Source organism: Schistocerca serialis, chromosome 4, assembly GCF_023864345.2.
Source record: "Schistocerca serialis cubense isolate TAMUIC-IGC-003099 chromosome 4, iqSchSeri2.2, whole genome shotgun sequence".
Classification (NCBI taxonomy): Eukaryota; Metazoa; Arthropoda; class Insecta; order Orthoptera; family Acrididae; genus Schistocerca; species Schistocerca serialis.
The window spans coordinates 324,369,899-324,514,077 of NC_064641.1; positions in this window are offsets into that span (position 1 = coordinate 324,369,899).

Here is a 144,179-nt window from a genome sequence, read left to right on the forward strand (position 1 = left end):
ATTTTAAAAAATGCATACATAATGTATTCAAATTTAAACAATTTGATTGGTTAATGAGGTAAATAGATTTCAATACACAAATAAGAACTAAAGCCAAAAATGATTTTGATAAAGATTTCTATAAACTGATGAATAATTGAGTATTTGATAAGAGAATGAAGTGTATTAGATGGAGTTGATAACAAAATAGTGATATGGAGAAAAATGTGATAAATTAATAGCAAAGCCAAACTGTAAAGCAAGAACTATATTTAATGAAGATTTTGCTGCTATTCATATGACTATGACAAAATTCACACTTAATAAATGCATCTCTGTTGGTTTGAGTACACTTGATATATCAAAATACTGATTTACGATTTTCACTATAGAACAATGAAACTGAGATATGAAAATAATATTTAGCTGTGTTTTTAAGATATGGGCAGTTATATCTATAATTACAAACTAAAAAATTTTATAAATATAGGAAAACGATAACTGATAAATTTCATACTTGTGATTATCTACAAAATAATACGAGGGTCAGTCAAAAAGTAATGCCTCCTTTTTTTTTCTACGTTTAATTGTCAGGAAATTTAAATGCAATTACATAGGTTGAAAACCACAACATTGAGGATCATTTTGTCATTTTTCAATGTAATCTCCGCCCATCTCTACAGTTTTGGTCCATCTTTGAACAAGGGCATGTATCCCAGCACGGTAAAAATCACAGCTCTGCTTCCTAAGCCATTGACGCACGGATGTTTTGACGGCCTCCTCATCTTCAAAATGAATCCCACGATGAGCTTCTTTTAGTGGCCCGAACAGATGGAAGTCTGATGGTGCCAGGTCAGGGCTGTATGGGGGATGAGGCAAAACTTCCCATCCAATTTTGACAATCTCGTCAGAGGTGTGACGACTGGTGTGTGGTCTTGCATTGTCATGCAAAAGAAGAACATCTGCCATTGATTTTGTTGGGCAAACTCGCTGAAGACGTGCTTTAAGTTTGTTGAGGGTTGTGACGTATTGAACAGAATTTATTGTGCATCCCTGCTCCAAAAAATCAACCAGAATCACACCCTCTGTATCCCAGAAAACTGTTGCCATAACTTTCCCTGCCGATCGCACAGTTTTGAATTTTTTCTTCCTCGGCGAGCTTGTGTGACGCCACTCCATTGACTGCCTCTTTGATTCGGGTTCAAAAAAATGCACCCATGTTTCGTCCCCGGTCACAATTTTTTTCAGAAACTCATCTCCCTCCAAACGGAAGCGCTGCAAGTGTTGGGAGGCTATTGTTTTCCTTGCCTCTTTATTCTGATCGGTTAACATTCTTGGAACCCACCGTGCACAAACTTTTGAGTACCCCAATTGTTTAATAATCGTGATCACACTGCCTTTACTAAGAGAAATAATGCGACACACTTCATCTGCAGTCACCCGACGGTCACCACGAATGATGTCATCAACTTGCTGAATGTTGTGTGGAGTCACTGCACTCACCGGCCTGCCGCTCCGTTTTTCGTCAGTCAACGGTGTTTGCCCTTCAGCTTCCTTACAACGACGAACCCATCGTCTAACAGTGCTGACATCCACTGTCACAACACCATACACCTTCTTCAGTCTTTCATGAATGCGTATGGGCGTTTCACCTTCTGCATTCAAGAATTCAATCACACAACGCTGTCTCAAACGAACATCGATGTCGGCCATCTTACAAACTTCTGCTGTGCTGCCACCTGTTGACACAGAAAGTTACTACTGCAGTGGACTGCAGAAGAAGGTTTGAGGAATGGCGCCAAATTCAAATTTTTCACTTAACTTAATTTCTTTAAGTAGAAAAAAAATGGGAGGCATTACTTTTTGACCGACCCTCGTATTTATGGTATTGCTCAAGTAAACGTGAAAGTTTTAGGAAAACTGAAAGACGAAACTAATTGAAATATTATGGAACAATTCTTTGTTTAAGACCAAAAATATATGCTTGTAAAGTTGGTTATAAAATAGAGAGGAATCTAAAGGACTTAAGGAATCTCGTGTCAACAATAGAATAGGCTTCATCATCAGTTTTCTGCTATATTAGCAGGTTGTTTGCCTCTCCAGTTTCTGCGATCCCTTGTATCCTTCTTAAGGCTGCTGTATGTTGTACTGTCCACTACATCACCCACTATCTAAAAACTCTTCCTTCCTGGCTTCCTCTTTCTTTCTACTCGTACATAACCTTCTAAAACGGTTTTTATCAGTTCGTTATTCATTCTTAATATACATCCAATAAAAGTTCTATTTCTTCTTTTTATTACATGTAAAGAACAAGCTTTGACGATTATAAAGGTTGTTTGTTTATCATTAGAGAACAGTACAGAAGAATTAAAATGATTGGAAATGAAAAACACAAAATATTCACAGTTAAAATAAACAGGAAAGCATTGAGCCCTCGTGATAAAAAGATATGTTTTGGAAAATACAAACATACAGAGTCATTACTAATTAAAACAATAAGTCTTAATTAACATTTTTACTGTATATATGGTGACTATAATCAAGCAGCTCAACAACTTTAGTGTCTCAAAAGAGATTATAAAACTAACTGGGTTAGAGAGAAATGTTTTATAAAATATTACTGGATGTGAATATTTATATACTAGGTATGGAGAAAAAAATTGTATGCAGCCTAATAATGAGTATAAGATTATTTTACCAGATAAATATTCTAAATTAATAATTATTGATAGATGTGGTCAATTAATTGAAAAAGAACAGATGACACTAAAATATAATGGAATAAAGAAACCGAAAGCAGAATAGTGAATGTCATGATATTGAATTCTTTCTGTGACAGTAACTCGGTGGTATATGTGGTGATGATGAGGATATAAGATTCTGCGATGGTTTAATGCTGCTATCAGTGATTTTTCAAGTGTTTACAATTTACATGCAGAAGGGCAGAGACACCAGTTTATAACTTCAGAAAGTGTGAAACACACAAAGTGCTTACTGTATCCACCAGTCAATTACAAGGAGAAATGGCCCCATCAGCATTTGAGAATGCACAGTACCTAGTCGTACTACAGATAAAAAATCATTGAAACGCCAGATACTGTTTTTCTAATCTGACCCTCAACTGCACATCCCAATGGAAGTGACAAACAGCTGCAGGTACTTGATACAAAATGTACAAAGGAAACCTAAAGCCCTAGTTCACAAGTGCATGTAGGCAACCTGTGTGAGTCACTTCTGTGTGAAGGTGTAGTTCAGTATAATCACCACTCATATAGTATCTACTGCAGACTGTTGTCCATCCGACTGGAACTCTTCTCTGTCTGGAACGCTGCCTTGCCTGACATTTGAGGCTCTCTATATACGGCATTTAGACAAATTTCGTTATAGATGATATGTGATTGGGTCGACTTTCTCTCCAAATCGCAATCAATGACCGTGAAGTCAGTGATTTCATCATGCCTAAGACTCCATATACTGAACTGGCAAAAGGGGCTCGCCTCGATTTAAGAGGGCTACTGTTAATAGGAATACTTAGATTAATTTCTTCTCCTTGTCAACCCTTCGCGCTCCAGTCGCTACAAAACCCTACAAAACAACAGACTGACGCAGGGGGTATCGTCAGTTCCAATTAAACGAATTGCCTGTGCAGCGTGAGGAGTTATCATTGCAACAACGGCTGAAAATTTGGTTCGGGCATGATTGAGCACCAGCTGCTTGACCGAGAAAATCTGACAAAAAAATATAATGGAAATGTGTCGATCGGTGTGGTCTAGTACATTAGCCAGCTCATTGCTGCGATTTTAATCTTTTCAATTTTTGCTTGTGGGACAGTTTAAATCTTCGATATACGCACGGCCCATTAATGATATGTAAACACTACAGGCCATCCAATACACCCACCTCCAACCAGGAGTTTCTGAGAAAGTGAATGCTTGGTAAATAAGTCTGAAAGGAACGTACCTTACTACGAATGGACATCACACTGAGCGCTCCATCAGTGATGGCTCTCATGTACTCGTCGTATGCAATAGGAAACACATTACACTGGAAGTTCTGCAGCTTCCCAGTCACAGAATAATGTGTTCCTGTTTGTTCAATGCAGACTGTACGTCGTTCGTAACAGCAAACGTCTTGTGGTAGAAGGTATGTTTTTCGCAATACTCAAGATCAACCGATGCTCATACTTCTTATGGTACACATATTAGAGCCGACACTTACTGGACATTTTTCTTGATTTGATTGTTATGTGACTGACCTAGTCGGAAATCGTCACTTCACGTATGCAAATTCACAATGAAAGAAACATCAGATAGGAATATTTAATTGAGACCGAGGAATATGATAAACAGTAGTACTGGTACTGTCGGTATCTGACTGATGTAACCTTACTCTCCTTTTACTCTCGATTCGGATTTGCATGCCTCATAGAAGTGAGAGAACATACAGGAACAGTACAATTCGGCTGCAAGCCTTACAACCATTTTACAGAAGGCCTGCCGAGGGAGAGACGAGAGTCTATTGGCCACGGCAAGACGTGGCACCTAAGGCTTCGTGGACACAGAGCTATGACCACCTGTGGTATGAGCTCCAACCGACATTTTACAACCCTAAAAGAGAGAACCTTTGTGCTCATTGTGCACAAAAATGGAAACAAAGTTTTCACCCGGATGCCACAAGATGCCACAGATGAAATGGGGACTCATGTAGACACAGCAGGACGTGTTGACTACGCAAGATAACAAATGTTTGTACCACGTAGGGATCACAGGGACTGGCTCAAAGAAGCTACGAGTTAATCAGATAAGATAAAAAGTGAAGTCACGTTTTTCTGTGTAAGACGACAAGACTAACATTGTTGGTTACCCTAATACAGGTGAGACCAAGGAAGTGGACTAAAATGTCCCAGACGGCGTTCTTCTGAGGTGACGCTGGGAAGATCCGGAGATTAGCCAATCCGGTTTCAGTAACAAGAAAAAACGTGCCAATGCCAGGTTTCCTTTTAGTAAACATGGAACCAGAAATCACTTCAATTTGTACTTTATCTTCTCCTTCATCTTAAACTTCATGTGAGCCTGAATATTGGACTTGGTCGCCATCGAGTGTCACCACCAGAGCTTAACTGTCGATAAACATGGAGAGATATTGGGCTGATGAGAACTTTTGTCGTTGGTGTCTTTAAAAACTGAATCTCCAGCCACTTCATCCTTCACCTACAACACTGTGGTGAGTTGGAGCCAAAACTGTGAGATGGGATTTACGGAAACTAAAACCATATAATTACTTTTGGATCACTTCAAACTTCATTTTGAAGACTTGTATTTTGAACCAATGAACTTTCTGCCCTCAACTCCAAAAGCAGGTTCGACATCATCCCCTTTGAAATACTGTCTGCTATCTATTACATCACGGTAGTCACTAGCCAGCTTGCGATTGCAAACTATTCACATGTGCTACTAATAACATCTTTCCCCTGATCTTTTTGTCAAATTTGCCACCTTTTAATAACTATTATTATCCAATTAAATAAATAAATAGCAATTCAGTGGCTATCCAATCAATAAGCACAGAGAGGGCAATTCAGTGGCGACTGTGACAGGACTAGCTTATATGTGTGTGCTAATGTGTGATATTTCTATTTGTTTCATGCTGTAATGAGCGGAAATCTATTACGACCCTAAGCACGATAATTTTGCTGCACCATTCCATCCCAGTGGTAGCAGAACGAAGCTCTGCATACGGTAGGCACAACATCATCTACAACGTGGAGCTGTTTCTTAAAAAAAAAAAAAAAAAAAAAAAAAAAAAAAAAAAAAATTAACAAAAAAGATCCTACATTTTGTTAGTGTGTCCTCTTAGGAAGCTATAAGAGTCAATTATATTTAAATAACTGCGAGAAGGATCAGTAAAATATAGCATCAAGTGTTTTCAGTAGCGGTTAACTGACCGAGATTGGAACTGAATTTTAATCAAAAGAAAGTGAACATTTATAGTACTGATTCCAATCTGGTGCAGTGTAGTAATTATTTTATGTTTTGTGTGACGGAATAATTGATGTGTTGCGTGTGACATTTTCCCAATTAGACTTGCACCCAAACGATTGCAAACATGGTGAAAACAGTGCGACGTGTAAGAAAAGCTAAACAGCAGGAAGTAACTGTAGAACATTCAGAGGAGGAAGGAATAACTAGTGATGTAGAAATTGATAATATTTTTTCAGATCAGACAGAGGATATAGAACAGAACACTAATATTGAAGTCAGTGATCCATCTGCTGTAGAACACTCAGGCAGAATACAGACGGTAGGTCAAGTGCATACTGAAGCAGAACCACAAGAAACACCAGTTACAGTCGATTTACCACCGGTAGAGCCAACACAAACAGTAATGGATCCAATTTCTCTCTTAATGATGAAAATGGAACAAATGTTTAAAATACAGGAACAATCACAGATACAGCGTGAACAAGAAACTGCTAAACAGCTTGCAACTGAGATTAATAATAGTTTAGATAAACGTATTAGCAGAGTAGATGAATGGATTAGGACCTTGGATGAACGCATCAGTCAATTAGACGAGCGTACTCAGTTAAGCTTTTCAGTTCTCGAGAGATAGATCAAAAGCTTGAAAACCGGTTCAAAGAACACGATCGCCAGCTGCCACAGCAAATAGATGCGCAGTTGTCTGCTATACAGAACAACGTTTCAAGTATGCAACAAACATACCATGACTTACCACAGAATGTAAAGCAAGTAACCGAGGATGTGGACAAATTACAACAAACACACACTTATTTGGAATCAGAAATACGCAACAGAAGTAGACGTATAGAAAACCTTATGGTTGATAATCAAAACGTAATAGAACTAAAATGCAAAGAACAAGAAGAACGCGTTGTGGCCACATTCAGCACATGACTAAATGACAAAGACAAACAAATTAATACTGTTATACAGAAGGAACTACCTGTGATGTTACAACGAGCAGGAACACAACTGATACATGAAAACAACACAAAGATTCATGAACTCCAGACTGAATTACAAAACGTGCAGAAAGTGCTTAATGAAACAGGTATGCAAACATCTCATAACCGTCCACCGGAGTGTGTTAATATCGCAGAAACACACCCTGATCATTATGAAACGCCTTTAACTGAAAGTAGGGGGCAGACGGGCAATAATTTCAATGCAACACGTGGAGTAACATCCGTTTATCAAGACCATACACAATCATTGGTGACTCAGGATGCTTTAGTGAAGAACTCACAGTTTCAAAAGTTTACCAATGATAAGAACGGACCCCATCCAATTGTGTTTATCAAAGGGATCCGCGGAATAATGCCAAAAAATTGGAACGAAAGGGAGAAAATTGCCTTTACCATTACCCATATTCAAGGTGAGCCAGCGTTGTTCGCGACACAGAAAGCTGAACAATGCAGATCCTTCGATGAATTTGAACAAGCTTTTCTAAACAAGTATTGGTCGCGTGGGGTACAAGAACGATTAAGAAAAGAAGTTTATAGTCCTGAGCCATTCAATAGAAAAGGCGGTACTTTGCGGAAATATTTCGAAAAGTATCTGGACAAAGTGAAATATTTATCCACACCAATTAATGAGTGTGATGTTTTAAAGATAGTAAAGGAGAAGTTACCGCATGATCTAAAGGAGAAATTGTTTCACATTCCTGAAGACAACGTGGAACATTTTCTATCAGTACTGGACTCTTTAGTTTTGGTTATCGAAGAGGGCAGACACCATTATGGGAATAATTCGTCGAATAATGGTAATGGAAATGGCAATGGGCGAAACCACAAAAACAATAGTAATAGAAACACCTACTATAGGAATCAAAATCATTGGAATAGTCCGAATTAATCAGGATGGCAGAACCACAATATGAACACAAATGGACACTACGGTAATGCGCCGAATCACAATTATCATCCACAGAACAACAGTGGACAAAACAATAACGGAAACTTTTCGAAGAAACGGAAATGAGATTTTAGCGCTGACGCCAATTACAATAACGGTAAGTTTTCAAATAATCAGCAAAACATACAACCACCACATAACTGGTCAACACACAATTAAGCATAACAGCAATGGCAGCAACCTAGGCCACCGCAATATCACAACAACAATCATGTACAACCCCCGTACAGTACAAATATGTCAAATAACATGCATCAGCATATGAATGCGCAGCCATGGCAACCACCGAATCAAAATATCAAGATCATTGAGGTAAGCGAACCGCAACCATCAACCAGTACCAGTCAGTCAAACTAGATGCGACGACATTCTGTCCCGTGTGTCAGTCGCAGGGTGTCTAGGGGGCACGTGCATGAATGATGTTAGTAATAACGAGCAACCAAGCGTGCAGACAACCAGCTGTAGTAACAATGACAATGTGTGTCGCATAGAATCAGCAGCGATCGGGTCGAACGACGCAAAAGATGCAGTGTGTAGGAATAATTCTGTTGATGTTGCTCAGCAACGTAGTTCAACTATGCACATGTTAGGATATAATGACGGAGTCGATGTACGAGAGGAATTATGTCAAGATTTTCGGAAGAACAGTAATTTGTTTGAACGGGAAGTTGTACAAGCAGCTATAGTTTGTAATATTTACTGTATTCAAACTACGGTGATTTTAGATACTGGAGCATCTGTTTCTGTGCTGAATGAATCGTTCTTTCTTCACTTAAAGAAGATTAGAAACTTTCATGTTTTTCCAGTCACTAATTGACGAGTTACAGGAGCCATTAGTCAGAAAGCCCAACTAGTTCGGGAACAGACACGGATTTGTATTAATTTTGGAATGGGAGCCAAAGAGTGCAACTTCCTTATTGTAAAGAATTTAGCCGTGAACTGTCTCCTTGGATTAGATATTTTGCGAGAGACGGAAACTATAATCGATCCCGCAAGGGGTGAATGCAGCATGTGTTTCGGTGACACGAGAGTCGGGTTACACTTGGTAAAGACCAAAGAATTGCATGGCAAATATTGTCAAATTTTAAAGATAGAATCGATTCGCGCACATTTATGGCGGCTTCAAGATAGTTTCAATTGCAGTACATTCCCGGTCATGGAAGATGTGAAGGACGAGGATAATATCCACCTCTCTCAAATAGTAGAAAAAGTACCACAATCCCCTGGTCTTGAAAATCTGCATCAAAAGCAATCATTAGACACACTTGCTAAATATCGTAAAGTATTTTTGATAAAACCTGGACTAATTAATGTTTACGTGTACGACATGCAAGTGTTTCCCCATGAAATTTACTGTCATCAAACGTACTCAATACCCAGCGCGAAAAGGGCAACAGTAACAAAAGAAATTAGACGAATGCTGGAATTGGGAATTATTGAGACCTCGTTATCATCTAGGTACACCACATAAAAATAGTTATTTCTTGGTCTATCCCAACTCAAATAGACAGAAAGGCCTATACAATCACAAAGACTTGAAAAGATATGTATCTTAAGTACAGTATATGGCCTTTTACGTGTGTCGTAGTGAGGTGAAGTCAAACATTAAAGACTCAAGTACTGTACGAGTAGGCTAAGTGACAATGATTAATAAATGGACTAGTGTATAAGTATTTCATGGACACACTGCGATGTGGCGTGTAGGAGAATAGGAACATACAACATTGGAAGCATCAGTACTGCTTGGAGGAAGAGACTCTCAGAATGCCACTTAGTTGTAAGAAAATTTCAGTTCCAGTTCGACGGAGATGAGGATGCCGAGCTGCAGCAACGAGAAGAAGAATTGCTTCAAGATGATTCCACCCTAAGACACTTAATCAAACATAATACAAACTTATTGAGATTTAGTAAACTTTCAGGAACTTATGCGTGTGAAACTACGAACAGTGAACAGAACTGCATATTTCACACAACAGTAGGATATAGTGACTTTAGAAAATAAACGTTCCGTTTTGTTGATTGTTAACTATTTTGAACTCACTAGTGTGAGCAGGTTATGTTCTTTTTTTTTCTTTCAGACTGTGTACGGGATACACTTTAAACATGTAAAGTTTACGCGAGTTACGAATAGGTTTAACAAATTTTCCACCATAAGTTAGTGCTCGGACTTGCATGAGCTATAAACCAGGTCGAACAACATGTTGTCCATGACTGAACAGATCATTACACAGACAAACGTATACAGACTTGTGTTTATCACTGCACAATTCTTTGTAAGTCCAGGAGCACCTTTTCGAGAAAATATATGACTTAGGATTTGCTTTTATATTGTAAACGACTACAGTTATGTACTTCATTCGATATGTACAACCATTCAGTTATCTATCATTATGTAACTAGACTGTGTAAAGACAAGGACTTTACCTTGTCAGACTTGATAACAGTGATCAAGTGACTACGTGGTGGAGTGAACATGTCACAGATGACCTATGAACAAAGATTTCCTGTGAACATTATCCTCTGCGCGTATGAACTTTATTTCACTGGCGAAAGAATGGAATTTAACGCAAAAGTGGACGCTCAATGAGTGCGTTGTGCTACCATGATTTCGTTTTCAAATTTTGTGCTACGTGTGTTTAGTAATGCCAAGTATTCGGAGTGTTATTCGGACAACATTCGTGGATGCAACATTCCAGGCAAACTAAAACTCAAGAGCAAGTGTTTTTATCGATCAGTCAGCAATAGTGGTGAGTTGTAACAGTGTTAGGAACTGCTACTGACTATATCATTAAACCCGTTGCAGAACTGTATCAATGTTGGAACGTAATTACATGAACCTTTAATTGCAGATAGTCAGTTACGTCGGAAGAACGAATGGACTTGCATCATGATAAAGAAACTCACAAACAGTCGAACACCTCACAAAAAAGAAAAACACATTCTTCTTGTTGAGTGAAAGAGTGCGTGAAATATGATGTAATATACATGTTAATTTAAGGAACTGATACTGCTGTTTGAATTTCATGTGACTGTATGCTAGGATGCTGAGCACAAGTGTCGGTGAGGGCAGCATACTGCAGCGACACCATCCGTCATCCCCTGCCGCACCCTGCCACGTCATCGCAGTCCATCGCAGACTTACCTGATGGGGCGAGACATCGGTGTTGCAGTACACCAAGTTGCCAGCCGTCGTCACCAGCAGCACTATCACGAAATTGTACCATTATTAAATGTCATACGAAGTGAATATCCAAATGTTGAAAATTTAAAAAAGAGGGTATGAAAGACGTGCTCGCTCCGCCGTGGTTTTTTTTTTCGGGGATTTCTCATTGGACTTTGTCCGAATGGGGGAGCGTAACTCAAAATCCATGAGACTTAAAAGTAAACAAAGCACATGCTACCAAGTGAAAGAACACAGTGAACTTTAAACAGAACAGACAAGGAAGATAAGCCTGCTTGGATGTCCAGTCAAACAAGTGTGACTGTACAACCAAAGGGGGCAATGTAGTGCTACAACGATGAAAATTAATATTACGACGTCAAACCTTATTTTTATGATTTAAAGAAGTATTCATGGTATTAAAAAATGTAATTATAATTGTACTATTTTCATTTTTGTACTCAGTGTATCAAAGACTTTATAATGCACGGAATAAATTAGCATTGTTTGTACTACGAAACTATATATGATTGTTAAGGGTTAAGCATGTAATAATTCGATGTAAGACATTTTGTTCAGTCTGAATTTTTTTCTCGTACTGGTCGGTTGAGAAGGTAAAGTTCCTTAATCGATGTGAAGGTATAAAGGGTGTAAAAAGGAAAGAGAGAGAGAGAAGGTAAATACAAGTTATTCAAAACAAATATCTTTAACGTATTACATCTTGTGATTTCCTATAACTAAAAATTGCAAGGTCTGATCTGAGCCTGTCCTGAATAACAGTGAAGAACATTTATGTTGTCATATATTTTCTTCGTTTGATCACGGTCGTGATTCGCATGTTTCTTTTTGTTACGCGACGTATTATGAATATTTTCATTATACGCGCAAAAGTGCACACAGCTTTAATCGAACCTGCATAACGATAACTTTTAATCAGTACAATTACTCGAATACCGTCTAAATCGCAACCGTGATCGCAAAAGTGTTTCCTGGAACAAATACTTCTTATAAAATGTGTATTCTCCAAAGCGAGCAGCATTGCACTATCGCTAACTCGCAACAATCGAAAGAGTAAAAACAGTGCTTAAACAAAATTGCCACCTTTTAATAATTACTATTATCCAATTAATAGCAATTCAGTGGCTATCCAATCAATAAGCAGAGAGAGGCAGTTCATCGTGTTCAAGTGAATGCTTACACAGTTCAACCATTACTGTCGTAAAATGATATGTTGGTTTCACAATAGACATCCGTCTTGCGTGTGGCGCCCTCTATGAGCTGCGCCTGAAGTAACAGTTTTGACGACATTTTTTTGCATTAGAATAACACAGACTCACGAAGGTTACCATTAGCAACGATTAATACGTAAAACTACTAATTTTCAAAATAAGTGTTCAAAAGATCACTATTTATCATATTGTTCTTATTTCTCGGCCACTAAGTGCGACTCATTGAAATGATGCTTACAAGCGTTACTAGCGCCAACAAATTGCATTTTGTAAATAAAGTTCACGTTGTATCTTTTGTCAAGTAATAACTAATTAAGTTAAGACAGGTCCCAACACGACTAAATATGCAATATCTCCTATAACGTACTTTACGTAGGCTTATTAGTTTTATAATTAATTTTAGCCCATGAGGCGTAACTGTCCCCGTTACATGCTATAATAATTTTAAACATCTAGCACATTACAGACATGAGAAAAAGTAAGAATTGTAATTTTTACATAGTTTTACTCATAATAATTTCATTACATAAATATTACAAAAAAATGTCGTCAAAACTGTAACTTCAGGCGCAGCTAATAGAGCGCGCCACACGCAAAAACGATGTGTACTGTGAAACCAACATACACTCCTGGAAATGGAAAAAAGAACACATTGACACCGGTGTGTCAGACCCACCATACCTGCTCCGGACACTGCGAGAGGGCTGTACAAGCAATGATCACACGCATGGCACAGCGGGCACACCAGGAACCGCGGTGTTGGCCGTCGAATGGCGCTAGCTGCGCAGCATTTGTGCACCGCCGCCGTCAGTGTCAGCCAGTTTGCCGTGGCATACGGAGCTCCATCGCAGTCTTTAACACTGGTAGCATGCCGCGACAGCGTGGACGTGAACCGTATGTGCAGTTGACGGACTTTGAGCGAGGGCGTATAGTGGGCATGCGGGAGGCCGGGTGGACGTACCGCCGAATTGCTCAACACGTGGGGCGTGAGGTCTCCACAGTACATCGATGTTGTCGCCAGTGGTCGGCGGAAGGTGCACGTGCCCATCGACCTGGGACCGGACCGCAGCGACGCACGGATGCACGCCAAGACCGTAGGATCCTACGCAGTGCCGTAGGGGACCGCACCGCCACTTCCCAGCAAATTAGGGACACTGTTGCTCCTGGGGTATCGGCGAGGACCATTCGCAACCGTCTCCATGAAGCTGGGCTACGGTCCCGCACTTCGTTAGGCCGTCTTCCGCTCACGCCCCAACATCGTGCAGCCCGCCTCCAGTGGTGTCGACAGCCGTGAATGGAGGGACGAATGGAGACGTGTCGTCTTCAGCGATGAGAGTCGCTTCTGCCTTGGTGCCAATGATGGTCGTATGCGTGTTTGGCGCCGTGCAGGTGAGCGCCACAATCAGGACTGCATACGACCGAGGCACACAGGGCCAACACAAGGCATCATGGTGTGGGGAGCGATCTCCTACACTGGCCGTACACCACTGGTGATCGTCGAGGGGACACTGAATAGTGCACGGTACATCCAAACCGACATCGAACCCATCGTTCTACCATTCCTAGACCGGCAAGGGAACTTGCTGTTCCAACAGGACAATGCACGTCCGCATGTATCCCGTGCCACCCAACGTGCTCTAGAAGGTGTAAGTCAACTACCCTGCCAGCCGAAGTGGCCGTGCGGTTAAAGGCGCTGCAGTCTGGAACCGCAAGACCGCTACGGTCGCAGGTTCGAATCCTGCCTCGGGCATGGATGTTTGTGATGTCCTTAGGTTAGTTAGGTTTAACTAGTTCTAAGTTCTAGGGGACTAATGACCTCAGCAGTTGAGTCCCATAGTGCTCAGAGCCATTTGAACCATTTCAACTACCCTGGCCAGCAAGATCTCCGGATCTGTCCCCCATTGAGCATGTTTGGGACTGGATGAAGCGTCGTCTCACGCGGTCTGCACGTCCAGCACGAACGCTGGTCCAACTGAGGCGCCAGGTGGAAATGGCATGGCAAGCCGTTCCACAGGACTACATCCAGCATCTCTACGATCGACTCCATGGGAGAATAGCAGCCTGCATTGCTGCGAAAGGTGGATATGCACTGTACTAGTGCCGACATTGTGCATGCTCTGTTGCCTGTGTCTATGTGCCTGTGGTTCTGTCAGTGTGATCATGTGATGTATCTGACCCCAGGAATGTGTCAATAAAGTTTACTCTTCCTGGGACAATGAATTCACGGTGTTCTTATTTCAATTTCCAGGAGTGTATAATTGCACGACAGTAATGGTTGAACTGTGTAAGCATTCACTTGAGCACGAACAACTGCTACAGTTCCGCTCTGTTATGTAATGTCAACATTAAAAGCAAATGATGTGATGGACCTACAATTTTTGTAAATCACATTGTAATATATACTCTTGTATTTGTTTTAGCAGTGATAATGACCTGACACCGGTCGAAATGTGATCTGCGTTGTGACTATAAATGCCATATTAAAGCAACTTATTTCCACGACTGATTGCTGCTCTATCTAACCCAATATAACCACAGTCATTGCGTGCACCCACCCAATGGAGGGCAACTTGATGAATTTTCCTACTGTTTGTCATTTGTTTTCTCAATTATTTTATCGGAACCAATCATTGTAATTGTGATTCCTGTTTCATTTTGTAGTCGTAAGTTTCCTCCTTCATGATTTTGAAGGGCACCCTAACACTAGCAACGCCTGTCAGGCTTCTGGTTCATTTAAACCGGAGTCACCTTGCTTGATCCAAGGTAACAAACTTGAAATAAAGGATACTGGTATTTTTTTAATGCCCTGTACAGTAACACGTGGTCTCGCGAGTAACACCTCGCTACTCGTCTGCGGTAGCATGATAGTCGGTACTAGTCGACATATTTGCGCAGGTGGTCATTGTTTCGATTACCCGTACGCGGTAGCGGTCTGCCGGCAGACGTCCACCGGCCGGCACCCCCAGAGCTCTCGCGAGGCGGCAGGGCTGAGCCGTGACCGGCTGCCGGCTCCCAGATGCAGCCAGCCGGCCAGCGCCTACCGCTGCTGGCCCGCCGCCAGTTGTAATAACACGGATGATTCACGGCCACCCCCGGCGCCTCCCGTTCAATAGCGTACAGGATGGGCGGCGGGCGCCACCACGGAGAGGCGCTGCCCAGCACCGCTCCACGCGCAGCCAGACTCCTTGCCTCTTCGCAGACATCGATCGCGCCAGATCCATCAAAGTTAGTGTGGGGTTTCGTCAGCTCGCAAAGCGACTCTGCACGCAGATAACCGTTTCCCTTTCCGTCAGCCATCCGCAGTCTCCACACACAGACCACGCTCCGCCACTCTGCTGTCTTCTCAGTCATCTTTAAAGTCCAGAAACAACGATTACAGCAACTGTTTTCTTTCGTTGCGGTGTTTCCTTTTTTTTTTACAAACACCCGTAAAACAAAGTGCTATAGCTAATGTTAGTAATGTAAGGTATCAGTATTTTACTGAAACTGACCGTGACGTTTCAAATGAAATGGCCGGCCGGTGTTGCCGAGCGGTTCTAGGCGCTTCAGTCTCGAACCGCGCGACCACTACGGTCGCAGGTTCGAATCCTGCCTCGGGCATGGATTTGTGTGATGACCTCAGAAGTTAAGTCCCATAGTGCTCAGAACCACTTGAACCATTACTCAAATAAAATACGTGTGTATTAAAAAATTTCTTGAGCACATACAGTCACTACGTACTTTGATATAGCTTTGTTTTTTACCAAAATTCATTTCGGATTTCACCCATCTTCAGTTAACGTAAGACATTTCTATCTCCAGCAGCATAAAGTTCTTCATTTAAAGCGTTCTGAACGCTGTAACCGCTCTGTGAGAAACAACGTTTCTTTTATGGTTCAAATGGCTCTGAGCACTATGGGACTTAACTTCTTAGGTCATCAGTCCCCTAGAACTTAGACCTACTTAAACTTAACTTACCTAAGGACATCACACACATCCATGCCCGAGACGGGACTCGAACCTGCGACCGTAGCGGTCGCGCGGCAACATTTCTTTTAGCTACCGAGTTTATCGAGAAGACTATTCATGTTTATTTAGCCGACAAACCCGGCACTGACCAGGTATTAATTTGGCTAATTTTCTGTTACAAACGAAAACAAAATATTAACTGCGTTTGTAGTGTAATATTGAAAAAAATTCACATCTTTGTACTCTTAAAGCAACCTTGGAAACTATGAAACAGTCGTACAAAGGAAAATGAGTAATGTACAAGAGCATAAGTACAGTATCCCTGACAGTTTCAGTACGCTTCGCGTGTATACATAGCGATTTTGTAAACATCTCTATGTCATCGCCTCCTCATAGCTCTATAGACGGCTATTGTATTCGCCCACAGCCTTTTGTGCTTAGCAGCTGCAGGCTGTCACAAGCGCGGCGAAGTATGAGGAATTACCTTACGTTTACTTGGCTGTAGGAGTGTCTGAGTGGTAAAGAATAATTGTATTAAGGCTTCATGCATGATGCTGCACTCTTTCAGTCTTCAGTATTTATGACGTCATATCTCTTGAACCGTGTGTCGTAGAATGACATACTGTATTTCTGTAGGTACACTCAACGGAATCTGTGAATACGGTCTGCGCAATATGTTGCGGATGGACTTAGCAGCAAAGTAGTAATAAATTTAAACGTCATTCATGATGCGGCACTTTTTCAACCATCTCTCTGTTTATCAGATCATATATCCCAATCTACGGGTCAAAAAATGACATAATGTTGTAGGTAGATTCAACGGCATTTGTTGATAGTGTCTGCAAAATGTGATGTGAGTGGACTAGTTCAAAACAAACAATAAATTTAAGCGTCACACCCAACACGGCAGTTTTTCAGCCATCTTGTTATGACGTGACGTCTCCTGAACTATATCTCTCACTAATAATTTTGTAGGTGCAGTTATTGGGGAATGCAGGCACTGTCTACTATTGTGAATACAGAAGTTAGCACAGGAGTAACAAATTTAAACGCCATGTATGAAGCTTCCGTTTTTCACGCATCACGTTACCAATGACGTTATATCTCCCGAACCATTGTGCGTAAGTGGTGCTTATCCCTACAGTGATTGTTATCTCACAATCAGGGCTAAGTGTGCCAAGTTTGGCAAAAATCGATGCAGTGGTTGAGGAAGAGATTTGGAACATATGGACATATGTACACAAACACTTATATGCACATGTTTCTATAATTCGTGGCTTCTTGTTCCACCTTTATCTGTACATCACAAGCACTTTTAAACTTAATAACGCGGGGTAGCAATCCCCATCTGATGGTCTAAGTTACATCTATAATCAGGTTAAAGTTTTCTCACACAATTCAAAACTATTTCTTTTATCACATATGTTTCCTCTGCCCATAAAACTACGTACATGTCTCTGTGTGAATAACAGTTTTGTCAACATACAGTATGCAGGGCGGTCCTAAACTACATTTTGAAAATATAAAGGCGGATGGAGGGGTCCTAAATACGTAGATTTCGTATAGAAATGTGTGTGCGAGAATGGCAAATGACAGGTCTACGTTGTAAAGCAGTATGAATCACAGGAAACTTAAAAGGCGTGTAAAGAAAAATGATATTAGAAACTCATTAATAGTTTACGAGAGGTGCTCGGAAGAGCGGCCACATACAGTGATACACAAATCACAGCGACGGTGCAAGGATCGGCGTACATCAGAAAATATGTCAGGCACGTCAATCACAGATCCAGCAGCAACAGACACGACGCCAACTAGATCCTCTTCATATGTGACGGGGTTTCGTACACCAGTCTTTCCATATGACCCCACAAGAAAAAAAAAAAAAAACCACCCTGGTTAAATCGAGAGAACGCGGTGGCCAGGGAAATGGACCGGTCCGTCCTGTCCACTCCTGACGTAGACAGCGTCCAAATGATTCAAGACTTTTCAGTTGAAGTGAGCTGCGGCATCATCGTGCTGGAACCACATTCGTTTGCGGACAGCTAGAGGAACATGACCCAGAATTTCAGCTACGACCTCCTGTAGGGAGGTGTTGCATGTGTGGCCAGTTAAATGACTACATGGAATGTACGGTCCTACTAAGCAACTGTGCACAGTGCCTGCCCAAACATTAACGGAAAACCTCTCTCGGCAGCCGTGTGCTGTGCCATGTTGGTTACCATGAACGCACAGGTGAGAATTATGCATGTTCAACATTCCTAAACTGCATAAATGTAGCCTCATCGGTAGATAAAACTTCTTCAGGGAAGGTTTCATTGGCCGCAGTCTGCTGTAGGTACCAACGAGAAAGGTTGAGACGTGAAAGATAATTGTCAGGGGACGTATCTAGCACTCTCTGTAAAGGATACTGATGCATTACGTATTCATGTAAAGTCCTCATAACACTTTGACAGCTCACACGCAACGTACGTCCTACAGCTCTCGAGCTTGTCGACGGATTATCGTCAACTGTGTTTAGTGTTCTTTCTTCCACTGCAGGAGTTCTGCGATATCTTCCAGTGCCAGTTCCACTCCTGGAAACGTAAAACGATCCACTAGTGCGTGACTCCAAATCAAGAGGATCGAATTTTTGTCGATCAAGCTGACTCCTATCCGGGAATCGCTCCCTCTACATCCTCTGAGCAGCTAATTCATTTCGTTGTGCAGCCCCATACATGAAATACATGTCGCCCTGCTCCTTGTTGGCGAAACGATGCATGCTGCTCGAGATCTGTGCGGGAAAAGATGAATCCAGTCAGCGAAGCGCTTTTATACGCCGCAGTCATCAGTGGTCTCCACCGGCTCAAAGCGGCATTGTATGGGACTGGGGACACGAAAACGGCGCAGAGGCATCGTCCCCGCCGTAGCCCGCAGTGGTACGCAATCCCACAATAGGCTACTGCAGTCCACTCACCCCATCGCGGCCCCACACCGAACCCTGTGTTATTGCGCGGTTCGGCCCCCAGTGGACCTCCCCTCCCTCCACCCTTGCCACCCCCCCTCCCCCCCCCCCCCCGGGAAAGTCACACATCAGACGAGTGTAACACCTATGTTTGCGTGATAGAGCAATTATGGCGTACGCGTGCGCGCAGAAAGTGTTTGCGCACCAGTCGCCGACATAGTGTAACTGAGATGGAATAAGGGGAACCAGCCTCCATTCGCCGAAGCAGATTGAAAACTGCCTTAATTACAATCCACAGACTGGCCGGCACACCGGGCCTCGACACTTATCCGCCGGGCGCATTAGTGCCGGGGACCGGCAAGCTTTCCTACCCTGAAAGCAGTTGGTTAGACCGCACTGCTAACCGGGCGGGCTAAGGTCGCATTACCGCACACACATTTCTATAAGACATCTGCTTATTTCGGTCACCTCTAGCTGCCGTTACAGTTTGACATATACTTTTAGGACCACTCTGTATCTACTGAAATGAGTCACACCTTGTCCTTCTTCCTTTTTTTGTATAAAATGGCTACATTAACTATTAACACGATTCGATTGTCTAACTACTGGAAGAGATAAATTAATATACGGATGATTCAAAATGATTCAGAACTTCTGTTTCTTGATGATGTCAATATGGTCGTGAAGTGAGAAGGGCCGTTGTCACGAGAAATTGTTATGGACGATTTTAAACCCTGTTTATGTTATGCATGGCCCTGTACGCAACAGAAAGGAAGGCTGGACTACGGAGTGGTGTGGCAACTGTCGTAACAGGACTGCGAGCAGAGATGTTTAGTGAACAAGACAACACACGAAAGGAGGATTTATTCAGCTTGTATCTGTCCAAGCCAAGATTTACGAGCTGTAAACGCGAATGTCCAGTGCAGCAAGTATACTGCTGAGTCTATCTGAATGTGAAAATGGCATGCTGCCGAGGTACATGCATATGACGTACATGCATATCCTGAGAAACTGTGTGGTTTCCGCAGAGATGCTACATTTACACGGAATGAAAAGATTTAAGCAGTTCGTAGACGAGGCTTCACGGTGTTTCAAGGCCCTTTTCGGCTTCATTCTGTGTATGCGCTTCTCTGATAGTTACACAAATTCTTTACTAGAATCTACTAATTTCGTTCTACATCAGAAACACATAGATCAAACTCTCTCATTTCGTGCAAAATGAGTGTCTCTGTGGGAATAATACAGTTTAGAAGGATAATCATGTACCACGCCAGCATTCCTTTCTCACGTTCAGATAATCGCAGCAGTATACTTGCTGCCCTGGACATTAGCGTTTACAGCTGCCTTCAACTCGTCGTAATTTACTGCATCACGAATACGCCACTGTGACGTACAAATTCAATTGCGGAAACACCGAGACTGCTTTGACAAAGCTGTTTTCTTGCCTGAAAATACGTGTGTAGTTGCATGTGAACACAGTTGTCTCATTTTAGGCGCAAGAAGAAAATATTTTATTACGCTGTAATAGCTCTATCTCGCCGTGTGTTGCGCTCTACAAGCAGGTAATTCTTATGAGCCCAACGACCGCAGAAATTTTATATCTCCTGTGGCTGTCGGAAAGTTTTTAAGTCCACTACGTAGCAGAATTTCTACGACTGCGCGGTCACTTTACCGCTGATAGCGAACACCCATACTGTATCTCGCGACACTCGATAGCAAAGGGCTGCCCGTAGCGTTGTCCAACAAAGGACGGCCGCAAGGCGCCCTCTCGCCGATTTCTTTTTAGTCAGAGCGACCGTTATTCCGAGCCTCTAAATCACATTTGACGTCGTCATTTAAAAGTTTTTTAGTTTACGTGTTAGAGATACATGTCAGATGGGCTGCGTTACCAGCGCTCATCTGTATATATGTTCATGAATTTGCTGCAATACTTCTTCCACAGTCCTTACAATTCAGTTATTCACAGCAATATCAATTTTCACAGAAAGTAAGATTTCATACAATTTGCAATATGCGCTTACTTTCTCAGATGCTAGCAAAGGATGGACCATCGGTTTCCTTGTGGTGAGAGTTACATGTAGAAGATAATTTTGTCGGGTATTATGTTAGCTGATCGTAATTGCGGTCATGTCTTTTGATACGCCTCGGTGCTGATGTTTCAAGTGAGACTAAGGTCGTCGCAGGTTGTGGCATTTACATAAAATCGTCTTAAAATGTACTTCCTCATGCAGTAGTCTCTTTCTTATTGGTATTACACATTTACGATATTTTTACTAAAACTTCATAAAAATGTAGAAAAGTTCAAATAAGCTCTAACGAACTAGTTTTTGTATTTCGTTTGTGTTATACACTGAAAAATCTTTCTTTTGAGCTATCCGTCATCTGTGTGAGTTATAATTCATCTAAATCCACGATAACAGTTACGTTTTCATCACTCTGTATCTACTAAACTAATTGTCCTACAAGTTTCAGTGTCGGCTGATTAGTTTCGTCTCGAAGAAAGCATTAATACGGAGAACATATATCCGCAGTGCATCATGTACCTGTTATTACGACAGCCGTTTCAAAACAACCGTTCGGCCGCCATCTGCAATCGGCTCGCCTACAAAGGAGCCGACCACACGGTTCCTGTGTAATTCGCCATCTCTTGCACAGCCGCTTTGACAGTTATGTCTGTCGGCAGATCACCTTGGAAACAGTTGGATTCTCTTTTATTTTATTTTAATGTAGTTCAACGTACACTCAAGGTGTCCAAGGTACTAAGGTCCATGCCTTAAGTCGATGAACTTCGTGCTTTCAGTTGATGACTGACTGCTTGACAAAGGAAAACAACACTACCAGAGCGTTATTTCATTTGTAAGTCACAGAAATAAGCAAGGATGGCGAATTACTGTATTAAATATGTATTACTGATTAGTTCTTTCCTTACACGCCAGTTTACTTTTACTTTGTATATTACATGCGCCAGCGATAATATTGTGTCAGCTGATAACACGGGATGAAACATCTCGCATGACTTCGTGGAAAAGTGACGTCACTTCCACATGACGGGGTGTATCGAAGACGGAATGGGCTGTTGTCTACTGTCATGATCGTACAGTGCACAACACTTGAGGCGAAAATGATGTTAACAACGATAACATACGCATGAATTAGAGAAAACTGGAGATTACGGTTTTTCTTTACTGCAGAGTACGTTACCTCGAAATTATATCGATAATACATGCGTGAAGATCTGCTTTCATGTGAATTTGTCTGTGGATAAGGGAGGGATTAAGTGTTGCGAGAATTAATTCCGAAAATTACTGAAAAAGTTGTATAAACTATTACTAGTAATACGTCTTCATCAACGCTTAATGTGAGACGAACTGCTGATTTACAAGCAGAAAAACAAGCTGAAGGCAGCCGGCGCGGAATCCATGTAGCGTACATGTTCAGCAATGATAATTAGAGTGTCTCAACAACGTGAGTTTATTTTTGGGAACTCTGGGAACTAGTTTCCGGAGGTGGTCTGAAATTAGGTAGAGTGGATAGCCATTCTAACAGACAAACTAAACTGCAGCTCATTTAACTTATGTTCTTTGAGTAAATTCTGTTTCAAAACATCAGCACATTAAGGAACTCTCGAACACGCTTCGGTATTGGTTCAAATTCTTCCAATAAAATAAGGAGAAACGCCATATGGGTGGTTAAGGGTGTACTTGAATTCAAGACATTCCTTTTAGGCTTCTGTACCTCAATCGGTAAAATGGAATCCTTAAAGGATCACTTCGTTGTCTGTCAATTTGTTTGTCTGTCTGTCCGACTGTTAAGAACCCTTTTTCTCAGGAACGATTGGACGTATCAAGCTGAAATTAATACCACATTCTAAGGTCTACGGTTCCTTAGCGGTGAAAAACTGCAGTCATGAGATACAACCATTACTGCCAAATATTTTGAGACTCATGAACTCACTCACCTAACCCTGTAGTGTACTTCCTGTTGATCTAAAATCATGATATTTCACAAGAAGCAACGTTTCACAATAGAAGAAAAGGAAAAAATCCGAAACTTTACATTTTTAATTATATTGCACAAAATATTTTTTGTCACTTAGCCGACTTCAAACATAGCATTAAAACATTCTAGAAATCCTTGGATTTCGAGGGACCGATATCTTGCCAATATTAAAGTCAACACAAGTGAAAAATCGTGTAGATTCTCGACGCCCGGGATGTGTGAACAGCCTATGTACATAATTATGTTCGTACGGAACCCTCGGAGCGAGAGTACTACTCGTGCAGACCAATTTCTGGCAACGAAATGACTTTAAAGAACTAGCTCGCAAATTTTCTTTCATATCTTATAGATGACTTAGACTAAGTCACCTATCAATTATTTTGCAAGTGCATTAGTTTTTACTGTAATTTTGATTATGAGTGTTACTTTTACAAGACGACCAATGTGTTGTCAATATTTATTCGCATCTTCGTGCTCTATGCTTAATTTGTAATTTATTAAGGATGACAGCTCACTCCTGCGACAGCAGCCTTATATGTACGTAAGGTCGAATATTACAGTACAACGTTCTATTGAATTTATAACGAAGTAACAGAATCTCCTAGAACGGGGGAAAAATTTGGAGGTGGTGAGGCACAAACAAACAATCAGCAAACTTTCACTTTGGTATAACAGATTCATAACCACTACACCATCATGACATTGAAGAATTTTAGACTTAGTTTTAACCACCGTTGAGTCATTCTGTAACATCTAATTATAATAATAATTATGACAAATCGTACCAACAGAGACGTGGTTTCGTAAATCTTCGATACTACGCCTGACTTCAAACTGACATCACGTATGTATGAAGTCTTGTGAGTTGTAATCCGTGCATGAGGTACCCGCATAGAACGATAACGAAAGTCAATAGTAGTTTGTGAGGTTGTCGATACTGCGTGTGACGCCAAAATTACGTCACGTTTGAGTGTTTCCCGATAACACTGAGATGGCTAAAAGGAATATTTTAAATCGCTGCGCTCTTGTTATTGCAATTTAATAACAGCGAACCTCTCTCACCTTACCTTTCTGTATGTAACGAGTTCAAAAAAATAACTAAATCCAATCGGCTTAAACATTACGCATCTGAGAACTGTTTTCAAAATTTGAATAAGTATATTTAATCAATCTTACTTTGCTGCTAGTGCGTGACACATATCGGGGGTTTCGTAGCAAACACTGTCTTTATCACGAACAGCTAACTAACATCTAATGCATTATGTTAGCAATTCTGTACAGTAAGTGGCATAATACCACTGATAAATACAGACTTTGATCGTAAGTCTGTTGCTAAGGAAGAATATTCAAAACTTCTAGGTGTGTGCATTGATGAGAAATGGAATTGGAAGAACCACGTCGACGAGAGGAGATGGTTAGGTACAGCTACTTATGATATTAGAGTTATTGCCAATTTTGGTGATAAACATATCAGTGAGGTCTACTATTCCTATTTTCATTCACTGCTTTCATATGGCATCATATTTAGGGGTAATTCATCATGAAGAGAAATAGTACACATTGCGCAAAAGCGAGTAATCAGAATAATAGATGGAGCCCACCCACGATCACCTTGCAGACATTTATTTAAGGAACTCGGAATATTCACAGTACCTTCGCAATACAATACTCATGAAATTTGTTATTAATAACCCTTGCCAATCCTAAAATATCTGCGAAGCGCATAGCTACAACATTAGAAGAACGGATGATCTTCGCTATTCCAGGTTGAATCTGACTTTGGCACAGAAAAGAGTGAATTATACTGCCATAAAAATGTTTGGTAATTTGCCAAATAGCATTAAAATTCTGACAGATAGCCAACCAACATTTAAAAACCAATTAAAAGAATTTCTGAATGACAACTCGTTCCACTCAGTTAGGGAACTTTTAGATATGAATTAGTAATTTAAAACGAAAACTTCATTATTTTGTGTCAAGAACTAAACTCCTCCCGAACTGGCCATGAAGGCCCAACGTTCCGACCGGACGCCGTGTAATCGTCAGTTCAGTGGCGTCACTGGATGCGGAGACGGAGGGGCATGTGGTCACCACACCTCTCTCCCGGCCGTATGTCAAAGTACTGAGCCGCTACTTCTCAGTCAAGTAGCTTCACAGTTTACCTCACAAGGGCTGACTGCATCCCACTTGCCAAGCGCTCGGCAGATCGGATCGTCACCCATCCAAGTACTAGCCCAGCCCAACAGCGCTTAACTTCGGTGATCTGACGGGAACCGGTGTTACTACTGCGGCAAGTTGTGTAAAGAAAATTTATGTTAAAGTGATATGTTCCACGTCATTACAAAATGTCGTATTCATGATCTACGGAACAAGTATTAATGTATGTATGAATCTATGTAATTAATAAAACGTCTCCATTTACGACCAGTAATTTGGCGATTCAAACATTGCTTTCTTCTTTCTTAATCAAATCAGAGATCAGTGGACAAAGTAATGGCGTATCATTAATATTTTATCATATATTGGCTCGAAAAGACAATAACGTAAAATAGTTTGTTATACTTTCAAATGATCTACACTTTCCAGCCTAAACAAAATTAATGACCAGCCCACGTATTTTCAAATTTCATTCGTACGCCGTCCTGTGTAGCTAACTACTTATTCAAAAGTCAGTCTTTCTAATTTTTAAGTTAAATTACAAATTGATTACTTCCTTTTTATACACTTTTGGTAAGTCCAATAACACCTTCCTTCAATATACTCTTCTTAGGTAACGAATCGTAACGCAGGCAACATAGTGTTAGCTACTACCCTGTTCGCGACGACCTAAAGGTATACACACTCCTGTCACCTCACGCTTTGAGAAGGTTATGCTGTAAATATGAAGGGCAGAAGTAAATGCAATAATACAGAATATGAGGTGGAGAGAAGCATAGGTAAAATAAGTATGAATTAACAGCAAATGAAAGAAGAACATGAATTAAAGCGTTAGAGGTTTAATGAAATGGCCAGACAGAGGTTATTACTAGGAACTGATGCTCCATACAGGAAAATTGAATCTAATAGCAGGGAAAAGAAAAAGACTTACCAAAAGTGTATAAAAAGGAAGTAATCAATTTGTAATTTACCCTAAAAATTAGAAAGACTGACTTTTGAATAAGTTGTTAGCTACACAGGACGGCGTACGAATGAAATTTGAAAATACGTGGGCTGGTCGTTAATTTTGTTTAGGCTGGAAAGTGTAGATCATTTGAAAGTATAACAAACGAAACTCAAACGTTGATGTTAAGGCAGAGGAGAGGTGTTACATAATGTAACATTTGTCAGTGTTCAACACGATGTTTTGGAGATACCACACAGCATTACTCAAGCAGGAGGTTGAAGTAGTAGATCCTATAATATCTGAGGTCATCAGTCCCCTAGACTTAGAACTTTTTAAACCTAACTAACCTATGGACATCACACACATCCATGCCCGAGGCAGGATTCGAACCTGAAACCGCAGCAGCATCGCGGTTCCGGACTGGAGCTCCTAGAACCGCTCGGTTACAGCGGCCGGCTAACTAGTGGTTTTTCTCGAGTGTAATAACAAGAGTTTGCACTATTTTCCGGTTGTGAATGATTGTCAAAACTTAGTAATGTTTTGTGAGTTAGTCCTGCTCAGCACTTACTTTTGTCTTGCGGTTCAACGAAAATTGATTTATTCATTGCTTCAGCGCTCTACATTTGTTAAGTGTTGAGCGCTGAAGCTTTGAGTAAATCAACAACGTACTGCACTGCTATGTCTTTATATAGCTGGTGCTTGTGGTCTTATTGCATAGCTTGAGAGCATTGCTTACACGGTATGCAGCATCTAAAGGAAGTCACCACCAATCAGTTTGATTTGTGGGGCGCTCAACTGCACTGTCATCAGCGCCCGTACAAAGTCCCAATTTTTACACAGTCCAATCTACCCACTGTCATGAATGATGATGATGAAATTATGAGGACAACAAACACCAACCGCCAGCCCCAAGGCAGAGAAACTCCCCAACGCGGCCGGGAATCGAACGCGGGACCCCGTGATCTTAACATAACAACGCTAGCCACTAGAACACGAGCTGCGGACCCCAGCTATCAGCGTGTTATGCATTGCAGTATCTGGTCACCTCTGAGAAGGAAGTGAATGGCGGTATTTCACCGGCCGGTGTGGCCGAGCGGTTCTAGGCGCTACAGTCTGGAACCATGCGACCGCTACGGTCGCAGGTTCGAATCCTGCCTCGGGCATGGGTATGTGTGATGTCTTTAAGTTAGTTAGGTTTAAGTAGTTCTAAGTTCTAGGGGACTGATGACCTCAGAAGTGAAGTCCCATAGTGCTCAGAGCCATTTGAACCAATAACGGTATTTCAGTTTTCTCCAATAAGGAAAATTGATGACAGTGGTCGTTTGTGGATGTTGTGTTCAACAAAGCACATGCAATAAGCATGTAAATGCAGTACATGTTGCAAGGGTAGTCTGTTCGATCCAAGATGTACGGACCTCCCGTCATGTCGCTATGGACGTCACTGTTCCTCCATCGGTCATCAGTTGGTTGTGGACACGCTACAGGAATATAGGTCAGTGCGAAAGGGGAGTTGGACAAGGATACCGATACACAGAGCACCACCTGAAGACGGTTATGTGGCTATTTCTGCGTTGCGGCGTCATACGGCTATCACCATAAAATTGTAAGACGACCTCAGAAGAGCCGCTGCAACCACTCTGTCCCTATGAGACTGTAAGGAACAGTCTACCAGAAAGGACCTTTCGACTCAGAAGTCCTGTTCGAGTACCTCGCTTGACATGACAACACTTCACAGCTGGGTTTCAGCTCTATCATTCCGACGTCAACTGGAAACTTTGTCGTAGGTGAAACCTATTACTCTTAAACGATACAAGGTTTCCTCTGATGCACGGAGCTGGCCGTGTTCGTGATTGTGGACGCCGTGGTCAGCGGTACCTGGCAAATGTTGTGCAGGAAATCAACCCTTTTGCAATGTTCTGTGACGGTGTGAGGAGGCATCAGCTTAGACGTCCGTACGGATCTTGTCGTTGTTCATGCCCGCCTTACCGCCAGGCAGTACATCGAACACATCCTGTTCGGCCATGTGGTGGCTGCTGCATACGGTAGTGGCCCTGAATTCCTTTTCAAGAACGATAAAGTGAGATCGCATGTGGCGGGCCTCACCAGTGATATCTTGCGAAGCCTTGACATAGAAGAAATGGAATGGTTAGAGGTGGGTGCCGACCTAAGCCCGTCGAACACGTATGGGGCATGCTTGACAGACGTATTCATGGTCGTTCTGTTCCACCATAGACTCTCCAAGAACTCCAAAAGGGCTGTCTTTGAAGAATGGAAACGTATACCACAGTATGCACAGCACTGCAGTTTCAAGCGGAGCATGCTACATAGATGTCAGGTTGCGATAAACACTCGTGCGGAGCATAAGGGTTATTGAAGCTCTCAAAGTCCCATGAAATGGACCCAGGATGACGGGACGAATGACTGTGTTCAATCTTTTCGACACCTGTGGGACATTTCATTTCCTATTGTGTTTAAATGAGCGACGATGTGTCGATGTCTTGTGTATTTAATTTGCATAATATAAACGCATAATTTAGTAACATACCCAGTCCTCAGTTATTGCTCAACGGAGGATGACAGTAGCTCAAAGTCATGTTGCCGCAATTCTTTTGAGTGGTGTATGTACCCGAGTAATATTAGGTTACATCGAAGCTTAACTTTAACAATTGACGCGAATTAGAGATAGCGAAGACTCACTTTATTCACCAGGAATAACAATTCTATCTCTATCACAGTGATTTGTCATAGCTAGCCCCGAAACAACCAAACAGTATATTCTGCTCTTATGGATATTTATATGCAGCGTACACGTGAATTTGAACTCACAGCGACATATAAGCCGCCATCCTACGCCAATAACTGCCAGGAGTGTAGCTGCATTTTGAGTGCAGTCGTGAAAAAAAAAGTTATTTGTTGTAATTGTAGATATTTTTATGAATTTTTTTTTATTTTAACACAGCCTGGCAGACCATTACCATCATAGGACTGGAAATGGAAGCTGAGAAAATGTGTGACTGCGCTTTGCGCGCAGTGTTTCTGAGTGGGCTTGTGTGGAGTAATATGAACGCGTGGTGTCTGTTCTTTCTGACATTTCTGTAACTGATACGCGTAGTGATCAATGGATCCACCTTCTTCAGTGTAGCCGACCGCGGTGGCCGAGCGTTTCTCGGCGCTTCAGTCCGGAATCGCGCGACTGCTAAGGTCGCAGGTTCGAATCCTGCCTCGGGCATGGATGTGTGTGATGTCCCTAGGTTAGTTAGGTTTAAGTAGTTCTGAGTTCTAGGGGATTGATGACCTCAGATGTTAAGTCCCATAGTCCTCACAGCCATTTGAGGCATCTTCAGTGTGGATGCACAAATACATCCTACATCCTAATGGAATCTCAGAGTAACGAACGGGAGTGAAATGGACAGGGACTGCGGATAAGTGGGCTCTGTGGGAGTGTGTAACGGCCGTGAGGCGTGCACAGATAGTCCAGGGAGTTGCGATAAAGCTGTGTCCTGGATGGGGTAGTGGTTAGCACATCTACCTAGTAGGCAGGAGATCCTCAGTTCTAAACCCTGGCCGGTGCATATTTTCACTCGTCGCAGCTGATTCCGCGTAACGTCCCGCTGCAGCTGGCAGAATTGTAATCCCTTTTAATTTATGTATTATATAGGGTTGCCAGTGATTTCATTGTAAGAGACTGTTGACAACGATGTACAAATTTTTTGAACAGACTGTCTGGCAAATACGTCCTTAATTTAATTTCAACGGACAAGGCAAAGGGGTAACATCGCTATGTTCTTGATGATCAATTAGCAAAAACAGTCAAGATCGCAGAACATCTCACTTTTCGAAATGACAGTATTCGGCACGTTTAAAATGCCATTTTCAGATTACGAGTAATGTGACGATAAGAAAGTGCTTCTTAATTACGGAAGTATGACATTTGGCTTGCGCTTTGCATAACTTGTACAAAAGATCAGAAACACTATAGTGCGGCTGGAACTGGCGATGAGGTGAACAGCAGCGTGTGGTCACTACGGCAATTGCTGCTTGTGGCTATTCTGCCACAGATTAAATAGCATACGAAAGCGCGCCATGGCTACAGTACGTTAGCTGCAGCCAATGGAAATTTAACTAACTTAAAAAATCATAGCAGTTTGTAAATAAAATTTATGTATACCGTTATACAAATGCGAGTGTTCCTAGAAATATTATACGTCTTTAATAACCTTTCTATACATTTATGAGTGACTTTAAAGAAGAAACACGAATAGAAACTGGTGCAGGATCGTTGATTGCTAGCTGGTGACCATATTGATGTTTCTGACCACTTCGCATAGTTCTAATATACTTCTGACTCATTTTTCGCTATTAAGAATTAATATTTTTATTCCTTTTATTAGGCTTGAGTTTTAATCACAAATTCTCGTGCTATACAGAATTTCTCTCATACTGTAACATTCGTGGCATTAACACTTTCCAAATTTTTGCCACTTATGTATGATTTCTAGTGTCGATAACAGCAAGCAACATAAGGTAGACCGTCATCTCAAGGGTTGGATCCCTTCAACTTCCAAATCGGAAGATTACGCGATCTGGGCTACTCTCAGAGTGCAATCGATGTTTTCGGAAGAGCCCCACCTCCACTGTCAGTTATACCTCCCACTCCCCCACTTCCACTATCGCTTCCTGAAGTGCCGCCACCGACCTCCCGACTTACTCCTCGCCTACCCTCAGCACCATTCACCCAATCCTCAATCCTCCATCTCCCCCCTGTGTCTACCCCCACCTCCTTTCTCCAGACTCCACATCCAAAATAGACACCACCCAGATATGTGCTACTGCTGCCGCCTCCGCTGCAATCCCTCGGGTGGTCCGCTTCCCATGTGTCTGGTGTGGCCCCAATGCATCCCTGACACCATTCCTCTCCTCGCCAGCCCCAGCCTCCCTGTCGCCCCCCAACCTACACCAATGTGATTACCATGCTCAGCCCAATGATAACGGAGGATGAGGTGCTGGCTGTATTAAACTCTCAACCTGACCTTGAAATCGGATCTCCCAGCTGCATCCACTATGCCTCCACTCCCACTTATCTCATGCATGTCTTGTTGATTCTGCCCCCTCCATCGACCGCCTCCTCACCCATACCTCAATGCTTTTTCACCGCCACCACCAGTTGAATCCTCCAAATCCCCTTCCGAATCCTATTGCTGCCAATGCTGCTTAATGTTCAATGATCACATGAGCCCAATCTGTAGAAACGCCCCCCCCCCACACACACACACCTGTCCCTATAGCAAGGCCTCCCATTGTCTCAAAAACTGTCCCAACCTCGCCATCCCTATTTCCATAACACCTGCAAGTGGACTGCATCCCACCTACTCCCACAAATGTAAGGCAGAATCTCCTCCTGCAACCTCCGAGCTTACAGTACCCCTCCATCCCATTGTCCTCCCATCAACCCCAACAATTCTCTCTGTCCACCCCCCCCCCCCCCCATAGCAGAAGACATTATCTGTTTCTTAACCATAGTGCTCCAGGACATCCAGCTTTTGCAACACCTGCATACACTCCAAAAAGTCTCCTTCGCCACCCTCTCCATCATTCACCTTAACACCTCCGCCACTTACTCCCACATCCAAGCTCACTTCACCTTCACCTGCCTCGACACCCTAGTTTAAAGTCTCTCCTCTCTTCCCGTCATGGTGCAGCACGAGTGTTGCATTCTCTTCCAGAACATCCATTCCTTCCACATCAACAAACACCTACTCATGAACACCCTCTCCCAACAATGGGTCGACACCTTTATCGTGACTGAAGCGTTTCTCCAGCCCCAACGTACTATCCACACTTCTACTTATATCCTCCACCTGAGTGCAGGGTGGAGTCATCATTAGCCACTGTAAGTACATTCCTCTTCAGCCACTACCCCTCATCAATGACCATACCGAACACCTCGTCCTCAGCGTCTTTTTCCCCTCACTCACCATGACCTGGACCACTATCTATATTCACTCCATTGCTACTATTCCCTATGACATCATCTCCCACATTAACCACAACTTGTCCATCTATGTGATTGCCTTACATCAACATCCACAATGGCTCCCCTGCCACCCTTCGGCGGTGGCATCAGCTCCTCTCCAAAAATCGGAGGTGATTCTTGTTCCTCTTCCTCAGCACACCCATACTGAAAGCAACACCACTCTCAATCTTGTCATAGCATTTGTCAACCTCCTTTGGGATATCGCCGTAGACATCCTTGACCACCTCCATCCTTCTCACCGTAACATCTACTCACCACCTGCCACTGGCTCCCCATCCTACGCCCCCTCCCAAGGTAGTCCATGACTACCATCGCGCCAACTGGGATGCCTACAGGGGATCCATCGCCACCCAATTCAAAAGCCACCCTCTTACCTATCACTGTCCTGAGGACATCACCCCACACCCTCATCCTTCCTTCAGAAGGCCATTATTGACAGTGTGGGAGGCCCATGATCCTGTCATCCACCCTGCACCATTCTACTCTCCTCCACTAGCAGGTCGTCCTCCTCCGTGAATCCCACTGCATATATCGCTTCTACCTGTGCACTCATGACAGGAATACACTCCACAGCGACCAGCAACTCCAGCGACATGTTCCGACTGGCGCCAGACATGTACGTGACTCAACGCTGCCCTCATTATACACTGCTGCAAATATTTAGTTGGCCTCCAATCACCTTACTGGTTCTCATTCCGCTCCCCAGTACACCCTTCTCCACAACGACTGCCCCCTACTCGACAACCTCAGTAAGGCCAACCACTTCGCTTCCCGCCTTTCCAATGTCTACTCCATCCCTGGTTATTCACTTCTCCCCAATGTCATGGATTGCGCCAATAGCTCGGTCACTTCGCTTGCTCCCAGACTCCAGTATTTGAGACAGTTACTCCCCTATGACATCAACACTCCAGTCACAGCACAAAACGCTAAACGTACCCTCTGGTCAAAACACAACACGTTCCCTGGTCACAACTGTTTCACCTATCATCACTTCAAAGATTTCCCCTTCTCCTTCCTGACTGCCCTTGCCAATTTATACAACATCGTCTCCACTGGCTTCTAGCCCCTGAGTTGTGAAAGTCTTCTCACATCCTCTTGTTCCTCAAACCCAACAAACGTCTTACCACAGCCTCTTACTATCATCCCATCTGCCTCACCTCTGTCTTCAGTAAGGTACTTGAATTCATTCTCTCCTGTCATATACATCACCACCTTAATCAACACCATCTCCTCCCCCATACCCAGTTTGGCTTCTGGCCTCCTTCTCTGCCAAGGACTGGACTCCTTAACCTCATCCCTCCAACTTAGCTCCTTCTCTCCGTCATTTTTGTTTCCCATGAACTTTCCCTACCATCCAGCAGAAAGCCCAAACCCACCTACACCTCCTGAAACTCCTGTCTGGCTGGACAAGGGTATTGCATCCTCCATACCTACAAATCCCTCATCCATCCTATGTCATGCCAGCATTGCCTGAATCTCTGCTCTGCCCCCCCCCCCCTGCGCTTTTTATAAAGCCATCATAATCCTTGAACACCATGCAGCCTTCCATCCTCTACAAGTGGCCTGTATGACCTCATCCACTTCCTCCACCTTCTCTTTTTTCACCAACATATCTGCCTTCTTTACACTGTCAGTAGGCTTAGTCCACCACCCACCCCCTGCTGTCCTCCTCCCTTTCCACCCCCCACCTATTGCCATGCCTCTATCGCTGTACCCACTCTTTCCAGCTCCACAACCTCCATATCCTTTATCAGGGCAATTTCCAGCACCTCCCCCTCCCAGATGGTGAACTTCGCCATGACATCTACCCATCCTACCAACTGTAGCCTGACCTTGTTCGCCCTCCTCCCAGACTCCGCCCCCTGTTGCCCTCCCATCCTTTGCCCAGAGCAGTTTTTCCTTCTCTCCCCCCCCCCCACCCCCGGTCTCTGCACTTACTCCTCACCCATTTTCCTCTACTGTCCTCCATTAACAGCCCCCTTCGATGCACCCCCCCACCCCACCCCCCTTTCTCTCCCACCTCTAGCACATCCCCATTCCCCCTTCTTCCCTTCTCCCCTATGCCTGGCAGATTTTCCCTGTTTGTTCTTCGTGATCAGTGAGTTATGTCAGTGTTGTGTTCGGTGCCGTTCTCCAGTGACATCAAGTGCGGTGGTTTTAATCGTGTGCTTGACTTGTACATAGTTTTGCTGTCCATGATTGTTCAGTGCTACACCGCCCATTGTGTGGCTGTTTTAATCATTCTGCAACTTTTATGCTCCAGCCATACTTCACCTTGTGTTCTTCCGCCTTTTTTTATGCTCGCTTCCATTATTTTCCCCGTTTTTATGTCTATGTTCCGCCATATTTTCTCTTTTATCTTGTTTTAAATATCCTCCTGTTAAGTACTTACTTTTCTCGGGTGAAGAGCAGTGCCTATGCTGCTGCTAGCCCGCCCCGGATTTGGAATTGAAACACATTAAAGAAAACGAGGTTCAATGTCAACTTACACCTCTAAACGTATTATACATCAATGCATGGTGCCTTCATCGTGGTTGTCACGGCGTTTCCTACGTGCACCTGCGCCGGCCAATGGCTACCGCACCTACATCATCATCTTGGAAACAGCATCAAATTACTATCTGTAACCAGCGGCGGTCACAGGAATAACGTCCCCATGGTAACAGAGTCCTCTGCATACTTCTTTCGTAACCTGCGGCCGTTATGCAGCGTCTTCATCGAAACGCTGTCTTACAGCATAATCCATGAGTAGCAAAAGCCATACCATTGATATTTCTACGGAAACGAAGTCGCTAGAAGTACCACGAATCGTCGCTAGGTGGCATTCAACGATCGTACAAATATTTCGGTGTTTCTATTTTAAAGTTTTTGATAAATTAGTAGCAAGATTATTTAAGACTTCTACTATTTGTCAATGCGATACATACAGATATTCCAGAGTTACAATTTTTTGCCTAAGTTGTATGCGTTGGATGCAGCTAACGTAGTGCAGCAATCTTGCGAGTGTTTGTACATTATTTAGTCCGTGGTAGAATAGCCACCAGCGGCGGTTGCTGTTGCGACCACACACGGTAGTTCACTAGGTCACTAGCTTGGGCCAAATGGGTAAACACCACTCTATTGTACTTCTGATATTTTGTACACTTTATGTAAAACTCCAGCCAAATGTCACAGTTCCATAATTAACAACCACATTCGTATGTTTATTTGAAGACGGCCTTTTAATATTAAAAAAAAAAAAATATTCCTGAATTCGAATCAAGACCAGCTGCAACATGAGTAACTTAGATATCCTTGGAGTAGAGAAGCAACTTAAATCACTTAATAAAAGCATGTCTTCCGGTCCAGACGCTATATCAGTGAAATTTCTTTCAGAGTATGCTGATGCAATAGCACCATACTTAACAATCACACATAATCACTTCCCCGACAAAGATCTGTACCCAAAGACTGGAAAGATGCACAGGTCACACCAATATTCAAGAAAGGCAGCAAAAGTAATCCACTAAATAACAGGCCCATATCTTTAACGTCGAAATGCAGCAGGATTCGGGAACGTTTATTGTGTTCGATCATTACGAATTATCTCGAAGAGAGCGGTGTTATGACACGCAGTCATCTCGGATTTAGAAAACATCGTTCTCGTGAAACACAGTTGGCTCTTTACCCACAGGATGCGTTGAGCGCTGTTGACAAGGAATTTCGAATTGATTCAGTATCTCTAGATTTACGGAAGGCTTTTTACTCTGTACCCCACAAGCGGCTTGTGATTAAATCCCGTTCTTACGGGATATCTTCTCAGTTATATGTCTGGATTCGTGATTGCCTGTCACAGAGGTCACAGTTAGTAGTAACTGAGGGAAAGTCATCGATTGAAACAGAAGTGATTTCTGGCGTTCTCCAAGGTAGTGTCGTATTTACTCTGCTGTTACTTATCTATATAACGATTTAAGAGACAAACTGAGCAACATTCATAGGTTGTTTGCAGATGATGCTTTCATTTACCGTCTAGTAAAGTCATCAGAAGATAAAAACAAATTGCAAAATAACATCGGTATGGAGCAAAAATTGGCAATTGATCGTAAGTTATTAAAAATGTGAGTCCATCCACAGGCGTGCTAAACGGAGTCCGTTAAACTTCAGTTATAGGGAGAAATCAGTCAAATCTAAAGGCCATAAATTCAACTAAATACCGAGGAATTATAATTACGAACAACGTAATTTGGAAAGAACACACATAAAATGTTGTGGAGAAGGCGAACACAAGACTGCGATGTATCGGCAAAACATTTAGCAGATGCAACACATCCACACTATGCTTGTCTGCTGTCCTTTCCTGGGGTACTGCTGAGCGTGGTGGAATCGTCACCAGGTACTATTAACGGAGGACATGGAGAAAGTTCAGAGAAGATCAATACGTTTTGTATTAGCGAAAAAGAAGGGACAGAGTGTCACTGACATGAGACAGGATTTGGGGTGGAAGCCATTAAAACAAAGGCGTTTTCCGTTGCGACGGAATCTTCACACGATATTTAAGCCTCCAAATTTTTCTTCCGAATGCGAAAATGTCTTGCTGACGCCTACCTACATAGAGAGAAGGGTTCCTCACGATATAAAAAGGAAAATGGGAGCTCGTACGGAAACATATAGGTTTTAGTTTTTTCCGTGTGCTGTTAGAGACTGGAATAACAGAGAATTATTGAATGTGGTTCGATGTGTATACAGAGTATCCAAGTAGATGTAGGTGCAGGCGTGCCGAAACCGATCATTTCAAAATAAATGAGGTATTAGGTGTCACTGAATATTTTTTTGAAGTGATTTAATTCATTTGGTTACCTGAATACGTGCTCACAATAATAAAAAACTTCAGCGGTCCTTCGGTTTTTCTAATGCGTGTACTCTACGAAATTTTGTCTTACCCTCTGGCTGTCAGCACCAGAGCAACTCTGCGGGAGTTCACCCTCTCTGCCCTGCCGCCTCCTGCCTCCTCCTCCTCTGGGTGGCACGGCGAGTCGGCTGCCTCCGGCACCTCGCGGCGGCGACGCGACGCCAGGGGGCGGCCGTCACGTGACGTGCGGGTTAGCGTCCATTGTCGGGCTGCGGCGGGCGCGCTGCATTTTCGCCTCTGCCCGGAATCGTGGCATTTATACGCTCCGCCGGCCCTGAATGATGGAAACGCGCTATAAATGAACGCGGGATTGCTTTGTCAATTCGAAATAGCTGCAGAAGCGCACAATCGTCGGTGAAAGAACCTCCATTTCAGGCATGTTTTCAAATGACAGCAAACAGTGAAAAAGCCCTACTGTGCCATACGTCGACACGCCACGTAGATGATTACTCTGCAGACTCAACTGCTATGCATTTTTCTTTATAAGCACCGCGAATGAAATCAACTTGTCAAATACTTTACGTCTTTGTCAATACGAGTGCTACGATCCTTCATGGAGAACGTTCAGTAACAAAGCGTATGTGTCAAGGGCATACGCAGCGAACGACATAGCACGTGAGTGGTCTCTTTTATGAAAAAAATTATTATTCTCCAACAGAGCCGTTATCCCTCTCAATTGCCTCAGAGACGAGGCTGTTCAGTATTAGATTGAGGAAAACCGTATGTGGTAATTGCAATTACCAAGTTAGTAATAAGTGTATCATCTTCATCAGTTTGTTAACGCAGTGTTGGATGTCGTGACCTCATGTCTCCATACACTTCTTTAGTACATCAAACTTCGACTAGACTTCTCCATCCACAGTGATCTTCAGCTCTTCTTAAAATAATGTGAAGTGGTAGGGTGGTAAACTTCTTCGCTTGATCCAACCATCTATTTGCTGCTCATCTTGGTGGTCTTCTGCCTTCAGTTTTCACTTACAAGATCTTTTTTCCTCTGAATATTCTCGTCTCAAAATGTACCCCAACGTACTGCAAGTATCGTTGACTGAACCACTAAGATATGCCTCTTGTGATGGTAAATTCTTCTGTAATCGAAACATTCTTTCTTCTTTCTCTCCGTGGTACACGTAACGTCTCGAAAGCAGCAGTGCTGCTGTTGTAATTAGCTTACACGTTCCATGTCTGCCAGCTGTACAAGAACACAGGAGACACCAAGGATTCCACCAAGTGCATCTTCATTGTTTTAGACATTACCCGGATTTGCTGGACCTCAATGAACTTAAACATTGTGGTTCGAGGAAGATGGATCCTTCAATTTGTATCTTTATCTCACTTTCATGTTGTTTCATTGACCAGATACACACAATCAGACACTATATTCGGATCCTTTAAGCATCCTGTAAGTTGACCCTGATCTAAACCTAGGCCATTAATAACACTTAGTTTAGAGATTTCATGTTTATCTCTGGACACAAGCTTAATCTAATATTTATCACTCTGGAGACCAGATTCCTACGCCCTTCCTCATATTCTGCAATGAGGGTAGTACCATCTGCAAAGTGCTGATTTCTGATTTTCCTACCGCCAATTGTAACTACACCATCCCACCCATCCAGTACTCCCCTGATAGCATTACCCCAGCTAGCGGTACTTAATCTTTTTTGCTCAAGAGCCAATTACGACATTACGGAATATTAGCTCAGGCTGCATATGTACCCGTATTGTTATTAATTGGTAAAGCACAATCAGCACTCACGTAGTAGGCTGTAGCCTTGTTCCGACTGGCCGTCTCCTCTCTACAAAGTAGTGCGAGGAGCGACTTTTGATTGTTGGCCATGTGTTCAGCAAGTTGCCATCCTTCCAACAGTTATTGTCACCAGATGAATCCTGATGACCCTGCTGCTTCTTTACTTAAGGACCTCCTCATTTGACCTATCGAGCACTGAGTAGACTGCAAGGCAGATCTCCGTACATCTTAGAAAGTCTGAGGAGGTACCGCGAATCGAACTCGGATCCTTCCGCAGTGGCCTTCCTTGGCGATGTTGACCATTCGTCTATGGAGATGCTTTTATTAATTAGTGACTTACATATATTAGTATGTCACGTGCCGCCAATAGACTAACTATGGTAAAGGCGTGATAAGTTGACAACCGGTGCTGATCGTTAAATGTCAGCATCATTTGGAACACATCGTGTTGGCTATGGTCTATTGCAGATAGCTGCCAACCTCAGCGATTTAACAGCACGACTGCTACGGTCGCAGGTTCGAATCCTGCCTCGGGCATGGCTGTGTGTGATGTCCTTAGGTTAGTTAAGATTAAGTAGTTCGAAGTTCTAGGGGACTGATGGCCTCAGATGCTGAGTCCCATAGTGCTCAGAGCCATTTGTTTTGTCCGTAGTCGACATCGTAAAGTTAAAACTACAAATCCATAAATTATCGTCAGTTAGGAAAAACTGTTTTTACAATCTGACGATAATGTATGGATTTGTAGTTTTAGCTTGAAGAAGTCGACTATGGACAAACGGTAGTTATTTTTATTCTGCAGAAGATTGGGTTATACCGACTGAAACCTAGGTATATGTAGGTATATTTTGCAACTGAGGTTGTTGGTTTTTAAAATTAGAAATAGTATTCATTCATACAGTTACTGACAGGGCCACGAAATGTTGAAAATATTTAAGTCTCTGTAATGCTCATACACGAGTCTATATTACTTCTGTTTGAAAAGCTATACCATAACAGGTGATCGGAATGAGTCGGGCGCGCCAGTGAATATTGAGAACCGTGAGATAAAAAATAAAGCATTACCCTGCCCTCTCACTTCCCCAAACCCCGCACTGGTCACGCTAATTACCCCTCCGTCATTGATGTAAGTGGCCAACATTACTTACGTCACTGCCGAATTCACCGCCGTCGTTCTACATTAAGCGTATTTTAAATTATCTCGGTAGATTGTTTGTTACAGAGCAGGAAAACTAATCTTTTAAGGTGTTCTTAACATTAGTTGACGTTTTTGGATTCGGCTGTTAGTTGCTAGATGTCTATTATTAGAAATACGGCTTAGAATAACGGGCCGACGTAATAGCTGAATTAGACTGCATGCGGTCCGCGGGCCGCAGTTTGACAGCCAATGCTATAGATGTTACAGATGTGTGATGACAGCTTACAACCTTGTCCGACTCCATTTGTCACAAAAAAAAACTCTGAGTATTCACCATTCACTTTTATATTTGCGGAATGATTACCATAAGATTTCTGAGTAATTATATGTTGTGTTTTGCAATCCCTGACTCATATATGCCACAGTTTGTCCCACATGACAACTATACGCCCCATCAAGTTTTAATGAAATCTTAGATCGATTTAATTGACCGAAACTGACATGAATTCAGACTATTGGTACGCTCCTCGTATTTATAGGGAATGTGAATTATAAGAAACCCTGCTAGCTTTACCTTAGTCGCTTTGTCCCTGAGATTTCTAAATCTACAAACTAGCTACGATAAGGAAATAAGGCAACGAACTACACTGTGTGTCAAACTGAGGCTGCAAACTTTCTAACCATTTAGATTCCATCACAGGAATTTTTTTTCTTATTCCAACATGGCGGGATTCTCGTTCCTTTTACTTCTGCCAAGATTATTTATTGAGCTCTTATGTCGAGTAATAACATGCATGAATAATGAACAAGGAATCCCCCGCAAAACATAGGATATAAAAGAAGAAGCTGCTCATTTGAATAAAAGTTCCTAAACAAGAGAACTTTCATAATTTAATCTTAAAATGTCAATTTTTTCATCTGGTTTCATGCCATTCGCCACCTGTTGCTACTTTATGTTAAAATTTCCCGCTATACGTACCTGCTCAACCAAACATTCTCTTTAATCAAATACGCATATTTTAATCTTTGCCGGTCTTACAACTGTTTTCGTCTCTAGCCCTCTATAGCGTCATGTTCACTACAACCCGGCTACTCAGTATAAATAATCATTTCATCACCTAACTATTACTCATTTTTTTATGATCCTTCATCTCTTCACTAAATCTACGTTTCATATTTTGTCACTAAACGTAATTTCTAAATTTTCAGAGGGAACGAGTTTCTTAACTACCAGATTATGGATAGACCAAGATTATTATCTACATGATATTAGCCTGTATACTTCACGCACAGTAAATTCTTCTTCCTTCTCTTTTCAGTACATAGTAACTAGAGAAGGGACATGCTTCCTTAAATCAACGTATTACTCATTTTTGATGTTGAGCAAATAACGATCCACTGATGTAATACTCTTAATTGCTTTGATTTGTTTTACGTCTTCGTAAACCAAGAACCTATACTAAAAATGCTTTAGATTAAATGCAGAACGTTTTAACTGTCCCTTACGTAAAGTCAGAACGTCACCTGTGACCAATATGATGGTATAAGCAAGTAAAGAATCAATTTCCGGTTCCGAAATTTTTTATTACCTACTTAGTTGGTTCACAAAAAAAATTATTAATCTCATCTTAAAAGTAATTTATCAATTATTTTCCACTTTTGATATTCCCAGATTGACTTCACAAACATTTTGGAGTTACTGTCGTACATCTCTAGTTTACGTTCATTATGAGAATTTAGTGCATCTTATTCCAACTAAAACAGCCAAAGACATTCTTTGAGTCAGCAGAAGGTAATCTGATGGTTTACACGTGTATCCCCTCCCCGCTTCTGCGTTAGTATAATGTGAAAACACGTCGTCTTAGCAAATTTGATGAGTGTTACGCTGTAATCACCAAAATAACATCCTCGTTCCTACATTTACTAGTTATTCCTGTAACTATTATGGTATATGATAGTTCTACGATGACTTGCTTCAATTCAGGATCTAAATGCATACCAGTTTCATCAAAAACCTTTCATCAACGCTTCTGATCTACTGTGGGACTGTTCTCCATTGAAGATAGTTTTGACGTACTACTGACATCATTCTGTACTTCCTCCGGTACGTAATATATTTTTCCCATCTGCGATACTTTCATTTCCCTAAAATAGTATTTAATCTGACTGAAAGTTTCGTAGTATCTTCTTTGAGAATTACCTTACTCTCACACACCTTGATTAGCATATTTCTTCTCCTTAGTGTCATATCTAATAAATTTTAATTTTAACTATCCCATTTCTGTTTCAGGAATCCGATATTCTGGAGCACTACCTTAAATATCCGTAGATTTATAGCTCTTGCTTCCGATGCACTAACGGTACGCTGTAGTATACCCTTATTACATTCCACTGTTGTACTAGTAACCTATACTTGGAGACCCTACTTCATTGCCTTAGATAAAATTCACCATCATTATATTTCCATCATACCACTTGACTTCCAACTTAGTAGTCATCACTTCTAGATTATGTTCTGCGTCCGTATCTGAAGTCACGTTGAGTAAAATGTTTGACTCCCAATTCCTCATTTAACCATGTGGCAGCCCTGTTGCATTTTACAACGTCTTTTGCAATTTCTCTGAATTAACGCTTGATGTTCACTAAAACTGGTCAAAACCTGTCACAGTCTTGAAAAGTCTCGCTCTGGTTTCCTCTAAGTCAACAATAATTATTCCACATTATTTTTTCTCCTTTACTATACCGTTTCTGTCACTTAGGTCCACATTGTGTGCGAATTCTTACACTTAATGGTGTAATTTGCGCACATGAATAAAAAAACTATCAAAGTAGACTCGTAAGTCTGCAAATATTTGGTGACTGTGTTGCTCACGTCAGTTTAGAATGTTACTTTCTTCTTCTGCAGAATAACAATGCCAGCACTTAAGAAGGAATTCTAGGATTCAACGCTCTGTTTACGACGATGTTATTGAATACCATCTTCGATTGGAGAAGGATGGTAAAATAAATTAGGCGTGTCATCTCACACAGAAACTAACCATTCATTTGCCTTAACTGCCTTATGGAGTCTCTGTAAATCCTGAAGTTGGTGATCTTAGCAGCCCAGTGATAACCACCGCTCCACACCATTCTGTTTCCACCAACTGCTAAATCATTCACTAAGGCTGTTGTCATTGCTCTACACCCATTAGTTTAGGATTCTCCGACCTCTTTCCACTTTATTTTAGTAATCTATACGTAATACCAGTTTAGCAGTCCCATACTCTTTTGTAGATTATTCAGTTTCCCACAACAGTCAAACTCATCTCTCGCCCCAGATCGTGGAAAATTAATGTTACTCAAATGTCTCTTGATAGGCCTTATTGAATATTCACCACTTAGATACCTGAATGAGATACTATTTCACCTCGGACTTTTAATTTTTATTTTAGCAGAGCCCACAGTTTTAAATTTCCTGTATGTTGCGCTATTATGGAGTGAATACTTGTACTCAAGTAACATCGCATGTGCCGTGACGATGCGTTTGTCCCCATACACTTTCGATAAGAAGTGGCAGTCCACGGAATTTGGTAAGTAGGGGTAGCCATTTAAGTTTCCACCCGAATCGAGAGTTTCACTTGCACCACCGTCAGTAAAAGCGCTGGCCGCGGAAAGGAACGGTCGGCGGGTGTCCCGCGCCAGTGTATGGTCGTAATCTGTTAGCACATTTCATTCTCACGCTTCCTCTAGTCAGCATAATTTGTTTTGCAGAGGACATGTGGGTTCAAGTGACATGTGCAATGTCTACTTTGCTAGCGTTGCGTTCGTGTGTTAGTTTCTATTCGCAGACTGATGCTTATGGCAACTTCTGTGAAGTAGATGTACAAAAGAACTTTATTTACACAAAAAATGATTGCATTGTTTCTTCAACACATATTGTTATGATGATTCGGTTCTGCAATACGTTTATTCCAGAGGAACTATGGAATAACTGTTTATTTTCGGCTTAAGCGCTGACGGGGCGACAAAAGTCATTCGGATCACATTATCCACAAATGCTTAAGGTTTCTAACTTTGCTGGAGACTGCCATGTGTGAAATTTATCATTCTTAGCTGACATCCAATTACAGAGTCCGTGGTTGAGTATAAGATAAACCACATCCTTCACTCCCGTTGACGTTTTCATTCCTCTGCAAAAGCTGTGATGCCCCGAAGAAACACTCTGGCACTTTACAATACAATCTAATAAATATTTGAGGGAGTACGAGATTTTTCGCTATTTTATTAGTAATAAGTGAAAAAAAAGGAAAACCAATGGATCAATAGAAACCTCCAATACTAGCTTGATATATAAAGGAACCGGAGAACATAGTTGTGTGTTTTGGTAAAGCTAAGTAGAAAAATCATTTTTAGAGTAAGAACTAACTTCAGTAGGTATGAAGATTAATTATGGAGCGCCTTCTGTCGTGATTATTCTATTTATTTGTATGAGGTATTCCTTATGGACCGCGTGTGGTGATGACTACTGTGAGGCTGTGACTGACTGCCTGACCTTGTTGCAAGTGCAACAATGAGACTGCTGCATCCTGCGCACCTCCAAGGAATGCCAAAGAATCAAATATTCAATAGGCGGGTCTACCGCATCGTTTCCCTACGCTCTGTCAAGAAGCATGAGACTTCATTTGAAGTCCCAAGGCTCCCTCCGACGGCGTGAGGTCCAGGTTGCCGGTAAGTTATAGTGGTGGTCGTGCCATGGATTTCACGTAATGAGTGCCCGTATCAAAACTGACTCATTATTTGTGTCCATACCAGGGATAACGTTAGCGATCGTCCAAATCCAGGTCCTCGAGGGCGGTAAGAGGAACAAGGTGGCTGTCCCAGAGTCGGGTAGTCGTGGTGCCATTGTTTTGCAGTCCATTGACCGTGTAACGGAGCACGCCCACTTTGTCTTAGAGTCGCCTTCCCATCTCTCCAAAAAACATCTATGGAGAGCCCATGTTCGTCTCTTCATGTAGGATAACAATCCTCATGAGTAGGGGCGGGGGGGGGGGGGGGGAGGGGGGGGGGGAGTGGGCACGCAATCTCCACCGAGGCACTTTATTCTGCAAACTCTGGAGGTTCTGATCTGGGAGGCACTATTCGTGGCTCACTCAGTGGAGCCATAGGTAAGGGAACGGTGGACAACTATATGGTACAGTCAGAGCTTGGTGTCTAAGTTCAGTTCCCTGTTCCTGAAGAGGAAGTACAAAGCTTTTATCACCTTTCACTCCTTTTGGATGAAGTAATACGCATGTCGGTGGAAGAGCACGTTCATATCAATTCGGACGCCTAGAAATTTGATATCAGGGACTATGACATTCGTACATCTGCTACGGTTATGTTGTTGCGGACAGTGGGCACCGTTTGGTGCAGTAGGTAGCCATAGTTGTGGTAACATTAAGGGCAATCTTGTTTTAACGACACCAGGTGACTGTTGCGTTCATCTGCCTATGGAGACAAGGAATGAGTTGGTCGGTGTTGCGGCTGGTAGTACAGAATACCGTACCGTCGGCGCACTGCACCAGGTGGCAGTGTGGGAGGACTGGCATATCCTTAACATAAGTATTACAGAGGAGGTTCGAGTCCTCCTTCTGGCATGGGCGTGTGTGTTCGTCCTTAGTATAATTTAGGTTAACTAGTGAGTAAGATTAGAGACTGATGACCTTAGCAGTTACGTCCCATAAGATTTCACACACACATTACAGAGGATGGTAAAAAACACAGAGAATACTTAACTTGGAGATTTACAAGTAGTATTCACAAACGAAGGGCGATATGCAAACAATTAATATGTTCGCCAATATAGACAACTCCAAGTAATCACTTGATGTGGATCACTACAGTCTGTTCTTCGAGTGCCGATCTACAACCGCCCATTAATGTCCGTATACGGAGCCGATCTGAGCGGCCGAGGCTGGCAGGAGCGGCGTTTATATTCACTTCTTGCAGGCGGCGCTCCTGTCGTGGGGCGGTCCTAATCTGTGCACCATTGGCCGACGTTGTTTCACTGCGTTCTTGGCTCGTCCGATCTTCATCTTCGTTTCGGTGCTTGTGGTTACGCCAGAACATTTATCTCCCCCTCCCGGAAAACGATAGACCGTTGTCGTGTATGGAGTACGACCATTGCGGGGGATGTAGAAGTGTGGGCGCACCGTCAGGCCGGAACCTGTAGCTGCAGGGGACGTCAAGCTTCCAGCCGTACCCTCCATCCGGCCTAAGCTCTTGCAGAAACTTCCCCCGGAAAACGACCAGAAAGGTACGCGTACACCTCCTGCTGCTATGAACCAGATGAAGATGGCGGCGATTGCTGCGATCTCGGGGGTACATTTGCATCCGTAGGACGAGAGAAGACGGAGGAGGCGATGGCGCTCCGTGTCCATCGGGTCGTCCCGCGGTGTCGTGATGACACACTCTGGCGGCTGCTGCGCCGCACTCTCCTCTGGACCCATGAATCTGGCGGAAGAGGGACTGATCAGTGTCTACTTGACACAATCGAAGATTTTGATGGCGGCGCTGCAAGCTATCTGGAATTGAAAGAAGATTCATGCAAGCGCCAAGTCGACGGGTGATCTCGCCTCGAACCAACCGTCTGCTGCCGCTAACAACCCTGTAAAAGACAATATCATGCGGCGTGAAGCGGTACTTGCGGCCTTCCATCGGCGCAAGATGCCGAGCGGGTGGAGCAGGGTCCGATGGCGGCAGCTGTTAAGCATTTCTGCCGGCGATGGTCCATCTCGTGGGTCCGAACGGTATGAGACGAAATACAGTTGCAATGCTTGATCCCTGGTGTCTCCGGAGCGAAGTTTGGCCATCTGCTGTTTGAAGGTTCTGACAAAACGTTCCACTTCACCGTTTGACTGTGAATGGAACGTTGCACTAGTTAGATGCTGTACGCCATTGCGTTCAGAGAATGTTTCAAATTCATTTGACGTCTACTGAGGTCTATTGTCTGGCACTATGACTTCAGGTAAACCTCCGAGGCAAAAAATCGATGACAACACCTGAATTGTTCTACGTCACGTTGTCGAGTTCATAGGCGCAGCAAAAGGAAACTTGCAATACGAATCAACCGACATCAACCAGCGAGAGTTCCAGAAAAGTCCCGCAAAGTCTATGTGCACACGTTGCCATTGTGATTGCGACTCAGGCCAAGCAGAAAACTTTTGTGGCGGACCAGACTGATTTTCCGCATATGCGTAACACGGTGACGTCATCTGTTCTATTTGTGCGTCCATAACCCCGCCAAGTACAGTGTCGACGAGCTAACTGTTTCGTACGAACAATCCCCCAGTGTCCTTTGTGAAGTAACTGTCACGCTTCTTCTTACAAAGCTTTAGCGATCAACACACGAGCCTGGCCACCGGCATTCTGAACAAGGATTACACCTTTCTGTAGAGCGAGGCTATGCCGACGTGCGAAGTATCGGCGCACTACAGATTTCTTCATGCAGTTCAATGAACCAGGCCACGATGTGCGAATGTCGCTTTACAAAATGTTCAAATCTGAATCAGCGTCTGTGGCCTGTGCAATTTTCTTATAGTTCATCGGAAATGATTGAAGCAATTCAGAATCCTGAGCATCGATGTGACAACAAGATGCAGCAGAAACGTCAAAGTCTTTATCAGGGCCAACATTACCATGTTGAGCTGTCGGACCGACACACAATCTCGTAGTGGTATTGAGACAACAAGAAAGCCCATCGTTGCACTCTTTCGGCAGTTCGTATAAGAACCGTTTTCGTCGGGGGAAAAAAGGACTGCAAAGGCTTGTGATTGGTTACTAAGTAGAATTTTTTGGTGACACCATACACATTAGCCAAACCTTCTATTTCAATTTATGAATATTTACACTGAGTTTTGGACAACACTTCAGACGCAAATGCAATAGATCTGTCGTTATCACCAATGCTGTGCGAAAGCTGTGCACCGATTCCGTAAAAGGAAGCTTCGACTTGCAATACAACCGGTTTTTCAGGGTGAAAGGGAAGTAAGCATCGATCACTGAGCAATGCATCTTACTGTTTTTGAAAGGTACGTGGCACTCATCTCTCCAAACAAAGGGGACATTTTTGAGACGCAAGCGATGCAATGGAGCTGCGATTTGTGCAGCATTCGGTCTGAAAGGAATATAATAGTTCAGATTCCCTAAAACTGAATGCAGTTCTGTGATATTTCGAGGAACTGCCAAATCGCGTATGGCTAACAAATGCGACAGAAGAGGATGTACACCTTGACTGTTTATGATACACCAAGATACTGCAATTAAGGTTTAAAAAATCTCACTTGTTCAGTCTAACTTTAGCCCTGCTTCAGGAAACTCACGTAACAAAGCAAGTAAATTTTCAGTATGTTCTTCCAGTGTACGACCCGTAACGACAATATCGTCCAAATAGTTCGAACAGTTTGGCACTTGTGCAGTCAGCTGTTCCAAATACCATAGGGAAATGGCGGGTGCGGAAGCAATGCCAGAAGGCAAACGCAAATATTTAAAGCCCATATGAGTATTTACTACACACACTTTTTGAGATTCTTCATCGAGCGGTATTTGAAGATATGAGCCGCGCAAATCAATTTTTGAAAAGCAGCGTCCAGCGCTTTATTTATCCGTAGGATCCTCTAGGGGTTGACTGTAGACTGTAGACTTATGGTGAACACAGAGGCGAAAGCGACGTGAAGGTTTCGGAAGCAAACCCAGTGGACTTGCCCATTGACTAGCTGATATGGGTGCAATATCTCTGTTACCTTGCAATTCCTTAAGTTCAGCAGCGACTTTGTCCAGTAATGCAATGGGAACAGTTCCGGACGGGAAAAATTTCGGCTGAGCATTGTCTTTCAGCGTAATATGTACAATAAAATTGTTAGCTTTGCTTCAACCTTCAGAAAAGAGTTCTGGGAGTTCTTTTAGCAAGCTAGCTACACTCCTTTTGCGTTGAATGCGAACACTGACTACACATTGTCCTGAATGTTAAAGCCAAACAAATCAAATTAATCAAGACCAAATATGTTATCACACTCGCGTGATTGTAGCACTGTGAAAGTCACTGTTCGCGTATGCATGCAATACGTAGCAGGCAAAGTGCATGTTCTGAGAACCGGGAATGACTTGTCCATTATAAGCCGTCGGTTCCGTGCTAGTTTTAGACAGGCGTGGGGAGCCTAACAGTTGATATGTGTGACTATTTAGCAACGTGAGAGAGGCACCCGTGCCCTACTGAAATTTCACATGTTTCCCGCAAATAAGTAAATGGACCAAAAGTTTGTTAGGCTGTCGTGTCACTGAAGAAGTTGCACGTTTGATAGTTGCAGTCTTGGTACATACTGTATTAATGACATCTGCCTTGTGACTAGCCATTTGGGAGTGAACCGAATTCTTATGATTGTTGCGTTGCAAACATACGGATTGTACATGTCCTTTCCTAGCACATGGTTCAATTGGCTCTGAGCACTATGGGACATAACATCTGAGGTCATCAGTACCCTAGAACTTAGAACTACTTAAACCTAACTAACCTAAGGACATCACACACATCCATGCCCGAGGCAGGATTCGAACCTGCGACCGTAGCGGTCGCACGGTACCAGGCTGAAGTGCCTAGAACCGCTCTGTCACAACGGCCGGCCACCTTCCACATGCGTAACGCTGAGCTTGTCGGGAGCGGCAGTCTTGGCATTTGTGCCGTGTAAACAGCAAGGGCAATACTTAATTCGGTTCTCCTGTGTAGCGAGCTGCTTACGCAGCGTGGACGTTTGCTTAGGTACTCGGCGCCGATGTGGAATGGGGCGATCGCAGCTAAGGGACTCAACCGGACAAATAGCTGGCTGCTCAAATATATGAGCCGGTAAGGCACCGGAATCGTTCTGACCTAGTATTTGCACTGCCTGCTGAAAGGACGGATAGGACTGTTCCAAAATTTGTCCTATTATTTTGACATCAGGTACATTGCACACGATCACATCACGTAACGTAACTTCTGAATACAAAGCATGCAAGGACATTTGAATTTCCATTTCCTTGTCATACCTTGGAAATCTGTTACCCACACCATACATGTTTGTTTTGACCGTTTTTTGCAATTAGGAAATTGATAACTAGCTGCTACCACATACACTTATTGGTCGTAATAGTCTGTTAGGGCGTGTACCATCTATCCATAACTAAGTTTACTCGGAGTGGCGTTAGCCGGCCGAAGTGGCCGCGTGGTTCTGGCGCTGCAGTCTGGAACCGCGAGACCGCTACGGTCGCAAGTTCGAATCCTGCCTCGGGCATGGATGTGTATGATGTCCTTAAGTTAGTTAGGTTAAACTAGTTCTATGTTCTAGGGGACTAATGACCTCAGCAGTTGAGTCCCATAGTGCTCAGAGCCATTTGAACCATTTTTTTCGGAGTGGCGTTAGGATATAACTTCTGTCACATAACCTGGTACATTGTGGGCAATGAACTGGGCTTTGAACTGGGCTAACCACTCGTGCCATTCCTCGTCTTGTTCACAGAAAACAGCGAAAAGGTGATATACAAGCAGTAGTAGGCAGTACTTGTTCTGTCGGGAGCGCAGCGATGACCAATAGCTGCTACACCGTGTTGAGTTACGTGGAGATTTGTTGAGTCTGGAAGTGAAACACGTGCATTGGCTGTGTGGTATGTTACGCTTGTAGCTGTGGCGCCTAATCAGGGAACAGGACAGGTTTGGGGGGAGGGGGGGGTTATGTTGGAAGATCCAAAGGCAACAAGCAATCAAAATAGGCAAAGAAAATTTCTGCAACATCCACCTGAAAACATTGAGTAGCAAAAACGGCAAGAAACTGTTGAAGCAATTTGCGCCCCTGAAAAGTAAAGAAAAGAGAGAACTAAGGCGTCAGTGCAAAGAAAACACAGAAATTTTCGTGGCCATCAGCACGGAGTTAGGTTGTAACCCTTCATAGCTAGCTGTTGGGTCTCGCCCACTTATTTCGTGTAGGGTGTCTAAGGGATGCAGCGTTCTCGGAATGCTATGCAATAATTCAAGCAAATAACTATAGTAGTTTTATTTCTATTAAGCAGATTGACAATACTTAACTTGGAGATTTACAAGAAGCAGTCGCAAACGAAGAGCGGAATGCAAACAGTTATGTTCGTCGATATAGACAAGTTCAACTAAGCACCTGATACGGATTACTGCAAACAGTTCTGCGAGTGCCAGTCTACAACCGTCCACTAATGTCCACATTCGGAGCTGATCTGAGAGGCTGGAGCTGGCAGCAGCAGCGCTTATATTGAGTTCTTGCAGGGAGCACTCCTGTCGTGCTGCGGTCCAAAGCAGCGCACCACTGGCCGACGTTGCTTCACAGACTTCTAGGGTCGTCATTTTCGTGTCTGCGATTGCGGTTACGCCAGAACACGGATGGCCATCTGTCTCAGCAATCTGTGGACGAGATTGTCCTGGAAAATCCTGTCGTAAACGTTCTGCAGGTCCGGGAATACCGTTGGCGTCGACGTGGTGTAGTTGAAGCCTTTGCTGATGTGTTCTGTGATCCTAGGAAACTGCAGTTCGGGCGCCTGGTATGAAAGTTGAAACGTCCCCTTAGAAAAATTATGCATGACTGTGCTTAAACTGACACACAATACTTTTTAGCGCAACGCAATCTGACCTTCAAAAATCCCTACAAAAGAATGGCCCTGACTAACATTAACCTATACCTTTCTCAAATCCCTTACCTCACCAAAAATCTTCGTTACTCGAACTACTGCAATACAGCGAGCGCCACTACTGCCAGCTAAATAAAAGATTGAAACTACTGAAGTCACTAACTACTGATAGGCATAGTTAGCAAATGAAAGATTTTTATAGAGAACAAACAATGTATTTACCTTAATAGTGTTCAAAAGTCATAATATATATAATAGTTCATGACATCCAGTCTTACGAATTTCAAAATTCCGCCATCTCTCTCCTCACATCCACCACTGCTGGCGGCTTACCTCCAACTGCGCAGCGCTACGCGCTGTTAACAGGCAATTGCCCAACACTACAATAGCAAACAACAATGAAAACCAGCCACAGACTGCACACAGCACAGCCAGTGATTTTCATACAGAGCGCTACGTGGCGTTACCAGTATGAAAACCTACACAGCCTCCTTACATAGCCCCCATGCTCCCCACAAAAAAATTTACAAATTGTTTTGCACAGTGGCCAATACAAATTTGAAAAAAAATTTCATAATTACAATAACAAAGAAATCAAATGCACACACTTATTGATACAATGTAGGTCAAAAGCTAAAATTTTCTCACAGTCCATAAAGACAGTCCTGATCATCCATCACAGTAAAATTGCAGTGTTTTTTTATTTTTCTCAAAGTCTGAGCAGTAAAAGAAAGTGCACACGGAAGTAGTGGATTTCCACGCAGTCTTGAAGAAGTAGTGTTGTCCTTCCAACGGAAAGACACTGCCGACTCTCGACATCCATACAGGTAATGGGCCACACCAGAGCAAAACCACAGCAGAGTCAGTCGAGGTTTTGAAGGATATTGGTAGGTAGGTCATCACATAGCAGACCGACTGCACTCCTGGTAGAGATTATGGTATTGGTGGGCCACCGGAGGTGCAGACCCACTGCAGTCCTTGTAGAAATAATGGTATTGGTGGATCATCAAAGGTGCAGACCCACTGCAGTCCTTGTAGAGACGGCCAACAGCCATCTGTTGCGACTGTGCAGGTACACAATCACCATCGAAGAGTCTTGGGGAGAATATAGCAAGTCCATAAACCACCACTTGTGCACTCACAAAGTTTTTGGAATTGCCCTTAGAACCAGCAATGCTGTTAACCAGTCCCTTGCTGAATTATCAACACACGTGCAAACACTAACGGTCCCAACTTCTCACATATTGTCCATATACTATGACCAACAGAAACGTGTGCAGTGAAATGTAACTTACAAGTTACTTAATTTGAGGAAGTGGTGTCAATTACAATTTTATAACAGAAAAATACAATAATAAAGGTACAAAATACATCATTAAAGAACGTAACAATACAGATAACATTTGTAGTAAAACAGGCTTTACAAAAGAATAGAAATAAACATGTAGATCAGTTTTACAAGAAATATGACGTAAGTACATACATAAAAGATCAGAATAACTTTAGAAACATCAACTTAACTCATGAGCATTAAAACAAAACAGAATAAATAATGTCTAAACATCTTTACAAAGAAAATAACACATTATTAGAAAAATTCTACAACATAACTCGTATCAGCTAAACTTATAAAGAAAGGAAAAACACAAATACACAAGTGTACACGGACACATAGTGGAGTAACACAAAAGGAAAGGACAGGGTTTGTTTTCAGTGTAACATTTGGTACTGCAGTCCAACCCAAAACTTCATTCCATAGATATTTCGTCTTATGTCAACATTTGTTTCCACCAAAGAAATTCTATCCTAGCATGCTTTTTCTATTTATATGTTGATACATTTCTTACTTCATTATTTATTTTCCATTATCTTACCTCATCATTTATTTCCAAGAAAATCCTACCTGAACCTGTTGTCCCTAAAACCTACTTTTTTGTTCATATCCTCTTTCAAAATACTTTTTTGACCAAGCCATTTTCTTATAGCTTCTCAATGCATTTCTTCCAATTCATCACAACTTGTTCTCTTATATGGCCTACCCCATCTTAACCCAACTTAAATCTACTGCGCTCAGATGCTAAACTAAGGGACGAGGCAATGCAGCAGCACAAAACAATTAACACAAACAGCAATGACAAAAAATGCAAATTGGCAAAGCAAGCAGCAGTAAATCTAAATTAACAGAGAAGATGCAACATTACAACTAATATGAGCCAATGTGCAGCAATAAGAAAAATAAATCAGTAGTAAAACTGGCTTAACAAAGTAATACATAGTGAAACTCAGTATCACTATGCCTGGCACACAGCAGCAGCAAATACAATAACTTATACCTAAACATGACAAAGCTCAAGCAGAAAAAATAGTACACTAATGACAACAACGCAGATAAGGGAAATGTCTATTCACATCTTAATGTCTATGTAATTAAAGTGGTGCACCACAACTTATTCTACCATAAAAATTACCAAGTACTTGAAAAGTTAATTATGTATACAGTTACTGTTATTAGTGCCTTCTTACTGTTTTTCCTTTCCTAGTGCTCCTTTCTTTTTTGAAGAATGTGGATCATAAAATTATTATCTAACAGATCTGTTGACAGAAAGTGTTCACATTAGCAAATGCATTTAATTTTATTTTATAAAAGCATGATGCAACACACCTGGAAAACAGATATCAAATAAAATAAGCAACTATGTACCAAGTAAAGCATAAAATAATCATTCAGTAGTCATAACGCATTTCATAAGTTAGTAGAAATTCTCTCAATTCTCGTAGAAAGACACTTGTCATAATCAGGTGTGCAGATGTACGAATATTTCCCATCAATTCTTAAGCATTTCAGTAAGTAGCACAAAGTACGTGTAATCATATATTTTCGAGTAATGAGCATGTCATATTTGCGATGCTTTCTACAAAGGAATGTAAATAGCGAGGTTAATGGTCTCTTTTCTTCTGCACCTGTGCCTCTGAAAGGGACACACTAATGGCTTTTTCCCAGGCGACTATTGCGCAACTGGGTGCCCACCACACATTACGTGAAGGTCACTTAACTCTCCTATCGCAATACACTCCTGGAAATTGAAATAAGAACACCGTGAATTCATTGTCCCAGGAAGGGGAAACTTCATTGACACATTCCTGGGGTCAGATACATCACATGATCACACTGACAGAACCACAGGCACATAGACACAGGCAACAGAGCATGCACAATGTCGGCACTAGTACAGTGTATATCCACCTTTCGCAGCAATGCAGGCTGCTATTCTCCCGTGGAGACGATCGTATAGATGCTGGATGTAGTCCTGTGGAACGGCTTGCCATGCCATTTCCACCTGGCGCTTCAGTTGGACCAGCGTTCGTGCTGAATGTGCGGACCGCGTGAGACGACGCTTCATCCAGTCCCAAACATGCTCAATGGGGGACAGATCCGGAGATCTTGCTGGCCAGGGTAGTTGACTTACACCTTCTAAAGCACGTTGGGTGGCATGGGATACATGCGGACGTGCATTGTCCTGTTGGAACAGCAAGTTCCCTTGCCGGTCTAGGAATGGTAGAACGATGGGTTTGATGACGGTTTGGATGTACCGTGCACTATTCAGTGTCCCCTCGACGATCACCAGTGGTGTACGGCCAGTGTAGGAGATCGCTCCCCACACCATGATGCCGGATGTTGGCCCTGTGTGCCTCGGTCGTATGCAGTCCTGATTGTGGCGCTCACCTGCACGGCGCCAAACACGCATACGACCATCATTGGCACCAAGGCAGAAGCGACTCTCATCGCTGAAGACGACACATCTCCATTCGTCCCTCCATTCACGCCTGTCGCGACACCACTGGAGGCGGGCTGCATGATGTTGGGGCGTGAGCGGAAGACGGCCTAACGGTGTGCGGGACCGTAGCCCAGCCTCATGGAGACGGTTGCGAATGGTCCTCGCCGATACCCCAGGAGCAACAGTGTCCCTAATTTGCTGGGAAGTGGCGGTGCGGTCCCCTACGGCACTGCGTAGGATCCTACGGTCTTGGCGTGCATCCGTGCGTCGCTGCGGTCCGGTCCCAGGTCGACGGGCACGTGCACCTTCCGCCGACCACTGGCGACAACATCGATGTACTGTGGAGACCTCACGCCCCACGTGTTGAGCAATTCGGCGGTACATCCACCCGGCCTCCCGCATGCCCACTATATGCCCTCGCTCAAAGTCCGTCAACTGCACATACGGTTCACGTCCACGCTGTCGCGGCATGCTACCAGTGTTAAAGACTGCGATGGAGCTCCGTATGCCACGGCAAACTGGCTGACACTGACGGCGGCGGTGCACAAATGCTGCGCAGCTAGCGCCATTCGACGGCCAACACCGCGGTTCCTGGTGTGTCCGCTGTGCTGTGCGTGTGATCATTGCTTGTACAGCCCTCTCGCAGTGTCCGGAGCAAGTATGGTGGGTCTGACACACCGGTGTCAATGTGTTCTTTTTTCCATTTCCAGGAGTGTATTTACGACAGCAGTTTGCGCTACAGTGACAGTCTCATGTAAAAGATTTCACAGGTCGAGAATTTGCGTTATAAATGTGTAGAAACAAAATCCTATAAATACAAAAGTGTCCAAAAAATTTTCAATGATATTGTGGTACATTCACACATGTACACACATTTCATAATTCTAAAGTATGATTCTTAGTTTCCAACATCCTTTTCCACAAATCAGAGTCCCTAACCACTAATCGTTATTTCTTACCTTATTATACATATAACCAGACACATAGTACACAATGTAGGCGTGTACCCCCTGAGGATTAATGTAATTATACCCTCAGGCGTTACAGATTACAGCAATGGAATGAAATGTAACACAGAAAACCTTTGTATCAATGTACTTGAAATATCTTTAAAAATAAATGTTTTAAGTACAAAATTAATCACTCAAATACATGTACTGTAGCGCTAAGCTGTGCGTCTTGTTGGTAGATAATCTCTGTGGAAGTGTCATAGTTATCGTCCTCCGAAATCTAAGTTCTGCGGAAGTCAATGTACTTACCTCATGATAAACAAACGTGGAATGAAACTTCCTGGCAGATTAAAACTGTGTGCCCGACCGAGACTCGAACTCAGGACCTTTGCCTTTCACGAGCAAGTGCTCCACCATCTGAGCTACTGAAGCACGACTCACGCCCGGTACTCACAGCTTTACTTCTGCCAGTATCAGTTTGGAAGGTAGGAGACGAGATACTGGCAGAAGTAAAGCTGTGAGTACTGGGCGTGAGTCGTGCTTCGGTAGCTCAGATGGTGGAGCACTTGCCCGCGAAAGGCAAAGGTCCCGACTTCGAGTCTCGATCGGGCACACAGTTTTAATATGCCAGGAAGTTTCATACCAGCGCACGCTCCGCTGCAGAGTGAAAATCTCATTCTGGAAAAGTGGAATGCTTTGCGTATAGATATCTTAGTTATTACGCTTATTACAGTGATGAAGAAAGTACAGTGCTGTAACGTATTGTTGTGCTACTGAAAAGGCTGTCTCACTGTAGCTATACCACAACAGTTACTACTAAAACAAGTTTTACTTTCCAGAATAATTCAGAAAAACTGTGCAGATATAAAACAGAAACACCGCAAAAGCAACATTGTAAATTGTGACTCATTAGTAGCGTCGTGATATAATCGTGTAGCTGTCACATAAATTAACCACTGTGTCATCTGGTATCTCACAGAAAGTACTTTAAATCCAGAATGTATTTTCAAGTAAACCAAAATGTTGCATTAAAATCTCATTAGCAGTACTGGTAAATGTTGTAAGTATGTGAGCCTTATAGTCTTTACGTAATCGTGCAACTAACAAGCAAGAATGTACACACACAATAACACTGTGTCGTCTGTTCACAATAACAATGCATTCGTAATTTCTGTTTAAATAAGTTCTCTTGGTTCTTTACTGGATATTTAACTTCAAACATTGTTGCATGTTAACAGACTCTAAGTCTGACAAAGCATACTAGTAATGTAAAGTGAAATGTTATATGGCAAAGACAAAGTTAAAAGCAGATTGTGTTTCAATAGACGGTTTTACATGTGAAATGTGGTGTAAACCTTTACTCTTCCTAGAACGCAGAGTTCCCTTATACGACAGAGCGCGCAAGGATACCAAACGTCAAGACTGGTGAACCAAAAACGAATAAGTGTGCCCTCGGCAAACGAGTGATCCGAGACGTTTGAAGTCACACTGTCGGTACAGTAAGAACTTCATCACAGGCTCCCCAGTCTAAACTACTCGCAAGTGAAGTCAGTGTCAGGACAGGTCCCAAGTACCAACCACACTCGCCTGAGCTTCGACCAGAACTGCGTACCAGACCAAAATACCGCACCCGAGTGCCTCGCACCTCTCCAGAAAAAAATCCGTTTTCCCGCAAAGCGCACAAACGACACCACCTTCACCCCATTTTGAGCCAATGACAGGGTTCTAGAGGCGCTTCATCTTCCCTCCCATGCGACAGCACCAACTAATTTCGAACTAGGGCAAGAGCTAAGAAACCGACGTCTGTGGAAAAAAAAACAGAAACCGCAAATTACTGGCCTTTTTATTGAGTTTCCAGCAAAGGGGAAGGGATGATTTTTTTCCGAAATCGTGTCTCTTCCCACGGCAACAAGCGAACAGATTCAATCTCAAAGATCTTTATCTAAACCGCTTATGCATTGGAGCTTTTAGAAAGAGGTGTATAACCACGGAAGTGTCCATGCAGGTGCTCTTAGAACAATTTAAACGTGTGAATAACAGTTTCACACAATCGAACAGTATGACAACAAAGTAACTCAAATCGATAAGAGGTCTACAGATTTAGAGACAAGATTCAATGGATTTCAATAACGTCATTGCACGGCTTAACGGAAGAACAGATAGATTGGAGATTAGATTACTGTCGTGATTTGATCAGTTTCTGAAATAGATAATCGATTAAAATTGTGGGGGCTGTGCTGGATGGTAAATTCCAACACATACACAATGTAAAGACAGAACGGGATAAAACGTTACAAAGAATTGAGGCTTCACCTACATCTGCATCTACATGATTACTCTGCAATTCACAAGCACATGCCTGGCAGAGGGTTCATCGAAATACCTTCAAGCGAATTTTCAACCGTTTCACTCTCGAAGAGTATGCGGAAAATCTCTCCGTTCGACCTTTGATTCCTCGTACCATTATCATTCTCTCTAGTATTTTATTCCTAGCATTTTAAAACTCTGAGGAGGAAGTTGGTGATTGAAATTTTATGAGAAGATCCTGCCGCAACTAAAAATGTCTTTGTTTTAGTGACTGCCATCACAAATCGCGTATCATATCCATGGAACTCTCTCCCCTATTTCGCAACAGTACAAAAGGAGCTGCCCTGTTTTAAAATTTTTCGATGTTCCCCGTCGATCCTGTCTGATATGGCCCAAACACCATACATCAATACTCCGGAAGAGGGCGGGCAAGCGTAGTGTGTGTGCAATCTCTTTAGTGGTCCTAGTGCATTTTTTTAAGTGTTCTGCCAATAAATTGTAGACTTTGGTTTGCTTCACGCACAACATTATGTATGTGATAGTTCTAATTGTTAACATTAAGTATTTAGTTGATTTTATAACCTTTAGAGTTGTGTGATTTATTATACAACCGCAATTTAGCGGATTCCATTTATTTATCTGATGGATGTCTTCGCACTTTTCATATTCTACTGGCACTTTTCGCACAGTACAGATATATCTCAATCGTTTTGAAATATGTTTTGATCATCTGATGACTTTTTAAAATGGTAAATGAGAAAATCAACTGCAGACAATCTAAGGAGGTGCCCTGATTGTCTCCTATACCATTTACGTAGATCAGGAACAACAGCCGGCCTACAACACTCTCTCGGGGAACGTCAGATACTACTTTGGTGTACTCGATGATTATCCATCAATTACTACGTATATGTGACGTTTCTGACAGGGGAAATCACCAATTTAGTCGCATTACTGAGACTAAACTCCGTAAGTACGCAATTTGATTAGGAGTCGCCTATGAGGAACGGGATGAAATGTCTACAAGAAATTTAAAAAGTATCGAATCAGTTTCAGATCCTTCTTCTTTTACAACAACGATTTTTCTGAATCCATGTTGACTGTTAGTAAATAAATCTTTTCCTCCAGGTAACACAATGTTCGGACACAGTATATATTCCAGAATCCTATTGGAAATCGCCTTTAGCGATAAGGGTCTGTAATTCATCAGATTAAATCCATTTTCTTTCCTGGGGGCTTGTGTGACTTGTGCAACTTTCCCGTCCGTTGGTACGGATCTTCCAAGAGCGAGCAGTTGTGTATGACTGCTAAATCTAGAGCTATTTTATCAGCATACTCTGAAAGGAATTTGATTGATGTACAATCAGGACCTGAGGCCTTGTCTTTATTAAATGATTTAAGGAGCTCTGCTGTACGAGGGATATCTACTTCTGAGCTACTCATGGAGACATCTTTTCTTCGCTAGAACACTGGAATATTTAGTTCGTCTTTATTAGTAAAGGAATTTCAGAAACAGTATTTAGTAACTCTGCTTTAGTGGTACTATCATCAGCAACATCATCATTGTTATCACGCAGTGTGTGTATTGATTGTCTCCAGTCCCTGGTGTACTTTACAAACGACCAGAGTTTCTCTGGATTTTGAGGTAGCGTCATTGTGGAAAATATTAAAACCATCTCCCATTGAAGTTAGCGCTAAATTTCGAGCTTCTGTAAAAGTAGGCAAATCTTTTATATTTTGCGGTCTTTTAAATTTGGCATCGATTTTTTCGTAGCCTCTGCAGCAGTGTTCTCACCTATTTTGTGTGTCATGAGTGATCAGTACCATACCTTATTAACTTATTTGGTATATATTTCTCAAGTGTCGTCGATACTGTTTTTGGTTTACCTTTACGTTGTCAGACTGGAAAAAGTCTATTAGGAAGCATCAAGCTAATCCTTATCTGCTTTTTTAAATAGATATATTATGCATTTGTTTTTGGTGGATTTGAATATTCCAGTATTCAATCTAGCTACAACTTCCTTGTGGTCAGTAATCACTGTATCCGTCATGTTTGTTCCTATCTGCTCAGGATTATTTGTTGTTAAGTGGTTAAGTATGTTTTCGCAAACATTTACACTTACAATGGACTCCTGAATTAATTGTTCAGAGTAATTTTCTAACGTCGCATTCAGAACGATTCCGGACAACATATTATGCCTACCACCAACCTTAAACATTTATTTTCGCCAACGTATGGAGGCTATATTGAAGTCACCACCAGCTGTAATTCTATGACTGGGGTATCTATTTGAAATTAGATCCACGCTTTCTTTGAATTGTTGAGTAACTGTATCTTCTGAGTCGGGAGTCAGTACGAGGATCCCAATATTAATTTATTCCGGTTATCAAGTAATAGTTCTAAACATACTACCCCACAGCAACAACAAACGTAAGTTTCACAAGGCAAGCTACTTCTGACAACAATGAACACTGCACCGCCAACTATATTTAATCTATGCTTTGTGAACACGATTAGGTCCTCCGTACGAATTTCGCCTGAACTTATTTCCGACTATAGTAAGCTTTCTGTATCTATAACGATTTAAGCTTCAGTATTTTCAATTAGAACTTGGACCTCAGGTTCTTTTGAAACACAGCTACTACGTCAGTTTACACCTACGGTAAGTATTGCTGCTAGGTTTACTTTCCGTCTTCGTCATCCACCCTTATAGACTAACACCCTTTCTGTAGTTTACCTAGAGAATTCAACCTAGAAAACCACCCAGCCCCAAGCCACTCAGTCCCCGCTATTAGTACAGCCGCCTCCTGCGTATAATGGACCCCTGACTTATTAAGCGAAACCCGGAAACCCACCACCCTCTGGTTCAAGTCAAGGAACCCGCCATCTACACGGTATCGAACTCGTCTAATCCTTTGATTCAGACTCTGCACTCGACTCTGTACCGAAGGACCACAGTCGATTCTGTCGAGAAGGCTACGGATGGTAACTTTTGCCTTTATCTCACATGCAAGTGTGGCAGTTCTTACCAATTCGGCTACCTGCCCGAAAGCAGAGAGTATCTCTTCTGATCCAAATAGACACACATCGGTAATTCCGATACGAGCCACCACCTGCAGTTGGCTGCACCCTGTGCTCTTCATGGTATCCAGAAGCATCCTTTACACATCTGGAATGACTCTTCCCAGTATGAACACAGAGTGTACACTCGATACCTTCTCGTCCTTCGCAGCCATATCCCTAAGAGGCCCCAACGTGCCTAACACAGGAGCTCTCAACTACGAGAAATGCTATCCCCAGCAAATGCCCGGACGTTGGCGACCGTGAGGCCCCCCTCTGGAACACATAGAGCGACTGCATCCGACTCAGGGACTTCGATAATGTTCGAAATCTCTTTGGCAGACGAACAGGGGAGACTCTCCGGTCCCTCCCCCAGAAGGTCCTTCGCTGTTTGCCGCTACTTGGAACTCCCACTCGACCACGGGTGAGGGGAAAACTTCAGTGCAGGCAATACCCAGAGTTACCACAGTAGTCGACTTATCGGCCGATATGTGGCACGTGCTGAACTTGTCCGACCCACGGTCAATAGTCCCAAGCTGTGTGATCGATGTCAAGCCATGTGAAAAGTGTCACCAACTCAGTTCGCAGATAAACACAGCTACCCCAGCTTCTATCCATACCAAAGACGGATAACTCTTTAGAATGCTAGAATGTGCCTAGTAAGCACTCAAACACGCAAAAAATTAAAAAAACTAGACTATTATCTTCACAGATTTTTGAAAGTAAGCAGCTACCGTTTCAAGCTCTTAAATATAATTCGTAAAGAAACGGTGTACTCACGCTATCTGCGGCAGCAGCGGAAGGTCCTGTTCACTGACGGTGTAACTTAAAAGAGGTGTCATTCACTAAATCACTATACCGAAATATACGGATAAGAATATACATATTTCATCTTCGATTATCAATAACCTAGAGCCTCGATTGCCAAATCCTGAACTAAAAATAGAGGTAAAAAATGAAGAACTACACAATAAGCATAAGGAATTTTTCGATAATTGGTTCTTCTACTTGGCCGCTACACTTGTAGCAGAGGGAGCTTCAACAAGAATAAAAGCAAGAATTTTGCTATCTCTACAAATTGAAAAGAAACATAAAAGGGATGAAGATAGGAAGTAGAAGAACTGTTAACGAAGAGTGGAACACTACGCAATAGTGGCAATACTAAGTAAAGTATTGAATGAAAAACTCTCAAAATCTACAGAAATTCGCAAAATTTACACCCTCAGAAGACATCCATCCAGCACTGTTCCTAAGGGATTTAAGTGTATGTTTCTAGATCTTCGACAGATTACAGGAAGAAACGATTTATAATAGTTTACGCGACAGGCGATACATGACAATGGGGCATGCTGACATTTACTATCTGTCATGATTTAGAAACTGCTTTGAAATCTAAATGCCGTGCGAAGTTGCAGAAATAAATTACGGCTCGAACTGGTAAGTTTGAGTCCTTATAAGAGTAATTCAGGTAATAGCTATAGAGGTTTCACATAATACCACACCAACAACCCAAAGTATTTGGATGATCCAATAAGAGAAGAATACTTACTGGATGCAGTAATTAGCTGATTACTATGGAGAGTCAGAGACAAGCTAGTAGTAAAGGATTAGACAAATGTAAGCAATTTAATTGAATACTTTGAATAAGTAGAAACATTGGAAAGACAGAAAGATTGCAAACTGGTAATAGTAGCAGCAACAACCAACGTAGCAATAACAACAGCGTGTCCTGAGTAACTATGAAGGCACTAAAAATGTAGAGAAACAGAGGACTGAATGGTCATGATCACATTCGGCCTGGAAATAGGTGCAGAAATGGAAATAATAACAGACACTATCAGAATAGGATATTCAACGATACTTTGAACACAGGAAAGAAAAACTAATATGAGTGTTAGGAGGGGCTCGGTCTGCTGAAGCGGCGCACAATGAGCCACAAAAAATTGCTTCAAGTCTGATTAGGTAATACCATATCAATACATAACACAAGGATCATTAAAAGGAAGTGAAACGCCAGCTAAACCCGCTGGGCACAACAGGTGATGAGGATTTTGGAAAGGGTCAAATAAGGTTGGGGTCAGTTTCACCTTAAAATTGTATTTTATTGTAAATTAATAACACATTTACAGCCAAAGGGGAACATAGCCGAACTTTTACAACTATGAGTTTCAAACTACAAATCTTTCACGGCTGAAGGCCTCCAAACAAGAAATCTTAAAAATCAAGAAGGTAAATTTCAAGCAACTGAAAACACGCAGTTACAATTACAAATATAATAATTAAAATAAATATATATCACAGCTAGGCTGAAAGACTAAAGCAAAGGTGGATAGACAAACATAAACAAAATGCAGTACAAATGGCTAAAGGCCCACAATAAAATTTTCCAGATTTTAAAATAAATTACCATAACTTATGAAAGGCAGAAAGCTGCAATGTTTAAGCTTGAAAGGTAATTTTAAGAATAAGGTTCCAAAGCTGAAGGCCCACAATTAATTTTCCAAAATTTAAAAAGAAAATATAACCATATGCCTTAAGTTTTAGGTAGCTGAAACCGGACTAAAAGAAAAGACAACACAATGGCAATAACCTTTCAGCAAATATCAAACTGCAGTAATTCCAACTTACTTACATATACAGGAAAACCAGTTTTTTTAATAATTGGGTATTATAGATTATAAACAGACAATTAAATACCGGTGAGAAAGACAGTAAAGACAACAGCACTCAGAAGCCTCCAGGGGGCCGGTCTGCCCTTGTTCACTTAGGTGAGAGACGTGGTGAGCCCAACTAAACTTGATCCATCGGAATCCAACCAAGGGACAGCCACGGACCGACCGACAAACGACTTGCTTGTCACCTATGGGTACATTAGAATTGAAACACAAAATGTTACAGGCGTGATTATCCACAATCAAATATGTAAATGTATTAAGCTGCCAAAACTACACATCATGTTGGACAGCGACAACAGGTGAGGAAAGGCCACACTAAAGGCCACAAGGCAGAAAATTCCGCTGGTGCACTTGAATTGTAGTGAACCAATGTAGTTAATTGCACCGCATGGTGGCTAAATTTCAGCAATACAAACAATCGTTGTTGCTCAAAGGAAAACCTCCCCAAGAGCGAACCACCGAAACGAATCATACAACATGAATGGACGTGGTTTGGGCACTTGAAACCACTACTCAACTTTGACGTCCTGGGTCGGTGATCCACGAAGTTCCACACACGCTCTGACAGTGTGCAGGGACCGCCAGCAGACCCATTCGACTGCACCGTGTGGAGATAACTGCCCAGGTCCGCTGCAACTGACCGACTGCCCTCAGAATGCCGACAACATCTAAAATAGTCGTCAGTGGAAATAGCGCCAACTACACACACTACCTGAAAAACACTTGCACGAAGACCTGAACGATACCCAACAGTCACTAAGCACGCACAAAGACCAATCAGGAGTCGATGCACACTCACACAGCCGACTCATGAACGATCGGCGAGCCAAAACGCGTCGTCCAGTAGGACGACCAACCGACGATCCACCACGACCGTGGTCCAGTTCAAGTGATGCATGGCGGCAATGGTCAGGCGAGCCACGTCGGTGCAGACCTCGCAGCTGCAACCCGACTGCACTAGTGCCGCATTGCAACTCCCTGACTGGCAGGTCCGGACTGCGCTCCAGAAGCGTTGCAACTGACTGGCAGCTGGAACTCACTAACTGAACTCCACTATGACAGACAACTACCGGGAAGTAACAGCACTCGAGCAAAGATACTACGAGATGGGATATAATGATATGCGCTGCTAACGTCATTCACGGTCAGGCAAAGCAGCAGCTCAGTGGCAGTAGTAATTTAAATTAAGGTAGTGAGGTGGAAGTACGTTAAAAACTGGGTGTAAAACACATGATGGCTGGAACACGAGCCTAGCACCGTTCAAGAAATATGCAACCAAGGTACATAAAACGAAACCTAGGTACATAAAACGAAAACTATGAGGTATATTATGAAATGTTCAAGTAGGGATTATTTGGAATTGGGTAGTGGTGTTTCAGTAATTAATAACAGTTTATTCGAACGAAATAACAATACATTTTAGCAGTCAATGCTCGTTGTAACTTTAAATATATCTGTAATCGTATGTGTAGAACAAGTGGTTTCATGAAGTTTCCATAGTGAAACAGCAACACTTCCAAGTAGTCAACAAAAAGAAATACTTATGATACACTTTGAACAAATGACTGCCCACACAGTGGGTATGATTCCTATCAAAGAAGAGAAACTAGGGCAAAATACCAAAAATCAATTATGCGATTACGATTTAGAGGGAGAGTAAACTGATATAATCAATACCATAAATAATTCAAAAAATCTTAAAAAAAACAAAAAAGAGAGCTTGATTACTTTTTATTCGAAGGCGAAAATGTCTTTACAGTGGCCAGGAATTACTAAATAGAAAGAAATTTTAACTGTGTAACGGATTTAGCCCTGATGTGAGACTTCCTGGCAGATTAAAACTGTGTGCCAAACCATGACTCGAGCTCGGGACCCTTGCCTTTCGCGGACAAGTGCTCTACCCTCTGAGCTACCCAAGCACAACTCACGACCGGTCCTCACAGCCCTAATTCCACCAGTACAGTAGGAGATGAGCTCAGAAGGTAGGGCACTTGCCCGAGTAGGGCAAAGGTCGCGATTTCCAGTCTACGTCAAGCACACAGATTTAATCTTGCAGGAAATTACTAAAGATGTTACTGCACTTTAAGGATTGAACTTCACAATCCATTCTACATAAGACCATAGTCTAGCTGGTATCTACAAAGCCACTGGTACGAAAGGAAAGTAGTGGAATGTAATTGAAACATCTTGTAGCTGTTATAATAGTCCTTCAGTAGCCGTTAAAAACGAGACGGGAATTGGTAGTTAGTATTTGACACATGCACTGTTAATAAAATAATGGAATCAGAGAGAGACAAGTCACCCATAACAGAGGAAATATTAACAAAGTAACCAGGGGCAAGCGCCATAATGGCGATGCGTTTAGCGTCTTGTTATCGTCAAACAGTGATACACAATGATTCAAGAGAAACACAGCATTTTTAGTTTTTGGAAGAACGATCATACCAGTTAAAAGTACTGCTCTTTGTTGTAAATATTTCCATATCTGTATTCATAAGAGCGCTTAATAAGGCAATACGCAGTGAATTAAGGTACAGAGTGTTATTTTATGAGAATTATATAGTAGTACTATTTGCAACAAGGAAGGAACACCTCAAAACATTGGATGAAGGTTTCCTCAGATTAAGTTCCAAAGATATTATCATTAAATTGTTAAAATCAGAATTCTAAAGAAATAAAGTAGTGTTTTTGGGACAAAATAATAGCAATTAAGACCGAACCACCCAGATTAAATGCAGTAAATGTAACGACTTAAATCTTCTTCATCTATATGGACATGCGGCAAATCACACTTAAGTTCCTCAAGAGGTGAACGTAGGACTTTACAGAAAATTCCTTCCAAACCGAGTGCGTAATACAGCTAATTCAAGGAAATTGTTGAAACAAAACACAACACGGTAGTGGGATATACTCTGCAAAGAAGAGCTTACCAATAAAAAGAAACCTGGGAAAACTCATAGCTATTATTTCAGCCAAATTTCGGTCTTCCTTTCCATTTAGCATTGGATGCATCAGACTACAGTTTGTGATGTCATATATTTCAGGAATATAATATACACGATACAACCGAACACAGGCCAATTGCTTTTACTCGTGGAATTCTTGCACAACATGAATGGAATTACAGTGTAACACAAAAAGAAATTTCTCCTGTAGTATTCGTACTTATTAAATTTAAATACCTATTAGCAGGAATGGAAACAATAATACACACTGACCAAAGGGCTTTACCATTTCTATTGAAAAGCATACTACAGTGTAGTAGAGGGCACTTTCTCTAGGGGAGTTTAGACTTTGTATTACATACATAAGAGTACGAGATAATATAGTTCTAGATGCAGTATCTAGACTAACTGTAGGCCATCAGTCAATTGAAGATGTAAAATAAAAAGGAAAAGTTGAAATTAATTGTAAAGTTTAATAATTATGAAAAAGGCATATGGTATTTCTGTACAGCTTAGCAGAAGAACAACGGCAATATGTACATTTAAAAATTGGAAGTGATAACTTCAATGAAGCAGTGCCAACACCAGTGGACAGTGACTGTGCAAAGGAATTTTATTCACCAGGAAAAAATTGCATCAAAATGGTTACTATGTACTCCAAAAGGTGGCATAAAGTTACGAACTTATTACATAGATATAAGTTACGCACATTTCTGTCTTAGGAAATGTATCGACATACAAATAAGTAATATTACTTTATAAATGTGGGTCGCCAAGTAAAGAAAATATTAAAATCTTGTTATAGTGGTCAAAAAGCTAAAGGACGAACAGCTGGAATACACAAAATGTTACATCGAATTACTATTAGCAAGCAATGGGTGATGTGAGCAGTGGACACCTTTGGCGTGTTATCTTCATGCTGGCATGTATCTTCATTGTGTCAGAATGCTAGTCCAAGTTGGTTGAATATAGTCACTTAAAAGAGCAACAACCGGTAGTGTGACAAATTGAGAGAAGATTATTTTGAAAATATTGGTAGCCTAAGATCCTGTTGTCCAACAATGAAACACAATTCATGATCAAATGGTTAAAAGCATTCCTAGCATGGGAAATTGTCAGTCATATTTTAATTTGGAGATACCGTAAGCAAAGCATTGTCTCCAAAGAGTCATGTGTGAGCTATACAGGTTATGCCAGACCTATTGTGTGAAAAGGCATCCACGGTGGATGAAACCAGAAGAAGAATTAGAAAAGATATTGAATGAGCTACCACGGTCTGCCCCAAAAATCTCTCCAGTGAAAACAGTTGGAGGGCGAGTAGAAGGAGAAAAGATTCTTATGTGAGTTGAATGGCCAGAAGGGAATGCTCATATTCAACCAATATCATATGAAAATACTAAGAAGTTGCTTACAAAGGAGGCAGAGAACAGGAAGAAAAGGTGGCAGAAAGGTACCCCAATACACACCGGATAGGAGATTTAGTTATAGTTAAAAATCATACAGAAAAAGGCATGTTTAATACGCAAGATGTGAAATTGTTCACAACTGAATGACGGGATAATAAGCGATAAGAAATATACTCTTCAAAATTCTTTGTATAAAAAATATGTCACAAAACATCTGACAACTTATTGGGCTCTTGGAGAAAGGGCTACAGTTCGTCTAAGAAAAAGCCTACAATTATTTAATAAAATTCTATACAAGGTACAAAGGGGCAACTGATCATAGTGGAGGGATAGTCTAAAGTTGCTGCCATTGTGGTATAGTAGTAAGGATGTATTTTTTTAGTGAGCGCCCCGGCAAAGTATTTGATGTATACTTACTGTAGTGTGTACATTGATGCCAAGGTTCATTATAATTTCTAACATGCAATATTAGGTTGGGCAGTGAATCCGTTAGTTTTATTTTAATTTCTTGTACAAGTGTTTCTACCCCAATGATGACTAGTAACTGATAAATTGTGTTTTAAGTGAGAATTGTAGTAACAGATCCCAGAGAAGGGAGACTGTTTGTAACGTTTAAAGTTTCGTACCTGTTATCCTTCCAGAAGGAATTTGTAAGGTAGCTACAACATACTATGTGAAACGACTGTTTTATTAATATACGCTCTGGCAACAGGAATGGCCAGAATTGTTATATCCTAGTTAGTAATAAGACTGAATGAAGCCAAAAACCTAACCTTGGTCTGTCTTCGATACATTCCTTATGCGGAAACCGCAGTATCAGCCCCAGCGACTTTTTTAATTGATCAGTCTTATGCCTAGTTTGAAGCTGATGCTGGTACTGCAATAATAAATGTTGCACTGATCTGTTAATGATCTGAAAAGTGTAAGTTTTTCTTTGGATTGTAGGATCAGAAAGTAAATTTATATAAATTTTGGGTTTGCACACCAAGATGTTGAGTTTTTAGGGGATTTTTTACGTTTCTTTCATTTCCTGGACCTCACCTGAGGAAGAATGCTATCTTTTCTGTGGGAAGGTAGCTGCAGTTTGGATAAGTTTTGAAGGGAAAGGCATAGTGCTTTTTTTTGGCATGTTAAACTGGAAATACAGGGTTGTATGAATATTTTTGAGGAAGATTATTTGCAGTTCGTCGTTAAGTAGAAACAATTCCTATTCTACAGAAAGGAGCAGTTATCTCTGAACCCTTCGAGTAATCAGGAGTACGAACCTAGCTCTGTTATCTGAACTTACTCTTCAGAAATCAAGCTAGATAAGTGCACTACACTTTCGTCGGCATTCCTTACTACTACGTATGTCCTACTTTTCGGGGTCTGGAATGGTGAAGCTAGTGGTTGCCGTTCTGCAGAATCGACAAACACCACTATTCTCCACTCTACAAGTGAACAACCTCACCCAGGAGAATAGTCTGGAGTGGCAGGTAGGAAGTTTACTAGAATTTGGGACATTCTCTGCTTTCTTAGTTACTTACGCTGTTAGTTCTTCCTTCTCCTTTCTTTATTACCCTATCACTGTGCCAGTTCTATCATCCCTCGGTCTATATGCAATAGTTTCACCATGCAAACCCTTCCTTATATCCGTTCTATGCAACTTGAAATAATAAGACTAGCCCAAGGTAGTGCAGCCCTAGAAGGTTGTAACTTTTAATTGTTAGCTACAATGGGGATGGATCAGTACTGTAACAAAATTAAACAGGACTATTTTGCAAGACATAAAAAATTCGCATAACACACTATAACAACCCTTATAAACATCTGAGTTACACTGGCGTATTGTCAAATATTAAATAACAACGCTGTTATATGTTTTCTTTGTTTTCTTAATTACCTGCAACATGTTGACAGAAAGATGACCTATATGTAACATACAAACTTAGGTAGATTAGAGGAGATAATTATTATGAACTATTGTAATCAGTAGTATAGGTGCAATATTAGTAACTGAAGCTGTTTTCACTTTACATAAATATTTACTAAATGAGGTTCAATTGTTCGAAGCTTGTTCATTTATGTAGGGTGGCAGGTGAGGGGGTAAGAGATTTTCCGCTACTTTTTACATAAGTATTTCAAAAGGTAAACCAAATGATTAATAGGAAAATACATACTAACATGATAAATAAATGAGAACAGGAACGTTTAGGCAAGGTTAAGTACAAAAGTCACTTCGAGAGACAGTATGATTTTTATTACGTACGAATCTTTGTTATGGAGCCCACACTGTCTTGACTGTTCTCTTTATTTGCTTGAGGTATTTCTAATGGATTACGTATGACGACGAGAACTGTAGCTCTGAGCTTCACGTCATCGCAAGTGCAGCAAAACGACTGCGCCACACGCGGCTCCACGGAGTATGAACAACTCGAACATAACATTTAGCTAATATGTCACCATATATTGAATCACTTTTTTAATTCCATTTTGTTAAATTGGTTGAAAGTCACAGTCTGGACTAGATATCAGTCTGCCGTAATGACGGATGATAATCTCTTGCAAATGTATTGTCAATGTGTAGTAAGGTCTGGTTGTATCTCCATGTTGCTGGAAGACTGCTTTAGGGGACGCTGGTGTCGAATCAAGATATAAGAAGTTATTTGGTAGAGACTTCAACGACTGCTAAAGGATAGATGTGTAACACACATATCGGAAGAACTGTTGCATATTATAGCAACCAAACTCTGCGTAAATCTACCAAAATTACTAGATACAGCATTTGGAGAGTGGTCCTGCTCTTGATGATAGACCAAATAGCCGAAAAAATAGCTTTTAATACCACCTAAAGCTCTCAAACGACTATCAAGCGCCCTCCTCAACTCTCATAATTATGTATTCTAGATTTAAATAAAAAGTTAGTGACAATATCAAATGGTTCAAATGGCTCTGAGCACTATGCGACTTAACTTTTGAGGTCATCAGTCACCTAGAACTTAGAACCAATTAAAGCTAACTAACCTAAGGACATCACACACATCCATGCCCGAGGCAGGATTCGAACCTACGACCGTAGCGATCGCTCGGTTCCAGACTGAAGTGCTAAGGTACCTTCCCAGAAAAGAATTTTAAGCTTCCAAATCAATTCTATCAAAAGATACAACTGTTTACATCATACATTTTAATACTCTAAAACTCACTCATCATAACCTGTGGTGTACTTCCCGTTGACCTAGAATTACGAGATTACACAAAATGCATGTATTCACAGAACAAGTATAAGAAAAAATTATATCATGTGGAACGAATATTAGTTAAAATTTTTTATCCATCTGCTTGTCCGCCTGGTAAGACACCATTTTCTCTGGAGCAAGCCACTTGCTAAGTTCTGTAGGTCCTTGCCGATGTAAAAAATAGAACGTTCTAGGTCAGTTCAATTAAAGAATTAAAAGCCCTTATGTCAGACATTTTCATACTCGCAAACCCATTCACCAGAACCTGTAGGGTACTTTCCATTGACGTAGAATCATGAAATTTGTGAAAAAAAACAAGGTTTCAGAGAACAAGTAAAGTAAAACAAAATTTGAAATTTGCTAAATTGTAATTTTATCACGTAAAATATCTTTTTGACATTAGGCCATAATTTGCACTCGTCATGCGTGGCAATTGTAATACACGAACACTACTGCATGCAAACATAAAATGTTAAATAAATTGTCATGTTATAGTAAGTATATAAAGATATTTTATTAAATCTTCTATATCTACATATACAAAATGAAGTACCTGCTCGTTTGTTTTTATACGTCCTGGCTAGTCTGAGGAATTTCTATATAGACTTTGAAACGGTCTTGGAATTACTGGGAGCGATATCTTACCAATGTATATACATAGCACTTTGCCAGTTTTATGGTGGTCTTTTACACGAATCTTGGCACACAGATTAAAATGGAGAAATTTCACGTATCATGATGAGGAGCTCCAAGAGTCAATTCCCACTGACGTTCCATAAATGCGTTTACTTCGCTGAAAATGATACGCTACCCTAATACTAATATCAAGGCAGAGATAATGTTGAACTCTCTGCCTTACCACTTGTCCCTCTGTGGGTAACACTCCATCACCATTGACTCTGCATCATTTCAAGAGTGATTTGAGTAGAAAATTTCCAGTTCTGCGAAGAATCGGAGTTGCAACCTCAGTTTTTGATCCACAGTGGGTTACTGTGCAGAACAACAAAGTGTGGATTAAGAGCAGTAGCACCTACATCTTCCTGGAATGAAATATTCGCACAAGCACATGACCATATGTTGTCAGTCCATGGTGGGAGAAGAGCACAATGGTGGGAGAAGAACAACTGGTATATCAATTGCTGAAACACTTTGGTGGAGCACTAACAAACGAGATTTCGAGCCATATGTCAGGAACTTTGTACATTGAGGGCAATGAGGTCATCTTAGCCACCATCCAGTTCCAATACAATGTCTACCAGAAGCATTTGAAATGCTTGGATCCGACATTTTAGGCCCATTTAGTAAAACATCAGCAGGAAATCAGTACATATTGAGTATAATTGGCCATTTCTCTTGTTATGTAGGAATGGTTGCGATTCCTGACCAAAAAACATGCACTGTCACTCAAGCGTTAGTAAATAATAGATTGGTCACTTCGGGCATTCCAGACACGCTAATTACAGACCAGGACACCAATTTCACGTTCGATCTTATGGAGTAATTTTTCCGATTGCTCCGAATTCGCAGACTGCGAACAAGCCCCTTATACTCTCAAACCAATGCAAGAACAGAAAAAGTTCATCACATGACACCAAATATGTTCAGCAATTATACTAGCAGTAATCATGAAAATTGGGATGTATATTTTAATTCTGTAACCTCCACATACAGTTCTGAAGTCCATACGGCTACCACTCTTCCACCATACGAAGTAATACATGAGATGAAAAAGCCTACACCTTTCGAAATGATTAAGCTGAATCTTGAATCCGACGCTAAATCAGTAACAATGTTTGCTAAGAAATGATGAGACGTTTGGCAAAAAGTGAAACACCCAAGTACAAAAGCCTTAGATTGACAAGAGCAGAGTTGACAATGTGTAGGGAAGTTACTACAATTCAGGATTCACCAATGTGTATTAGTAACGAACCCATATACACCAAAACATGAAATGAACAATACCACGGACCAAACCAAATAGTGGAAATGACATCGTACACCAACGAAGACATCAGTTAGTCACATGGGACGTATTGAGCCTTTTAAGGGAGTTGTCGATGCACTGCCACAGATACAACCAGCACCTGAAGTATAAAGTATGTAGCCTTATGTAACAAAGAAAAACCGGATGACTGATGTCCAGAGTACATCTAAAATACCATACGTCCTTAGGCCACGTCAATAGCTAAAGCTATACTGCACTTCATTTGTTCATGTGTAGATTATTTGGAGTCATCCAGTTTTATTTTGTTCTGTTACAGAATGTACAGGGTTATTACAAATGATTGAAGCGATTTCACAGCTCTGCAATAACTTTATTATTTGAGATATTTTCACAATGCTTTGCACACACACAAAAAAACTCAAAAAGTTTTTTTAGACATTCACAAATGTTCGATATGTGCCCCTTTAGTGATTCGGCAGACATCAAGCCGATAATCAAGTTCCTCCCACACTCGACGCAGCATGTCCCCGTCAATGAGTTCGAAAGCATCGTTGATGCGAGCTCGCAGTTCTGGCACGTTTCTTGGTAGAGAAGGTTTAAACACTGAATCTTTCACATAACCCCACAGAAAGAAATCGCATGGGGTTAAGTCGGGAGAGCGTGGAGGCCATGGCATGAATTGCTGATCATGATCTCCACCACGACCGATCCATCGGTTTTCCAATCTCCTGTTTAAGAAATGCCGACCATCATGATGGAAGTGCGGTGGAGCACCATCCTGTTGAAAGATGAAGTCGGCACTGTCGGTCTCTAGTTGTGGCATGAGCCAATTTTCCAGCATGTCCAGATACACGTGTCCTGTAACGTTTTTTTCGCAGAAGAAAAAGGGGCCGTAAACTTTAAACCGTGAGATTGCACAAAACACGTTAACTTTTGGTGAATTGCAAATTTGCTGCACGAATGCGTGAGGATTCTCTACCACCCAGATTCGCACATTGTGTCTGTTCACTTCACCATTAAGAAAAAATGTTGCTTCATCACTGAAAACAAGTTTCGCACTGAACGCATCCTCTTCCATGAGCTGTTGCAACCGCGCCGAAAATACAAAGCGTTTGACATTGTCATCGGGTGTCAGGGCTTGTAGCAATTGTAAACGGTAAGGCTTCTGCTTTAGCCTTTTCCGTAAGATTTTCCAAACCGTCGGCTGTGGTACGTTTAGCTCCCTGCTTGCTTTATTCGTCGACTTCCGCGGGCTACGCGTGAAACTTGCCCGCACGCGTTCAACCGTTTCTTCGCTCACTGCAGGCCGACCCGTTGATTTCCTCTTACAGAGGCATCCAGAAGCCTTAAACTGCGCATACCATCGCCGAATGGAGTTAGCAGTTGGTGGATCTTTGTTGAACTTCGTCCTGAAGTGTCGTTGCACTGTTATGACTGACTGATGTGAGTGCATTTCAAGCACGATATACGCTTTCTCGGCTCCTGTCGCCATTTTGTCTCACTGCGCTCTCGAACGCTCTGGCGGTAGAAACCTGAAGTGTGGCTTCAGCCGAATAAAACTTTGTGAGTTTTTCTACGTATCTGTAGTGTGTCGTGACCATATGTCAATGAATGGAGCTACAGTGAATTTATGAAATCGCTTCAATCATTTGTAATAGCCCTGTATTAAGGGTTGTTTGTTTTTCATTATCGGGAGATCGATAACATGTTGCTTTAAAATATGGGATTTGTATAGTTTTCTACAGGTAATCTCGTCTTCTGGCGGGAAGGGTAGATACTGACAAAGTTTCCTTTCTCTCAATTTGCATACCGAAATAGGTACAGGTAGGGACCAAAGATGTATTAATAACATGAGAGCAAATAGATGGCTACGCTCTAATGTCTTTGGAAGACCTACAGCCAGAGGGAAAGTCTTACGATCTGTGCAAATAGAATGATAAAAACTGGCCTACAGCCTTGTGAGATCCAGTTTTCCTGGAAAACACCCAAGCTAGTAAATTTCAGGGGAAGTGTTAATGCCATATCCACATTTCCAGAGGGTATGCACTTAATGGACCTAATCAGTGTTTTTCATCAGAAGTACTCATAATAAACTGTCATGAAAATGGGAAATAAACATGTGTGAACAGATTGGAATTACTGGACTGTGGTATAATAATAAACACTACAACTTGTGACATTCCAGGTACGACATTTCGTCTACCAGATATAATCACTGGCATGACCACATTTAAGTGCGAATAACTTGTGTTATACTGGCCTGAGAAGCTGCTACAGGTGCTGCCCGACCCTGAACTTAACCTTTCTAAATAACATTCTGAATCCAAACATTCTACAGTCAGTAGACAAGCTAGTAGCAATGCAAGAAAAGAACAATTACAGCTTAACAACAGTTCCAACCCATACGGAAAGTCCACAATGAACAAGGTCGTAATGTCACGACTATAAGCGTGATATCTACCAGCGCTGTAGTGCTTCCGATTGCGATTTGTGTAATCTGCATCTGTCTTAATCGCATGTCAGTGCACTGCTCGGATTCACCTGTCCGTCAGATAGCCACTGTTTTGTTTGTAAGTAAATCTCAGATATAGTGAGGGAATTACGTGTAAATTAATAGATTAACCAATAAGTACATGAATACTTGTGTTGGCGTGTAAGAAATGTCTTATGCAAAGATCTACGTTACCGTTGCATGGTGAAATTCAGTGGGCATAGCTCATTTTTTCAAAATTTCTCAAAAATAGTATAATTTCTTCAAAATTTCACAATTTTTGCTGTGGTTTAAGTAAATTTAACTCAGAAACTACAGACTTTTGTTACTGTAAATTATTTTTTAAGATCTTTTTCCATTATTTTATAATTTATCCTATTCGATTTAATTTTTTCTTGTGGTCTCCTTTTCCCTCAGAAAGTCAAGTTTCACTAAGAAGGGGAACGAAAAGCTAATTTCAGATACTAAGGGAAAAGAATCTCTTTTTATTTAATTTACGGCTAAAGTTTTCCAGATATTTTCTTGTTTGGCAGCTATAATATTGTTATGATCAATTGATTTTTCATGCTGTTTGAGAGCACTATTAAATATAGTTATAGCATATTCACATCTAACTTTTATTTTCTGGTATCTCTTATCAAAATATTTACATTTATTATGATACTCAACTATTTGATGTTTATCGTTATACAATTCTTCAGCATATTTTATTTCTTCAAACTGACTACATTGCTTAGTGTTGCTCATTTAAAGGTTACAAACATTAAACGAAAAATAAATAACTTTCAATCTAGAAATGAATGAAATTTATTATTATGATTTTTCCCTCAGTGTAATGTATCCTGCAAAAAAATTGAAAATCCCATTTAGTTATTCATTTCAGACATTTGTGTGGTAAAATAAACTTAAACTTGTGATTAACTTCCATACAAAGTATATCCACCTGTCTAATATTCATATGTTCACAGCCAGCAGTGTTGTATATAACATCTATCTGCAGCTCACAATTTTTTTTGAACAAATTAGTATTGCTAACGTTGTTCAGTTGGTGGAGCAGAGCCTCCTCTTATATAGACAATTATTTTAATACTTTTACTTTTTTAAGGAAGATGAAGGCTATACTGTTTGTGATAAAAATGAATAATGGAATGTGGCAATATATCTATTTTATTTTCCAAAACACTTCTTTTATCATCATGTGACCCCAGTGCCCTTTTTACTTACCTCACCTAAATAAATTTAATGCTTAATACTTCATATTGAACTGGTAGTTGTGTATTCCACAGTATTATTAAACAATCAATCTTTATAATCCTCTGAATATATTTTTTTTTCGACAACACATTTCTTGACCCTTTTAGACTTCTTGACTATTATCTCACCAATTTTAAAAGCATTTATTTTTCCTTTTAAATCACAAATTTCTTCTACTATTTTCCCATTACATTCGTCTTTCATTCCTCCTAATAGTGTCTTGATTACTTGTCGAATATTAATATGTTTCAAAATGAATGTCCTGGTAAAGATAGGCAACCCTGACCAGTATAATAAAATATACTCTAAAAATGTTTGTTGTTTGCAGAAAAACAATCTCATAGCTGTTTTTGGAGATTTTTAGTTTCCAAATTTACAACACGTTTGGACCCAGCTCACCTTCTGGTGACCTGCAGCAACTAAAATTTGGGTTTACAAACGCTTCCCGTTATACAAATGCAACTATACACAACTGCAAGGTTCACAAACGTACAAAACCAATAAAAAATCCAAGATGTCAAAACAGGCAAAATGTATCTACCACACGCAATTATATAAGCTCAAGAGCCAGTTGTAAATACTGTACAACAAGAAGTGCTTGTGGCATATCACGTGCAATAACTTCCAGTTTGCAGAGACAGAAACCAAATGTATCAGATCCGGAGTTGTAGCTAACGTGCGCTGTGGCTGATGGATGGCATCTTCGGCTAAGAAAATGCCACATTGAAGAGCCGTCAGTACCACAGGGAAATTTAATGTAAGTTATATATCCAGATCATTAACAATGACAAAAGTAAAGCTAAAACACATAAAAACGTGTAATATATGACAGTAAATACTACATATATGAAAATGACAGCTTATAAAAGTAATCTAAAAATTGCGGCAAATCTGACCATACGTTTGGTATTATAAACAGTGCCTGCAAAGGGCGCACGAATATATTAGCAGTGGCAACTGAAAACATTATCAAAAATGTGAAAAGACCAACTTCCTGTTCCCCTTTCTGCTCATTAAGTAATCGGTCATGGAAACACCGTCTACGTACGAAAATTACTAGCTGTTCCTAGATACCCAAATAAACACCTTCTGTCTCGTAATGAAGAGGTGTAAATTGTTTTGAGTGTCAGGAAGCTGGTAACTGCACTGATGTAAATGATCTCCTAGTGCACTACCTTAGCTAGGATAACCATTTTCCCCACATAGCGTCCTGAACTCCCTCCCAGTGTGTGCGACGTAAAACTTGTTGCGAGCTCCTCACTTAATCTTATAAACCCCCCCTCAACAGAAAACTTATGAAATGGCTGCTCTATGCTACGTCATAGGAGGTTCCTCAAATCGTTAAGGCTATTGAAAGTTACCACCACGTTATCTACAGTCTTGTTCCACAAGGAGGCAGGGTAGAGGCTGTTGATATAGGTGGTCGGTATACAAATGCACACTTGGATTAATACAGTTCTTTATTTACAGAAACTGTAAGTTTTTACTTAACTGAAATAGAGTCCACGTGTTGTAGTACAAGCACATTAGTAGTAGTCCTTTGCAGACAATATCAGTAATCTTGCTATAGTCAAGAATCTGGTCGCTTCCTACTGTTGTAGCCTGTGACATGAACTAGGTTTTCCTTGTGATTTAACTGAGAAACTAGACTGGTAGAGTGAATCACTGAGGCCCTCCGGTCACTGGTAGCGGCTTAAATACATGCTGTGGAGAGGGGCGTTGGCAGCATGTAGCTTCTCAGTGTGTCTTTGCCCTCTCTCGTGACAGGCGCTCTTGATCAAGTGCATATTAACCATCTTGGCCCGTCAATCGTGCCTCGGGCATGTATATGTGTGATGTCCTTAGGTTGGTTAGGTTTAAGTAGTTCTAAGTTCTAGGGGACTGATGACCTCATAAGTTAAGTCCCATAGTGCTCCATGCCATTTGAACCATTTTCTTCGCCCTTCATCTTTGCCGACCGGTATGCTGGCGATGGCTTACGGCAGTACTTGCCTCCCACCCCCCCCCCCCACCCCCCAAATGCTGTCGCTGTGGTAGACAGGCGCTGCAAACAATCGGAACCTGCAATCAAGTGCAAAAAAGAGCTAATGCGTTTTTGGATCTCACCTCGCTCCCAGCGCTGATGTCGGCCAAAAACCTTATGAAGAAAAAGATCATGCGGTGCAAAGCGATACTTGCGGACCATCGGCGGCGCCAGATGTTGAGGTGGATGCAGCAAGTGTAGCAGTGACCCATGGCGATGGCCATCAGTGATAGTCTGTCTCGTTGGTGGGAAGGATAGGAGGCGGGAAAGAGTTGCAGCGCCTGTTCTCATATGTGGGTGGTGCGTATCTTGGCCATCCAGTGTTTCAAGGTGCGTACGAAGAGCTATGCTGCTCCGTCGGGTGGGGGCTGAAACGGAGCACTTATTTAGATGACGAACGCCTTTCGTTCACTAAACTGTTAAAATCGCGTGAAGTGAACCGTGGTATGTTGTCTGACACAAGTACTTCTGGCAAAGCTTCTATGCTAAATATGGAGCCCAATGGTGCTACGTGATGTGGTAGAAGCGATAGGCGCCGGAAATGGAAACTTGCTAAAAGAGTCTACCCCTATGAGCCAACGGGTGTTACAAAATGGTCCTCCAAAGTCAATGTGCACTCTTTGACAACGACATTGACAGTGGTGAAGCGGATTGATTATCCCCGCTGCGCGACACTGTGATGTCATCTTTTCAACATGGACGTTCATGTCCTGCCAATTACAATGCCGTTGCGCTAACTGTTTAGTGTGACCAAAACCCAATGTCCTAGGTGGACAATGGCAACACATCAGTTGCAACACTTTATAAATAAGAACACCCGAATGTCCACTGTCATTTTGAACTAGAATCACACTCTCTTGAACGTAAAGGTTATGCTGACGTGCAAAACATCGCCAAGACTTGCGAATGTAATGCCACAGAATATTGAGCTGGGTGGCCGGCCGCTGTAGCCGAGCAGGTCTAGGCACTTCAGCCCGCAACCACGCTGCTGCTACGGTCGCAGGTTAGAATCCTGTCTCGGGCATGGATGCGTGTGAGATCGAGGTTTAAGTAGTTCTAAGTCTAGGGGAGGAACCGGCTTTGTCGGATGAAACACGGATAGCAAAGGCTTTGTCACTAAAAAGAACATGCGACCGTACAAACAGTGATTGAATTTTGAGACACCATACGCAATACCGTCAGCTTCTTTTTCTATTTGAGAATAAGTGCACTGAGGTTGAGTTAACAACTTTCAGGTAAAAGCAATAGGTCTGTCTTGTGCACCATTCTGTGCACTGATTTAGTAGGAAGAAGCGTCGACTTGCAAAACAACTGGCTTGGCAGGGTCAAAGCGTACGAAATATGTGTCACTGAGAAAGGCATTTTTGAGTTTCTGAAATGCGTCGTGGCACTCTTTGGTTCACACGAAAGGCACATTTTACCGACGCAGGCGAAGCAATGGAGCCACGATCTGAGCGGTATTCGGTATGAACCGAATGTAGTATGTCATCTTGCCTAGTACTGACTGCAGTACAGGCTCATTACAAGGAACAGGCAGGTCATTGATTGCAATCAATTGAGATTAGACAGTTACACACCCTGATTGTTTATCACATGACGTAAGTACTGTAATTAACTTCGAAAAAAGTTACACTTTTCTAGACGACACTTGAGTCCTGGTTCGGACAACATTTGATAAACAGTACGCAAATGGGAAATATGTTCCTCTGGTGTCCGTAGCATCAATGTAATTTGAATAAAATGGCAGTTTTGCGGTCAGCTGTTCCAAGTAACGATGAAACATGGCTGTTGCGGAACACTGCCGAAGGGCACGCGCAAATACTTGAACAGTCCGTAGTGTGTATTTGCAACAGACATTTTCTGTGAATCATCATCCAACGGATTTGCATGTAGACATCACGCAAATCTCTCTTACAAAAGTAAAGTCTTGAACCAAACCTGTCCATCAGTTCCTCAGGGCGGGGTAACAGATAAGTGACAACTACTGTCTCTGGATTGACAGTAGACTTGAAGTCAACACAAATGAGAATGCGACCACAAGGCTCAGGCAACAAAACGAGAGTGCTTGTCCACTGACTAGCTTCAATGGAAGCAATGGCACCATTATCTGGCAATTCTTTCAGTTTACTGGCTACTTCGTCTCTTAAAGCAAAGGCTGTGCATTGTCTTTCAATGTAACATGCGCTCCAAAATTATTAGCTTTTCCCATTCCTTTTGAAAGTACACTGGTCAAAACAATTAGGGGATCACTAGAGATATCTTGGTTCTGAATTATTGTGATCGGCATAATGAACTAAAATGGTTGCACGTCCGTCTATCCGCTCTACGGAGTGGATACAATATTACGTCACTGAGGTAGTGGTAATAACGAAAAGTGGCTCCAGAGGGGGGTTAGTGTTGACTTGTGTTGGCTCTACCAAACGACATATACAGGCAGTTGGGTTCAAATAGGTAGTGAGCAGGTAGTGCAATGCTATAACATCGTGACTTACCCGAAGCTAGAGCATGGAGAGTCATATGACGGTTGGAAGCGGAAGAGACACAGAGGGTGATGGCTGCCGATTTTGGAGTGTCCCAAAGTGTAATTTCCAGGTCCTGGACGCGATTTCAAAAAACTGGGAACCGTTAAAAGAAGGAAAGGCCAAGGCCGTCCACGGGTAACATCAGTAAGAGGTGACCATTATCTCTGGTTGACAGCCTGTCGTGACAGGAGGCTGACTGCAACTCAGCTGCAACGCACCCTCCCTGTAGCAACAGGACGCGCAGCATCATCACGAACAGTCCGAAATCGCCTTCGGGAATGTGGTCTCTGCGCTCGGAGGTATGGTGTGTGTCCCATTAAAATCACGAGATCGTTTATCCCGCTGAAACTGGGCGGAGGAACATCAGGATTGGACTTGTAACGAATGGCGCCAGTTGCTGTTCACAGATGAATCAAGATTTTGTGTTGAGCCAGACAATCGTCGTTACTTCGTGTGGAAAGACCGTGAACTCGAAACAATCCTGCTCATGCGCAGGAAACATCACCATATGATGGTGGTGGAAGAATGGTGAGGGCAGGAGTCAATATTGGCGGACGTACTGACTTCTATGCCATTCAGAATGATGCTTAGACATCTCAGAGGTATAGAGACGAGATTCTTCGACTTCTTGTTGTTCCCTACGCTGGTGCCATTGGAGACAGGTTCCTTCTGCTGGACGATAACGCTCGTCGCCACACAGCTGCACTGGTGGACAAAATGCTTGAAGCGGAGGGAATTGAACGCATGGAGTGACTAGCTTGTTCACCAGACTTAAGCCCGACTGAGCATGTCTGGGATGCACTTGGCAGGCACATTGACGCCAGACTAGCACCTCCCATAACGGTTGCAGAGCTGGTTTTTTCACCCACGGAAGAATGGCCAAATGTCCCTCAAGAGCTAACTGATAACCTCGTACTGTCCATGCCACGAAGAAGTGCAACTGCACTGGCCATCCGAAATGATCACACACCTTATCAGAGGGCAACGACAATGACTGTTTCACTAATATGGTAGCCCCATTGTGCCTCGCTCTACGTAAACGCCATGTAAACCACAAGTAAAAAGTTGACACAGCAAAATATCGTACTATTTCAGGCATAAATAACAATTGTGAACCGTCATAAAATTTGCTGTTGTGAAGAGCGCGCCGCAGTGCGTGGTGTGAAGCAGTCGCCCTCCGTTTCTGCCGGTAGCGCCGCTGTGGCATCGGAGCTTGGGTGTCTCCCTCTGGTGGAAAAGGGGACAGGTTGCCTGTTCACGTGCATTTAAGGGGCGCTATAAGCTCGCGAGGAGGGGGGGGGGGGGTGTCAGCCTAAGTGGGTGCAGTCGGAGCGAGTCTGGTTAGTTGGTCAGCCGGATCAGTGTAGGGAAGTTAGTGTCTGTCTGTCGTCCGGAGTGCTAGTATGTGTTAGGCCGCCAGTCAGCTCGAGTTTGTTCAGGCAATGGTAACTGGCGGTTGGATCGATCGGTTGGTCGGTTGCGCACTGTCACACAAGATGACTTGTCCGTCTTGAGCGTTGGCGCATGTGAGGTCGCCACGGCAGTCCAGTGGGCGGCGCCGTATAGCGAGGCGTAGTGGCTTCGCGGCCGACGCGAGAGGAACAGGAGTCAACCCACGACATCGGTCTGGCCGGCGCAAGCTGCGACGGCGTGAGACGGGAGATCGGCGCGCCTTCCTGCGTCCGTTGAAGCGGCTGGCAGCGGACGGTTCGGAAGAGCGTTTTGGGGGTGCTACGCCAGGTCTGCGCAAGACATCGCAATTTATTAGAAGTTAAGTTATTCGTGATATGTTGTTTCATTTACTTGTTAAATTCTACTTGTTTCCTTGGTCAGTCTCTTGTCCCCAGCTTGCTTGTCTGTCTCTCTCGTCCGCATTTATCAGGCAGTTAGTGTCTGTCTGTCTGTCGGTCTGCCGTACCTTAATAGCTGCCTGTGTCATGTTTGTCGGATTCGGTGTTAACGAATTTATTACTTGAAGTGTAACAGCGGAATTTCTGAAATATGTTTTATCTTGCCTATCATCTTGAGAGGCGGTATATGTGTAATGTAGAGCATGTTAGTATATTTTATGTAAGACTGCATTTCATGGGTTTTTATTTCAATGTTCATTAGAATATATAAAGTTGCCACCCTTCCACCGTAGGAGTTTTTTTTATAATCAAGTTGCACATTCGGTGGCAAGTTATTTTTTTTTAATGTTAGTGTTTTTTACTATTTCCATCCGTCCTACTGGGTGCATGGTTTATGTGCCTGTGTGAGTTGGTAAAATTTTTAGTTTAGAGTAATCTGGTGTATTGCAGATTTGCACCAGTGTGGTCTTTCAGACGTTGTTGTGAGCAGTCGTGACTACAGCCGTGTCAAAAGACAGCGGCAAGGTTCCCAGCCCGAAAGTTCATATGTCAATATTTGTTCTTTCTACCTCTGAAGAAAATTGTAACTGGATATTTTGAGGGTGCTTCTGACTATAATTTTAAATCTGTTAAAAAAAAGGCTTTTAGAGATAAAATTTCCATTTGTTGAAAGAAATTTAATTTGTTTTCATCAGTTACCCACTGGCAACCAGTTCCATGTTCACATAGTGTAATTAAATCTGTTAATGTTCTTGATGGATCGCTAGTAAATAAAGTGAATTCTTAAGAAAAAGTTTTGAAAGTAAATTAACGGTTCAAATTGTAACCGATATCTGAATAAATATGTTACCATATATCTAATGTGTATGTTATCTCACCTGATCTACTAATTGTTTTGAGCAATGTACTTCTGGAAATTCTTTGAGCAAGCTAGATACACTAACTTTTGGCGTAAAAGTAGCCATTGAAAGTATATTGTCTTTAATGCTAAATCCAAACAAATCGAAGGCATCCAAACGAATTAGTCCTCACTTTCTCTTGATTCCTAAATAGTATAACACTCTGTCCTAGTGTGATATCTGTAAGTGGCAGGCAAACTACACTGTTCAAGCGCTGGCCGGTGTGGCCGAGCGGTTCTAGGCGCTTCAGTCTGGAACTGCGAGACAGCTACGGTCGCAGGTTCGAATCCTGCCTCGGGCATGGATGTGTGCGGTGTCCTTAGGTTTAAGTAGTTCTAAGTTCTAAGGGAATGATGACCTCAGATGTTAAGTCCCATAGAGCCATTTTGAACTGTTCAAGCACTGGTATTTCATGTTATTTTTAAGCAGTGAGGTGCTAACTAGATTTAGAAAGGCGTTGTGAGAGTAAATGTTCGTACATGGAGCGATTAAGCAAAGTCACTGAGACACTTGTGTCTAACTGAAAGGTCATACGACGGCCAGCAATTCGTAATGAGACGCCGGCCGAAGTGGCCGTGCGGTTAAAGGCGCTGCAGTCTGGAACCGCAAGACCGCTACGGTCGCAGGTTCGAATCCTGCCTCGGGCATGGATGTTTGTGATGTCCTTAGGTTAGTTAGGTTTAACTAGTTCTAAGTTCTAGGGGACTAATGACCTCAGCAGTTGAGTCCCATAGTGCTCAGAGCCATTTGAACCGTAATGAGACAAATAGTTTGTTAGAACGTCGTTAAGCTGGACTTGGGCGAGAAGTAGGGACAACCTTAACCTTGTTATTGTCAGAACCTGCTACAGGTTTTGAAAACACAGCGTTCACTATAACTGCATGAGCCAATTTTCACTGTGAGTGGGTAAAGTTGGCGTTTTTGTTCCATACAAACAAACTGATTGGACATGGCCATTTTTCCTCTCGTGTAACACGTTGCGTTACGTGATGGGCAATCCTGTATTTTATGGCGAGCAAAATTTGTAGGGCTAGAGTTAACCACATTCACAGGTCTGTTTACATGTTTACGTGGCTGTCCGTGCGGCTGTGTGTGCGCTTGTTGTTGTGGCTACTTGGGGCGGTCGCGAAAAAGGGACGATTGAACCCGACCTATCGGGGCCTGGTCAAACTTACCGGCCGCTGTGACACCCGAATGATATTGCTCTAAGATGTACAATACTTGGGGAAGTGATGGATCAGAGTAGTGTAAGATCTGTTCCCGTATTCTATTATCTGGGACATTAAATGTTATTGCATCACGAATAATTAAATCACTGTAAAAGTTGCCACAACTACACTTAAATTTACAGTTCCTAGTCATGTCCGCTAATTCTGTGTAGCACTAGCGGTATGTCTGTTCCGGCTTTTTCTGCACGTCAAAGAACCGACATCAAGTTGTAGCTCGACTTGCTGTATGTAGCTAATGCAGCGATAACTAGGTCATAGCTCAGTTAGTTGGGGGATTTGTTTCAGAATAGTTTTTGTATTAACCTGAACACAGGGGACCCCGCAATCGAATGGAAGTATTGTAGCTTTACTGTGTCTTGAACACGATGAACTTGACAGTGTGCTTGGAACTGAGTCACGTATTCGATCCATTCCTCTTCTGTTCCCTTAAATTGCCGGAAAGGCGGTATAACTGGTTGGCGGCACTTGTTGGGCTGGTTGGGTTGTACCGTCGTCAGTAAGATCACGATTTGCTGTTTCATGAAACTGAAAAGCTTGTGTTAGGTCCACTGCACTGTCCGTCTGCGGCTGAGGAGCTGTGGCAGGGGGTGGAGGGGGCGGGGAACTCATGGCTCACACAAATGCGTGATACCAAAGAACAAGCAAAGCCTCTGAAAAGTAAAATTTGATTAGTGCATTGACTCCCCTCCCAAAATAAATACAAATACACAAAAAGAAATCTGCTACTAGAAACACTTGAACACGATCACCCCATGCAAGCTAAAACACAAGAGAAGCAAGCAAAATCTTCAGACAAACTGATTATCTTCGATCGCCACTGAATTATCCTCGTCGCCACTGTAGTATCCTCGTCGCCACTGGAAACTCTTGTACTGCAAGGATGCAAGAGAGATGTTGTTGTTACGGGTGGCTGGTGTCCTCTTGCTACTACAGAAATACATTTGTGGATTAATATAGGTCTTTATTTACAAGAACTATAAGTTTTTACTTAACTGGAATAGAGTCCAAGTGTTGTGGCACAATCTCATGAATAATAGTCCTCTTGCAGATAATTTAGGTAATCTTGCTGTAGTCACTAATCTGGTCGCTGTGTTCTGTCTTAGCCTGTGACGTGAAATGAGTGATCTATGCGATCGAACAAACGGTTGCCAAACTAGGATAGTGGGTCACTGAGGCCCTCCGGTCAGTGGTAGTGGCAAAAATACATGCTGTCGAGAAGGCGTTGTTGGCGTGTTATTTGTCAGTGTGTCTCTGGCTTCTCTTGTGATAGGCACGCTTGATACAGCGCCTACTGTCGATCTTCGCGCTACATCTTTGTCGATCGGTGTGCTGGTGACTGCTTACATCAGCACAAGTTATGCTTATTAAAACTATTACTAATCTTTAGAGAGGGAGACCCATCATATTTATAGTAGCATCTCTAACGTCTTCGTTCTTTACTCCAATCCCTTAGTGCGGGTCTGACGGAGATTTTCACCCACATTCCTAATATCACTTTCTCTAAATCCATTTGCAACCCCCATACGTACAATGGAGGTTATTTCTCGGTCGGTGACCTCCTGGGTAAGTACCAATTTTTTTAACCTGTGGAAGACTGAACGATAAAATGCTATCTTCTGTGATGGGCAATGATTAGAATTCGCAGCAGTAATGACATCCGTTGTTGTCAACTTACGAAAAACCTTGCCTTCTGAACACTGGCCATTCCTACTTATCCATAATGTAAAAGAAGAGAATCCTTCACTTCAAACTCAGTAGAGAAACTGAAATTGTTGTGAAAAGACTTAAACGTTTTTCGTAACTTGAGCGCCTCGTTCTTACTCCAAATACGAACGACGAATACATCCTCAACATGATGTTTGTACAGTATAGTCTTATTAACAAGTCATTCTGCTTTGCGAAGAGTTCGCGTTCCAGACTATTTATAAAAGTCTGAGACAAAATGCCAGATCGGTTTGAGCCCATTGCCAAGCTGTTATCTTGACGAAAAACGCGTCCTTTATAGAAAAATAATTTAACCAAAGAGGCTGGCCTACTAAGTCACCAAGTTCGTTCACCAATGATGAATCTAATTTATTATGGAAAATAGCGTTATACTGAACCATGTCTGGAGTTTCTGTAATAGGAAAACTCGTATACAAATTAGTGACATCCAAGTAAAACAAAATAGTCACTCGGTAACCTAAGGTCATTAATGCACTGAACAAATTCAGAACCGTTTTTCAAGCAATGTACATGGTGGAATTTATATAGTTCTTCAATTTTATTTGTCCAGAAACTGCTAACGATATAGTTTGGACTCCGACAGGAGCTAACCACAGGGTAGATGGAATTTTCTTTGTTATGTATACTAACTCGTGGCATTAAAATAGGCATTTTATGGTTCAACATGAGCACACTATTCCTCTGTCTTTTGGTTTCGTAGAAAACCTCGGAATTATTGTCTTAAGATTACATCACGCTTATAAATATAGGTAGCGGAATTTTATCCACCTCCACAATACCATTGTCATTAAAGAAGATTGAACTCTTATAAATGTAATCACTGTCATGTATTAACACTGCGAAGCAGATCTTGTCCGTCATCTTGACAAGAACCTGATTGTCTCTCAGCCTTTCGTTCAGCTGTTGAACTTGTTTGACACTAGAACCGCGTCTGGCACACTCGTGACCCACTTGATAATTCTTTTGTTTGTCATTCTTTTGTTTTATTGCCTAGAGTGTTACATTTCTGTGACTTTTCATGAAATAAGGTAATTAATGATTATACTTCATTTCACAGTTTATGGCGAAAACATAAAAGGGAAATATGAAGATTCACCTAGAACTGCGGAAGGGTCAGTTCTGACGTGCCCGCCGCAGTCGCTATAAGAATCGCATTTTTCATGTAGCTTCATGCCTATTGTTAGTGTGTGTTTGGTCAACAATCGCAAAACTCGTTTTTACTTCACTTCCGGCTGACGTTCCAGTTTTCAGCAGGGGACGAGACGGAGAGAGGTTCAAACAAGTCTGACCCTGTATGCAGATATTGCGCACCCAGAGTTTTGTACCACGAAAACGGGTTTAGTAGTGCATTCTGTCTGTGTAGATAGTGCTTGTAACTTACGAATATATTATGGCCAAATTTCTAAGCTCAGAAGAAGACATTGTAAATGCTCTACATGAGATTTTAGATAATGAATCTGAGGGCGAACCGCTGGAGCCTTTATCTGAGGAAGAATTTCCATCGCCAATAGTTCCGGATTCTTCATCAGAAGACGATGTTACTCCTGAGTAGGTTCTACTGAATGCTGATGAGAAAGGTGTGCTTGTTTATGTATTTGTTTTATAATAATTTTTGTTTATGTGTCTGTTACATAGACATTAATTTCAATTGCAACACTTATGTTTATACTTTGTCTTGTCTTGAATTTTTACAAGTTATATATTACATTTATGAAGATGATTTTTTGTTCTAATATTACACAATATATTCAATATTAAATCGCGTTCTAATACGTATAACTACTGTTACAGGAACAGCTGCCTCAAAGACTAAGTCATCTCGATGAAGTGGACGTCCTCAAGGTCGGCGTGGACATAAAAAAGCCCAGGGTTCTGGACTACTTCAATTTCCTTCAGGTAGCGATATTGTAGCGCCCTTTGGAACAACCTGGATAGTTGGAGTAACAGGTGACTGTTCAACTGGAAGATATGGACAACAGAATGTTTTCAAAGATAGGACAGGACCATCTCCGCATGCAAAAGGAAACGTGAATGAGACCTGTTACAGTTCATGGCATCTAATGATAACGGACAAAATTTTGAAACATGTAAAATGTACAGAAACTGAAGCACGTCGTGTACTGAGCTCAGATGAGTGGACTATAAAATTTGAAGAACTGGAAGCTTTTATAGCTATTTCTACGACCGTGGTGCTATTGGAGCTAAGAGCTTAGAACTAGACACATTGTGGTCAGTGAAGTGGGGAAATAATTTTATGAAATCAACAATGGCTCGTGACACATTCAGAGAGATAATGCGTTATCTCAGCTTTGACATTAGATCGACAAGATCAGAACGACTAAGAGAAGACAAGTTTGCTTTGGTATCAGAAATCTGGAATGAGTTCATTACGAATGCACAGTCCAGCTACATACCGGGTCCATATATAACAATCGACAAAGAGCTTTTTCCTTCAAAGTGCCGTTGCAAATTCACGCAGTTTATGGCCTCAAAACCGGACAAATACGGACAAAAGTATTGGATGCCGGTAGATAAGGACTCAAAATATATTGCGAATGCTATCCCTTATCTATGAAAGGATGACACTAGGCAAAGCGATGAGCGTTTTGGTCACTTTGTTTTTAAAAAATTGGTGCAACCTTACCTCAACAAAGGAAGAAATGTCACATGTGACAATTTTTTCACCTCCTTAGCGCTCTCTGAGACACTGAAAGTTAATTCCACGAGTCTTGTGGGCACAATAAATCGATCTCGAATAGAAATACCAGTCTGTATCAAGAAGGTAAGAGAACAGTTATAAAACACAGTATTGCTGACTGTTTATCGCGGTAAGAGCAACAAGAATGTCCTGATTCTGAGCACTATGTATCTTTATGTGACGATTGAGGATGGTATAAGAAAGAAACCAGATACAATTACGTTTTATAATTGCTCTAAATTGGGAGTGGACGTGGTCGACCAAATGGCTCCTAAATACTCTGTCAAAGCACCATCGAGAAGTTGGCCTGTTAACACATTTTACAACTTTCTGGATTTGGCTGGGATAAATGCGTGGGTATTGTTCAATTCTCTAAATGATAAAAAATTGAAACGCAGGGATTTCATCCCGCAGCTGGGGGACGAGCTTGCTGACAAGTACGCAGCGACTAGAAAGACTAGCGTCTCTGTCAGACCTGAAGATATTCCTGACAGACAAAAAAGCGAACACGTTGCCTTGTAAAGTCTAACTGTGAAGGAAACAAATCATTTGTAAAGTGTCACATCTGCAAGAAAACTATGTGCAACAAATGTAGATCAAAAGACTATTATTTGTGTTCAGTATGTAACGAAAGCCAGTAAAAAAACTCAGCAAATACATGTAAGTTTTAAAGTATAAAATTATAATTTGTGTAAACCTTGCTTATTTTTGTTAGTTTCGTTCTAAATTTCCTAGTGCTTCTAACACTAGATTCATTGGCTGTAACAATAACCCATTGACATAGGGGAAATAAAGGAAAAGATCGCGGGTCATTAGTGACCCGGCCGCGGTTCTAGGTATGTCCAAATATCAGCGGTTCTAGTATTAACTAGTGTCTGTGGTCAAGTATAGTTGGTTGCTTCTCACAAAGATATCATAGGTAACCACTGCAAGTTTAGTCCAAACATTCTTGGACAATTTCTAAATTTCACACCTACTTTTCACCTCTGCAGCGGTTTTTTTATCCAAAGAAGGCGTGATGGAGGCTGGCATTCTGAAGCTATGACCTTTTTCTACGGGTTTCATTTCACCATCTGATAGCATCAAACGAGAAAGGTTGACCACATGTGGTGCGAGGACATTCTAACTTACTTGTTGCTGCTGAGTCGGGTGGCCATTACACTGACGCTGAAGAAGTAGCCAGAACTTGCGTTCTTGACTATTATATTTGTCAAATAGTGTATACATTACCTGTTGGTTACTCACTAGTATCAGAGGTGTCATTACAGTATACTGATAATTTTTACCTTATGGACTCTCTGACTACAACTGAATGAAACACAATTTTCGTGCTATACACGGTTCGCCTTTATTCTCTGAAAGGCATCTCCAGTGACCAGTAATATGTACATATATTTGCTATTGGTCAGTACCTATAGGTTGTAAACAGTTCTGGTGGTTGGTTTTTGCTATTATGTAGTAATATTTTGAACTGTACTTACAGGTTGTGTGCACGATTTCCTACATATTACACTCCTCTTACATTTTCGGTGGTTTTCCTCTTCTTATAAGTGCCATTTTGGGGTTTTTCCCACATGTCACAGCACTAGAAAATCGTCCACGCAGCCTGAAAGTACAGTTCAAAATATTATTACATAATAGCAAAAACCAACCACCAGAAATGTTTATATCATATAGGTAAATTGACTAAAATGAAAACTAAATAGCAAAAACATGTACATATGCCAGGCCACTGATGACGCATTGCAGAAAATAAAGGCGAAACGTGTATGGCACGAAAATTGTGTTTCAGTTGTAGTCAGATGGTCCATAAAGTAAAAGTTATCAGTATACCGTAGTATTACACGCAACGGAGGAAGACAGGGCTACAAAAGTTGGAGATCAGACGTACCAATTATTGACTTCATAACTTCCTAAATATCTTCCATATGTATGTCATGTACTGAAGAGCCAAAGAAGCTGGTAGAATTCCTAATATCGTGTAGGGTGCCCACGAGCACACAGAAGTGCCCCAACACGACGCGGCATGGACTCAACTAGTGCCTAAAGTAGCACTGGAGGGAAATGAAACCATGAATCCTCCAGGGCTGTCCCTGTATACGTAAGAGTACGACAGAGTGGAGATTTCTTCCGAACAACATGTTGCAAGGCATCCTAGATATGCCCAATAATGTTCTTGTATGGAGAGTTAAGTGGCCAGTGGAATTTGTTTAAAATCAGAAGACTATTCCTGAATCCACTCTGTAGCAATTCTGGACTTGTTGAGTGTCACATTGCCGTGCTGGAATTGCCGAAGTCCATCGGAATAGACACTGCACTAGAATGGATGTAGGTGAACACAGCGTATGTATGTGTCACCTATCAGAATCATATCCAGTAGTATCTAGGGTCACATATCACTCCAGCTGCACACGCCCCACACCATGTTACAGCCTCCACTAGATTAAACAGTCCCCTACTGACATGCAGGGAGTATGGATTAATAAGGTTGTCTCAATACCCGAACACATCCATCCGCTCGACACAATTTGAAACGAGACTCTTCCGACCAGGCAAGATGTTTGCAGTCATCAACAATCCAGTGTCGGTGTTGACAGGACAAGGCGAGGCGTAAAGCTGTGTGTCATGCAGTGATCATGGGTCCACATGTGCGCCTTCTGCTGAGAAAGCCCATATCGACGATGTTACGTTGAATGGTTCGCACGTTGACACTTATTGATGGCTCACCATTGAAACCTGCAGCAATTTACGGAAGGGTTGCATTTCTGTCACGCTGTACGATTCTCTTCATTCGTCGTTGGCCCCGTTCTTGCAGGGTCTTTTCCCAGCAGCAGCGATGTCGGAGATATTCAAGGTACTCTCGTGAAATGGTCGTACGGTAAAATCCTCACTTCATCGCTACCCCGGAGATGCTGTATCCCATCGCTCGTGCGCCGACTATAACACCACGTTCAAACTCACTTAATTGTTAAGAACCAGCCACTGTAGCAGCAGTAAACGATCTAACAACTGCGCCAGACTCTGGTTGAATTACGCGTATACAGGCGTGGCCGACCTCAGCGCCGTGTTCTGCCTGTTGAATATGCATACCTACATCAGGATCTTTGGGTTTCAGTCTATATGTATAGCTGTCTGTAGCTAGATAACACTCCTAAATATTTTCACCATATTTTGGTTGTATAACTGTATTGTCAAAAATTTACGTCAATTCTTAAGACGGTTCATCTATAGTCATACCAACATAGATAGGTTTACTGAATGTTTTTTTTATCTTATTAACATGGATAGCAAAATGATTTTTTAAAAATATTTTCTTTCTTTGAAGTCTGTCACATTATTTTATCTCCATCTGAAACTTATTTTGTAACAATGGTATTTATTATACTCTCTATTGTCTTTACAAACACTGAACTATTGATCAATTTGTGGAATTCTTTCTCAAATCATAGTTTGCTTTCATCTTCACTTCTGTATTCAAATCAGCATATTTCTTTAACTACTCAAAGTGCTTGAATTATTAGGTATGGTATACTTCATTATCTTCATTCTCAGAGACAGATAGTGTTTTTGTTGTGAGTTACATGGCTATACTCGTTATCCAGAGTAATCAATATCTTACTTTTTTAGTTCCATACACGAGTTTATTTTCAGAAAGTAATGGTGCATCTCTGTGTAGATCATGCATTTCTCTAGAGTATAGAAAAACTGCTTGAAACATGTTTCCCACTTGAGAAGCATCTGACATCTCACAATTTTTTTAAGGATCTAAATTATTTACATCGTCCCATCAGATCCTCCTTATGGTAAATGTTGACTGATGGCACAATGACACAGAATCCTTGCATCTAAATATGCGAAATACTTTGATATCCTTTTTTGCATCCCAGTCATTAATATATTTATTATTTACTTTGACATATATTTTACAATACTGCGATATACCACCTCTTTTTCCTCTTTCAGCCTTAATAAATATATTGTAGTTATGTAATTATTCCAGTTGATGTCCAGTTAATTTTTACATTCCACCACAAAATATGTCAGGTGCAGAAAAACACCAAGATGGATCTAAATGGTATGCTATTACACAAGTTTTCTAGAATTTTAAAACACATTAACCAATAAGAAAGCATCAGTTTCAAAATACTGATCATGATGTTCATCAAGATATTTCATATGAAATGTTTTGCAAACTAGTTTTGCATTGTTATAATCTTTGTCACTTGTTCCACAGTTATTCAGTTTACTGTGAAGTTGTTCTTTTACTGGTAGCTGTGCCTCTTCAAATTTCTTCCAACAATTCATATAATGAGAGAGATAGAAACATTTTTTGATCAATAGATTGAATAAATCTTCAAGAAAAAAAATTCCTAACTTTCTCATCAATCCTTGAAAATAGATGAAAATCTGTCAAGCCTTGACGCCATAAATCTGAATGTGGCAATAAGTTTATCTCCTAATTTTTTTATTTTTGTGCATCAAATTTATTGATCTTTTATCATACCAGAGTTCTTTTATAAACAGATGAGACTCGTACCATGAGATATTATTTAATACATTTAGACAAAATTTGTATGTTTTTCAGTTGTAAATTATATCTAAAACACAAAGGATTTATACAATTTTTGTGTTAAAAGATCATGATATCGAACATTTTATTATTTCCGATATAATGATATCTACATAATGAGCATATTTTAGAGCTTGTGTGTCTTGATTGTTCATCAGTTGTTGATGGTCTCATTTTTTCTATTTTGGAATAATTCCTTCCAGTGTCTTCAGTCTCCTTTTGGTACATTCAGTGAATCCTTTTATGACAGTTTGGTCCTCAATGCATAAGTGATCCCTCTATATAAGTTTTCTGGATTTGGTTGACTATTGGTTTGTTTCTGGAACTGGTTTGATGTGGCTCTCCATGCTACTAAGTCCTGTACAAGCCTCTTCATATTTGACTACTGCAACCTAAACCTTTCTGAATCCACTTATTGTATTCATCCCATGTTCACCCTCCCCCCTACCCCCCACACTTCCCTCCTGTATGAAATTGGTGATCCGTTGATGTCTCAGAATGTGTCCTACCAACCTATTCCTTCTTCTAGTCATGTTGTGCCACACATTTCTTTTCTCCCCAATTCTATTCAGTACCTTCTAATTACCTACCTACCGATTTCATCTTCAGCATCCACCAGTATCACAACATTTCAAAATCTTCTCTTCTTTTTCTAAGAAGTTTATAAAACATGTTCCATTTCCATACATGGCTTCACGCCATACAAATGCTTTCAGAAAAGAGCTCCTCGCACTGAAATCTATATTTGATTTAACAAATTTATTTTCTTTTGAAACGCTTTTCTTGTAATTACAAATCTTCATTTTATATCGACTTTACTTCCATCACCATCCGTTATTTTGCTGCCCCAATAGCTAAACTTACCTGTTACTTTAAGGGTCTCATCCACTAAACTAATGCTCTCAGCCTCACCTGATTTAAGTTGACTACATTCCATTACCTTGCTTTTGCTTTTGCTGACATTCGACTTATCTTATATCTTCCTTTCAAGACTCTGTCCACATCATTCAACTACTCTTGTAATTGCTTAGCTGTCCCTGACAGAATTACAATGTCATCAGCAATTCTCAGAGTTTTTAATGCTTCTCCCTGGACTCCTACTGCCAGTTTTTTGTTTCCTTCACTGCTTGCTCAGTGTACAGATTGAATAACATTGGGGATAGGCTACAAGCCTGTCTCACTCCCTTCTCAAGCACTGCTTCCCCTCTGTTTTTATAACTGCCATTTGGTATCTGTACAAAATCTAAATAGCCCGTCGCTATTTGTATATAACCCCAACAACCTTTAAAATTTTAAAGAGTATTCCAGTCAACATTGTCAAATGTTTGTACTAAGTCTAGAAAAGCTATAACGTATGTTTGCCTTTCACTAAGCTACCTTCTATGGTAAGTCATAGGATCAGTATTGCCTCACATGTCCCCATATTTCTCCAGAATCCGGACTGATCTCCACAAGGTTGGCTTCTACCAGCTCTTCCAATCCTCTGTAATAATTCATTTTAGCATTTTACAGTTGTGGCTTACTCAACTGATAGTTCGGTAATTTCACACCTCTCAGCACCCACTTTCTTAGGAATTAGAATAATTATATTTTTATTGAAATGTGAGGGTATTTCTCCTCTCTCATACATCTTGCTCACCAGATGGGAGAGTTTTGTCACGTCGAACTCTCCCAGGACTATCAGTAGTTCTAAAAGGATATCATCTACTCTGAGGGCCTTGTATCAACTTAGGTTTTTCAGTACTCTGTCAAATTCTTCATGTAGTACCATATCTCCCATCTCATCTTCGTCAACGTCTTATTCCATCTCCATAATATTGCCCTCGAGTATATCTCCCTTGTATAGACACTCTATATACTCTTCCCACCTCTCTGCTTCCCTTTCTTTGCCAAGGTCTGGCTTTCAATGTCAGCTCTTGAAATTCATACACGTGGTTTCTTTTCTCCAGTGGTCTCTTTAATTTTTCTGTAGGCTGCATCTATCTTTCCTGTAGTGACATGTGTTAATAAAACCTGAAGTTCTTCCCTTACCCATTCCTGCTTATCCATTTTCGCTCCCTCTCAATCTCAGTTTTTAGACGTTTGTATAGTCTTTTGCCTACTTCATTCACAGCATTTTTATATTTACTCCTTTCATAGATTAATGTCAATGTCTCTTGTGTTACCCAAGGATTTGTATTAGCCTTCGTCTTTTTACCTGCTTGATCCTATGCAGCCTTCACAATCTCTTAAAGCTACCCGTTCTTCTTCTACTGTATTTCTCTACCCTGTTCTTATCAGACATTCCCCAATGCTCTCTCTGAAACCCTCTACAACCTCCGTTTCTTTCAGTTTATGCAGGTCCTATCTCCTTAAGTTCCTACCTTTTTACAATTTCTTCAGCTTTAATCTTCCGTTTGTAACCAATAAATTGTGGTCAGAGCCCCATCTGCCCCTGGATATGTTTTGCAATTTAAAAACTGTTTCCGAAATCTCTGTCTTACCATTATACAAAACATATATGACACATTTTGATGTCTCCAGATTTCTTCCATGTACGCAACCTTCATTCATGATTCTTGAACCAAGTGGCAGCTATGATTAAATCTTGTTCTGTGCTAATTCCTAACAGGAGGCTACCTCTTCCGTTCCTCTCCCCCAGTCCATATTCACCTACATGTTTCTTCTCTTCCTTTCCTTATCATCGAATTCCAGTCCCCAATGACTATTCTTTAATAAAAAAGCTTTCAGATTTTGTGAAAATAACCAGTGGAACTTTCTGTGTACTTTTGAGGTATTTAAAACTTACATGTGGACCTTTCTTGGTAATTCTAGGTTGGTTGGTTGGTTTGAGAGAATGGACCATACATCGAGATCATTGGTGCCATCAGATTAGTGGCAGATGGGACAGGAAGTTGGCTGTGCCCTTCCAAAGGAACCATTCTGGCATTTGCCTGAAGCAATTTAGGGAAATCACAGAAAACCTAAATCAGGACTGCCGGTGCAGGATTGAACTGTTGTCCTCCAGAATGTGAGTCCAGTGTGCTAACCACTGGGCCACCACAGATATCTTAAAAACCTCTACTTGTAATGGTTTGTTAACTAATCTGTTCCATGTGTGATCATTTAATTTTTTCTCACTGTTGAAGTGGAGTAAACATGTGGCACAAATAAATTTACTTTGCAATATTTAATATGACTCAAAAGAAACCTAAATTAACTTTGCATAACAACAGTCTACATTTCTATAATTTTGTAAATAAATCAAATTAATATCTTTCTCTTTCTTAGATTATGTCATTTTTAATGGATAGACTTGATATTCTCCATAAAATGAATAAAGATTAATAGATCCATTCGTTATAGTCTTAATTTCTGGAATATTATCTATCTGACTTACACATTAGCTCTCACTCTCTTACACAGCTATATTCACTGCAGTGGCACACAAGGAAGTGTTTTAAATTCTGAGTGCTAGATGTCCGTTCCATGGTGAAGTTCAATATGAGGTTCTTAAGCAAATTTTTCCTTTTTCTTATCCGATTTTAATAGGTCAACCTTTGAATTAGTGAGTTTACCATCAGTTCAACAGTAAAATTCATTTCAAGAAACTTACATGAACTGTATGTGCACACCCTAAAACGAATATTCTAGCATATGCGTTGGACAAATGCATAAATCGTGACTAAACAGTTCTTACTGATTAAAAGTTTCAATTCGCACACTGTATGCCATTTAGTTGTAATTTGATCCACCCACGAATGTTGCATGAGCTATGTAAGGATTCAGCTACCATTGCTTTACATTGCTAGCTGAGCACGTAAGGTGCCTGTGATTCAAAGAAAGAAGTGCTTCCATGTGGTATTTCTTGGTTGCACTCCTACCCAAATACTGAGCATTTTTCAAAGAATTCTGGGTAGTTTACCTCAGATATCTCAATTTGAGATGGGAGTTTTACAGAAAAAACTGTCTTTTAAGCAGTAAAGTTTCAGCTGTCACTTTATTTCCTTAATTAAAGTTTTTACTTCCTAAATGGAGCCCCTACTGAAGAAACACAGCAATATTATCAATTCCAGTTTGTTCAAAACGTTTGTGAGCTCCAATTACATTACTTCCTGCGAATATGTGAGCAGTAGATGTTGGAAGAAAATTCCTATGGAGCTTAAAAGGGAGTTAAGGATATTTTACCACATTGATATCTGAAATTTACAACTGAATGGGATTTTAAATTCTTGGAGAAGAGCAGAGTAACCTGAGCTTTAAAGGAATGAAGACACTTAAAATAACAGTAATGTGTTTCATGATCTAGAACCTCTAGTTCAAAAATTTTATTTTATTGACTTAGTATTTATAATAATTAAATCACTGACACCAAGAAGTGCAACTAGTATATGGAAATAAAAAGAACTGAAGAAAATTGTAACGATAAACGTCGTAAAACGGGTGTCATAATAAATGTAAGGAATGTGATAGGAGGTATCAGAAAATTAAAATTACTTGTGAATAAGGGAGAACTGTATTTAATAGTGCACTCATACAACATGAACAATCAACAGTTCATAACAAACTTATGTCTACTAAAAAGGAAACGATAACGAAAATTTTGGACAAATATTAAATAATAAAACGATTTATATCCCTTATTTCCTTAAACTTGATTTTCGTTTCCCTTCTTAGGAAAATTTGATTTCCTTAGGGGCAAGGGGATCATCAGAAAAAATAAAATTAATAAAAGATAAAAAATTATGAAATAATCGGAAAATTCTTTTACAGATCGTTAAAATTTATGTATATTATTTTAACATCATTTGGTTTTAGCTGATTTTTTTTCTAAAAAGACAGCAAATATCTTGAAATTTCAAATAAATTTCACGATTTTTTATGGACATGGAAAAAACGAACCCTTAAATCATGTATATTAGCTTTATGATAATGGAAAAGTTATTAAAGGTATATAATGAACAACTATTGGTGAGAAATATGTGGGATTTTTTAATGACAGGCATTGAAAACTGAAAAATACGAGACGAATTTTATGAAGGAAGGGGAAGAACTTACACTCCAGGATAGTATCCCCTGTGGCACTAACGATTAGTCCAAATTCCACCTTGGCAGTTCCCAGAAGCCAATCTGCCGACGTCAATGACCAGCAGACAGGCAGCTAGGAGGGAAATGCTCAGCGAGTTGTGCCAAACATGGAAGGTGACGCATCATGGGAGAATGACCTAGAGCCCAATTCTGCTAGGAAAGCATTATGACATCATGGAAGCTTAGAGCTACAGCCATACCAGTGACAAAGCAGAGTTTCATAAGGAAGACTTGGTACAATGCAACTTCACGTATTCAAGTGTTGAGCCAGCAGAAAAGAGCCGATGATAGATGAAGTTGTGGGAGAGCTGACAGTTAGGAAAAATTGGGATACATGATGCCATAGACATGCACGCCATCGCAGGTTACACAGGAAGTGCCAACATACGTACGGTACCCTTTTTAACAAATGCCCCATCGCTGATTGATGAGAGCTGATAGCCAACTGCCATTGCGTAGTCTCAGCTCTTGTGTTAGCTACAGCTAACCATTGAGAGGGCGGGCTATGGATGTTTAGCTTCAGAAGCCTAACTGCCTTCGATCGTCTATGGAATCACAAGTCTGCTGGGAAGGACACTGCTGGTAACAGCTGCACTGTCAACTTCTTAGGCCACACAGATGTTGCACAGATTTCACTGTGGCCGAGTAGGTCTGTTGGAGGCTTCACCTGCATGAGCTGGATTCTGTGCATCATCTGCCTTCGGGTTGCTGCTCATGCTCTTCCTGCTGCAGACACTGCTGATGCTGATTTCTGTCTCCTAAATGAGAGCTAAGAGCTGACTCCTATGAGCCAACGCGTAGTTAAGGTCGGCCTGCAGTGAGACTCCTAAGTGCGAACCCTTGACGTCCACGATAGTGCTTTGGAGATCGATACGCAGAGCTAGAGGCCACCGAATTCCACGTTGGAAGGCCGCTCATGACATAGCAGCAACCACCTGCTGTTTTGATGTGATGACTATACTGCAAGATGAATGCAAACTGGGCTTCCACCACTGACAAGGAGCTATTCCACAGGCCCACTCACGGCGTGGTGCTTTTGAAGACAATCCAGTATTACTGCCTAATAAATGTGTTGTCGTCAATTTCATTTTCTTGGCACTCTCAAGGATAGCTAGGATCTAACCACCACACCGTGTCCATCCTTATCCCGATGGCTGCAATAGTCAGGGAACAGACCATAATTATTCCCTGTTTCCCTTGAATGCAGGCCCACATAAGGTCAGTTATACTGATGATGGACACATTTATGCCTTACTCTACTGGTAGTAATGATTCTGTACCCTGCAACACATTGCTTTTTCCTCAAACATAAGAGATAAACAGTTTACAGAAAATCGATTATTTCACCTACCACTAATTATTATTTGCACACTTCCACTGAACTTCATTACAAGTCTAGCGTCATCAATGAACAGAAGCATCACTGTTTCATCAACAAAAAACTGGAAGCTGTTCACACACATCAAGACCGGTGGTGGACTAAGTAGTCAGTCCTATGACTCATCAATATTTATTTGTCTCCAGCCAGAAAGTAGTTCACTAGGAAACTGTGTGATCCATCTACTACGACCCCTTGCTTCTGATCAATTATCTTGTTGTGCTAGGGAGTATAACTTCACCTTTATTATTACTTTCTTTGTAGTCAATTTCAGATTGCAATCTTATTTACGCCATTTTCATGCGACTTAAGGATACCAGGTGACCATTTGGGTACAAGAAAATCAACATTAAATGCCTCACAGAGGATTAAAAAATTGAGCATGTAATTCTGAGTCTCCGCTGCTGCCTATGGCGAGAATGAATAATTTCTGCTCTGAAATTATGCCACAAATAAAATGCATCATAAATATAGTACACCAGAGCATCTTTTTTATATATTCTTTTAATTAACTGCTCATTTCGTTTTGAAACTGTGATCACTACAGCACGCATACATATAGATATTAGGTCCTATGACCAGTTTATCCCTTTTGCAGTGAGATCTTAAATGCTATATTAAAAATATTATTTTATTTTCTCATGTCTGTGCATGGTTGTAAAATTATCTATCTATGTGTCAAGAGATTTCGTTTATTTTTAAACCAGAAGTACACAAAACTAAATATAGTGTCTGTGAAGTAGTCTTCATCGGCCAAACAGGAAAAAAATTTGTTGCAATGTACAAAGAGCAACCTCTCAACATTTAGTATACATTTTCTAGAGAATTAAATCTATGCAGTTGGTAGTTACGAGCACTAACCTTTTCGGTCGTCTTAAACCCGAAAAAGGAAGCTTGAAGATCATCTTGGAGGAAATAGATAATTACACACATTTGGCCAAAAATCCAAATACCATTCTACATCTACAAACAGAACTCAGAAAAAAAATATATTGCGGCCACTGACAAAACTCTTATCAGTGATAGCTAGCTCCAAACAAAAAACAGTCCTAAACATTATGTACGATATAAAGCGATTTTCATTAAAGATAAAAATTTAAAAACAAGACCTGACTGTGACACAAAGGTCGATACTATTACACCCAAGCCAAAATATAAACACTCTATGTCGTGTTTCACAAGTAGCATTCAGGATCATATGACGTAACTAAAATAAAAATGTAAGACAACAAAACATTCATATGTGTAAATGCTGAATATTGAATTGATACCACTTGAGCCAAGCTCGAAACATGTAGCGATAAACAAAATACATGTAATAACCAGTTCTGGTGGACTATCATTACAATGCTTTTCATACAGTTTGTGGATACAGAGTAGCATACGAAAGTAATATTCAGAAATAAAATAATTTAATTTAGAATGGCTTTCCTCGTTGACCATTTTACTTATTCCATAAAATAACATATGTAAAAATCTTATACAATAAGTCGGTGACAACATCGCTAGACCTGCATCTTAGAGTACCAGTTTCAGATTATCTACGGAGTGCAGTTTGTTTGAGATGCATTCAGTGCATCACATCGAGCTACTTCATTACAGAGGCCACTACTGATTTCTTTGCATATAATAAATTTTGCACATACACAGGTAGTTGAATTAACATTTTATTACTCCCTTTCTTCTATTCTTCTTCATTTCTTTTCTTTCTTTCTCGCGTTAGCTCTGTCCATTGCAATTTCTAATACATTGCTTTGTGAAAGTGGTTTGTAATAGAGATATCTCTGTACTTAATATTAGAAGAGTGCACTGCAGTGGAGAGCCGTATGCTAATTATTCACCTTCCGGGTTGGAATTTGCGTGCCTTAAAAAACCATTACTGAGCATCTTCATTTATAAAGACGCCATCTTTTCCATTACGACAGACCTACTGATTTATCGGATACAGCCCTGTGCCCCTGCACGATGCAGCGACGGCGGCAACATAATCAGGGCGCTAACCGGTACGCTAATTGAAGGTACTCGAGGCGCTGCGCCAGAGCCCTTAACTGGACGTCCTACTCACCGGCAGACCACAGCAATTAATTTAGCAGCAATTGCTCTCCAGAGTCGAGGATAATGAGCTGCCAGCTTCGGAGAGCAGGGGAGCGCCTCTACTCAGGTACTGCCGATCCAGTTTTACGGTGTGGCAGGTACTACTGAGTTAGTTGCGAAAGAAGTCCGTAACTTGGGTAGCTGAAAGAAATGCACGCTACAGGTTCGAGACTGACGCTTCGCAAATTTTTCATCACAGTTACCTGGCGCAATGTCGATGAACAGGGTTCACCTCTTGCAACATCCTACATTTTCTTGTAATTGTTGTCTGATCTTTGATTTCGTTGGCGAAAGAATGGGCAGCGGATAAAGTACCATTTTAATCTTTAACTTTTTATTTTTATTCATTTATTTATTGCATAAGGATCAAGCTAACTGGCTGATCGCTATTCTATCGCTTCAGAAGTGGTGTTCAATTTTTAGCTGCATGTCTCATTGCTTAAAGCTAGTGAAAGCGTAAATTTCTTCCACAGTCTTACATTAATGGAAAGTTTCTTTAAAATTTCCTTCCATGATTTTCTATTTTTCTAAAGAGAACTGATACTGATAATGCAAAGGCATGACTGAGTGTAGCAAATAACTGCGAGTATAACGTAATGAATTAGTGACCCTAGCTGGTATTTCATATGCTAATTGTCTGGCTGTTAAGAAACTTCACTCTTCTAATTGATATGTTTACTGTTTGACTCATAAAAAGCTTCGCTTTCAGCCTTTCATTACATAGCCAGTACTCATCCATAATAGTTTTGTAATATGGTATTATGTTCTCACATAGAGAATTACTTGTTTGCTCTACTTTTCTCATTTATACTTCCTCCCCAGAGTGAAAATTATACCAGTAGTTAAGGCACAGTGCAGAGTCAGTGAATACAGTTCAGTGACGGATCTCTTCTTATCTTTGGAGTGCTAATCTTGTACCCATCTCACTTTGCAAGTGATTTGAGTGAGTGCTTACGAGAGAATACTGAAAAGTAATTCCTCCGAATACTTTACATGAAAACTCTTACCGCTTTTTAAATAAAACAACATTATCAACATTCTACATCTCCTGTCTATTGTAGTATTAGCGCCCAGTATTTTCACATAATTTATATGCTGTTGGGAGATAGATACCATAAAGTATTGCAATAGCAGCAACATCCAATTAACGCCATTGTGATGACATGTGGGACACAATAACACGAACCAAAGTGGATTGGGAGATGCGGCTGGTCACAATTAGTGAAAAACTGCACAACACGGCGGTAATAAACATAGAGGGATTGTTACATAGTTTCATGTTCCATGATCGTTTGAATCATAGTTCGTTATGATGTGGAAAAACGTACTTTATACTTGCATCACAACTTAATATTTAATTATTGGTACTTGCTTATTGTTTCATTATATCAGTATCTCTAAATGAGAGTGAGACGTGGTACACACGCTCAAGGATACCTGAACTCCATAATGGCAAGGCAATAATTACCAATCAAATACAAATTCTGGCTTGTAATTTCCAGTAGATTTTATTTAACAATTGCATAACAACAACCAACTGTTGTTACCCCAGAATAATATACTGAGAAAAACGTCTACAGAAGCAGGACTGCTTTAAAGGCATAACAGCAGAAACAAATCTGTTTCTGAATAAGATATTAAAAATCCAGGGCAATGAAAGCCGTGTTCCAGGTATTACCAAATTTCAGTGAAAAGTAATGGCACATCAGATGTGCGTGGAAACTACAACTCATATCGAGCCTGAATGAAAGCTGAAAGGATAGGTGAAGAAGGACAGACGAACACCTCGGCGTGACGAGGAACAAACAATAAAATACTCAACATAAATTCGCCGAGGAACTGAAGCCCACTATTAAACACAGCGACGCCGCTGTCTGCTATAAATCAAACTGGTCGCCGAAAAAGGCGTCGTCCCGCAGTTAAACGACCAGATACAACAGACGACGCACACCGCTAATTATACTACTGAAACAACAACATAAGACCACAAAGCAGCTGGGCAGTATCCAGAGTACAACAATCCCTAAAAATTAGAAAACTTCAAAACACGAATACAATTACCCTTTGCAGCCAAATTAAATCTACAGCAGTCACTGTCTACAACAACAGTTCACACTCCCTTTGCACAGGAAGCAGCATACATACGCATTCACCACGAGAACACTGCAGAATGTGTAGAAACCAGAAAACATACTCTGTCTAGTAACTCTAAATAATAGTTACGTACAAGAAGAAAAACAATGTCATAAATCTCGTAATTTTACAAAAGTATGCCACTATAGGTGAATTACACTTAATAGCAAAAGGCAGAAAAATGTGGCAGAAAATCGAACCTATGGTTATTTCGGAGTTCACAGACACGTACTTAGATATACATTCCTTGCCAGTATCTGAAGTGCGACCAAAACAGGTAAATCCCATTCACACACGTAATCACTGTTCAATAAGTTGTGCACCAGTGGTCAACACAAAACAGATAACATGGGCGTCCTAATACTCGGAGAGCCATTAACTACAAACAGCACGAAATTCAGTATACAAGTATGGGTTGTAACTTAAATAGTGGCAACTCTGCTGTGAAGACAATATGCAGTAGAATCTACTACTGTCGCTGATAGCAAATGTTGTTGACATACCTACCTTACCTCTGAGCAAATGGACTCGCCCGTCTCACGTAACCGGCGTGCGCACAATCGAGCGAAACAGTCACTTGTGAGCAGGCAGTCTAACATAAATCTGTCGCTATGTTTTCGAAACAGGAACAACAGAGTTGGATCAATACTAAATGTGCCAGAGGTCGTACAGCACGACAGCGTCATCAAGCTTTACCAAAGAAGCAGCGACACTTTGTGTGCAACCCACCCATCATTTTACACGACAATGAGCTGGCTCATACAGCGCAAGCTGTAGCTCCTCTGTTCGGTCAGTGGGACTGGGAAGTGGTGTAGCATCCACCATACTCCTCGGACATAAGTCCTGGTGACTCTGATTGGATTCCGAAGACGATGGAACCACTTCGCGGCATTCGTTTCAGAAATATTCCAGAGATTCGACAGGCAGAAGACGGCTCCATTCGCAACATCAACAGAACAGGCTCTGCTAACGGCATACTACGGCTTCCACATCGCTGGCAACTGATTCTACCCAACGCTGGTGACTACTTTAAAGGACAGTAACAGGTGCCACCAAGTAACTCTTTTGTAACGGTTGTGAATAAATAATTACCACTAAAGTTCAAACCCTCGTATATATAACAGGACTCAAAGAACCTGAATAATTCACAACGATTGACTTTGCAGCGTGTCCGTTTGTAGCCTGACACTTCCCAAAGTCACTTTCACATGTGTACATTGTTTAGCAACACATACGTGACCATCGCCCTCTCACTATACGCAGTCCACACTCCCGACCGCACACGCACGTCTCCGTCCGCAGCCCCATTGCCCACGTGACAGAAAGAGACAGAGCTTGCGCAAAGAGCGACCGCCGGCAACCAGCCTGCAAAATGGAGCGCCAACCTACTGACCAAAACAAGCCCTCTTCCCACGGCGACCAAAGAGGAAAACCACGGCCACGCGATACACAGTCGATTGCAGAGATCGTAAGTGAATACAGAGAAGCGACTGGTGCAAACGGCGCCACATATCATCCTCCAACTCTCAATAGAGGCCACAGCCTGCATCGAAACCGACCCGACGCTTACCCCCGCTGCCTTGCGGGCTTCACTCGACTGAGTTGAACCCAGTATCGTCTGCCGAAAGACAGTTCAAAATGGTTCAAATGGCTCTGAGCACTATTGTACTCCACTGCTGTGGTCATCAGTCCGCTAGAACGTAGAACTACTTAAACCTAACTAACCTAAGGACATCACATACACCCATTCCCGAGGCAGGATATGAACCTGCGACCATAGCAACAGCGCAGCTCCGGACTGGAGCGCCTAGAACCGTACGGCCACCGCGGCCGGTGAAGGACAGTTCCTTAAGCACCAGATTAACTGGGCTATGTATGTTAATGATACGACAGGGGCTCCGGTAACGGGGCCTCATTTTGCCCTTGATATCCCTACCCTTACGTGCGGAAATTTTTTTAATAAAGACGACATCACCGGTTTTCCTCTCAAAGGGTCGCCTTCCCCGACTGTACCCTTCAGCATTTCGATGACGGGCCAAGCTTATATTTCACCTTGATCACTCCCAATTTTGTCTGAGGCTAGCCGGCTTGACAGTGGCAGGCAGGAGATCATTAATACTCTACAGGTTTGACAGAGGAGACTTCAAGGTATATGCTAACCTGAGGGGGGCGGGAGTGACACCTGTAACTTCATGAGGAGCGAAATTAAATGCTTGATTAAGCCATGGTAAACTGGCATTCCACCAAGTCGGACTCTTACCATGGTAAATGATAAGAGCCACGTTTAGTTTTCCTTTCACCCGTTCGGCGAACGAGGCCTTGGGATAATATGGTGTAGTAGTAGTACGTTTGATACCATGGTTAAAACAGAAACTTTGAAAGATTTTCGACAGAAAGGCGCGTGCGTTGTCACTCACAAGGGAATTGGCTGGCCCTAACCAGGAAATAAATCATGATATACGCAGAACCGTAACTTCGGCTCTCTCCTCTCGAGTAAGTAATAACCGGGTAAAACGAAAGAAGGCGTATATCACCACCAGCACATATCCATTTTCTTTCTTCGTAAAAGATAGGGTCCCCTTGAAATCAATGAATATCCGTTCCAGGGGGTACAGCGCCTTCTGAGATTGTAACGGCCCTCCCTTTCCGTGCTCCGGAATCCGGTTTAGCACACTTGCATTGATCACATCCATACACGAAACGCCGGGTATTGCAATACATGTTCGGCCAAAACAGACACTCACGAACCGTTTTCAGAGTTTTGTGATCCGAGATGGCCTGCCACGGCGGAATCATGGAAATCCCTTAACACCATTCTGAACCAGATGGACCGGAAGACAAATATTTAATGCGCGCTCAACTCCCACTTGCTTACATAGCACTCTTTTATTGAGGCAAAACCCCGGAAACGCCTCTCCCGATTCCATCGTCTTACGTATAGGAGCCCATGTGGGATCCTGCGTCTACTTTGCCCTTAAATCATAAAAGAGCCCAGGTGTCTCGAATAGAACAATATTCGCCCCGACATCCAGCTGAGTATTCTCATGACATTCCCCGAACTCTTCCGTGAACATGCTACTGTCAGCGACGGCATTCTCGGTTCCCCGGAAATGCTTTACCCGAAAGCGGAAAGCAGAGATCTGCACCGCCCACCGCTCTGTGCGGACCGTCTTGGGTGGTATGGCTAAAACCCTACTCAGAGCCTGATTGTCAGTCTCGCTAAGAAACTCCTAATGCTCAGCGTAAAAGTTGAATTTCTCGTGAGCGAAAAGCACGGCCAGGGCCTCACATTCATAGACTGAATAATTACTCTCGCCATTGGTAAGGCGCCGGGACGTATACGCGATCGGGCGTGTCACCCCTTGCTGTTGTTGGAGAAGTAGCGCAGCAATTCCAGCACGGGACGCATCGGTTTGTACAATAAAGCTTCCACTAAAATCTGGTACCGCCAAAACCAGAGGGTTTGTAAAGGCAGTTTAGATTGATTCAAAGGCACTCTGCTGATCTTGACCTTAAACGAACTGTTTATTTTTCTTGCTTAAATCATTGAGTGGTGCAGCGATCTGAGCAAAGTTTGGAATGAATTTGCGGAAAAATTCGCAATACCGATGAATTGTGCGGTGCCCCTGTTATCCCTATGGGCAGGGACCGTCTGTTAACCTTAGTGCGCTCTTGGTCAAGCCTAGCCCCTTCTGCCGTCACTAGATGCCCCAAGAACAGAATACAAGGTCTACCCAAATCAATCTTACATGGTTTGACGGTGGGACCTGCGGCACGCAACCGAGAAAAAACATGATCGAGATGCTCGAGGTAGTCGAAGAAGGATTTACTAAAAATGACCAGGTCATCCAGATAGTCGTAGACACAACTGCATTTCAGACCACCTAAGACCGTAAATCGGAGTAAATCGGAGAAAGACGAAGGTAATGAGAAGTAGTAGAAATGGGAACAGCGAAATACTTAACATCAGGATTGATGGTCATGAAGTCAATGAAGTTCAGGAATTCTGCTACCTAGGCAGTAAAATAACCAATGACGGACGGAGCAAGCAGGACATCAAAAGCAGACTCGCTATGGCAAAAAAGGCATTTCTGGCCAAGAGAAGTCTACTAATATCAAATACCGGCCTTAATTTGAGGAAGAAATTTCTGAGAATGTACGTCTGGAGCACAGCATTGTATGGTAGTGAAACATGGACTGTGGGAAAACCGGAACAGAAGAGAATCGAAGCATTTGAGATGTGGTGCTATAGACGAATGTTGAAAATTAGGAATGAGGAGGTTCCACGCAGAATCGGAGAGGAAAGGAATATGTGGAAAACACTGATAAGGAGAAGGGACAGGATGATAGGACGTCTGCTAAGACATGAGGGAATGACTTCCATGGTACTAGAGGGAGCTGTAGAGGGCAAAAACTGTAGAGGAAGACAGAGATTGGAATACGTCAAGCAAATAATGGAGAACGTAGGTTGCAAGTGCTACTCTGAGATGAAGAGGTTAGCGCAGGAAAGGAATTCGTGGCGGGCCGCATCAAACCAGTCAGTAGACTGATGACCAAAAAAAAAAAAAAGGACCGTATCCAACAGACAAGACAAAACCACCGCGCCTGTGGCCAGGCCAAGTCTACAACTACGTTTCAGGTCATGTAAGACCGTATCCAACAGAGAAGACAAAACCACCTAGCGCTCCGGCAAACCAAGTGAAATAGTTACGAAGATCAGGCAACGGAACAGACTCCAGACTCATATTTTTATTAAGGGACTGATAATCCACAACTGCTCGATAATCAGCACCCTGTCCCTCAGGGACAAGGAACACAGGCATATTGTGACGTGGAGCGCCTAATCACCCCATCTTCCAGCATGTGATCAATCTTCGAGCGCAAGATATGGAGCGGAGCGGGGGGGGGGGGCTATAATGTGCATGACGGACAGGGATACTCTCTGCTAGGTGGATGGTGTATTGGATGAGAGGAGTAATCCCTATCTCAAACCACATTGGGATACCGGTTGAAGATATTATTTAGTGACTGGACCTGATCAGCAGTGAGGTGACTGAGATCGACTTGCGCTGCCTCCCCAGACTTGGTGTGAACTAAGAACGGATGCCTACACGAACAAAACGCAAAACAATTGCGCAGAGAAATTTTGAAATGGAAGATACCTCCAGCATAATCAAGAAAGAGGCCAGTGCGGTGCATAAAAACGCTGTCAAGTATAACGACTATACTCTGATTCGTAGCAATGATCAACTGCACATGCCAGGAACATCCGTGCACCAACAGACTACCCAGTATCTGCCCGATCAGAGATAACTGTCACCCATCAGCGTGCCAACATTTCCGATCAACAGAATTAGGAATAGAAAACGTACATTGGTTCGATATTCCACATACAATTTTTTATCAATAAGTGAAATAGAACTACCGGAGTCTAGGAGAGCACACACCGGCTCTTGACCTAAACGAGTGCCGATGTGCGAGATAGGAGGAGTTGCAACAGCTCGAATAGCTTTAAAATTCAGTAGCCAATTCCTACGGCGAGCCCACCCCCTCCTCTTCCAGCGTCAACCACTAGGGCGCGGACCCCGCTGTATCGGACACTGGCGAACGAAATAATCGTCACCAACGCACCGGGAACAACGGCGAACTGCCTGATTGTGTTTATTGTCTTGTTTTACGGTGTGGGCATCGTCGTTATTACAATAACGGTCACCCTGTAAAGTCACGCGTTGCTCATCAGCAAAAGCTAGTGCCCCGACAGCGTCAACAAGCTCTTGAAACTGACTTCAAGATACAGGGCGACAAGTGAACGTAAAATTTGACCGGACTTGGAGTCGCATCCCCTCAATGAGATGGTCACTACACTCCGTTAGAGAAACTCCTATTTCTCATACTAACACGGCTGTGCGCACCAGATCAAGGTACCTAGCTAAACAGTCATTCTGCACCTTTACGCGCCAATGAAGATCTTGCTCCAAGTGGACCCGCGTATGTGCGGAGAGCTTCTATTTTACGACCCGTTGCCGAAGGTGCCCAAGGATTCCTGCTCTTGTAAAACCACCGAAACAGTTATGCTTAATCATCCTCTTGTCGTAGGGTAAAGAAGGGACAACAGAACCGGATGACGAACCTACAAGGCATCGGCATGAACCTGAAGTCGCAAAGTACCCAAAATACGTCTTGGATCTGTGGCAATGGATCCACGGTTAATTGTTTAATATCTTTTATTAATGCCAGTAACGTGTTAGGGAAACGAGCAAACTGCTCGGATAAATTTCCTACTGAGTGTGGTGAGGTATCCACGGCCTGTACCACTGTTTCGGTTTCGGGACCCAGACCTCCCCTTCTAAACCGATGTCAACAGGCGAGTCTGCAAAGCGCTCACTGAGTCACATAACTGATTATGAGTAACTTAATCTAGATCACTGCGACAGCCTGATGCTATATCGGACAGACAGCTATTATAGTACGCAAGATACGCCTGAACTCCAAAGATCTGCTGCTAGGTAGGCTGGGTGGACTACAGAAAGCTCCCAGCCTGGGTTAGTTCAACAACAGCTACAGAAATACATGAGAGAAACTCACCAATATTAGTGAACGTATCTGAAGAGAATGACAGTGGCCTACTGGCTGCGGCATGGAGGCTGGCGGCAGGATCTGACACACTTCCATCTGTTGGTAATCCGCGCATTCTTAGTTCGTACAAAATGTTCGCGCCGCAGATGCGCAATGCCGGGTAGAGCGCATGCGCTAGCTGTGGTCATGGTCTCTTGTGAATGTAAAAACACATCAAAATCGGATACAAAGCCTAAATAGTTGTGAAAGACAATAGAAGGAAACTACAAGCCATGAGAAAGTTAATCACCCCTCCTCCCCCCCCCCCCCCCTCACCGCTGCACAAAAGAGATCCGCTACATGGCAATAATTGTCAATCAAACACAATCTCTGGCTTGTAATTTCAAACAGATTTTATTTAACAATTGCATGATAACAGCAAATTGCTGCTACCCCAGAATAATATACATAATTGCCCTGGAATTTAAAACATTACTAACAGGCAACATGCATAAGGGCACCAATGCCCATCAAAAACAATAAATAATTTTAAAACCCTCTTTACAAAAATTTTAAGAACCATAAAAACAATAAATGGTTTACTGACAAAAACTTCCACAGACGCAGGACTACTTTTAAGATATAACAGCAGAAATAAATCACATTTTCTCTTTGTGAATAAGATATTAAAAACCTTGCGCAATGAAAGGCATCTCTCAGGTATTACAACATTTCAGTGACAAGAAATGGCACTTCAGAGGTGCGCGGAAACTACAACTCAGATCGAGTCTGAACGAAAGCAGAAAGGAGCGGTGAAGAGGGAAAGACGGACGCCTCGGTGTCACCAGCAACAAACAATAAGATACTCAATATAAACTCGCCGAAGACAAATATAGCGAGCGGGCTATGGGCTGGAATTCAAACTGGCCGCCGACAAAGGCGTTGTCCCGCAGTTAAACGACCAGCTACAACAGATGCTAATTTTACCAATGAAACAAAAACATAGAACCATTCATTAACTGCACAGTACACAGAATAAAACAATCCTAAAACATTATAAATTCTCAAAACAGGAACGCAATTACTCTTCGCAGCCAAATTAAATCTCTTGGAATCGCTGTCTACAACAACAGTTCACTCTCCGTTTCCACAGGAATCACGATATACAAAAATTCACCGTGAGAACACTGAAAAATGTGTAGAAACCAGTTTGTCTTATAATCCTAAATAATTATTACATTCAAGAAGAAATACGATGTCATAAATCTCGTAATTTTACAAAAGAGTGCCACTACAGGGGGATTACACATATTAGCAAAAGGCAGAAAGAGGTGCCAGAAAATCGAACCTGTGATTATTTCGGAGTGAACAGACACGCACTTAGATAAACACTCCTTGCCAATATCTGAAGTGCGTCCAAAACAGGCAAACCTCATTCACACAGGTAACCACTGTTCAATAAGTTGTGCACCAGTGGTCAACACGAAATAGATAACATGGGCGTACAAACACAGGGGGAGCCGATAACTGCAAACAGAACGAAGTTCAGTATCTCTAAGAACCGGAGAAATTCACACCGTTTGGTTCTGGAGCATATCCGGTTGTAGGCTGATACGTTCCAAAGCCACATTGACATCCTCACACCCTTTTGCAGCACAGACGAGACCATTGCCACCTCACTAGAAGCAAAACACACTCCCGACCGCACGCACGTCTCCGTCCACAGCCCCACTGCCCATTTGACAGAGCATATCCAAAGAGCAACCGCCGACAACCATACTGCATACCGGAGTGCCAACCAACAGACCAAAACCAGCCCTCTCCTCACAGCGCCGTGCTCTCAATAGCCGAAAAGTGGCAAAAGACGAAAACCGCGGCCACGCGATAGAGAGTCGATCACAGAGTCCTTACGTGAATACAGAGAAGTGAGTATTTTCTGCCCGCCACATTTTACACACTGCAATAATAGAAGTTCTGCTACAGAATAAGAAAGAGGATCCATATTACCACACCGTAGAAAGTCTGTTGCTATGGGTGACGGGACTGTGTGCCAAGTGTTAGTGAAACAAATGTGTCTTATAAATGTGTCTGACTACTGAGGGGGAAGCATCTCCTTTCGCTGGAGCCCAGCAGCATCAGCACGTTTCCAGGACCATGCTGGATAGCCAAACGTGTGGGTATCACCAACACGACCCATGGGTTTACGACTAGATTGCGCCTCTCTCCAAAACCATTAAGTTGTTCATGTGCCTTTGTATCCCAGCTCCGCCAATCTGCTGTCGTCACCTCTTGCTGCCAGTAATGAGTTCCCCACAGGACTCAGTGCCCCAGCTACAGCCATCACCCAACTCCTGACACAGGTCGGTGGGTCGAATCCCGTGTACAGCTGTCTCCACGTGCTGCTGTGGTGAATGCATGTAGGGTCTAGAGGACACAACAGACTCCATCGTCAATAGAGAAATATCCCACCACGACCTCACGGCCGTGGCCCACAGAGGCCGCCTGCCATCCATAGGCCTATTTCCAGCAAAACAATGTGCTTAGACAACGTCCTCTCCGCAGGACAGAAGCCGCTGCCCATACATCAGCGCCGGCCAGACTCAACAGAGTGAGCCCATAACAAACATGTACTGAAACTGGATGAAGCATTCTTTACAGTCAACAGTGTTTCCACTATGGCCTGGATAAGAGTGTGGTCTGTGTGTGTACCAACTTTTCGAGTTCAAAACTCTATTACAGCACGCTGTTTGTCACGCCCTGACATAATTCCGTTACATGTTGCCATGCAATACGCTGCTGTTCAGAGCCCTCTAGCCCTAGAGGAATGCAAATATATGCAGAAATGAAGAATAGAGATTTAGAATGTTAATAAGGTCTATTTCATTTGAAAAACTTAAAGAATTTTCAAATTAAAAATTCGGTGGCATTAGTTTCCGTCATTCCCTCTTACAAAGAATGTCCCATAATTTTCGAAATATTGGGCACGCCTGCTGATTGTAAAATATTTCCAAGTCTTTAGTAGGACTGAAGATCCCTTATGTAATTTTATTTTAATTAAATTAGCAGGCGAGAATGTTATTCCTTTAGGATAATGTACCTACGAGCAAATAATGTTTCCTAGCTGGTGTTTCAGTCTAGCGACCGATTTTAGAATTTAATGAAGGTACGTGTACTAGCGACCGCGATAAGTAGTTTCATTCGTTTCCTACTGTTTTTGTAATTTCGATTCATGAGGTCGTCTCTTTTGTGCAGTATTTCTAAATATTTTGGATTCATTTAAGTGCTGTATAATATACTGAAGCTATTTGGAAGATGTTGTTAATTCTTCAGCTAGTTATTTTAATGGTGATAAAATCTCTACATATTGTTAAAACCATTTATATATGGACGGTTTCCCAATACACTGCCGATCATACTCCTTGTACGGTATGAAAGAAGATCTTACACCATGGAGCGTGTGGTATTGGAAAATGAAGGTACATTCATTTATGCCTTAATGATTTTACCTGTCTTGAAGATAGGAATTAGTGTTTGTTTTCAATAGCTTCTGTTTTAAGTTGGGACTCAATTTTGATAATATTGCTAGTTAATTTAATTTAGCTTACTGTATAATGCTGTGTTTTAAAGCGATAATGTAACTGTTGGGCTGTTAAACACACTATTGACAAGATTTTAAATATTACAAAGTTTTTAACTTGAAAAAAAATATTTGTTCGGATGTACATGACCATACTGTAAATTGGCATATTTTTACGCGTTTGAGAAAACCTTATTAACCTAGAGAAACCTTTACAATTTAGAATGGAACCGTAGCACACAAAAATTATATATTAAAATCCATTCCAGTTATAGGTGGATGTGAAAGTATCAAACTAATCCAGTTTACAATACTCTCCCCTACTTGTATTAAAAACAAAAATACAATGTGTACGCACCCTTATAGTACAGCAGTACATCGACGATAACCTACACTCCGTTTTGCTGGCTCTCACGGCAAACTGTCCCGGCCTTTGTAACCTCCCCCTCTCACTTATCGACCTTAATGACAGTGAAAAATTAAACCGCGTGTACCTAATGGAAATTTGGGAAAAGCAATCGTCACCGAAGTTAATCTGTCGGTAAAGAGGGAGGAAAGGGTTACATCTAAATGAAAGGAAAAATGCAAATGAAACTGGTGGAAATTAATTTTGAAAAGGGGTAAAGTTAATAAAGAAAGTAAATGTGCGGCCGTTACGTTAACAATTAACTAGCGGTAATTAGATATTTGAGATTTGGGGGAAATCACGGTCGCCAGTCCTAAGGACAATTACTATAGCAACTGAAAAAGAAAGGTTATTACACATATAATTAACACTAGAAGCGTGGCAACTGAAGGTTGACACGTGTAGTGTGAAAACTGAAAGTTTGTCAGAAGTAATAAATTTCGCTACACTCTGACTTAATTTAGCAAAAGAATTAATAAAACCGGAAAATCGAAAGTTAATTTAGTGACTGAAGTTAATAGTGAGCTTTCTTTCTGAAGCACATCGAAATCCAGTAAAATGCGGTTAGTCTTGGACTACCTCAACAATCATTTCAAAAGCAACTTGACTCTACGCAATTTAGAAACAAGAGATTTAACTTTGAACTGGAATTAAATGATTCTGAACTATTAACAATAGTAAAATTTAGTACGTACCAAGCTGAGCTGCAGTCACAGGTAAGCTAAAATATGCTAACAAAACTCGCACTCTAAATTTGTGCTCGTGTAACCTAAATATTGTAGCCAGCTACTGAACTTTGAAATTAAAGCAGTGAAATCTAATTATATTATTTTAATGCAGGCGTTTGAATTTCAACGACACTCGGGTTCATTTCGGAAAAGGAAGGGACCCTGCTTGGCAATGCAATTGGGACAATGAGCAACAAAGGTTCATGCTAAGTTGCTGTAATTTTGCGAGGCAAATGGAACAATTTGAAAAGCTGAGGTCTGCCATACAGTTCTGAAACTTTACGTGCTTTTAGTCTTCCTTGTTGGTTGATTGAAGGTTTGAAGCCGTCGATCGAGGAGGTGGCGACAGTCACTCATTGTCGGCCGTCGCTGTTGCAGAAGCTGGATGTTGGCGCGCCTTCTTCTCGACACGGTCACCAGGCGAAACGGGCTCTTGATGTGCGCCAGCTAATGCTTCCCGTCCGCGACACCATGTCAGAAAGTATCATCGCGAGTCGAGCGCAATTACATGCTGCCAAACCCCGAAAGCGCGGCAACTCGCGGGAGCGTCACACAACACCTGCTCCACTCGCTACTCCCGCCAGACTCCTACTGCCCAGCCCGCGCTCCACGCGGCAGAGTTAACACTACCAAAGATCCTACACACTTTGATTCTTCACACGACCCATCGATGTAATCGTTCGATAGCAGTTTTCCCTAGGCAAGACCCAGCGTAAAAATACAAATAATATTTACGAAACAAACCAATTATACATCGACATGAGTGCATAAATATATATATACAAACAGTAAAACAATTACAATATATAAAGAGACAGAAATGTCATATCTTGAGGTAACAAAACAAGGAAAAAAATAATAGTACAATAGATGGAAATAGGAGGATATGCATTTCCGGCGTTACACCTTACATTTCAGAAAGGTAATGACCGCCCCCACATTGCGAGTGTTTCTACTGCTTTTCTTCGTGTTTGCCAGACGTTACCTGGGCCAGCAAGGTCATTGTATCTCTAACCCCATTGACAACGTTTGGAGCTTTATTTGCAGGGCCCTGTAACCAGCTTAAGATGTTGCGATCTGACGCACCAATTTCACAAAATTTTACACGATAACCCTCAGGGAGGCATGTAACAATTCTGTCAATCAGTGCCTAATCAAATAACTGTTTGCATGAAGCTAGAAATGGACCAGTGCGTTATCGGGTTGCTCAAATTGTGACGCCCTTTCTTTTGAATCGATATTTTTCTACAATTGTAATCGTTTGTTTGCCTGAATATGTACGTCTCGTTTATCGATTCTTGTCCCGTCGGGAAGATTCCTTCGTGGTGCTTTCTTCCCCTGGTCCTAGAGTGTATATAGGATTCAAATAAATTTAAAGGCCCGTTACAAATATTGTTGCCAGGAATATACTCAGCAGAACAGATTTGGTTGTGAGTTAAGAGCCTAGTTGTTATTGAAAAATTGTTTCGCGACATGGCTGTATGGAAATCGATGAAACAGTACCAAAATTACGATTGTCGCAGGTATATATTGGACTCTTTGCAGGTCTTGGAACAGTAGTATATCTACAGGACGTCCAGCGCACTCAGTCAAAGATATTTAATTTGTTTACGTTTGTGGCAGCACAACAATTCTCCCTTATCTGAGGCGCAGGCTACATATCTTTAGCTACGCTATAAAGAAAGCAGATGGCGAAATATTAAAAAAATGCAAGATTGTGTTTCTGGAAATTCAAATATTAGAGAAGGTGGTGGCGGTAACTTCAAAAAATGCAACATGGCACTGGTGGAAAATACTTTTCATCCAGTCACAGCACAATATGGTGTTGGAGAGAAAATTTTCACAGCCGATGACAGTGCAGTACGATTCTTTACGAAAGCTCAACTTGTTTAATAGTATATATGTGAAATTATATACATAAATTGAATAAATATCATGTCACCTGTGCTCAAACGTAGATACATGCACACACACACACACACACACACACACACACACACACACACACACATATATATATATATATATATATATATATATATATATATATATATATATAAAGTGTCTGAAAGTCTACTTCATCAGTAAATCTGAATGTGTATTATATCTCATTTCAGCTGTCTGTATCTCTCTCTCTCTCTCCCTCCCCCCCCCCCCCTCTCTCTCTCTCTCTTTGTGTGTGTGTGTGTGTGTGTGTGTGTGTGTGTGTGTGTCTTTCTCCCATCCTCCCTCTCTCTCTCTCTCTCTCTCATTCTCTCCACCCTGCCCCCCTCCCCCCGCTCTCTGCCTTTCTGTCTGTCTTTGTGTGTGTGTAACGGTTAGCTGAATGAGGCATGTACATTGCAGTGTATTACAGTAGGTGATCTGAAGAAAATAAGACAGAAACATTGTAGACATAGATTTTGTCATAAAATTTAGTTTTTCACATTTTTCCACCTTCTACATTTTTAGATTTTTTACAAATACACTAAAATCGGTGATGACTTTGACTTGTAACACAAACGGTTTGACACATACAGAAGACGAACTTAATACACATTGTAATTCATTTTCAGTACTTTTCACAAAATCGTCTGCTGGAAACAGTTGATTGTTACAATCTGAGGAAATATTTGAAATATTTCTTCCAGTTACCGAAATTTAACAGTTGTATCTGCCTTAATAAAACGTAAATGACACTCAGTGGCATTTAGTGCGCAAACAGTACGTTAAGAACACAAATGTATCTGCTAGGCTCTCACTTTCTGTGACGACCAGCTTCTAATATTGGTATTATATTTGTGTCTAAAAATTTACCTTTGGAACTAAATATGACCTATCGTAATATGGTCGCAAGATTCAAACTGCTCAGTCTGAGCCGCGCCGGAGTGTCCGAGCGGTTCTAGGCGCTTCAGTCTGGAACCGCGCGACCGCTACGGTCGCAGGTTCGAATCCTACCTCGGGCATGGATGTGTATGATGTCCTTAGGTTAGTTAGGTTTAAGTAGTTCTAAGTTCTAGGATACTGATGACCTCAGATGTTAAGTCCCATAGTGCTCAGAGCCTTTTTTTTTTGTTCAGTCTGATATCCAAAGTCCCACAAAACATTTACGTCCCTATTTCCATACTTTACCACTTTTGTGGATATCTTTCAGTTGACAGAATTTTCTTATACTCAACCTCCCATTCTGCGATTGAGTCTCTCACTTAATTATTTTCGACAGTCATCGCAAACGTCAAACAATAATCCATGCTTATCGAAATTCTTCTTAAATAGGTATTTGGTCATTATATAAATTAATACCTAAAACTTTAAATGGCAGCAAGAAAACTGATCACTCTAATTTGGGTTCTTCCAGTAGACACAGTCAATATGAATTGATGCGTCTTCCAATCACGAACATCTCCTTCTTCAATATAATTATCAACTCCTTCTTCTCCTACAACATCTCCACCTGCATTTTTCATAAATGCATTGTTTTCCTTGGCTTCAGTGTCATCACATTCGTCTGTCTATTTCTCCTTCAAGAATATCTGCACTTCAAAATACAGTTTCTTTAGCAGTTGAGAAATAGGTCTGATGGGAACTTCAAGTGCCTACTTCTTCAACTGCACCTTCTCCTCAGACAAATCAGTTGGAATTATTTACACCAACATCCGACACCACAGGCTTAAGATCTCAAATTGAGAGTAATATAATATGCCATTAATATCTCCGCTAAGTGATGGTAAGAGAAACCACAAATATTATATTTGTAATACATAGATTCACTGTGTTTGTGTTGAATTACAGCAGTATTTTTTGAAATTAATTCACTTCAGAATATTCACTCAATTACTTTCGATACATTCATGGTGTCTTAGCTAATTAAACTCTATAACTATGTGCAACTATAAATATTATTACTCAAAAACTGATATTTACTTTTCGACAGAACTACTTGTGGTGTCACCGCCAGACACCACACTTGCTAGGTGGTAGTTTTAAATCGGCCACGGTCCATTAGTACATGTCGGACCCGCGTGTCGCCACTGTGTGATCGCAGACCGAGCGCCACCACAAGGCAGGTCTCCAGATACGGACTAGCCCTCGCCCCAGTTGTACGGACGACGTAGGTAGCGACTATACTGACGAAGCCTCGCTCCTTTGCCGAGCCGATAGTTAGAATAGCCTTCAGCTAAGTCAATGGCTACGATCTAGCAAGGCGCCATTAGTAACATTGCATGTATCTAAAGAGTCTCACTTGTATCGCCACAATCTCCAGATGTACCAAAAGGATGGATTAAAGTTAAGTATTCCAGAAGCTACGTACTTTTCTTTATAGCATTCATTATGTATCCTGTTTCAGACCTCACGCCATCCTGCTTTCGCTTAGCGCGTGCCTTTCGGCTTCCTCTCATTGTGTCTAGGCTGTCTTGTCTAGACACAACATTTTTGGCGACGAGGCTTAAAAGAGGATTTCGCGTTCGTATTGCTCTAATTTACTTGTGTCGTGGCTTCGCCAGATGTACTGTCCGAATTTTATCGCTTGCAGAATCAGCAGACGCAGGCGTTATTGGATGCCCTTGGACAGCTCGTCCAGGGTCAACGTGCACTGCAAACCGATGCAGCCGCTGCCGCTTCACCGCTACCGCAGCCACAACATGCAGTTGTACCACCATTTCGTCCCTATGAACCAGCTAAGGAAACATGGACGGAGTTGTCACGCCAGTTTGGATTTCATCTCACCGCCTACAGAATTCAAGGTAACGAGCGGCAGCCTCGTTTATTGTCGTGTGTAGGGGTGCAAACGTACCGTGTGATAGTGAAATTATTTCCCTGACGCGACGTAGCAACTCTGTCCTATGAAGAAATTTTGTCTGCTTTAGATCATTATTTCAAGGAAACAGTTAATGTAGTTGCAAAAAGGTATACTTTCTTTCGTACAAAACGTACGGCCGGTCAAACTAATAGGGAGTGGGTTGCAACATTGCAAGGCCTTACAAGGGATTGTGCTTTTGAATGTGAATGTGGACTCTCTTATTCAGATACTATGATACGTGATGCAATAGCACACAACGTTTCTGATGTTCGCATACGGGAACAGATTTTGAAACTCGTCAATCCCTCCCTTCAACAAGTGATAGACATATTGGATAGACAAGACACGCTTGATTTTGCTCAGGAATCATTTGCAACTTCGCCAGCCGTGTGTAACATTAACCGGCCCGCCGGGCGCGCTGCACGGACCGATAAACTGCCCTCGCACACGTCCGCGCAGCTGCCGCCACGCTCTAAACCAGGTGTGCCGCGACAGCATACAAATGCAGTGAAATCATGCCCGCGGTGTGCTACTAGACATTCGCGTGACATTTGCCCGTCATGCCAAGCTATTTGTTTTTACTGTAATAAGAAAGGACATGTTCAAAGTGTTTGCCAGAAAATGTATGTTTTTTGCTCGTGACTTACCATATCTGGGACATGTAATCAATGCCCAAGGCATCCATCCCAGTCCAGAACACCTCTGTGCCATACAAGACTTGCCTTCGCCGCAGAATTTGAAGCAGCTACAGAGTGTGTTGGGTAAAATCAACTATTATCATCGCTTTCTGCGCAATGCCTCTTCCATATCAGCTCCGCTTCATCGCTTACGCCGTAAAGGTGTTCCGTTCGTCTGGATGACGGAATGCGAACGCGCCTTTCGCCAGTTGAAGTCGGCGTTGCTTTCTGATACTTGCCTTACGCCATTCGATCCCCAGAAACCCCTTTTGTTGATGGTAGATGCATCGGATTTCGGGATCGGTGCTGTGCTTGCGCACAGAGATGGATCGCATGATCGCCCTATTGCCTTTGCGTCCAAATTGCTCTCGTCTGTGCAAAGAAATTATTCACAGATAGAGAAAGAAGCTTTGGCTCTCGTGTTTGGAGTTACTAAGTTCCATGATTTCTTGTATGGTCGTCACTTTACCATCATCACAGACCACAAACCTTTGATGTCGCTTTTTCATCCAAACAAGCCTGTACCTCCGCGTACAGCGCAGAAATTCATTCGCTGGTCTATTTTCCTCTCGCAGTACCTCTGCGATATCTTGTATCGGTCCACTGCTAAGCACGGAAACGCCGATGCGTTGTCCCATTTGTATGTTGCTGAGGATAGAGCATTCGATTCTTCCGAACTTGCTTGCATGTTCATTAATGTGGAAACTGATGACGTGGTCGAATCGTTTCCGATTGATTTTCGTCGTGTAGCTACAGCCACAGCTGCTGACCCGGTCCTTGCTACCGTTTTGCGTTTTGTTGCTACGCAATGGCAAGTCTCGGATCGAGGATCCGTTGGTTCGCCGATTTTTTGCTCACAAGGAGAGACTTTTTGTTCAACGTGGTGTTTTGTTGTTGTGTTCTGATAATGATCAATCCAGAGTCGTGGTCCCACGTTCGTTCCAGTCCTCTGTCTTACGGCTTCTTCACCAAGGACATTGGGGTATAGTGCAAACGAAACAACGTTCTCGGCAGCACTGTACTTGGTTCGGAATCGATGCTGCGATTACGAATGTGTGTTCTTCTTGCATGGCGTGTGCCGAACAACAATCCGCACCGCCGTGGAAAGTCTTTGCATGGCCAAAAGCCACTTCCCTTGGCAACGCTTGCACATCGATTTTGCTGGTCCATTCTGGAATGCTCGATGGTTGGTTCTGGTAGATGCCTTCAGTAATTTTCCTTTTGTTGTCCGGATGTCTTCCACGACGTCAACTGCCACCATCCAAGCGTTGTCTGCTATCTTTTGCATAGAAGGTCTTCCGCAGACAATTCATGTCTTCAGAATTTCAGTCATTCTGTCAGGCCAATGGTATTCAACATCTGACATCCGCGCCGTTTCGCCTCAGTCAAACGGTCCCGCTGAACGATTGGTCCGGACTTTCAAGTCGCAGATGTTGAAGTTGAAAGAGTCGCGTTCTCGGGAGGACGCGTTGTTGCTCCTTTTGTCATCGTATCGCTCTCAGCCCCGAGATGGTCGCTCGCCGGGTGAGTTGCTCCATGGTCGTCCTCATCGAACCTTGATGTCTTTGCTGCACCCGCCACATCAGGTTCCTGTGCAGCGGCAGGCTTCTGCTTTTGCTTCAGGCGACGTTGTAATCTATCGCAACTATCGAGGTTCACGGCGATGGCTCGCAGGGCGCATTCTTCGCTGCCTCGGCCGCGCGATGTATTTGGTTTTGGGGGCCTCTGGTGAGGTGCGTCGGCATCTCAATCAGCTGTGCCTCTGTCGTCGCATGGGTTCTGCCGCTCCCCGTCTGCTTTCAGCGACGGTGCCGTCCGGTCAGCGCCCTGGGGACCTATCTACTGGCTCGCCTCATCCCCAGGTGTTACCGACGATGCCTTCCATTTTGCCCCATAGCGACGCGCCGCTGCCGCCTCCGCTGCCGCCTCCTGTCCTCCAGCCGGCGCCGCCTGCAGTGGACGCGTCGCTGCAACCGCCTGGCGCCTCCCTGGGTCACGCGCCGCTGATCGCATCCCGTGACCAGGCGTCCTCCGCCATGGAACTCTTGCCCGCTTCGGACCACATGGCGTCTTCGCGCGTCGGGTACCCCGACGCAATGGAGGTCGACCCTTCGGCCCCTCCTGTCTCTTTACGGGCGCATACACCGCATGTTGACGTGTACCCTGGACTAGGTTTTCAGGCGTTTCCTAGCTCCCCTCGGACCGAATGGCCGGGTGCGGGTGGCACAGCCTGGCCTGTTGTTAGGCTCCCCACCTCACCGCATACGTCAACATGGGGTCCTCCCCACGGCGGGCGGAAGCCTTATAACACGACCGTTCGCCGATTTGCGGGGGAGGAATGTGGTGTCACCGCCAGACACCACACTTGCTAGGTGGTAGTTTTAAATCGGCCGCGGTCCATTAGTACATGTCAGACCCGCGTGTCGCCACTGTGTGATCGCAGACCGAGCGCCACCACAAGGCAGGTCTCGAGATACGGACTAGCACTCGCCCCAGTTGTACGGACGACGTAGCTAGCGACTATACTGACGAAGCCTCGCTCCTTTGCCGAGCCGACAGTTAGAATAGCCTTCAGCTAAGTCAATGGCTACGACCTAGCAAGGCGCCATTAGTAACATTGCATGTATCTAAAGAGTCTCACTTGCATCGCCACAATCTCCAGATGTACCAAAAGGATGGATTAAAGTTAAGTATTCCAGAAGCTACGTACTTTTCTTTATAGCATTCATTACGTATCCTGTTTCAGACCTCACGCCATCCTGCTTTAGCTTAGCGCGTGCCTTTCGGCTTCCTCTCATTGTGTCTAGGCTGTCTTGTCTAGACACAACACTACTGTTGCGTCATGAAATGTATTCCATACCTATCAGCAGCCTTCTGCAGTGAACTATTGGTAATTACTTCTTTCAGCCTCAAAAGAGCCGGAACACCTATTAGTAGGTATTAATATTGGGTCTGTCCTACCTCTGATTTCATATGATCTTGAACTCTGTTGGGGGCACTCTCACTGAGGCGTCTTAAAAATCTGGAGCAATTGGAGCCCATTGTTCCTGAAGATCCAAAACCAGAGATAGTAATGCTGTTGGATGCCGGCGTTCTAACTCATTCTAAAGATATTCCCATGCGTTCAGATCTAGGCTCTGGGGATGTCAGCCCTTTCCACCAACTGTCTCATAGTCGCTGCTTTATGACACGATGCATTGTGATGCTGAAGAAACAACAGTTTTCTGCAAGCTCTTCTCGTACTGTATACAAAGCACAGTGCTGTAAAATGTGCCCATACTTTTCTGCATTTAGTATTTCCTTAAGCCCAATAATAGAGCCAAGCAGTAATCGTCAAAGCAGTCACCTATCATAACATTACATACTCCTTACTTCACTGCTGACACTACGTGTGATGGGAATGCAATGTTTTCTGTTGGCTGGCAGTTGGGTTCAACGTGATGTAGCATTTGTTTCCAGTCATTAACTGTCCAGTGATATCGTTATTTACGCCACCTCAACTGGCAGTTAGCACTTCCGTTACTGGACTCTGCTGATCAACTCAGTCTGACATTACTGCTTCTCTGCTGGCAACACAACACTTCTCGCCTTCTTTTATACTGGTGGGTACATAGCTTGTGCACAGTAGTCAGTTTCGCATTTTGAATACTTGTGTACAGGTGGTGTATGTTACAGCAAAATTGTAAAACACTTCAGTTTATGTTATTGTGAAACAGTAGCAAACTGCCCTCCTTGAAACATACTTTTCCATGTTACGTCAGAACTATAATCAACTGCCCCCCTTCATAAAACAAATCTATAACTATTGAAAAGTCCTCCATACATATTTATCTCATATATTACCACTCATACCTCAAATGTAACAGATTCACCTATTTGTCTTCATTTTACATGAAACTGCAACAAGTTTCTCTATACATCACTATGCAACAGGTAAACGACAAATGAAATTTTAACAAATCACACCATATCACAGACACTTTTTGAAACTGTAAGGACAACAGCCTTATAACACTGTTCGTTTATGTTTTGTACTAAGAGCACAATTGTGAAATTACATGTACTATTTGTACTCATTTAGTTACTGGTAAGAGCAAAGATGAAATACGAAATATGACGGAGGAGAATAAGTTGGTTGCATACATGAGTTACAGAAAAAATGTAATGATTGTTACCAAATTAGCAAGAGGAGCTTTTTGTGCTGACAAAAATTGAAACAAAAGATTTATACCATAGGGGTGGTGTATTTGACCACGAATGTGCCGCATTCCCATGAATGAATATACATTTTCAGCAATTTTCAACTACAGATAACATTTATATATAACTATGCGACTCATTTGATGGTGATTGTACACATCTGTAAGCCACTGCACTTATTTAAAACTGTTGCAATAGGGAACTGTACTACTAGTACCTACAATATGGAAAATGATTGGGTGAAGCTAGTAATTTATTTTGCCTACGAACAAAGATTAAGTGTTTAACAAACAAAATTACAGTCGAAAGCCCTCTTTACGATCCGTAATTCTTCCTTTATTATTTTCCTGGTCCTTACGCGAAATGTATGTTGGCGGCAGTAGAATCGTCCTGCCGTTGGCCTCAAATTTCGGTACTCTAAATTTGTGCAATAGTGCCATGCGGAAAAAGTATCTTCTTGTCTCCAGGGATTTCAATAGAGAAGATCCAAAGAAGAGCGGCGCGTTTCGTCACAGGGTTATTTGGTAACCGTGATAGCGTTACGGAGATGTTTAATAAACTCAAGTGGCAGACTCTGCAAGAGAGGCGCTCTGCATCGCGGTGTAGCTTGCTCGCCAGGTTTCGAGAGGGTGCGTTTCTGGATGAGGTATCGAATATATTGCTTCCCCCTACTTATACCTTCCGAGGAGATCACGAATGTAAAATTAGAGAGATTAGAGCGCGCACGGAGGCTTTCAGACAGTCGTTCTTCCCGCGAACCATACGCGACTGGAACAGGAAAGGGAGGTAATGACAGTGGCACGTAAAGTGCCCTCCGTTACACACCGTTGGGTGGCTTGCGGAGTATAAATGTAGATGTAGATGTAGATTAAGAATATTGTTTCGGAAAGAAATACAGGACGATTTTATGACTGAAAAAAATTTCACAGTGAGATAAATTCAAAATATCCTGCATCTTATACCTCCAAATTCTTTTTCCGACGCAGTTTCAGTTTGATGTACTATGAAGCTATTTCGCAAAGTTACCACAGCAAAGTTTGTTGACACGAACACTTGGCAGTGAAATAAAACATAGGACAACACCCAAAAGAATATCAGTGACACTGTTTCCTTATCCTACTTCAAAAATTACGTTACAATTATTTAAGGTTGTGGTCAACTACTTTTCACTCCCATTCGTCCCTGTTTTCGTTAACTGCTGACAACACATTATAAACGATGATTACATGTTTCGTACACGCAAGGAGTATTATAATTAATAGGGAAAAAACTGACATGAATGAAACTGTATGATAGAAAAAGGATAAATATTTCCAGTAACGTTGTCCCCCTAAGCATGCTGTTTGTGAGATGACTGTGAATATATGGATAAGAGCCGACAACGACTGAAGAATGCAGAAGGCGGTGGAGATGGCTTTCATTCGTAAGCTAGCAAGATGATCTCACTAGGAGGCAGTACAAACTACCTCTCGCCGATTTGATTCATATTGGCAGGATGTGCAGGGCACAACAAGGACTTCAACATGTATAAACATTAAGACGCACCTCTCAACCGATTTCTAGAAAACCGAGTTTGAAAATTTTACGCTTGGTTATACATTTCCTAAAGGTCGCTAGGACTTAACCAGTCCGTATCTGAGCAAGTAAACGCTTAGTTTTCGAAGCACATTGTGTATGAAACGAAGATCTCTGCCAGCCCTTCTTTTTTTTCTTCAGACACACGTAATTATAACAACAGATTTATTACGACTCCAAAAATTATCAATATTTAATGATAAACTTATCATTATGCTCAGAAACTGAGAAAAAGATTATTGTAAGGAAACTGGAAATTAAAACATACGGAAGAACTTTCAAAGAAATGATTACAGGCCTTTCATTTATTTCGTTATAGCTATAGTTGAGACAAGTATTAGGTTCCTATGGATACTGCACGAATCAAGCTGATATTGATCGTAATAATGAATAAAACTATAATATTTTGATGTACAGCCCTCCTAATATACGCCAAAATTTTTCACTACATTGTTTTCTCAATGTATCTATTCCAAAACAAATTTGTTTTACAGTCCTAATCTGGTAAGTATCGCACACCATGCAGGTGTGGGACCGACAAGAGTAGTGTAGACAGTCACTTTAGTAGAGCTCATACATTTTCAAAGTGTCTTTCCAAAAAAACCTAGTATTTGGTTAGCCTTGCCGCATATTTTCTGTGTGTTCCATCCAATGCAAGTTGTTCGTAATTGTAATTGCTAGGTACATATTTGAATTTACGGGCTTGACTGATTTTTCGTGTAACCGAAGTGTAAGGGATTGCATTTAGCACTCTTGTGGATGAACTAATATTTTTCCCTATTTAGTGTCAATTGCCAATTTTTGCTCCATACAGATGTCTCTTCTAAATCGTTTTCCTATTTTGTTCATCTTCTGATGACTTTACTACACGATAAAGGACACCCTCATCTGCAAACAACCTAAGATGGCTGCTCAGATTGTCTCCTAAGTCGTTTATATAGATAAGGAACGGAAAAGGGCCTGTAACTCTACTTTGGGGAACGCCAGAAATTAAATCATCGAAATTGTATTCAGAATCTAAAGTAACAGTCACTAGTTCCATTAGTGATTACATGCTTGGAAGAACCACAGCTTCAGCATCACTACGACACATCCTGTACTTTGCCCAATAATCAGGCTACTTGTACCACCGCAGCTAACAGTAGGAGGCATTAGAATGGAATCACGTCACTGTTTCTGTCTGTGCCGTCGATGACATCATCAATGGTTAACTCTTGAAAAGGGGACTGTTTCATGTCTTTTGCTACCTTATGATCCAGATTTCTCCTCTATCTATGTGCTCCATGAACCTCTACGAACGAAACCTGTTGTGAACGAAAGACGTTCTATCCCGTTTCATATTTCTCTGTTCATCGCCGCTCCATAGACCAGTGAGTGAATTTTCAGTCCTGACCTGGGCGAGCCCCTCTGTATCCCGTACTCTCAGAATATTTTCAGAAGTTCAGTTTATTTCTCTCTTTATTCCTACATTCCCTTCCGACATCCATCCTCGTCCATCCTTGAACGGGATCTACGTCTTTACCCTGTATATTACCTTTGTTTACTCCAAATATTTTTTCGTGTCTAATTAGAATGTTTTATCCGTTATTTACATGTAGTACCAAACCTCTTGACCTCCTCAAAGACAGTTGTACAAGCTTTTCTAGAAACTTATTTAGGACATGACCATAATGAAAGTCTGTAAGATTGGGATTTGAAATACCTAGAACAGCAATTCCTACTGCTACTGGTTTGTCAAACACTACATGAAGCCTGTTTAGTTCAGTATTGACCTAACTTTCGTTAAAGATATCATTCCTTTGAAGCTTAAGTTTTGCAGTCAATGCCTTTACTCTGTGCTCACCTACTTTAAACTTTGCTAGTTTTATTTCTCTCATCTTTGAAACGCACCAGGCTAGAGCCACAGTGCCGGTTTCAGTTTTATTAAGAATACTAGTTACTCAGTCGTGAGACACAGAGATTTTGCTGGTATTGAGTTACAACAATGTGGGTTTTGATAAGAAAATGAGGCTTACATGAAGATTACAGAGGTAACAACTTCCCCCTAACAAAAATATTTTCCCCTTATTTCGTGTACTTTATTGTATTTAGATGCTAGGTAGGGTCATGGTAGGACAGTTGCTACTGAAAGGAAAGTGTTGTTCTGGATTGGTCTGGGTGGCAGCTACCTGAGGCCCCCAGGACAACTACACTGCCCTCCATAAGCTTGGAAATACCATGCTGCATACTGCAATGGAGCAAGGCGGAAGTGACCTATGTGAATTATTGGTTAGAATATAGAATGGTGTGTCAAAATAATGGTTAATCATGACACTTAGAATATTGTTCAGATTATTATTGACATATATGTAAATATTAGTACATATTAGTATCGCTCAGTTTCATATAAACTGACCTTACCTGTCCAAGCAGTTCCACTAAGCATGCTAGGTGGAGCCGTAGACAGCACGATAATGTAGATTTACATTGTTTATAATTCTGTTTAGTTGTAGTTCCATTTGTATGAAGCTAAGGCAATCCGAAGGAGGTACACTCAGTGGAAGTAACAGAAACTGACAACAAGATGTCAGGTTATTTTTTATTCACGGATAAAGACAATCACTTAGCCCTATGAAGGCAATACTGTCCGAAATATCTCAAAGAAGTTGAAGATTTCCATCAGCGAGTTTATAATGAACATAGACTGGCATCAAGATAAAGGTTATTATGATATTCGTCCTCTCTCAAGACCACCCAGGCAAAAATCAAAACGCCAGGAAGAGACTGGGTTGTCACCAGCATGCTTAATAGATTCAAAACTGTTCCTGAATTGGACGCTGAACTAAACACTACTAGGGGTGCACCAGTGAGGGAGTCAACAGTGAGATAGTGCCTGGTGGAAAACAACGTCCAGGGTTACGCAACAGTAAGGAAACCATCGTTGCACCCCGTCAACAAGGAGAAAAGGCTTCAATGGGGAACGACACACTGCGGTTGGAAAGCATGGGATTGGGAAAGAGTCTCATTCACTTGTGAATCCAAGTTCGATATATTTTGAAGTAAACGTCGTCAGTTCATACGCCATTCATCCCAAGAGCTTTTGAATACCCAAAGTGTAATTCGAAGCATGGAAGAGCTTCTGTGATGGTACAAGGATCATTGGGAGGGATAAAGTTGGAGATTTGGTGAACGTAGATGGAAAAATGAATCAAAAGGATTCTAATGACATTGTCCAGCGACAATGACTGGGGATGGTTTGTCTGGCAGCATGGCAACGATCCGAAAAACACATCCCGCTTTTGTCAGAGGTATGTGAAGTCCCTAGATGTTCAGAAAATTTTGGAAAACATGGAATCATCACACCAGTCCCCCAACTGCATCCCAACCACACTATTATGGGGTGAATTGGACAAGGGAATCAGAAAATTGGGTATGATGACAAGGACCCATATGTGTGACGTCCTACAGCATAATGGAAATTAATTCCAACTGAATCCCTGACAAAACTGATCCATCGCATGTCGCGAGAATGAAAGGCTGTGATTAAAGCAAAGGGTGGCTCATCTGAGTAGCTTAAAATTTAATTCTTCTATTTTCCTATGTATTGTTTAAACTTAATAAAGAATTAGAAAACAATTAAATGTTATTTTATAATGTATTTGCTTTCCATTGTCCATAATCACTTGGTGTTTCCAAACTTAGGTTGTACATTCTCAACATCGGTGGTCCAGCCTCCAATTCCCCTATGTCGGTCCCCTTGGCGTATTATACACTGGCGCCCTACCTACCGGGTCATGCATTGCTTTGCCGAGCAGAGACTGCGTCCTGAGATTCTCAACAATTATGCTATTTGCAGATAATACTGTGCATACGTTGTAGGAGAGCGGTCACGTGTACATTAGGCCTGGCTTTGAATTTGTCTAGACCGCTTCTGGCAGTCTGGCATGTAAAGAGGATGATTCTGGATAAATGCGGCACACGTTTGGACTGCAGATAAGGCCATGTGAGGGAGGAACACAGTCTCACCTATTAGGCTCACTCCTCAATTTCGGTATTCATCCGTCCACTGCCAATACTTCAAGGCTATCGACCCGATCTTTTCACACGCTTATTAGCGGTCATTGATTCGATGTTGTCTTAAAAGTTAGCCAGAGTGAGAAAAGGCATCGACCTCAGGAGAGGCGGAAGCTAGAGTTCTTTCTTTTTAAGCTACTACGAATTTCCCAGGTGGATGGCCTAGCTCAAATTGTTGTCCATTTTAGTTATTACTCTTTTCTTCATCCTAAGGTCACTGCTATTTAATTAAGAGAGTTTAATTAAGAGAGTTTTACATCAAAAGCATTTGCCTTTTATTCTTAAGACATTTTCTTTGGTTATCCTGCAGACTGCATAAATATGTTGGTATACAGCCGAAGCAGGCTCAGTCTCCATGATTGCCAAATTTATTCAAGATAGTGGCTCTTCCCTGACAGTCCTCTACATCCTCTCCTTGGGACCAGGTGTGGCAAAATCGCATTATTGATGTCAACATACCCATCCCTCCCTCTCTCCCACTTCCTCTCCCTTTCCCTGTTCCCTCCCCTCCCATCACACACTTTCCTACCCCTCCCTTACTTGTGAATTGTTGGGAAAAGTTCAGTCTGCATTGATCTGCTGCAGAGGAAGGAAATAAGGTACTGTCTTTATTGTTTACTTTTTTATCCTATTACTAGATTGTCCTACAGCTGCTCCACACTCCGCTACCGTCCTCCCCCCACTTTTCTGCCGCCATCCTCACACTTTTTTCGATCGCGAGTACGTACGTTCGCCTCGAAGATTGAAGACTGAATGCTTTAGTCCATGATGCTGCCACCAGAGGGTGCTAGGCACTGTCCTCTAGCCACCTCTTACTCACCCCCACTTCCTACCCCCCCCCCCCACACACACACTTTTTCAAACCGCTAATGCATATATGTTACCTTTGTTGTGTACCCTAATCCACAACACCACTCGAAATTGGGTGGGAAACTGTACTATAGCCGCTCTCTGAACAATATTCTCATACTGACCCAGAAGTGAAATAACTGCTCAGTAACTTGTACACAGATATTTGGTAAGAAGGGATAGTACAGCAAACTATGACTGAAGTGTAGTAAGAGTTGCCTCCTACCGATATGCAAGTGAAATAGCTGCTGAGGAACTTGTACACATATACATGGTATCACAGAAGTATATGAAGGCCAATGCATCCTACCACAACTGATGAAAAATATTTCACTGGTCTAATTACACATCGAAACTGATGTGAAGAAATCACCAGTTTTAAACAACGCACCACATTGCACCACAATTATTGACCCCCAAACATCCCACCAGGACAGAGTGGTGGCAGCTGCTACTGAATTCTTTGATAGGTGGATACAGACTAAGCAGCATAGAATTAGTCTTACCTCCCCTTCTGTCTCCCCTACTGACAACTTCAGCACCCCACCCCGCCTCTGCAGGTAGGAATACCGGTCTTTCAGGTCTTCTGTAACGTGTTGCTTCACTAAGTGACCCATATGCTGGCAGTGACATACTGTTTCAGGTCTGTAGAAATCAGTCACAGATGGACAAAAGACTCAACAATGGGACGCCTTCTGCAAATCGTTAAGAGTATTTCTTGGAAAAACTAGCCTCTCTGAAATAATAGCGAAATATCTGACTGCCCATCACAGATGAAGAACTGAACGGTCAACTGTGACGTACTTTTAAACATTCTCGATGTGCTGGCTCTGAAAGTGGTCCTCCGCTAATAAAACTCAATCTCATGTAGGGAAAACGTTGAAATAGTAAGTCCCGCGTAAATCAGATGCACGCGGAACTTTATACTAGTCATCTCACTGTGCAGCAGTGCGCCCACTCTGCCCCTGACGTGTGGAGAGCATTGTTTTCGAGGCAGTCACAGCCTATGATTGACGCATTTATTGTACTTCTTCAGGTAAACTGCCTGAAGGCTGTTTCACTTGCTCCTCATGGAGTAACACATAGCGGGTCTGCCTAAAGTGTTGCTGTCCTTAACAACTTACCTGCTGTAAAGTTTGCTGACTTATTTGAAAAAAAAGAGACTGACGACTGACTAATCACGTACAGTGATATACTGCATGAAGTACTACGACTGTGTATTCTCCAAGTGTCATACGTATACCTGCTACAACAAATATTGTATTGACATTCCTCTCGTCACATCATGTAAAGGGGGTAGTCCAACGCAAACAACGGATATAACATTAAAATCAGTGAAATCTCCAGCTAAGTGTAAAACTCGATGTTGTGGCACTGTTGCTACAATGAAAACTGAACCGGGAACATTTATTCTTGCGGTGAATATGCTACAAAATAAGAACTTAACACCATCCAGCAATCCTTAAACACACATTCAACTTGCAAGCCCCAGACACTATTGTGATTAGAAGACTTCGCCAATGACGCTACAGTGCTACAGCTAAATGACAACTTTTAACCAATATTTGGAGAACATACTGTGATGGATACGTGCGGTATTCTTGTCAGTGGTACAAGTGTGTCCTAGATGGAGACAGACATAATCCTCTCATAAGAGAACAACTACTAAAGAGAAAACACAGTACCAATGACTATGTTATGATGCGAGTGTATCCCGACCTTGGATCTGTAGGAAGATGAAACACTGTGATAACCTCACAAAACTATAGACAAAATTAAACCTCCCGCCTGACCAGGGCATGTCTCTTCACTTTGATGTGTGGACACACAGTAAGCAGCATTGAAGCAGTCTTACCTCTCCTCCTATCTCCCCTCCTCCCTTTCTCTCTTCTCCCTGTATCTCTTCTCCCAGTCCTTATCTAGGCTGTCACTGATGGTACACAAAGAGATCCATCTGCTGGCGATGCTCTGCTTTGGTCCATGTCGGGTTGACAATGATATACCGTTCAGGTCTCGAAAAATCAAACGTATTTCTAGCAAATGCCAACTCCTGGAACTACAGCGAAAAACTTGACTATTCTTCATGGATGGGGAGAAGATAGCTCTCCAGAAGAATAAAATCCAACAGCCACGGCTACTTCATGCGCTGGGAAATGGCAGCTCCTGTTTATGGAGGGACAGCCGCTGAGACCAGCAGCCATTGAGGCCGCTGGAGGCGGTTGCTACACAGTACGCCAGCGCCGACGACCCCTGTTGCCGCCAGCCGCTTCCAGCAACCTCCCCTAGCCAGTGAGCTCGTCTTGACTCTGAGCACAAACAATTATTGTCTATCGAAATCTTGTAAATAAACTGAATTGCATGTGGGTATTGTATATATTTCAGATACAGAAATGTCAATACAGAAAGCCGGTTTTCACACCATATATTCATATACAAGAAAAAACAGTCATTTCGTACGCCCAACAGCAAACTACAATTCGCATCTCATCCATCATCGTTACTTTGTAATATCCAACAGAGCAAAACTACAAAGTCAGTCTACGATACTTTTGCCAATAAGGGATCAGTATACTGCCTAGACTGGAGCTCTGTAACAACCCATATGATACATGTATTAACCTATCACACATCTCTTGTACATATCTGCTATGTATAAAACCGATAACACATTCTAAATAAGCAGACAACTCCACTATTTTTTTAAATGAAAACAACTAATCACAGAACAATGTCCCTGTTATTTTGGGACATCCACAACTGTCTGTAACATCAGCTTGCCTCTTACAAGACAGCTATTTGAAACAAAAAAAAAAAAAACCGGTTATGTCATCTTTCCTTTCCACCACACTATGTGTGTTGTGGGAGCAGGACACCCTGCGCCCACGCGATGTCCAGCTTTCTGTGAGAGCCAGTGAATCGAAACGATTTAATGTCGGCTTAGAACCTGATTTAGACCTCAAAGTCGTGGTGAGAAAAGAGAATGTATGGCAGTGTACGAAGCGGTAATCTTACTCTACACAGATGTGTTATAGCTAAAAACAATGTATCAAACTGCTTATGAAAGTACAACACAGGAATTCTGTGTTGTGATTGACTGTTTTCCAGTACAGGCGACAAGACGTTATAACAACTGTGGAATGGACTTCCATCACTGGCCACCTGCTCCAATGGACCAATACCTGTATACTTCAAGGGATCGCCACATATACTCGAGTCAACACATGGATGCTAATTGTTTTCGATGTATCGGAAGAGACAGAATCCGTTAAAATCTTACAGAGTTGTCTTCGAGATTATGTTATTGAAGTTTTTTATAGTTTGTAGTTTTAGTCCATTGGACGTAAAAAATAACGAGAAGAGAGTTGCGGATTATAGCTTGCTATTGCGTGTATACGGGACTATGGTTTTTTTCCGATATATGAATAGACAGTGTGAAATATAATGTTCAGCATTAATACTTCATGTGTCTCAAATTCTTGTAATACCCAATTTCGTGACAGTTTATTTACAAGACTTCCACACTCACTAATTTGGAAAATGAGGAACGCTCTCAGCAATACCAATTTATCCATTAAAATGAAAAAAAATTAGTAGTGTGTATTCTCGTGAAAGCATGACTGCTTTATCACCAACACAAATGTTTACTTCTTTTTCTTGATAGCTGTCTTACAGTAGGTAATTTGATATTACATACAATTGTTCCACTGAAAATTTCCATCATCTAAGAGCTTATAACACACATGTCTGGTAGATTTAATATTTTTGCGGATTAAACTTCTCACTTTTACGCAGATGGACGTCCCAAAATAACAAGGACGTTGGTCAGTGACCGATAGCTTTGGTACCAAAAGTGTGCAGTTCATTCAGGATGTGTTATCGATTTTATACACAGTAGCCATATACAAGAGATGTGGGATGTGTTAATATATGCAAGAGATGAATTGTTATAGAGCTTCAATCTAGGCAGTTTGCCCATTTCTCAATGACAGCAGTATCGTAGACCGAGTTCGTGTTTTACTCAATTGGATCTTACAAAATAATTATGAGGGAGAGGATTCGAATTGTAATATGTTGTCAGGTGTAAAAATTACTGTGTTTTTTTCCCTACATCTGAATTATTGCAGGAAAACCACTGTTCTTTATTAATTGTTGTGTGTCTGAAATGAGTGTAAAACCCACATGCATGACAGTTTACTTACAAGACTTCAACAGACACTAATTTTGAGTGCTTGGGAGCTAGGAGAGCTGTGGGCCAGGGGTGGCTGCTGGAGTCAGCAGGTGGCAGAGGGGGTGGTTGGCGCCAGTGTATTGAACAGTAACATACCCTTTGGGTAGTGCAATCCACGGATCTGCCTCTTCCCACCATGAGATGCAGCTGAGAGCCGTAGTATGCTTTTGGCCATTCTTCTTCAGGAGAGCTGATTTTGCCCTACTCATAACGAATATACAGTACTTCGGTACTATTCCGAGGGTTCGTAATCTGCTAGAAATATTTTTGTTTTCTGCAGACCTGAAAAGTATATCATTGTCAACCCAATATTGACAAAAGCAGAGCATCATCAGCAGATGGATCTCTTTGTGTACCATGAGTGAGAGGTTACAGCAGGCTCGAGAAAGCAGAAGCACTAACTACTGGAGGGTCAGCTACAGACTGGAGAAAATATATCAATGTAACCTGAAAAAGACCAAAGCAGAGCACTTGTGGTGGGTGGCCCCTCTGTGTACCATCAGAGACAGGGTAGAACAAACTTGAGAAATCAGCAACTATACATTTAGAAGGAAAAGAGGAAAGGAGGAGCGGAGCTAAGCGGAGAGGCATGACTGGTACTAAGTTGCTTAGTGCATCAAGGTGCAGACACTTAAACTCTTCAGGTGGAAGGTTTTTTTCTGATAGTTATGTGATGCTATTAACGAAGGTTGGGATCGCATCCAACCCAGATTGTTCGCTCAATATCGTTTTTCGTGTTGTTCCTTGGACCTGCCAGTAAAAGATTATTCGTGAATATTTATACTCAACATACTCTATGAGCCTTTTGGATGGTGTTGAGTGCTTATTTTGTACTTTATTCAATTCAAGAGTCAATTTTCTCGGTTCGATATTTACTGTAGCAAGCATGTATTTATACCACTAGAGTGAGTTTACACTTATTTATCTGGAGATTTCATTGATTTTAGTAGTTCATCTATTATTTGCACTGTTGCTGTACCACTATTTGCTTTCAAAGTGAAACACTACACCATTTAGACGAAGTGAAACTGTCTTCTATGTTCGGCAAAGATTTGAGAGGAGAGGAGGTGATGGGAGGGGTGATTGCATACTTAATGTTATAATATGTAGTCAATTAATTTAAGGAGTCTATTGCTTACCAGGTTGGTTTGATATTTATGAATTGTTTCTTTTCTGTTATGGGTTTTTGAATGTGACAGGTTTCTTGTAAGGTGAGAAGGGGTTTCTTGTTGTTTACCCTTATGATTTCCATATCTGTGTCATTGGTGATAATTTTACATTGTTATTGGTGTAAGTGTTCTGTGAACGTTGAACTATCTCTCCTATATTTCCATGATTTTACATATTCTTTGTATCTGGACACAAATGTCGTCTTGACGTGACCTTCAGTTATTTTTATGCCTTGGTTTTTCGACCTATTGGATATTCTGTATGTGTATTTCTTATTGCATGTCATTGTGTATCACCTTTTATTTTAAATTTCTTTGTAATTTCGTGTCGTTGCTGCTCCTGTATTTTGAGTCTTTTTCTGTATGGGATTCTGTCCTTGTGTTGATGACAGCTGGGTGTCTGCTGTTTTCTGGGTCTTGATTTAATTGTTCAGTTTTGTTGCTAAGTTTTCTTTCTATCCATTGTTTGTGGCTATTTGTATTATGGTATTCGTTCTTTTTGGAAGTATCTTATGGCTAATAGTAATGTGATTATTCTGTGGAGCATGTACCTAAGTGCTGCCTGCTTTAGGAAATTCAGGTATTATGATGTCATATGCATAATTTCGTCTGTTGTTGTCAGATCTCAGCATATGTCAAAGGTGTTTTGATTGTTTTGAGTCTTTATCGTCATGTCCAAGGAATTTAACTACCTATTTTGCTCTTTTTCTATTGCAAAATGTATCTTACCATGGACGGAATTTATTTGTATCTGTAACTGGTCAGTTGGTTCATCTGTCAGGCACAAGATGTAACCCATATATTTAACCAGTGTGACATGGTGTACGTATTTATCACTAGTTTGTTAAATACGTCCTGCTCTACATCATTGATAAATATGTTTACTATGATTCCATACTCTGGGGATCCCATTGGTAATCCTTCACTTTGTAAATAGAATTCATTACTAAACTGGAAATAATTCTGTTCTTTATTAGGTCTAATAGCTTGACTGTTTCTTTGATGTATTCATGTGAGACTGTACTGTGTGTATTGGGATTTTGTTGTGTACATTGTTTATTGTTTCAGTTATTGGTTTATTGGAATACATATTGTCTACATCAAAAGGCAATAGGGTGGTTGTAACTGGAACCTGTATTATTTTATGTAGTGTATCACCTGTGTAGTGTGTCTTATAGTTCTATCCTCTTGTAAATTGGAGTTTTCTGATAAGCGTTTCAACATGTATCTTGAAAGTGGGTGTAAGTGAGCTTTTCTATAATTTACCCTGGTTATGATGGGGAGATTTTTATGTGTTACTTTGGTTGCTATTGGAGTGAAGGTGCACTGACATTTGTCTGTGGCAGTTTTAGTTTTCGTTGTCTTATAGTGTATATTTGATGTCTTCCTAAGTGTTCTCAATTTCGTATGGAATCTGTTAGCTCGATTTGACTTTAGTTTTGTAATTTAATTTTTTGTGACAAACTGTTGTGTCTTATTGATGTATTGCTCTTTATCCATGAGAACCACTGCATTTCCCTTACCTGCCCTAGTGATGATGGCGTTGTTTCCCTGTAGACTCTTTTTAAGTTTAGGGGAGTGTTACAGAATCTGGATTGTTTGGGTTTCCTATGTTTTCTTTCATCTGTGTCGTTATGTTTCTGATTTCATTATAGACTTGCTCGGCAGACCAACGTTTCCCCATTTGTTTCTTTTCCGTTATCCTGTTTGGGAATGCTTTCTAACCCAACTATGAGGTCATCTATGTATTTTTCATCTATTTGTACACCGACGTTGTGTTTCAGACCTCTTCCGAGCAGTTTTATTTCTTTTATATGCAAACCAGTGTCAATGAGATAGACCACTCTGGGACAAAGGAGACATTTTTCATTAGAGTGGATGTAATTTGTGTTGTGTTAAATGTTTGTTTAGCTTTTAAATTTGCAGTCCTCCTTCTGTGAGCTTCATTCATTTTTAACTTTCATGCTATATGTTGACATTCGATCTTCCTAACTAAATGGGATAAAACAGCTTTAGTATTCAAATCCTTTGTAAGATAAAGATGAGACTTATATGGGTCCCAATTTAGGGTTTACCTTTTAGCATAACGAGACTTGATTTCATTGTTGAGCCAAATTTTTTGAGCTATTTGTTTCGTTTTCTGTGCACTGGCAGAACTGTTCTTAAACTATACATTAATGTATTTATCTGCAAATGGTGTTAAAACATATATGTGGGACAGTTCAAAGTAGGTTAAGACGTATCCTTCTTAGTTTCATGTAGAGGCCACTTGGAAATGGCTGATAAGGCGTCGATAATATGTTTCTTTGAATATCCGTCTTCCACAGCAGCTTCTGAAATCAGTTAGTATTGGCTTCTCCGCCTTAATTTTACTACAATTTAATTAAAGAGAGTTTTACACAAGACGCATTTTGCTCTTACTTGCAACGCAACGTCTGTGATAATTATGTGAACTGAGTATATAAGTTCGTACATTTTTGGTTGATTTAGATTTATTAAGTAAGAATCGACATTTTGCAAGAGACAGATAGACAGAGATAGATAGATAGAGAGAGAGAGAGAGAGAGAGAGAGAGAGAGGAGTTCTTGCGATTTGGTTGTCATTAGCGACTATTCTAGCATTCTGTCTGATTCGACTTTGGTGGTCTTCCCACAGAAAGCACTCTAGAGAATAGTTTTAATTTTATACTTAGTGAGGATGCGAAGTAGGACAGTTCTTGTAACTGGGATGCGAAGCAAAACGGCACGCTTGCTCGAGACTGAGCCGGAGCAGTTCTCTGTGGCTGTAAAGAGTGTGAGCGAGAAATTCAACCACTGTGCAGTCTGGGGCCGGTACTGCTGCAGAGATGCCATGTACAGGTGCTGAAGTCGGAGCTTGTCCTTTCGCCCTATACAGTTGCTAATATGTGGCAGTAAAGCGAGGTGAGATGTTAGTGCTGAGCCTGGAGCAGTCGTATTTTCAGTTAAAGCGCAGGTATCTCGTTCTGACTGCTTTGGCGCTCGTGAGTTTAACCATGACACAGTTATTTAGGTTCCTGCAAGTATTTTTCTAAGCCCACCAGAATGACAAAGTAGCCGGGTATAGAGCGAAACGTGTAGTTAATCTACAGAATGATCTCAAGAACTTGCCACTGGACTATTTTCTTCCCTTGTACACAGGATTTTCCGCTGTTTCAATTATACAGCCTTCATATAACGACTTCTGTTCAGCTCGAGTGTGTGAGAGTTAACTATTAGGCAGTTAACTATTGCATATGTTTATAATAAGTTGTTTCTCCTGCGGAATATTTTGTATTAAATTATGGTATCAGCTGCTGCTCTTTCACTTCAGTATTTACAGGCAAACCCCTTGATCACCGTTACTATCAATAACTGTAAAAAGAGCCACACTCATTTCTCAGATCCACCCTCTCTTTCCACTGCCATTGTGCCCAGATTATTAAATAAATTAGAGTTTTACATGGGTGATCTGCATATCGAAAGGAATCATTCGATTGAGATCAGAGGCACTGTTTATGTTCAGCCATAGTGCATTGGAATCTTGCTTATTTCGTAAAATTTGAATAGTTTTGCCTAATACACTATTATCCACAAGACTGAAAAAGAATCTTCTTATTAACTAAAGATGATAAGCGGTTCATTCTAGCTGATAAAATGAGCATTGGTACAAGGTGTCATTGCTGTGTGCCCGACAGGTGGTTTAGCTATAGCCTACTGTAACATAAAAACCAGTTTACGCGATACAATAGGCATTCACACCCTATAATTTTTCTGCACAATGTCTTTCTCAGTCCGATAACTCACTTTCTGACATGCTGTGAGTACACATATATCAATCCAAGCGCCACATAATTTCTACAGCTATATAGTACAGGATAGCAGAAGATGATAAAAGTCATATACCTCCAGCTAAAGTGAATACTATAGGGTCCGGTAGCTACCACCTGAAAAATTATGATTTAGTATATTGCGTGTACATGAAAATGTAAAATGTGATTTATGTAGCAAGAGAAAGTTAAATGTGATTTTTTTGTATGTGTGGAAATGCAGAAAAATTCAGTTTGTTTTGTAACAGCCTTACTGTGTGAAAAATAAAAAAAACATATATTTCATTTATTTTACCTGACGTTCCTTTAGTTTAATATGAAACTGATCATTGTCTGACAGATTATAGTGTTAATCACTCCAAAAATGTTGAGATAATTGGTGTGAAATGATACTACACACACTTAAAGGTCCTCGTTGAAAGAGTAATGCATAAAGACAATGAAATTTACTGATGAGGATACAATATTTGACATCAACATTTCTCTCTCTCTCTCTCTCTCTCTCTCTCTCTCTCTCTCTGTGTGTGTGTGTGTGTGTGTGTGTGTGTGTGTGTGTGTACTTACCAAATATTATCTTGTATAACGCTGTGGGAAAACACTATACAATAGTCGTATATTTTTGAAAATCTCGGTCTTTAACTGTTGTGTAGTCATTGTACATCTGTTTCATGAGTCGGTACTGAGAGTGTTACGCACCAGTTGTCAGCTATGTGACATAATTACCATATCGTATTTCGGCACTAATTTACCCACGTATCAAGTGCTATAAAACAAGGAATGAAATTAATGCATCGGTGTACTATACATTTTGACATCCAATTGAAAAGGTACGATAGACGATAATGTCTCTGTCATAGTACGACTCCAATCCTTGCAATGCTTTATCACTACCTCGTACTACAGCAAGTGTTAACCATGAATTACCAGGAACAAGTTCAGTAGTAGTACATGAAAAGTTAATCTTGCAACCAACAAAGGTGATAGGACCAGTCAGTAACTCTTCTTGAGAAACATTATTAGGAACAAAACTGAAAGTGTCCACTGTCTTGTAAACTGGGAATCTGCTCCTCCTGTATCTTCTACGACGGTACGGCATGGCTGTGTGCTTCGTGCGGCTGCCTCGAGTCGACTGAGCATGCTGCTGCCTCAGAACAGGATGTACTTCCTGTCCCCCACCAGGCGCGCACAGCGCCAGCGCGCCTTATCAGTCCCGATTGCGCAACCCACAGTTTGATTTTCCAGCAACACGGGCCTAGTAAATCTAAGGCCCGTGTTGCCCGGCTGCCTCGCTCAGCGGCTAAGTCCCCTTCAAGGTCACACGCCTTACACACCAGCATAAGCACAAGTCACACAGCCGATAACATCGGACAAAAGTCTGGCCATTCGGACGTGCAGATGAATCGTTAAGGCTCTACAGATGGTCCAGAGATCGAGTCACGCGCTCAATCACGCGTGCAATTCCTCTGAGTCGGCATAAGGAAGTAGGGATCTGTGAGATATCAGTGTTTCAAGCTGACATTGTACGCAAACCTGGCCAAATTTAAGGACGTGACAGTGGCGAAAAGGGGAAATTGTGTTTTGCCGTGAATATGGACATACGGTGTCC